General features: G+C 47.1%; 5 protein-coding genes, 1 long non-coding RNA gene and 1 pseudogene across 20 annotated transcripts; 4 read left to right on the top strand and 3 right to left on the bottom strand.

Annotated features, from left to right (window-relative positions):
* Positions 1-11,533: 11,533 nt before the first annotated feature.
* Positions 11,534-72,499, top strand: SIN3A (SIN3 transcription regulator family member A). Of its 3 annotated transcripts, none has more exons than XM_045532418.1 (21): positions 11,534-11,811; positions 27,306-27,527; positions 32,353-32,529; positions 37,368-37,474; positions 38,148-38,430; positions 39,819-40,070; positions 40,938-41,090; positions 41,231-41,389; positions 43,525-43,614; positions 46,040-46,158; positions 46,735-46,945; positions 47,336-47,452; positions 50,388-50,626; positions 51,826-52,009; positions 53,368-53,941; positions 56,723-56,892; positions 61,304-61,477; positions 63,717-63,809; positions 64,691-64,785; positions 68,141-68,348; positions 71,231-72,499. In XM_045532418.1, the coding sequence occupies exons 2-21, from the start codon at positions 27,339-27,341 to the stop codon at positions 71,459-71,461; spliced, it is 3,825 nt and encodes a 1,274-aa protein (XP_045388374.1). In that variant the 5' UTR covers positions 11,534-11,811; positions 27,306-27,338; the 3' UTR covers positions 71,462-72,499. The 3 variants fall into 3 exon arrangements, with proteins under 3 accessions (XP_045388374.1, XP_045388394.1, XP_045388383.1); XM_045532438.1 differs by lacking the exon at positions 11,534-11,811 and adding an exon at positions 13,673-13,873; XM_045532427.1 differs by lacking the exon at positions 11,534-11,811 and having other exon boundaries at positions 26,919-27,527.
* LOC123635206 lies at positions 12,597-21,057 on the top strand (annotated as a pseudogene).
* Positions 72,500-73,519: 1,020 nt separating the features above from the next.
* LOC123624606 lies at positions 73,520-75,088 on the bottom strand. The gene is made up of 2 exons (XR_006730175.1): positions 74,979-75,088; positions 73,520-74,683 (listed from the first exon to the last, which is right to left on the bottom strand). It is a non-coding gene; the product is annotated as an uncharacterized LOC123624606 (long non-coding RNA).
* On the top strand, positions 74,485-85,836 carry MAN2C1 (mannosidase alpha class 2C member 1). Of its 5 annotated transcripts, none has more exons than XM_045532474.1 (26): positions 74,491-74,633; positions 74,912-75,037; positions 75,484-75,607; positions 76,899-76,969; positions 78,051-78,228; positions 78,522-78,711; positions 79,836-79,942; positions 80,128-80,238; positions 80,604-80,696; positions 80,830-80,946; positions 81,165-81,260; positions 81,354-81,499; positions 81,853-81,976; positions 82,350-82,471; positions 82,575-82,660; positions 82,763-82,918; positions 83,108-83,218; positions 83,340-83,472; positions 83,725-83,829; positions 83,915-84,071; positions 84,191-84,334; positions 84,725-84,834; positions 84,942-85,021; positions 85,179-85,327; positions 85,403-85,518; positions 85,597-85,830. In XM_045532474.1, the coding sequence occupies exons 1-26, from the start codon at positions 74,533-74,535 to the stop codon at positions 85,721-85,723; spliced, it is 3,180 nt and encodes a 1,059-aa protein (XP_045388430.1). In that variant the 5' UTR covers positions 74,491-74,532; the 3' UTR covers positions 85,724-85,830. The 5 variants fall into 5 exon arrangements, with proteins under 5 accessions (XP_045388426.1, XP_045388430.1, XP_045388404.1 ...); XM_045532452.1 differs by having other exon boundaries at positions 74,492-74,633; positions 83,121-83,218; positions 83,378-83,472; positions 85,597-85,836; XM_045532448.1 differs by having other exon boundaries at positions 83,121-83,472; positions 85,597-85,836.
* Positions 85,837-86,315: 479 nt separating this feature from the next.
* Positions 86,316-93,677, bottom strand: NEIL1 (nei like DNA glycosylase 1). 8 transcript variants are annotated; one of them, XM_045532504.1, is made up of 10 exons: positions 93,457-93,677; positions 92,900-93,085; positions 91,682-92,142; positions 88,871-88,990; positions 88,710-88,773; positions 88,371-88,488; positions 87,847-87,998; positions 87,326-87,353; positions 87,085-87,146; positions 86,316-86,958 (listed from the first exon to the last, which is right to left on the bottom strand). In XM_045532504.1, exons 3-10 carry the CDS (start codon positions 92,113-92,115, stop codon positions 86,644-86,646), a joined length of 1,293 nt encoding a protein of 430 aa, XP_045388460.1. In that variant the 5' UTR covers positions 92,116-92,142; positions 92,900-93,085; positions 93,457-93,677; the 3' UTR covers positions 86,316-86,643. The 8 variants fall into 8 exon arrangements, with proteins under 8 accessions (XP_045388460.1, XP_045388506.1, XP_045388516.1 ...); XM_045532550.1 differs by lacking the exon at positions 93,457-93,677 and having other exon boundaries at positions 86,316-86,613; positions 86,793-86,958; positions 92,900-93,428; XM_045532560.1 differs by lacking the exon at positions 93,457-93,677 and having other exon boundaries at positions 86,316-86,613; positions 86,793-86,958; positions 87,871-87,998; positions 88,371-88,470; positions 92,900-93,248.
* Positions 93,678-99,355: 5,678 nt separating this feature from the next.
* COMMD4 (COMM domain containing 4) lies at positions 99,356-103,463 on the bottom strand. 2 transcript variants are annotated; one of them, XM_045532573.1, is made up of 8 exons: positions 103,268-103,463; positions 101,472-101,543; positions 101,185-101,250; positions 100,922-100,961; positions 100,519-100,638; positions 100,274-100,414; positions 99,742-99,918; positions 99,356-99,657 (listed from the first exon to the last, which is right to left on the bottom strand). In XM_045532573.1, exons 1-8 carry the CDS (start codon positions 103,268-103,270, stop codon positions 99,617-99,619), a joined length of 660 nt encoding a protein of 219 aa, XP_045388529.1. In that variant the 5' UTR covers positions 103,271-103,463; the 3' UTR covers positions 99,356-99,616. The 2 variants fall into 2 exon arrangements, with proteins under 2 accessions (XP_045388529.1, XP_045388538.1); XM_045532582.1 differs by having other exon boundaries at positions 100,274-100,354; positions 103,268-103,355.
* Positions 103,464-103,506: 43 nt separating this feature from the next.
* Positions 103,507-104,845, top strand: LOC123635142 (ATPase inhibitor, mitochondrial-like; the record flags this gene model as incomplete). The annotated part of the gene is made up of 2 exons (XM_045547047.1): positions 103,507-103,577; positions 104,337-104,845. Coding segments are annotated over 2 exons (453 nt in total), but the record flags the coding sequence as incomplete, so codon positions are not given.
* Between the last annotated feature and the right edge of the window lie 8,358 nt (positions 104,846-113,203).

Genomic DNA, 113,203 nt, shown 5'->3' with positions numbered 1-113,203 from the left:
CAGTGACAGCCTGCTCAGTTGGGGCAGTTCTGGCTGGCAGATAGTGGGGTCTTCTGAATATAGTAATAGCATCTAACACATGGGATGCTTACTCTAGTGCAGGTACTGTTCAGAGTAATTTCTAGGTATTGTATCATTTACTGTCTACAATCTTTTGAGGTAGGTATTGACAGAAGAAAAAAATTGAGACACAGGAACGTGGACCATCTGACTCCAAAGTACCTTCTCTTAACTCTTAACACTAGATTCCTCCTAAGGATCCATCTCCTGATCTGCCAACAAATTTTTCTTGAGTTTCCTTCCTTAATCAAGAGCTAAAGTATAGAGCAAAAGATTAAGTCAGTCTTTGCCCTAGATGAGCTCCATTCTCATGGAGGCATGCAAGCAAGACGTGATCAGAGAGTATTTGAAATCTGAGAAATCAGAAGTTGGAGATTGGTGGAATAGATAGGAAATTGGATTAATGATAAAAGGTCTGGAGGAGGTAACTCCAAACCGTCATTTATTTGAAGAGGCTGTAACCCAACTGTAAATTCAGAGTTACGCATTGCATATCTGAGGATCAATGAGGTAATCACTTGCAGAGCTCCAGAAAAATGCAGATTCCCGGGCTTACCCAGGTGGTTGAGGGACAGGATGATCCAAGTTTGGGAGAGTTATCAAATTGATGTCTCTTGAATTTTCAGTAAAACTCTGAAAGAAAGGGACCAGTAGCGTTCCCCCCACCGCCATTGTTGTTTGTAGCTTTTACCAGTGTGAGCTTAGCTGTGCTAGGTGTTAAAGGAGGAGGTAAAGGAAAGGGAAGGCAGAGATGGAGCCCAGAATCTGTCCAGGAAGTCAAGGTTCTCACACAGGAGACTTAGTGAAGAAAGCAAGAGAAACGTGTTCAGGGGAGAGAAGAAAGCATTGTGGGCTAAAGCAGTATTCTGCTTCTGCTTTGCTGTTTTTTTGCCTAACTTACTCTAACATTGCCATGGTATATAATTTTTCAAACACAAGAGATAATCCCCCCCGTCCTCTCTTTTTCCTATTGCTCCTTCATCCTCCCCATCCCTGTGAGCTAGGACGGGACTCTTGAGGTAAAGGGTGCCCCAGCATCCTCAGCCCAGGAGGCCCACCATTATCATCTCCATGTGACAATATGCAGGTAAATGACAGAGTAGGATCTGTTCTTGAGAGACTGTACTACTTAGCATCATGGCCTTAGCAATGTGGTTCCTGCCCCCTAAGAGATGCTTCCCATCTCTAGGAACAATCAGACACACACAGAAATTCCTGTAAATCAGAGAGACCTGGAGGGAGGGAGGCCAAGAGGTATAGCCAGGTCAAAATGCTTTTCCAGAGTGACTGAGCTCTTTCGTGGTTTTGAGGTCTTTCCACTCTACCCAACCCAAGTCCTGGTTTCCCCTCTGTAAAAGAAAGGGCTGCACTAGATGGTCCTACTGTGGGTCCTCTGACTAAGGGTCTAGTTCTTTGTTAGTACAGATACCCATGGAGGAACTATCAGGCCCGACTTCAGTTGGGTTAGCTCCCACTTGCACTCTCCAGTTGTAGCTTCTTTTCAAAGTCTTTTCTTTTAAGCAGCAGCCACTTCCATATATTCCCTCAGTTCTCTTCCCATGTGGCCCCCGACTGGATGAAAAACAGGTCAAGTCTCCTCTGTAATCTCCAAGACCACTCTTGTAGGCCTCAAGGCTTCCCTGTTGCTCAATGTGGGATAGACAGGGTGACTCAGAGTCAGAGAATGAACTGAGCAAGGGTCCCAGAGCTCACAATCTAGGTCTTATGTTTGTTCCAGGCCTTGGTCACTGCCCACAGACCAATGTTAGCTTACCAAAGGCAGGAGTGAAGCTCCAACCAGCCTAGGAACCACATTTTCTCTTGGGATGTTTCCGCCCCGTGGTTACCATCACAGAACACTTGCAACTATCAAGTATTTTGGACTGCATTGCTCCTAGTTGACCACAGAGAAGACAGGGGTCTTCTCCACAAATAGAAATCTAGCACTCTGAAGCCTGTTACAGTTTTTAAATCTCCTTCCTTCACCTTGGCTGTCATAAAATTCTTCCTCCTATTTAAGCTAAATCTGGCATGCTGCAGTCTAAAATACTGATATTTTTCAGGCAAAGGCCATGATGGACATAGCTAATTACACTGGAATCCTAGCTAGGAGTGTTTGTTGGATGGAGTTTGGGAGCTGTGGTGCCTTCAACAATTGAGGGTAATAACATTACTGATGGTTTGACTACGATGACTAGAGTAGAAAAGCAAGACAGTGAGATGTGGAGAGAAGGGAGTCAAAAAAGGCGCAGCGCAACTTCCTGCTCCAGGCTCACATCCTTCTACCCCTCCCCCACCTCAGAATCTGGCCTCTTTAAGTTGCTGTAGAGTTTGTCTTAAGCCTCAAGATTGGCTGGATGCGCAGCTGAGGGAAGGTCAGCCATCTCATCTTGTGGGGTCTCTTTCTTGTGTTTTAATGAATACCTTTTCTATGGCCAGCAGCCAGTGGAAGTCTGGAGTCTGCTGTTCAGAGCAGATTCTGGGCTGGACATGTCAATTTGGAACTTTGTTTAGATAGAAGCAGTGAGCCTTAGAAGTGAAGAATGAGGAAGACAAGAAGAGAGGAGAGGCCGCCAACATTTAGGGAACGGGTAGAGGAAGAAAAGCTCCTGAAGGATACTGACCACTAGGACAAGGCCAGCTTGCATTGTCACAGGCTACTGAGAGGTAGGGAGTGGCTGGGCTGAATGAACACCATTCAGAAATGGGGGTTCAAAGCATGCTCCAGTGGCGCAATCGGTTAGCGCGCGGTACTTATACAGAAATGGGGGTTCACTAGAGGTCTTTGAAGGGACTAAGTGGCTGTTAGGCAATGAGAGGTGAAGGAATAGACTGCGGGGCTCAGGCTGTTCTCACTTCAGTCAAAACAAGGCCCACGTTTTTATTTTACAAATTAGGCTTCTGAATAAGATTTTATTTGAACAAAGGAACTTCCGCTTAAAAGTCACCAAACAACTGGTATACAAAAGGAATCACTTTAAACTTAAAGCCAGGTAAACTGGGGAACATGCTGAGTGAGGCAGAATGGTAAACTAATATTCTGCTGGAGGAAACATTTCAAGGAAGTAAATAGCAGTCTTAACTCCACTCAAAAATTCCAAGCCTCCAAGGCCACCTAGAAATCAGAAATAATGGAATATGTACAACTTAATGCTGGTTGCCAGAGAAATGGAGTTTTTTCACAAAGTGGGATTGTTTGATCTTTGAGGCCTATTCTGGGGCTCATCTTGCAAACTGCTACTCCAGGAAATTTGTTTGCATTTGAATGGCCAGGAGAAGGGGGTTGGGATGAAAGAAAGGAGGAAAGGTCTGAGAATTCTTGACAACGCTAGGCATACTTAATTTTAAATCTCACAACAGCCCACTGAAGTAGGTATTCTTAGTTTATAGATAAGGACACTGAAAAGATAAATGACTTGCTGAAATCATCCTGCTAGGAAATTGCTACACTGGGATTCTGACCAAGGGCTTGAGCTTTTTCCCTTGAACCTAGAGGAATCTTTGGGTTGTGGGTGGGGAGCTAGCCTCAGATTCCCTTTACCTGGATATTCCAGAGCCATCCACAGTCCTCTTTCTGTTAGCAGGGCACTGGTGCTGGTCTTTTTGGCAGAGTCACTGAAATGCAGGCCCTAAATATCTCTCATTTACCACCTACCATAAGCACCCTAAAGAACTGTTCATGGGGCTGGGCGGGGCTGCTCATGCCTGTAATCCTAGCACTCTGGGAGGCCAAGGCTGGAGGATCGCTTGAGATCAGGAGTTCAAGACTAGCCTGAGCAAGAGGGAGACCCCCAACTCTAAAAATAAAAAAATTAGCCCGGGTGACAGAGCAAGATTCCGTCTCAAAAAAAAAAAGCCAACTGTGAATGAGTCCTTTTTTGTGAATGAGGGAGTGTGTGTGTGTGAGATGTCTGTGAGACTGACAGTGTCAGAAGGTGTGACAGTTTTGAGCGTATGTGTTGTGAGTTGAGGACTTGCGTATCTGTGTGTTTGAGAGACAAATCTTGCTTTGAGGATAATTTTCTGGGAAAGGCCAGAAATCAGTTAGAACCATCTGAGGACAAGCTGGCCTTTGAGTGAGGGCGGTAAGGCGTGTGCAGCCCAGGGGAGGCAGGCTGTTCTCCAGAGGCCTTGGCCGCATCGCCGCTGCGTGTGCAGAGACAGCATGCGGAGCAGTGGACACGGACAGGCCGGCCTGGGCTATCTGACTTGAGCAAATCACTCTGCTGCACTGAGCCTCACTTTGCTCATCTGCAAGTAAGGATGATAATCCCCAACTCCCAAAATCTACTGGACATTTCACACACAAGAGGCCTCCTGAGTACCAGAACCTGGCCTTCCAATGTGATTTCTCCAAGGAGAGCCCTTACCTTGACCCACTAAGTTTTATTTATCCTCACTAGTAATATGGAGCATGGGTAGGATGGATGCAATCCTCAGTGCAGTTAGAGGGACAGTGTCACCAAATCAAATAGTCACTTTGCCAAAGAGTCTGGCACTGGCTGAACTGTGTAGTGTCAATGTAATGAGTCAGAAACAATCACTGGTCCCCTTCCAAGGAGCCTCCTGTGCCTGACTGCCACTGACTCCACCTCTGGAGGATCAGAGGTGAATCAGAGTGACTGTCCTCAAGGAGCTCTGTCTGGGGAGTGTTCATGAGGAGTCCCCCACCAGGGTGGCACTTAGGAGGGTGGGGAGTGTCAGTGAAGTCTGGTTCTCTGAGTGGAGGTAACTATTCTAGTTGCAGATCCTCCATAAGTAACTATCTACAGCTGTGGTCCCCAACCCCTGGGCCACAGACCAGTAACAGTCCATTACTTGTTAGGAACCGGGCTGCACAGCAGGAGGTGAGCAGCGAGTGGGCAAGTGAAGCTTCATCTGTATTTACAGTTGCTCCCCATCGCTTGCATTATGCCTGAGCTCTACCTCCACCCCCCAGCCCCACCTCTCACCCCGCCTACCCCCACACCACTTGCTGCCCGGGATCACCATGAAATGCTTGGGACTTTGGGTTCCACAGAAACTCAGAACCTCACTAAGTGACAAAGCACATTATCATCACATTTGATCCTCATAACAGGGCAAGGATTGCTGTGTTATCCTCTTGCACAGGAGAGGAGGCTGATCCACAGATAGGAAGGGACTAAGTGGGAACTAGGGACTCAACTTCTAGACTAGTATTCTTTCAGCTCTGCCACTCTGCCTCATCTCACATTGACATGGTATCTGTTATGCCTTCAGCTAGGGCAGAGCCTCTTAGGAAATACAGCAGGTATCTGAGATGGGAATCCAGACATCAGGGAATCTCTGTTCTGATATAGGAAAGCTTGATCCTCACTCTAGGGAGGATGAACCTTGACCTCAATGGCTCTGCCAGGGCTGGGATTCCCACTGAACACACATTCATCTCTGGCCCTTTCCTCCTCCTTACCTTTCTCCTCAAATGATTCTATCCACCAAGCTACCACCCACATTCTAGTCCTCAGACTCCACCTGTGGTACCCACTACTCCCAAATCAGTAGTTCTTCCCACCTGCCCTTTCTCCTTAGTGGCAAGCTTCCCCTACATGGACTCTTGAGTGAGGGGAGGATCCTTACAGCCTATTTTTCTACTCCAATTTCCACCTCCATCTCACAGGGAAACCGAGGCCCAGAAGGAGGAAGGGACTTGCCCAAGACTGTAATACCAGTCACTGATCATGCTAGGTGTAGAACCCAGATCACCCAACCAGTAGCTTCAAACTCTTCCATCTCTTCACACAGCAGGCCATGGACTACTTCTGTCCCTCTACTATCCACACTGAATCAGTCGCTCACTCCCCTTGAGTCTTTCTCAGACAAAGCCCTCCTTTTTTATTCTTCTCACGTACCCATTGTCATTGTTCTGGCCAAGTCCTTTTTACATGTTACCTGCACTATTGGGACAGTCTCTCAACTGGCAGTAGGCCACCATTCTGCCCAATGGACTCCAAGGCCCTTCATGTTCTACACACCCCACCTTATCCTCACTAACTTCCTTTCCTCAATGTCTCAGCAAACTTTCTTGCTCACATAATGTGTGTCCTGGCTCTAGGCTTGGGTTTGTTGAACACAGACATAGGGTAGCCTCTACCCCCCCCCCCCCCCCGCCCCAGAAACTGCTTTTGGTTGGAAGTTAGGATAAACACAGCAAATGATATAGGGGAAGAATCTGAGTCAGAGCTTTGACTTGAGGACTGCTGAAGGTGGGGAAGGCTTCTGCACTGGGTGGCTGAGAGAGAGAAAAGAAGCCTTCTCTTGGCTTCCTCCACCCATCACTTCCATAAGATGCACCTCTGGAGTCTCCAAACCCAGTATTACAACATCCTCTGTGCTTCCTCTGGCTACCTATACGTACCTCTTGTTCAGCCACCCTCTGAACCCATCCAGCTGCTAGCATGCTGAACATTTTATACCATAGTTCTGGGCCTGTGGTCCTGCGACCATGCTGTTGGCACATTCTGCTGTGCAAGTCCAAGAGTCTTAACCAATATTAAGTCCTTCACTGGTTACATCTTTCCAACCCGGATTTTCATTATTACAGCCGCATGTAAAGCTCCTTAATGTTTTCCATTTGCCTCTTTGTGCCCATTGATGGTAATGACTTGCCACTCTATTTTTGCCTGATGAAATCTTTAAAATCCAACTTGAATGCCACCTCCTCCATGAAACCTCTCCCAATTTTCCTTCAGCTAGAAGGAATCTCCCTTCTCTGAGCTCCTATGGATGTCTATATGTACATTCCTGCCTTGCCTTAGCTTTTTCTGTAGCCTCTCCTCGACTGGATCTGGAGGCCTTGGAGAGCAGAATAAGCTTCTCAGCCAGGCCGTAGCTGCACGGAGCAGCAGGTGCGGTATGAATGTCAGCCTCACTCACCGTCGGCGCTCAGACAAGTGCCCGTTGCCCTGGACGCAGGGCTTTCCGTTTGCATCGCTCATTTTTAGGCGCCGAACAGAGTGGGCCGGACACAGGTCACACAAGCAGTGGAGTCTGGACATTCCAGCCCGTCGCCAGGGCACCCCTACCCGCCTCACTGCCCGGCTCCAAATGGGTCGTGTCTGCGAAGGAAGTTGGGGCGGGCGGCTGCGATAGCTCCTCCTCTCTGTCCGCCCGGCGGATCTGAACCCCGCAGGCCTCCCTCTAGTCCGAGGGCCTCGGGGAACTCAAGTCGGCGCTGCGGGAGATGTAGGGACCTCCGCCACGGACGCGTCTCCCACTTGCGGCTAGTTTAATTAATTTATTTATATGCTTTGAAGGGAGGGGGCGTTCAATGAAGGGGAAGAGGCGGGGCGAGGTGGGAGGCGGGCCCAGAGTGACTGACGTGAGCGACGGGGAGCCAATGGCCCGTGGGGGGCGTTCCCCCCATTCAGGACTCCTCGCCTGGCTCGGAAGGTATGTTAAACAGCTGCTTTTAATTTGGTCCCCCCGATCTCGGGCGTTTGGGGGGCTAGTTCGCCGGCTGCTCGGCTTGCCCAGCCGGACGTTGGTGTGGGCGCCGCGGGCCCCGGGACTGAGCGGGGGAGGCCGGAGTCCCGCGGCCGCGGCAGGCGAGGGGCAGGCCAGGAAGGCGCTCTTGGCGCCGCCCGCTCGCCAGTGTGTGTTTCCAAGCAGGGCTGGACCGCGGGGAGGGGTCGGCCCGGCCTGGGGTCGCCCATGCGCCAGCTGTACCGTCTAGTTTGTTTCACCCGGCGGTCGGTTTCGGTAGGTTTTGGCGGTGGACTGGGGAAGGGGCGAGCAGGAGATCCCCCGCTCTTGCTGTGCCTTTTCTTTAACCAGAAAAATATTGTAAAGAAGAAAAAGGGGGCATTCTGCACACCGACTGGAGACGGGCCCGGGCTGCAGCGCGCGGGCTTGGCAGGGGGCAGCCGAGCCCGGCCGGCTGGGCCCACTGAACCCGCGGCGCCGGAGTTGCTCGCGAGCTGTAGTTAGGGAGCTAGCCGGGGCCCGCAGCTTCCCCGGGTGGCCACGCCGGGCGAAGGCGGCAGCCGCCCAGGGGTTTTGTTTCTGCCCGCAAACTTGCAGGAGGGGCGGTGGGCGCGCTCCGGAGAGGCGCGGGCGCAATGGGCCCGCGGTTGTTAAGGACTCTGGGGGCGGGGGCAACCCCAGACTGGCGGGGGGGCGGCCGGGGGCGGGAGCGGCCGCGGCCGCGGGAAGAGCTCCCTGCGCCTTCCCAGCAGCTCTGCGAGCCGCCGGTGCTCACTGAAGTCCCGGGCCGTGGAGCTCGAGCCGGCATTCGGCGCTGGAACCCGCTAGGCCGCGAGCGGGCGCGGAGCTCGGACCCGGGGTGCGAAAACCTCCAGGAATTCCGCGGCTTTGCCCCGCGGCCCCAGCTGATCCCCTGCAAACATGGAGCTGCCTCCTTCCCCGCCCACCCCCGGCGGCGGCGGCCGCGGCTCCCTTCCCCTCCCCCGGCCGTGCGGCTGCGGGCTCCCCTTCCGCGAGCTGCCGCTGCGGGCCGGACGGGCGGGGGCGAGGGAACGGCGTGTGCGCGCGCCCACAAGGGACGGCCTGAGAGGGGCAGTGAAGGTCGGGAACTGGGAAAACAGTCTCCACGCTCGGAGTCGGGGAAGGAAGTGCATCAGCGGGCGGGGAGGGGCGCGGGGGGCGCGTCTGTCAGTCGCGATGGCGGCCGCGGGCCGGGAGGCGGGGCGCCGGCGCGAGCCGTCGGGGCCGGGCGGGGCGACGCGGGGAGAGAAGGTGCAGCGCCTCGGCCACGCAGCGCCGGACTGCCCCGGCCTCCACGCCTTGGCCCAGACTGTTTACTATCTACTCTGCGGCGGCTTGTGCAACCCGCCCGGAGGGAAGCTGGGGGCGGGACCGCGTCCTCCCACCCACCCCGGGCTCTTCTCGAGGCCCCTCCTTCTCTTGTCTTCCACTGGCTGGGCGAGACTCCCTTTTTCCCTTCTTGGATACGGATTGGATGACATTCTCTCGGGCTCCGCCTATCGGGAGGGCGGGCTGGAGTTTAAGTTGCTAGGATTTTTTTTTTCCGTGAAGGGAGGAGAGAGGATTCCTGAGGTTACGTTGAGGCGCGAGGTCCCGCCCCTATTTCTGATTGGTAGTTTCGGATAGCCCCGCCTCCTCCGGCGGAGCGAGCTCGGAGGGGGAAGTCCACCCTTGTTCCCCGCCCCCTCCCTTTGCTCGTGAGCGCGCTCCGCACATGTGTGAGGCCCGCCTCGCTCCTCCGAACTGCCCTCCCGCCCGGAAGTCCTGGTCTCGGCGCCCTTGGCGCGCCGGGGGGGTTGAGGGGGGAGAGCTGAGGAGGCACACAAAGATTTCACCGAGGCTTGAGGTCTGGCAGCCTTCGGGGTGAAGCCAGAGGATTACAGTGTAGAGTAGATTTGGGGAGCGTAGCTCCCGGCTTTTGCAACGCGTGGGATCTGCCCTTATGGGCAGGGGCCAAGCACTAAAGTTCTGAACCTATGGCTTGGCTGTTTCCACGCCCCTTGACTTTCCTAAGCTTAAACTTGAGGACTCAGTAGACGCCGGCATTGTCTTTGCTTCTCACTAAAACTGACAGCCTTGGGTTGGCCAGCAAGCCTCAGGCAAGATCCAGGGCAGGCAGTCCCCGATGGTTAGGGAAGTCGCGGGCTGCCTCATCCTGGCCTGGGTTCTGAATGGTTTTTGATGTCCTGCTGGCAGTGCCGTGTGGCACACACTCTGGGTGGGGGAGGGCAGCCCAGAGTCGAAGGTAGCGTTTGGTCAGTTCTGCTGGAGCGCTGCTTCCTGACCTCCAAGCAGGTTGGCCTGGAGGTCGCTTTCGTCGGTCTGACTTGGAGCTCCATCCCAGGGCAGGGCTTGGCTACTAGGAGGCTGCTCTCCCCTGTCGGCTACTCGTGGAACTCACGATTTGCAGCCGTGGCCTCGCGGCTCAAAGCCATCCTTGGAGTCAGGCCCACCTGTTGCCAGCGCTCCTTTCTGGCAGTCTCCGCTGGATTAGGGTAGGGAGGACAGTGTTGGACCTAGGAGTGGGTTCCCTAGAGCCTGTCCTTTGGGGTCTCACTTAGCTCTCTGGGGGGAATAGCCTTTCTGCTCCAGAGAGCGGGAAGACTCTAGTCCCGCCCTCTCTCCTGGCGCTGCGAGAGCGCCCCCCAAAGCAAGGCCGGAGTCAGGCCCACGCCCTATTTAGTGAATAAATAAAAGCAACCTAGCTCTCGCACTTTGTCTCTGTGTGTTCGAGGAGGTACTATTGCCTACACAGAGGGCCTAGGGACTGCCATTAACACTCTGGCCAAGGAGAAAGTGAACAGCCGTTCTTTTGTCTGTAACTCCGGACGTTTTATCCTTTCTCTGAGTGTGGCGTTTTCCCAAGGTTAATTTGTGCTGTGGCCTGTTTTGGTCTTTTCCATCTCCTTTTTCATTTCCTCAAGTCTGAGGATGCGTCCAGGTTTACCCTGGAGATCGCGAGTACCTTCTGCCTCACACTCCGCCTTCCGGAGGCTTGCCGGGGCGGTGGCTGTTAGGGCCCGCCTTTCTTTTGGTTATCTCCGCCCTCGCAGGACTGCATCTGCAGGTCTAGGGAGTGTCGGAGTTGGGAGTATGCAGCCACCCCTAGCAGCGAGCTGGCAACCCCTGGGTTATTTCTCAGCTTACGTCTCCAGACTGCACTTTACTTGCTGAAAGGAGCTGCCGGCTCTCCAGATATTTGTGATAAGGACGCAGCGTGCAGAATGTAGATTGCAAATGGGAAGGATGAGGTTCTCACTCTCTCTTTTTTCGTAAGGAGGTTCCTCCCCGGCGATAATGCTGCAGCCTTTCCCCTTCAAATCCCAGGGTATGGGGTCTCCGCTGCTGAGCTCCCCGTCACCCCCTGTCTGGGACTTGGAACTCGGAGCTTCGGTCTCTAGTGTAAACATTCCACAAAAGGACTGCTAAGGTTCAGCCTCCTCGCGGTGGGCAGAATCCGTTCCTTCCTAGACGGGCGCCCTGGCCAATGGGAGCTCCTACCGGCGCCACGCTATCCAATCCGATTGCTGGGGGCGGGGCCTGGCCCGGCAGTATGGTAGGAGGAGCCTGTTTCACTTAACAGACATTTTACCCCACATCGGTTACTTACCTTCCTGGGGCGGTGGGAGAGCCAGGGTTAGCCTTCCAATGCGATGACCAGCGGAGGCGGGAGCCAACTTGTTAGGCCTGTGGCTGAGACGGTACTGGGCGGGGTATGTGGTGTCCTCCAATGAGACGTGAAGAGCTTCCCTGGTTCCTCCAATAGTGTTGCGGCTTGGGGGTGGGATTCAGCCATCCGTCTCCAATAGGCGGGGTTGAGTTAGGGAAGCTCCCCGCCAATAGGGGCGTGGAGGTGAGCGGCTCCCCTCCCCTCCCAGTCGAGGGGGAAGGGGCGGGAAGTAGGCAGGCGGGGCGCAGTGATTGGCTACACCTTTGACGGGCGGGTAATGCGTCCTGTGGCGGAACGAAGCTGAGTCTTCCCTCTGCGGGGCGGGCCGGGGGAGTGGGCGGGATTTCCCGGGTAACAGAGAAGCGGCCGCGGCGGTAGAGGCGGCGGAGACGGTTTCTCCATCTTCCCCCCTCCCCTTCCCCCCTCGGAGTTTCCCTCCCTCCCTCCCTCCCTCCCAGTCTGGGCACCGGGGCCTGTGACCGCTTCGTTAGTGGAGAGGTAGCTGCCAGCCCGCTTCGGCAGGCCTGTGCCCCGCGCCTTTCTCGGGGCCTCCCTGCTGAGCCCGAGGGTCACGCCGAGAGGGACACGCAGTGACGAGCGGGTGAAGCAGCTTTGCGGTGAGAGCTCGCCGGCCGGGGGGCCGGGTGGGAGGCTGGTGTGGCGGGTAACGCGGGGCTCGAGGGTGTGTATTTTTAGGGGGGCTGACCTCCTCGGCTTCCCGTAGAGCAGACGGGCGGGAGGTGTGTAGCTGTGTGAGGGGGGTGGGGGGCGGAGCGGGGCAGTGCTCCGTGCGGGAGGGGGAGGAGAGCGCAGTCCCGGTGCGCGCGGAGGGGGCGGGCGCTCGCGCCGCCGCTCGGGGGCGGGGCCGGCGCGCGCGTGCGATTGTGGAGGAGGGGCGGGGCCGGCCTCGCGCCCGGCGCTGTTTGCGGCCGACCACCCTCCAGCCTCCCGGGCGGGCGGGGCCTCCGGCGAGCGGCCACGCTCCAGCCTGCTGGGGCGGGGGACGGCTGCAGGGTCTCCCGCGTGTGGCTTCTGGGCGCGGCAGGGAGGGGGCGTGAAGTCTGCGTTCCTCCTCCTTCGGGGATCCGGTTGGCCGGAGGGGCCGTACCGAGCGACGATGCCACTCCCCTTTGCCGTCCCCCTGCTCTGGGTTTCCGCCTCCTTGGCGGTAAGGCGGTGCTAGGGAAATCCCGCTGTCGGGTCTGGCTGCGAGTCCGGGCGCCTAGGTCCGCCCCGCCCATGTCCCCGTGGGGTGGGCGGGGCCCCGCCCGGGAGTTGCGGAGGTGTCGGGACTTACTCCTGCGGCTCGCCCTTCCCTGCTGACTGAGGCGCGGGGCCCGCTGCCAGAGCTGTCGTCTCCGCTTTGCTCCGCGCAGCGTGGATGGCCCGCGAGAGCGGGAGCATGGCCACTGCCACTCCCCTTTTGGTTGTAACTCTTGGGGCGAGGTGCTCAAGGTCCTCTGCCAGGAGTGTGTGCTGCCGGTGGTGATCGTGCTTCCGCGGCGGTGGGGTGGGGGTGGGGGAGGGGCGGGGAGCCCTCGGAGAGTAGAACTGTGGCCGGGGACAGCCTTTCCTGGAGTTCCCTTGATGTTCAGTTACTGTGGCTGTACGGGGCGGGGCTTCCTTTTAGCCAATGGGGTGGTGGGTACTAAAGTTGGCGACTGTTTCGGTACCTTAGGACTTTAAACTCGGTTAGCCATGAAAAGGCAGTGGAAGCTCCTCTTAACAAGGCTGAGTTTTATAACAGGAAGGTTTGGATTTACATTTTAATTTCAAAACTGATCTGTTTTAAAGATGGTGATTTAAAAAAAACTCAGACTTTGAATAAAATACTCTAATTTCTCCGACACTTGTGTTTTTGAATGCTTTCGTTGTACAGATGGTTCTGCTATATAAGCTTAGTTTCCCAAAGAAATGTTTCGATTTAGATAACTAGGTGAAAAGTCTTCTCTTTGTTGTTTGATGTAATTCTGTTAGACCATCTAGACCACCTTCTATTAATAGTCCATGGAACATAGTGTTCTTGCCCTTTTTATTTCAGAGTAGGGTGAAGTTGTGGACTAGTGTAGCCTTCTGTGTGTGTGTATTTCCCTCCAACCTGTATTGGGGAGTGGCCTTAAGGCATTTCAGATTGAATGTATGTATACATAACCACTTAGATGAGGTTTTTCCTCTGACTTGATACGTTGTCTTTTCCTGTTAAGAGAATTAAATGTTTTTGACATTTTTCATGAGAATATAAACATGGTATCAGTGTGTGTTTATGCTCTGACATGTGAATGAGCCTCTGATTAGTTATCTGAGCTGAAGTTAACTTCTAGATTTGTGCTTTGGTCAGTAGGGGCTGAGAGTTGGGTGCCCTGTGGTATACTAATGTGAAGACAGTCCCACTTTTTCAGCTAAGGAAGTTTTAACAGCAACAGTAGCACTTTAGTTAATGATAGCTGTAATAGAATTGGTGTGGAGACTAAGCCTGGGTGTTTTTCCTGATGATATAAACTGGCAAAGACAGTGGAGAATGATGTACAGTTGAGGAAAGTTTGGTCAATACATACTTGTTTTCAGCATTTGTGGTACTATATGCTGGGAAACAGAAGAACCTAATTCATGCCCTTAAAAATAATGTTGTTTGGTTGGTATGCCAGGGTTAGAAGTTCCACACAGGCGTTCAGGATTCAGGTAAGAACTTGGTTAGGCTGTATTAGGAAAGTTTTCATAAACGCTTCTTACTTCCTAGATATCAGCATTTTATATTATAATTTTGAGACAAGTTAAATACCTTAGAAAGATTGACATTTTTTAATTAAGAAGGTTTTAATAGTTCACTTAAAGAGTAAGACTTTTTTTTTCTTTTTTAAGGAAGGAGGTGTTTAGTAATTTGATAAGATTCCTGGTGAAACATAGATCTGTTTACATCTTGCATCTATCAGTGCACATAGGCAAGATACTGGAGAGCTATGCATGGCAGATGTTAGTACCTGGGAATTTCAGTTGGAATTAAAAGGTCCTTTCAGCGGATCGCTGTGGCTTATGCCTATAATCCTAGCACTTTGGGAGACTGAGGTGGGTCAGGAGACCATCCTGAGCATGAGCGAGACCCCATTTGCACAAAAAAAGAGAAAAATTGGCTGGGTGTGGTGGTGCATACCTGTAGTCCCAGTTACTCAGAAGGCTGAGGCAGGAGAATCACTTGAGCCTGGGAGTTTGAGGCTGCAATGAACTATGATGACGCCACTGTACTCTACCTGGGACAACAGAGTGAGACCCTGTTTAAAAAAAAAAAAAGTTACAGGGGTCTTCAGTGGTCTAGTGCAGTGCTTTTCAAGGCTTTCTCACTCTTCTGGATAATTCCACCAGACAAGGGCCGGGTATGGTGGCTCACGCCTGTAATCCTAGCACTCTGGGAGGCCGAGGCAGGTGGATCGCTCGAGGTCAGGAGTTCGAGACCAGCCTGAGCAAGAGTGAGACCCCATCTCTACTAAAAATAGAAAGAAATGATCTGGCCAACTAAAAATATATATAGAAAAAATTAGCCGGGCATGGTGGCGCATGCCTGTAGTCCCAGCTACTCTGGAGGCTGAGGCAGTAGGATTGCTTAAGCCCAGGAGTTTGAGGTTGCTGTGAGCTATGCTGACGCCACGGCACTCACTATAGCCCGTGCAACAGAGCAAGACTTTGTCTCAAAAAAAAAAAAAAAAAAAATTCCACCAGACAAGAGTTTAAGTTTTTACTTTACCCAAGCAGTCTGGTTTTGGAGTCCCTCAACCCTATACTTCAGCTGCTTCTGTCTATGGGTCTATGGATAGTGAACAAAGAAGGAACAGTGTGCTTTTTATTTTATTTTATTTTTTTAGAGACAGGGTCTTGCTTTGTCACCCAGGCTGGAGTGCAATGGTTCCATCATAGTTCACTGCAACCTCAAACTCCTGAGCTCAAGTGATCCTCATGCCTCAGCCTCCGGAGTAGCTGGAACTACAGGCACATGCCACCACGCCCAGCTAGTTTTTTAATACTGTGTAGAGCTGAGGTCTTGTTTTGTTGCCAGGCTGGTTGAACTCCTGGCCTCAAGTAGTCTTTCCACCTTAGCCTCCCAAGGTGCCGGGATTACAGGTATGGGCCACCCAGCCTGGCCTCAATGTACTGTGTTAAAAAAATTTGTGGTAAAATATGCATAACAAAATTTACCATTTTAAACATTTTTCAGTTCAGTGGCATTAAATACATTCACATTGTTGTGCAACCATCACCACCATCCATCCTTAGAACTTTTTCATCTTTCCAGACTGAGACTCTGTATCCATCGAATAATAACTACCCATTCCACCTCCCCCTAGCCTAGGCCAACACCTTCTCCTTTATGTCTCTATGAATTTGGTTACTCTAGGTATTTTATATAAGTGAAATCAGACAGTATTTGTCCTTTGTGTCTGGCTTATTTCACTTAGCATAATGTCTTCAAGATTCATCCATGTTGTGACCTGAGTTAGAATTTCCTTTTTAAGGCTGAATGATATTCCACTGTGTATATGATACTACATTCTATCTATTTATTTGTCGATGGACACTTGGATTGCTGCCACCTTTTGGCTATTGTTAATAATGGTGCTATGAACATTAGTATGCAAATACCTGTTCAAGTGCCTGCTTCAGTTTCTTTGGATATATATAACTAGAAGTGGAATTACTGGGTCATATAGTGATTCTATTTTAATTCTTTTGAGGAACCATTAATGTGGTTTTGAAAGCAGCTTTAAGGGAAAAGATTGGGACTCAGATTCTACAGGTGAATTGAGCCAACACTCATTTTTTGATCTTCTGCTTAAATAGCTCTGGGCTGACATCGGAAGAGTCTCGTTCCCGAGAATTAAACTTCTTACATGGAAAGGCAAAGAGACATGATTTTACTGCACGTGAATGAGGGTTAGGTGCCTTAAGAATCAAGTACAAAGTGCTATAAGGAATTCTAAGGAGGGACAGTCCATCTTTGGGGTGGAGGAAGAGAGGAACTGAATGAGAAACATGAAGAAGTCTGAAATCTGAGATCCAGTGGATGTAAGTGGTTAAATGTCTTTAGACAACTCACTCAAAGTGCCCCATAGAGCACTTTGGAATGTTAGAAGTGGTGATATCATGTTGAAATTGAATTCTTTCTTGAAGTCTGTATTTTAGAGCTTGTGAACTACGGTCTCTTCAGTTTGCTGACCTACTACTTTGGAAGGTATTTAAGAATCACAAGCAGGGCACAGTGGCGCACTCCTGTAATCCTAGCTATTCGGGAGGATCTCTTGAGCCCAGGAGTTTGAGGCCATAATGCACTATGATCATACCTGTGAATAACCTCTGCAGTCCATCCTGGGCAACATAGCAACCCCCCCTGTCTAACAACAACAAAAAAAGAAATTTGAAAAAATTTTGAAAAAGAGAATCACAGTAAAGAAATTATAGACTTGGCATATATGTCAAGCTCAATATATATTGTTAATATGGTCAACTGTTATTCCCTAATACTTTTATTCCTTCACGTGCCTTCCTGTTTCTGCTACTTTTAAAAGTTATAGAAGCAATATCTTAGGATTTTTGACCTTCCTTGTGTTGTTTAAGTACATAATTCTGAATTTTTTATTTTGTTGAGATGGAAGTTAAATAATGTGGTAACCTATCTAGCAGCGTACTTGAATAGTCTGTGAATCAGAGTTTTGCCATTATTATATCCTTCCCTTTTTTTTTTTAATGAGGCAATGTCTCTCTCTGTTGCCTGGGCTAGAGTGCAGAGGCACTATCATAGCTCACTGCAACCTCAAATTCCTGGGCTGAAGAGATCGTTCCACCTCAGCTTCCCAAAGTGCTGGGATTACAGGCATCAACCACTGCTGGCCCTGACAGTTTTCAAAAAATATATATGAATTCTGAATGTCTTTAGACAATTATCTGTCCTTTAAAAACACATTATAAAAGAAAACCTTGGCTTCCTTTAATTGTGTAAATTTCTTTCTTCAAAAGACTAGCTACAGGGGATTTGTTTTCAGTCTGTTGCAAGCAAATACATAGAGGTTTTGTCCTTACACATGTGCAGGGCAACTGTCTGATATGGCTTTCTTTAGAGATTGCTGCACCAATAGCTCCCAGTCTATCCAGATTGGGATTTAATTTCTAGCCTCAGTGCCCAAGACAATGCTGGCACATGGTAGGTGATATGTTGTTTACAAACTAAACTCTAATGGCATTTAAAAATTTTCTAACTAGAGGCTATCTTTGTTTAGTTGGAATTGGCTTTAACACATTGATTGCCACACTAGAAAAAATTTTTTTTTCTCGGGACCACAGTGTTAAACTTCAAAAACAGAAGGATCCTTTCTAATTTAATTAAAAATTGTTATTTTTTTTTATTGTTTACTGTGTGTGAGTTATACGCAACTTGAAAAATAGTTCTTATGGCTCCCAAGGTGAAAAGATGTGTGAGCTACATATGCTTCATGAGGCCTCGGGCTCAGAACTAGTGAGTTAAATGCAACTCACATGGCAGTTAATTTGTTAAAGGTACTTAGGCATTTATTGGTGGCAACTTCTAACTGCTGTACTTCTTTTTTGCCCCTTCTTTTGCTACTCCCTTTCTGTCTTATATGTCTGCATGTTATTTGAATTTAACGGCATCACGACAGTGGACCCTTCTTTAGTCCTGCTGGTACCTTCCAGGGCTGGGTTTAACTAGACTTGACTAACTTGACTAGGCTCTTGAGGAATATGCAAGTCCACAGTCCCTTATTTGCATTTCTGAAATGCAAGAGTTTTTGGTTTGTTTGTTCTTTGGTAAGTTTGGTTCCATAATTAACCTAGGGGCACAACCTGATCTAGGCTGTCCCACTTGATGCGGAAATGTGACTGTGCTTGATTATGGGGAGCTACCCCAGCCCTGGCTGGGAAAAGGGATATGATAAACAGTATATGCACTGTTGTTCCTTACTAAAATCCAAACAATGTTGATGACTCTACAATTCCTATCTCTAACTGGGATCTCTCCCTCTACTACCGACTAATATGTCCAGGGGCCCTTATAATGTCTCCTCTTGGATAGCTAATAGGCATCCTTGACTCCTCTTTTTCCTCTTTTTTATATGTGGTCCATCAGCAATTGCTCCATATTCGACATACTATGCAGAATTTGACCCTTTACTACCTGCACACCCCCAGCCCCTACTACACTTAGTACTAGCAGCATCTCTAGCTTGGATTCTGTTCTCTCTGCTTGGTTATTGCTTCTCTTTAGTCCGCCCCGCCCCCCCCTTTTTTCTTTGAGACAAAGTCTCATTCTGTTGCCCAGGCTAGAGTGCCATGGCATTAGACTTGCTCACAGCAACCTCAAACTCCTGGGCTCAAGCAATCCTTCTGCCTCAGCCTCCTGAGTAGTTGGGACTACAGGCATGTGCCACCATGCCCGGCTAATTATTTCTATATATTTTTAGTTGTCCAGCTTATTTCTTTTGTTTTTTTAGTAGAGGGGTCTTGCTCTTGCTCAGGCTGGTCTTGAACTCTGAGCTAAAACGATCCTTCCGCCTCGGCTTCCCAGAGTGCTGGGATTACAGGCGTGAGCCACCTCGCCTGGCCTCTTTAGTCCATTCTCGACACTGCAGCCAAAGTTATTCTTTTAAAATCTAAGTCAGACCATGTCACTTCTCTGCTTAAAACCATGCAATGGCTTCCCATTTCAGTCTGAATATTAAGTCTGGGTCCTTATTATGACCTATAAGAACAAAGCTGATGTACCCCCTACCTACTGTCCCCACCCCATCACCTCCCTGACTACATTTCTGACTAGTCTCTCCTTCATTCTTCACCAGCTTTATATGGCCTTGCTGTTCTTGAAAACAATCAAGCACATGTGTGCCTCAAGGTCTTTGGATTTGCTGTCTCCTCTGTCTAGAATGCTGCTTCCATTGATTTCCACATGACTAGCTTTTCCTTACTTTATTCAAGTTACCTTCTCAGTGAGATACTCTTTGGTCATTCTTATTTAAAATTTCAAAAACCCTTCCCTGCTGTTGGCACTTGTTGCTTCCTAATATTTTAAACATGTCGTTTATCTCTTATTTATTGTGTTTTTCCGACTAAAATGTTAGAAGGCATTTTTGTTTTTGTTTACTGTTATATCTCCATCTCGTAAAACACCTGGGGCATAGTATATGCTCAGTAAATATGAGAGGATGCATGCATGAATGAATGATTTTGTTCCCACCACAGACAAGGCAGTATGCTAAGCACAGTAGAGGATATATTGATGGTTAAAGATATATGTGTTCTTGTGTGTATGGGAGCAAATTAGCTAATATACGATAAAAGCAGTGTCAGATGAGTGATACATCTACTTGTCCTCTTAAGAATCATCTCAAGTCCTATTTGTAATACTTTCTTTTTTTTAATTTTTTTTAAAGAGAGGGGGTCTTGCTGTGTTGCCCAGGTTGGACTTCCAACTCCTAGGTTCAAGCAATCCTCCCACCTCAGCCTCCCAAGTAGGTGGAACTACAGGTTTGCACCACCACGCCTGGCTTGTAATGCTTTCTTTAAAGTTGTAGCCAGCATATCTTGTGTCACACTTTTGTTATTCTATATCATCCTCAGTTAATTTATAGAAACCTTGTCACTCTAACTAAATATTAATGGTCTTGTGAATAGGGAAATATGATTTCCTTCTTTTATATTCCCCTCTTATAATTCTTAATTTTTTAACTTTTAATTTAACATTTAATGAAAATAATTTTAGACTTCAAAAAATGTTGGAAAAAGAATACAAAGAATTGCCATATAAACTGCACCCACATTTCCCAAGTGCATCTTTCAAAACCATAATCTAGTGATCTAAATCAGAAAATTAACATTGCTAACAATTAATACCTTTTGAATTGAAATAGTTTCCTGTTCATTTCCTACCTACAACAATAGGTACTATGTAACATCAGTGTCACTTGGATCCAATTTTAGTTTTTGAGTTTGTTTTTGAACAGGCCCAACTACTTGTAAATATGTGTATTTCATGACTTTTCTTGAAAGAGAAAATTTATTTTTCTTTAAAGGAATAAACTCATTTTAGCTATTACCATTTATATGTCTGAGGCATGTTATGGGGTCCTAGTGATCTCATTTTTCCTGTATCTTGAAACATTTTGGTGTTTGATCATCCTAGAATTATTTCATCATTATTCATCCATTATTCCCTAATATGCTAAAAAGGACTAAAATAATAGAATAATGGGAGAATGATGGAATTGCTTAAAAGAATAATGCAGTAGTGAAATAAATCATTGCTACTAACACTTAAGTTTTTTTACTGCTTTGCCCAAAGCATTATAGCATCTTTAAAGATAGTGTAAAAGAAGGTGGGAGACACCATCTTAAACATCATGTAAGACATTAACATTTGGAGAATCTGGATGAAGGGTATATGACAGTGGTTTTTTTTTGTTTTTTTTTTTTGAGACAGTGTCTTGCTCTGTTGCCCGGGCTAGAGTGAGTGCTGTGGTGTCAGCCTAGCTCACAGCAACCTCAAACTCCTGGGCTCAAGCGATCCTACTGCCTCAGCCTCCTGAGTAGCTGGGACTACAGACATGCGCCACCATGCCCGGCTAATTTTTTCTATATATATTTTTAGTTAGCCAGATAATTTCTTTCTATTTTTAGTAGAGATGGGGTCTCACTCTTGCTCAGGCTGGTCTCGAACTCCTGACCTCGAGCGATCCACCTGCCTCGGCCTCCCAGAGTGCTAGGATTACAGGCGTGAGCCACCGCACCTGGCCATGACAATTTTTTAAACTATTTTTTTTTTACAACTTTTAAGCTTTCACTGAACATATTTGAGAATCCATAATTTTTCATTTTCCTTATTTTCATAATGGCAAAGAGAAGAAAACTAAAGACATTGTACAGTTATTAGAGGAACTAGTAGATATATGCAATGTGACAGCAGCACTATAGACTGTTAGGATGATGGTAAAATTGATTGTATAAACCAAGTTGCAAAATGAGTATGTATTCAGATGATGATACCCTAGATGAATTTTCTCAAACTTAAGAATTTATGAGTGCTCAATGTATTTCTGAGAGAGAGAAGAAAAACGTTATTCTCATCTAGGTAGGCATTCAACAAGGACTTTAGAACGTGGTTTTTTTTTTTTTTTTTTTTTTTAAGAGACAGGGTCTTTGTTGCCCTTCCTCCCAGGCTAGTGGTGTGATCATAGCTCACTATAATCTCGAACTTCTGAGCAGCCTCCCAAGTAGCTAGGACCACAGGTGCCTGGCCATGTCACTGTGCCTGGCCTTTTTTTTTTTTTTTTTGGAGACCATATCTCAATATGCTGCCCAGGTTGGACTCTTGCCTGTCTTGGTAATCCTCCCACCTCAGCCTTCCAAGTAGCTGGGACTATGGGTGTGCCACTGAGCTCAGCTTTGAATGTGCTATTTTTGACAAGAACCAAAACCATTCCAGTTTGCCAAAAGGATGCACAATGGTTATTCTTTCATCTTTTAGGATGTTTATGCACCAAAACTTATTTGATGTGGCTTGAAGGGGACAGGTGCCAAAGGTTAAGTGTGTGTACAAAGATGATTAGAGGGGAAAAATGATGTGGAAATGAAAAAAATCATTGGACTGATCATTCTAGTGAATGTTAGTCTAAAAATGAGAATGTTTGTAATTTTGGAACAAAGATGATTGTCTTCTCTTCAGTAAAATTATGAACTAAGTTTTCAAAGTATTGCATTTGATGATGCAAGGGCAAAAAAAGAAGACCCCAAAAGTTATGATAAACTAGAACCTTCGTAGAGATGTACCTGAAACCTGGGATCAAAATTTACAGAATAGCTACGTTTCAGGTTGCATGCATGACAGTTGAGTAGTTGGTTGCATTTGAAAGGATGTTGCCCATTTTGGGTATTTACATCTCTAAAAAACTGGAAAATATGGAATAAAAATTTACATTTGCTGTTTAAAGCATTAATTCTTTTTTGTTGTTTCTTTTGAGACAGCGTCTTGCTCTGTTGCCCTGGGTAGAGTGCAGTGGTGTCGTCAAAGCTCACTGCAGCCTCAAACTCCTGGGCCCAAGCAGTCCTGCCTCAGCCTCCCGAGTAGCTGGGACTACAGACGTGTGCCACTACACCAGGATAATTTTTTCTGTTTTTAGTAGAGATGGCGTCTTGGGTCTTGCTCTTGTTCAGGCTGGTCTCGAACTCCTGACCCCAAGCTATACTCCCCCCTTGGCCTCCCAAAGTGCTAGTATTATAGGCATGAGCCACCGTGCCCAGCTGCATTTTTCTTTTGATGCAAAATTTACATACAGTGATATGCACATGTCTTGAGTACATTTTGTGTGTGTGTGTGTGTGTGTGTACATACGTGAGATGATGCTATATATTCTATAGCTTGGTCTTTCTACTTGGTATGCCTTGGAGTGCTTGCCTTGTACTTATAGATTTAACTTGATCTTTCTAATTGCTGAGTAGTTTTCCATGATATGGATGTATCAAGCTTATTTAGCTATTCAATATATTTGACAGAGTGTAGTGGAATTGCATTAGAAGTGGAATTGCTAGGTTAAAGGATATGCACATTTTAATTTAATTTAATTTAATTTTTTTTGAGACAGAGTCTCACTCTGTTGCCCGGGCTAGAGTGCAGTGGCATCAGCCTAGCTCACAGCAACCTCAGACTCCTGGGCTCAAGCAATCCTCCTGCCTCAGCCTCCTGAGCAGCTGGGACTACAGGCATCCGCCACCATGCCCGGCTAATTTTTTCTATATATATATTTTTAGCTGTCCATATAATTTCTTTCTATTTTTAGTAGAGACGGGGTCTTGCTCTTGCTCAGGCTGGTCTTGAACTCCTGAGCTCAAGCAGTCCTCCTGCCTTGGCCTCCCAGAGTGCTAGGATTACAGGCATGAGCCACCACGCCCGGCCACATTATAATTTTTAATAAATACTTATAAGTTGCCAATCACGATGGCTCACATCTGTAATCCCAGCACTTTGGGAGGCTGAGGCAGGAGGGTCACTTGAGGCCAGAAATTCAATCCAGCCTGGGTAACACAGTGAAACCCTGTCTCTACAAAAAATTTAAAACATAAAATCAGCCATGCATTGTGACTCGTCCTGTAGTCCTAGCTACTCAGGAGGCTGAGCCAGGAGGATTGATCGCTAGAGCCTGGGAGTTGGGGGTTTCAGTGAGCTGTTGTCATGCCACTGCACTCCAGTCTTGGCAACGGAGCAAGGCCCTCTCTCACAAAAAACAAACAAACAAAAACTTATACCAACAGTGTTTCTCTGTACCCTCACCCACACTATCATAATTTTCTTTTCATTGTTGCCAGTTGCTTTGGGATAAATATTATTTTACTTTACATTTTTTTTATTACTAATGAGGTAATATATGGTCTTCTCAACTAGTTTTTAAGCTTTTAGAGGGCAAGGGCTGAGATTGTATACCACCTTCATATCTGCTCACTGAACATTTGCTGTAATAATTGAATGAATGAATGCTGTGAAGCTATTCCTGCTTTATTAGGTTGAGGCTGAAGAAAGGATGAGTTAGCTAAGTGTGTGAGAGGTTAAAGAAAGCCAAAATTGCTCAGTGCATGTGTGCCTTACGTAAAGCAAGTCTTCCTTTTTTTCTCTTGTCTTTTGTGAGAGGTAGGATAGTTGAGGTGATTAAGAGTCCAGGCTCTGGAGGCAGATTTCCTGGATTCATATCCCAGCTTTACCTCCTATTAGCTGTGCAGCCTTGGGCAGTTTACTTAATCTTTGTATTTCAGCTTCCTCATTTGTAAAATAGTGAATAGCAATACCTTGCTTATAGGGTTGCTTGAGGGTTAAATTAATAAATACTTGTAAATGATGTGGAATGGCGTTTGGCACTCTATATGTGTTAGCTGTCATTCTTTCCCTTTTGCAAATATAGTACAATTGGCCCTTTTCATCCATGGATTCAACCAACCATGGATTGAAAATATTCAGGAAAAAAATCCCACAGAGTTCCAAAAAGCAAAACTTGAATTTGCCACGTGCTGAAAGCTACACTGAATCCATACAAATGAAGTGATGTGTAGGCGTTATATTAGGTATTATAAGTAATCTAGAGATGATTAAAATATAGGGGAGGATGTGTGTAGGTTATATGCAAATTATGTGCCATTTTATGTAAGGGATTTGGGCATTCATGGATTTTGGTATCCATGGGGGACCTGGAACAAATCACCACGGATACCGAGGGACAACTGTATTTGAGTGTCTGTAATGTGTTAGGCCTGTGGGGCATACAAACAAAGTTGACAAGGACCCTGCTTTGAAGAAGCTTGTAGACTTAAGGCTTGTTTAGGGGAGTATTGAGACATTGGCAGGGCTGGATGACAGGGTATAGACTGGAAGGAGATAATTATTTTTTAAATAGTAACCTAAATTCCTCCCCCAATCAGAAAGAAAGGATTTTGTAGGCTAAACTAAGGAATTTGGATTATATTTTAAGTGCTGGGAAACCAGTGATGGATTTATAGCTGTATTAGATTTGCATTTGAAAGCAATATAAAGGCTAGACTAGAGGGGAGAGACTAGAGAGTATTGGCCACAGTTGAGGGGAGGGGTGAACGGGCCTGATGAGGGAGTGGTTGTGTGACTAGATGGGAAGCCATTGATCTGAGAGACAGTTAGGAAATAGAATTATGGGTGGTGATTGTTAAAGGAGTAAAGTATACTTTAGAGAACGTTAAACCCCTTTAGTGTTACAGAGGTAGTCTGCACAGCAAACTCTGGATGTGAATGAAGTTAATACTTTATCAAATCACAATCACTTTATAAAAGGAATGATTTTTTTTTTTTTAGACAGGGTCTCTGTTGCCGGGCTAGAGTGCAGTGGCATCACCATATTAACAGGTTACTGTAACTTTGAACCGCTGTGCTCAAGTGATCCTTCTGCCTCCCAAGTAGCTAGGACTACAGGCATGAACCACTATTCTGGCCAATTTTTTTTTTTTTTTTTTTTGTAGAGACAGGGTCTCGTTGTCCAGGCTGGTTTTGAACTCCTGGGTTCAAGCAATCCTTCTGCCTCGGCCCCACAGAGTGCTGGGATTATAGGTGTGAGCCACTGTGCCAGGCCCAAAAGAAATGATATTTTAATTGCAAAAAGATAGAGCATGATATCAGAATAAAGCATACTACTTTAATCCTTAATCCAAGAAAGACTCACCACAATCCTTTTTTTCTTTTTCCTATACTGGTCCATAGACCAGCATTTAGGAATCACTAATGTAATCTGATCCCCTCCTTTTGCAGATAAGAAAACAGGACCAAAGTTACAAAGCTTCATGTAAGAATTGGACTAGGATCCAGTTCTTGACAGGTATTTTAGTGCTATGGTCTCCAAGCCTGGGCCATGGCCCGGTGCTGGTCCCTCTAATCCCAGTCAGTGGAAAAATTGTTTTCTATGAAATTTAGGAATCGGGCCACCCAGCAAGAAGTGAGTGGCGCGCAAAGCAAAGCATCATCTGTATTTACACCTGCACCAGCTGCCTCCCCATCACTCACATCACTGTCGGAGCTCTGCCCCCCATAGAAAAATTGTCTTCCATAGAAAAATTGTCTTCCATGAACCTGGTCCCTGGTGCCAAAAAGGTTGGGGATCGCTGACCTGTGCTGTGCTCTTCAGATCTGAAATTGGTTTACCATTTATAAAATATTGACTTGGCTTTTGGTTACAGAGATTAATCTCAGGTGAGTTAAGCATCTAGGTTTCAAGCCAATAGAACCCAAGACCAAACTGTGGCATAGGTAGGTCATGGATGTACATAGAATTAGCAGCCAAGAAAGTCTTTTAAGACTTTTTACTCCATCCACTTATTAGACTCAGTTCCTCATCCCAAAATAGTTTGAGGTTTAGTGTTCCTGGTCAGTTGATCGGTGGCTCTTAAAGTATGAAATAGCATGTGTGATCTATATTTCCAATCCTTGGATATGTCTGAAAGTTTTTGAATTAAGCTGAACATGCTACTTTGTACTAGGAAAACATAACCAATTAAGACATTTAAGACTTTAAATTATTTCTCCTGTGCAGCTGTCAACAGTATGTTTTCAACTCCACTTAACCGAGTTCAAAATACCACAACGCACAGACTTGGGAGACTTCATCCTTTGATCTGAATGGGCTACAGTTGGAACATATTTGTGATTTGAGATTTACAAAAAGATAATATTAAAAGTGGCCAGCTTGCACATTAAACAATTGTGCTGCTGTGTCAGGGTCCCACTTAGGTTTGTGAGATATGAGAAAAACCGGAAACGATTTCAAGGCTAAGGATTAGCAGGCAGGCAGGTTGAGGACTGAGAAGAGGTGACATACCCCAGAGGCATCCTTGTGCAGACTGCTTTCTTTGCAGGCCTCCTGTGCTCCTAGAGGATGAAGAAAAGACAGTTGAGTGGACTCAGAAATTGGGCAGATACTTTTTTTCTCCTTACAAAAAGTGCCTTACTTTAGATGAGGGAGTGGTTCGCTAAAATCTCTCACTATTACTGAAACTTTTATCTGGTCTCAAAATCTGGTCTCAATCCTGGGCTCAAGCGATCCTCCTGCCCCTATCTCCTAAGGAAACAGGATTAAGGTGCAAGCTACTGCACCTGTTTACTTGAAATAAGTTTTAAAAGTAGACCACAATTATAGTACTAGGTTTTGAGAGGAGTTAAGAAGCAGCATTTGAATATTTTTAGAAATTATTTTGAATAATGTACATGGGGTTACGTACTTAATATGAGGAATGACAGCATTTGAGGAGGAAACTAGAGAATAAAGCAAAAAAAGATGTTTGTTTTTAAACTGGAGGCTACTTTTCAACTTAGCAGTGCCAAATTAAAACTATGTTACTTAAATTTTTGTCTTTTTCAGTTTTAACTTGTACACTGTGAAGTGTGTGTGTACATGCACATGTGCACATGTACTTTTGAACTACCCAGGATGATCTCTAGGATGAAATAGATAACCAGTTCTGGGAGTCTAGCTTATACCAAACTTGGGTGATTGGTCCTAAGTTAGACACATCATACCAGAGTGAGAATTGATTTGCATGTTAAGTCTTTTGGTTTCTGCAGGTTTTGTAGTGCATCCCTGAGCATGAGTGCAGAATGAAGCGGCGTTTGGATGACCAGGAGTCACCGGTGTATGCGGCTCAGCAGCGTCGGATTCCTGGCAGCACAGAGGCTTTTCCTCACCAACACCGGGTGCTTGCCCCTGCCCCTCCTGTGTACGAAGCAGTGTCTGAGACCATGCAGTCAGCCACGGGAATTCAGTACTCTGTAACGCCCAGCTACCAGGTAAACTGGAGCCAGCCAAGGGACTAGGCTTGAGAGTAGAGGGATGGTAATTTTATCCAATTAAAAAATGCTTTATTAAGCACTGAGTTCGATATCAAAAAATTATGGAGTATGTGTAACATAAATAATAAAAACACTGTACACTCATATATAGTTTAGAATAAAAAGAATGTCATGACCTTTGAAGTTCACTGTGTATGTCTCCCTGATCCTTTACTTTTTTCTCCCTCCCTTCAGAGGTAGCCATTAGTGTGAACTTTGTGTTTATTATTCCCCTGACTTTCCTGGTTTTTTCTTAAATCTCTAAATAATATAATTATTTAGTTTGGATATTTTTGAGTTTTCTCCCTTTCCCACCACCCAGACGGGGTCTTGCTCTGGTACTCAGGCTACAGTGCAGTGGCCAGATCGTAGCTCACTATAACCAGGAACTCCTGGGCTCAAGCGATCCTGCTGCCTCAGCCTCTCAAGAGTAGCTAGCACTACAGGTACACACATGCCTGGCTAGTATTTTTTATTTTTTTATTTTTTGTAGAGACAAGGTCTTGCTATGTTGCCCAAGCTGGTCTCAATCTCCTGGCCTGAAGCAATCCTCCTGCCTTCCCCCCTTCCCCTCAACGGGCTGGGATTATAGGCGTGAGCTATTGTGCCCAGCCTATTTTTCAACTTTTATATAAATGGAAACATACATATTCCTTCTTTGACCCACTTGTTTATTCATTCAGTATACTTCCTAAGATTCATCCATATTTTTATTTGTAGCTGTAATTGTACCATTTTCACTCTGGTATGAATTAAATGAATATGCCCTGTTTATCAATTCTACTGTTGGACAATTGGGCTATTTCCAGGTTTTTGCCATTATAAAGGTGCTGCTGTGAACAATCTGATGTGTTACTCCTAGTGCACTCAAACTGGCGATTCATTACAAAATAAGAAGCTTGCACCAGAATTCATATCAACACACTTCTTTTGTCCAGAGAGTCTTTGGGAAAAAAAGCAGCTGTATTAAACAGTGTCCTTACTAGTGGAGTACAGTTGACCCTTGAACAACTTGGGGATTAGAGGCTCCAATGCCCACATAGTCAAAAATCCACATGTAATTTTTGACTCTCCAAAAACTTAACTACTAATACCCTATTCTTGACCAGAAGTCTTACAAATAACGTAGTCTTTTCACACATATTTACTATGTTGTGTGTATTATATTAAGACACTGTATTCTTACAATAAAGTAAGCTAGAAAAAAGAAAATGTTATTAAGAAAATCATAAGGAAGAGAAAATATATTTACTATTCATTAAATGTAAGTGGATCGTCATAAAGGTCTTTATCCTTGTCAGCTTCACATTGAATAGGCTGAAGAGGAGGAAAAGGAGTTGGCATTGCTGTCTCAAGGGTGGCAGAGGTGGAAGAAAATCCATGTATAAATGGACCCTTGGTCTCAAACCTGTGTTGTTCAAGGGTCAGCTATACTTGGCTTATATTGTGGTGCAGATTCCTTTTCTTTTTTTGTAGACCAGTCAGCAGGTTTGAGGACACAAGAGGAAGAATTTCTCAGTATCTAGGAGAGGGATTGCTGGGTCTTAGGATATATGCATCTTTAGCAGGGCCAAACAATGCTAAATTGCTTTTAAAAAGTGTACTAATTTAAATTTCCACAAGCATTATATATTCCTATTTTTCCACATCCTGACCAATACTCAATCATTCATCTCTTGCCTTTCACTCTGTTTTGTAGAAATGGAAGAATGTAATTGTTTTTTGTCCTTTTTTATTATGAAATTAATATATCACCATGGACTTTTCTGTAAAAAGGAAAATTACTTTTTCCTCTGACCCTTCAGATTTTCTCCCACTGGTACCCAAAATTTTGTGTACATATACAAGCTTATCTACATCAACCTACCTAATTATCTAAATCCACTTTTCTTTTTTTTTTTTTTCTTCTTCTTCCTTTTTTTTTTTTTTTTTTTTTTTTTTTTGAGACAGGGTCTCACTCTGTTGCCTGGGCTAGAGTGCAGTGGCATCATCATAACTCACTGCAACCTCAAACTCCTGTGTCAAGTGATTCTCCTGCCTCAGCCTCCCGAGTAGCTGGGACTGTAGGTACACACCACCATGCCCGGCTAATTTTTCTATTTTTTGTAGCGACAGGGTCTCTCTGTTCCTCAGGCTCACTTTTCTTTTTATAAAATTTGTATTTTATAGTACTTACTGGTCTGTTATTTGTTCTTTTCACTTAATATATGGTGGATACCTTTCCACTTGAACATATATGGATAGATTTAAGTAATTTAAAAAAATCACTGCATTGTTTTAAGAGTTGCATATATAATATTCTTCTCCAGATCAGTCTGAACTATAACTTATTTAACTAATTTGGAGAGGCCTTCCTCAACCTCACTTTTTAGTGACTTGTAAAAATGTATGACTAGTACTGGGAATATAAACTAGTGTAATCTTTCTTGAGAGCAGTTTGGCAGTTTGTGTCAGATTCTTTAGTTACTTTTTGACCTGGCAGTTCCATTTCTAGGAATTTATTATAAGACTACAAAAAGAGGGAAACCTGGGTGAGGTAGGAAATGGTGGTTCCTTAGGTGTCACTCTTCCTCAGGAGTTCCCCTGTACCGGCTGAGACAGCAGTCAGGAGAAGGCCTCTAGCAGATTGAATCTTTAAGTTAGGACTTGAGAGGAAAAAAATTGATTGTTTTCCTTGGGTGATTACTTTTATTAATATTATCTTAACAGGTTTCTTACACATGGGATAGTTAAGATCTCTTCCTACTGGAAACTGTAATGTGCTTGTGTTAAACTAGGCATCTCAAATATTTATAAATGCCAGTAAAGTCTTGTGAAAGCCTGTGGGCTTGTAAAACCTGTAAAAACATACATACTGGAATATAGAAGCTCAGAAGAATAATCCGTCTTATGAGAGCTACATTAGAGCTTTTAAAATTATCTAAATAATTTCTTTTTACTCTTCATATATTTTGTATTATTTCTGTGGATTTATGCATAGTTGCTTTATTTCTCCTTCCTCCCCCTCCCCTTCCCCTTCTAGGGTACCTTTTTATAAACTTTGAGGATTTGAAGAAAGCTTTATTCATTTTTGTTTGTTTTTGGTTTTTTTTTTTTCTTTTTTTTTTTTTTTAGAGATAAGGTCTTGCTCTGTTGCCCAGACTAGAGTGCAGTGGTGTCGTCACAGCTCACTGTAACCTGGAACTCCTGGATTTCAGTGATTCTCCTGTATCAGCATCCTAAAGCACTGAGATTACAGGCCTAAGCCACTGAGCCCAGCCCTTTTATAAGTTGTGGAGCACAATTTATATTACTTACAGAAATAGAATTTCATGTTTTTTTGTTTCCTTATTTTGGGACTGGGGCAGTCAGGTATATTGTCATTTGTTGTCTTCTATAGTTATTAATAGTTCTGTAAAAGGAAATAGAAAAGCTCTGAAATTTTTATATAACATGTCTTGCAATAGAAATGGAAGCAAAGGGACTTGTGCTTTTATTTCACCCTGAAATTTTTAAGAGGACAAGAGAAAGAAAAAGAGAGAATTGAAAAGACGTGTTTGGGCTCAAACCACCACCAACTTGGAAGAAAATTTTATTTTACTTTAGGAGTAATACTTGGAGCTGGGTATGGTGGCACCTGTAATCCCAGCACTTTGGGAGGCCAGGCCAAGGTGGGTGGAATTCAGCACCAGCCTGGGCAATATAGTAAGACACCATCTCTACAAAGAAATAAAAAAAATCATACTTGGTCATTGTAGCAAATAAAGATGAGCAAATAAAACCAAGTAAAAGTCTTTCCTCATTTTACTACCACAAGATTAAATGCTAACATTTTGCTATATATTTGTTGACTAGGGTTTAAAATCTTTTCGTTTTATCGTACACTGCATTGAACTGTGTTTTTAAAAATTCTTTAAACGTTTAAATCTACATGCAGTACATAAATACATTCAACTTATGGGTTAGAACATTTTGTTAAAATATGTATGTGTCTGTATCAGTGCTGTTTAAAGTGTGGTTTATAAATGGCTGGTCTGTATATTTTGTTACTAGTGTGTAATGAAGTAATTACAGAATTGAGAGTGTTTAGAAACTTTGTACTGATTGGACATCATAATTTTCTATCTGTAAAATCCAATAATGGAAATTATGGGTTTATGTATTTTTTATTTCACTTTTTTAGTAATTTACTTTTATGTATTTTATACAAGTACTGGACCATGATGGATTGGAATTTAATAAAAAGAAAAACTGAAGAGCTGGGCATGGTGGCTCACACCTGTAATCCCAGCTACTTGGGGAAGCTGAGGTGGGAGGATCACTTGAGCCCAGGAATTGGAGACCAGCCTGGGCAACATTGTGAGACCCTGTCTGTTAAAAAAATGAAAACAATAACAAGAACCATAAAAAACCAGCTGAGTGCAGTGGCACATACCTCTAGTCTTAGGCTACTTGGGAGGCTGAGGAGGGAGGACCACTTGAGGCCAGGAGTTCAATACCATCCTAGCGGATATAGCAAGACCTTGACTCAAGGAAAAAAAAAATGGGTCCTTCATCACAGATAATTTGAGATGCGCAAAGCTATATCATTTTTAATAGCTACAAAGAATTCTGTTGTAACATGGGTGGGGTATAATTTATTTTACCAGTTCCCTTTTGTGGGAGATTTGGGTTTCTAATTAATTGTCTTTGTGCATGCAAAGATACACACGCACGCTTTGTGCATTTGTGTTATTTCTCTAGACACATTTGGGAAAGAATGCACAAGCCTTGATGTTTCTTGTTTGCATTTTGTCCACCCCAGGTTTCAGCTGTGCCACAAAGCTCCGGCAGTCATGGGCCCACCATAGCAGCGGTTCATAGCAGCCATCATCACCCAACAGCTGTGCAGCCCCATGGAGGCCAGGTGGTCCAGAGTCATGCTCATCCAGCTCCACCAGTTGCACCAGTGCAGGGACAGCAGCAGTTTCAAAGGCTCAAGGTGGTGTTTAGTTGCTTTTCTTGGGTCAAAAAGTTTATCCTTAGCAGGAAACAACAAGTTTATCTTTAGCAACCTAATAGTGCCAGTGTTACAGCTTTTAACTTGAGAGACGAGTGAATCACAGGAAGTTTTACTTTGTTTTTGTTTTGTCAAATCTGGTTATATTTCCCATCTTGGTACTAGTGCTTTATCCGGGGAAGAATATACTCAAGCAATGTTTGTGGAATGTATGAATGCGTGGTACTTCGGTGTTACCAGGATCGAGGGGCTGTTTTCATACAAAATGAACCCTAAAGTTCAGTTTTTGGATGCTTGCTTTTGAGCCCTCCATTCTTAGCATTGTATAGGTTTTACTGAGCACTCACATGATTGGCTATGGGCATGTACAATAAATTACCCCAGTAATATATTTTACAGTTTAGTCTTTTTATTCCCGTTTATAAATAGCTGAATTGGCTGGCATCTGCAAGTCCATCCTTAGTAAAAAATATGCTCCTTTTGGGGGAACCTTTATGAAGTTTGGGGAAAATTGTAAGTATGAATGAAGTGTCAGTGTTTTCTCCTGAGTTTCTGTGGTAGGTTTTTGGTGCTTTGAAATTCATGAGGCATTGTGGCAAAATGAAGCTTATGTGTTCTCAATTAATCTTATCTCTTTTGTTACTTTTCAAAATGTGTGATTATTGCAACAAGTGTTCCAGGTTTCAATTTTTCTACATTATATAAAATTTAAAATTGAGTACACTGAATATAAATGAAATAACTATAATGAAAGATGTTAGATCATTATTTGGTTCTATCAGCCTAATTATATCAAGTTGCTTGCAGACAGGAGTGAACAATGTACCATTGGAGGCCATATCCATGTGTAGCAAATATTTCTACTTTCTGTTTTCCCTGATACTTAGTTTAGTTCTCCCTGACACTTAGTTTAGTTCTCCCTGACCCTTGCCCTCATTGGTTTGGGTTCTTAGGAACTTGTTTAATATTGGCGTAAGGACATTGAATGCTATATAAATATCATAGAGCACACCAAAACTAGACTATTTATAGGAATTTTGCCAAACTTACTGTCTATATTGGCTTAAATAATGCTGACTAAATTAGCGTAGTCTTTAAAGAGAGTGCAAATTATCTAGGCCTGAAACTTCATTCTGGATTATGTCTTTGGGAAAATTTAAATTAGCAATATTGGTTTTTTTTAAAAACATTTTTATTCTCTGCTTGTAGTGATGGCTATGTACCAAAATGTATTACTGCTGTAGACTTAGTACTGCACCAGGTTCTTAAAATACCTTTTTAAAAACTTGGTTGGGTGTGATTTAATTCCATATTAATCCTGTATTCCGCAGTTAATACCTTAATGTTGCAAAAAAGCTTATAAACTTGCTGTTAAACTAACAAAAACACATTTCTGTAGCCTTTTTCAACCAGCCCTGTCAAAGCACAACACTTGTTTTACTCACCTTTCTCACAGGAGTCTTGGGTATAAGTATATGGATTGTGCTTTGTCTTATAGAAACTGGCAAAGAAACAAGGAAGGGCTTTGGATTTGGGGTTATAGAGTGAGTCATGGGTAGAGTTAGGATTACTTGCTGTATTCCTTTAGTTACAAGCTCTTGTCTGTATTCCTAAATAAAATAACTTGTTGAATTTGTTTCCTAATAAGAAGAGGCAAGATGCTTCTGTGTCTTTGTGTAATTTAAGTCAGTATTCCCACATTACCTGCCATTTTTGGATCAGTACTAAAATGCTTTACAAGTGTTTGAATCAACTTCAATAAATCATTTATATTCTATAATAAGGAAATATCCTGTGAGAATGCTTGCTTACATTATTTCAAGCATCAACATTGTCCATACTTTTTGTATGTCTTTGGCTGATTGGTGACAAGAAGGAATTTGAGTAATTAATTTGAGGCATGTTTGTTGAATGCCAGCAGCGCTGATATTTGGAACATATCTAGCAAGTTCTCTTTACAGATGCTTGTGTTTGTCTCCCCCAACAAGATTATAGACTTCAGGAGGTTCAGGACCTCAGTAATAAATTTCTGGTAAAGTGAGCCGGGAAAATTCATCAACAGAGTCCAAGGGCACTTCCCAAGTGCTTCCTTAAATCTGTAGCTTCTAGATAACTGCATCTAAGTTGATTTTTAAAATTATTTTTTCATTTTTTATTTATTTTGATTTTTTTAGAGACGGTATCACTCTGTCGTCCAGTCTGTAGTAAAGTGGTGCAATCATAGCTCACTGTAACCTTGAAATCCCGCCTCAGCCTACCAAGTAGCTAGGACTACAGGGGCACACCATCACAGCTGGCTAATTTTTTAAATTTTTTTTGCAGAGATGGGGTCTCACTGTTTTGCCCAGGCTAGTCTCAAACTTCTGGCCTCAAGTGATTCTCCCTCCTCTGCCTCCCAAAGTCCTAGGATTACAAATGTGAGCCCCTGTGTGCCTGGCTTTTTTTTTTTTTTTTTAAGTTGTGGGTTTTAGAGCTGCTTTTATAACTGATTTTTAAACCGTGGCTCACTATGACTTTCAGTACTGTTTTCTTCCAAATATAGTCATATCACAAAAAATTTCTTTCTTTTGGGTTTCTGTACTTTTTCTCTCTCTGTGATAGTTATACCATATTATGTTTGTTTATTTTTGTTTTTTTGGTTTTTTTTTTGTTTTTTTTTTGAGACAGAGTCTCACTTTGTTGCCCGGGCTAGAGTGAGTGCCGTGGCATCAGCCTAGCTCACAGCAACCTCAGACTCCTGGGCTTAAGCGATCCTCCTGCCTCAGCCTCCCGAGTAGCTGGGACTACAGGCATGAGCCACCATGCCCGGCTAATTTTTTTTTTTTGTATATATATTTTTAGTTGGCCAGATAATTTCTTTCTATTTTTAGTAGAGACGGGGTCTCACTCTTGCTCAGGCTGGTCTCGAACTCCTGACCTCGAGTGATCCACCCGCCTCGGCCTCCCAGAGCTAGGATTACAGGCGTGAGCCACCGCGCCCGGCCTGTTTATTTTTGATAACTCATCTTTTGTTGTGTGATGATAAATGCTGTTCTTAAGTATCTTCCAAGGTCTTTGTTCCTTCTGCAAACTTAATGAGTTTTGTGTTCTGTCAGCTTGGTCATTAATGAAACACATCAGTGTGGAAAGTTAGGAATATGAATTAAATAAGCCATTGAATTTCAACAGAAATTGTCATGTTATTTTTAAATTATAGAAAAGCCAACCATCGAACAAGTGGTTATTGATCAAGTATACAATCTGTACTGTATCATTACTGAGATTCTCTGATTAACCATGGCCATAATGAAAGTTTGGACAACTCTGTAAATACCATTTGTCTCAGTCCATTAGTGCTACTATAACAAAATACCTGAGACTGGGTCATTTATAAATAATAGAAATTTATTCCACACAGTTCTGGAGGCTGGGAAATCCAAGATCAAGGCACTGGGAGGTTCAGTGTCTGATGAGGGCCTGATTGCTGCTTCCAAGATGGCACCTTGACCTCTATGTCCATACATGGTAGAAGGCAGAAGGGCAAAAGGGACCACAGAAGGGCAAAAGGGACCCCTCAGTTCCCTTATAAGGCCGCTAATCCCATTCATGAAGGTTCCACTCGCATGCCTTAATCACCTCCTTCTTAATAATACTACCACATCGATAATTAAGTTTCAACGTATTATGAATTTTGGGGAACACATTCAGACCATAGTACCATTTAATGGTTTATTTGAACATAAATGTTTCATTTCACAATATAGTAAAAGAGTATGGCTTATATCAGATTAGGTGTATATTTCTGAAACTTTATGAAACTTGATATTTTGTGTAATTTAAGATACTTATCCCAGGGTGTATAGGAAACACCTTAGAGGGTATTTGGTATTTCCCTTGGCTATCTCCTGAGTAACCAGAAATTAAATTGTCCTAAATCAGATTCAACTTTTTAGTCCTTCAAACATTTTCCTTTTTGTGGTGGATCACTTTGGAATGCTGGCTCTCCCTTATCTACCATATTCACTGAATCCCCGAATCCTGTCACTTCTACCTGCTAAAAAGCCTTTTACTCTATGCAGCTCCTTGTTATTTTGGTCAGTACTGTAATTCAAATCACTGTTCTCACATGAGTTATCCAGTTATCCCTATAACATAACTGGTCTTCCTACTTTCTTTCAATCTATCCTACCCTGTGCCAGTTTTTTCTCAATACTGTAGCCAAATTGAGTACATGAAAATGCAGATGATAAAAATCTAAATTGCTTTTTAACAAGATTTACAAGTCTTTTCAGGATCTAGATCCTGCTTTTTTTCCTGTCTTATCTCTTGTTTACTATTCTTTCCAATACTCTTCTTCATCACAAATCCCCCAGCCAAACTAAACAGTTTTCAGATTTCCAGATGTGCCATATGGTGTCCTCTAGGCATTTGGTGATCACCTACTTAGACACTGTGTTACGATTCCCAACTAGATGTGAACAAACTTTTGTAGAGTAGGGGCTGTGAATTATTTGTCACTGAATCCTTAGTAACTGCATTGGGCCTGGCACGTTGTAGCTTAGTAGCTTCATACTTGTGAAATGAATGAATGAATGAATGATATTTTAATGTGATTATTCTTTACTGATCCTTCTGTCTAAAATTATCCAAGGCAAGGCTATAGATTTTATGAGGTCATTTTTATTTTACGCTTGAGTTTTAGTATTGGCATCCATACTGACTTTCAATATTTTTTATCTATTTCATTTACTATGTTAAGTTTATTTAGGCATAAATCATTTTTTTAAAATAATTCTTGGCTTATTTTCTTTTTATAACTTTGAGATTTATCCCTGCCTCAGGTGGAAGATGCGCTATCCTATCTTGACCAGGTGAAGCTGCAGTTTGGTAGTCAGCCTCAGGTCTACAATGATTTCCTTGACATCATGAAGGAATTTAAATCTCAGAGGTAAAAGACATGTGTGGTTGTACTCAAGCTTTGTGCATTCATTTTGAAAGTAAGAAGATACAGCTTATTCTTACCTGCTGAAAGATAAAGGATACTCCCTTTTGGGGGTTGAACTTTCAGTATCGTGCCTTTATTTTTTGTATTGCTTTCTTGATGGAAATTACAGCCACTAGACTTTTGTTTTCTCTCTGTTGGTAAATTTTTCTTAACTGAAATTTTTCCTAGTGCTTCATCTCAGTTAGGGAAGTAACACTGGTAATGACTTAGGCTATTTGATTTTTGAATTGGTTTAAGATACCCTGATGTTCTGGCATGGTTCACTGTCAAAAAAGAATAACTCATCTGAACAATATAGACACATACCCAGTAAGTGATTTATACTGGTGTATGGAAGGTTGGGTCTTGTTTGGGGTTTGCAGCTTTATATTTATTATCTAAGTATCTGCTTGATTGTTACTATAAATGTATATTCTTTTCAAAATTGTGACCAAGCCTCTTTGGATCTAAAGCTAAATGGCTTTGGAATTTCAGGGATCTTTGTATGTTGTTAATTTTATAATGTGTAAGTTGATGTATATCCTGTGTAGAGAAAACCGGTGGAAAGTATATTGTTTTCTTTTTAGGATGTTAGTCAAGCTTGCAATCCATTATTTCTCTTTTTGTTTTTTATCAGCATTGACACTCCAGGAGTGATTAGTCGTGTGTCCCAGCTGTTCAAAGGCCACCCTGACTTGATAATGGGCTTTAACACCTTCTTGCCCCCTGGCTACAAAATTGAGGTGCAAACCAATGACATGGTGAATGTGACAACTCCTGGCCAGGTTCATCAGATCCCCACCCATGGCATCCAGCCCCAGCCTCAACCAGCACCCCAACATCCTTCCCAGCCTTCAGCCCAATCAGCCCCAGCTCCTGCCCAGCCAGCTCCTCAGGCCCCACCTGCCAAAGTCAGTAAGGTGAGCACTTGGAAAATATTACATCGTGTGAAATGCATCCCTAGAAGGCACCCTCCTTTGACATTTCCCTTTATGTAAGTCTTAAATAGAGATACAAGTTACAAAGATTTCATCAGAGAAGATGCAGTAGTCACATCATCTTGTGAATCACATAATGTGGTTCACATTTACATACCATATATTTAGATATCTATTTAAATCAATACGTCAATAAACTCCAAGCACTTTTTTGTCCCCAATTTCTGCTTATTATACCCATGAACATCCAGACAGGTGGTAACTTTTTTTATATAGTAGTACTTTGACAGCACAGGCAGAAATGGTCATTTTACCCATGGTCATATTGTCCTACTGCCCACAAGGTCATCTTTTTATAAAAGTTATTCCACTTACTAGGTTAGGTCATAACAAGCTAAGCACAAGATCCTGCTGATGATGATGGGGTGTACTTGGTCTAGAACTGCACCGTCTGATACAGTAGCCATTAGCCATGTATGACTAGTTAAAATAAATTGTTTTTCACTTGTACTAGCTACATTTCAAGTGCTCAGTAGCCACACATGGCTAGTGGCTATTGTATAGGATAGTACAAATAAAAAGCAAAAAGCATTTTCTTCATCTCAGAGAGTTCTATTGGACAGAGCTAGCCTTTTTTTTTTTTTTTTTTTCTTTTTGAGACAGAGTCTCACTCTGTTGCCCAGGCTAGAGTGCCATGGCGTCAGCCTAGCTCACAGCAACCTCAAACACCTGGGCTCAAGCAATCCTCCTGCCTCAGCCTCCCGAGTAGCTGGGACTACAGGCATGCGCCACCATGCCTGTCTCATTTTTTCTATATATATTTTTAGTTGTCCATATAATTTCTTTCTATTTTTAGTAGAGACAAGGTCTCGCTCTTGCTCAGGCTGGTTTCGAACTCCTGAGTTCAAACAATCCACCTGCCTCATCCTCCCAGAGTGCTGGGATTACAGGCGTGAGCCACCGCGCCCAGCCTCGAAGACTTTTTTATATGGATTTACTGTAACAATTGAGACGTCGTCTTTTTTGACATTACAGATCTGTGTAGAATGAGGTTTTTTTTTTCCCTATCTATGCCTGTTGAGCTAGTGAGATTAAAAATTGCATATGAAAAAGTATTCCCTATAATTGGGGATGGCTCCAGTTTTAAAGTTTTATGTAGAAAATCTGGGACTGAGCTATTAAGAACATGTGAACCATGTATAACTCCTACCCCTGCCCAGCATTGTTTCAGTTGGGCTAAAATGGCCTGGCCTGAGTGAATAAGTAAAGGAGATAAGTTGATCAGACACCTTTCTCTTTAGTTTGAACTTTCTTTCCCTATGTCAAACCCTTTGTGCTCCTGAGGAGAATAAAGACTTTTTTCTTTTTAGCCTTCCCAACTACAAGCACATACTCCAGCCAGTCAGCAGACTCCCCCACTCCCACCATATGCATCCCCACGTTCTCCACCGGTCCAGCCTCACACACCAGTGACAATCTCATTGGGAACGGCCCCGTCCTTGCAGAACAATCAGCCTGTGGAGTTTAATCATGCCATCAACTATGTTAATAAGATCAAGAACAGATTCCAGGGCCAACCCGACATCTACAAGGCGTTCCTGGAGATTTTGCACACATATCAGGTAAGAGGTTGCCCATTAAGCTTGTCTTAACCAGTCCACCCTCTGAGGCCATCTAGTCCAAGAAGAACTTGAGTAACCATTACTGTATCCATTAATTCTTACTGGAAATTAACCAGTTATGAAACAACTATGATGTGTGTTTATAAAGCCAGTTTTATTTGCCTAACTTGATTGCCCTGTAGCATGGTTAGGATTTTTTTTTTTAATTTTTTGAGACAGAGTCTCACTCTATTGCCCAGGCTAGAGTGCGATGGTGTCATCTTAGCTCACTGCAGCCTCAAACTCCCAAGCTTATGTGATCCTCCTGCCTCAACTTCCAGAGTAGCTGGGACTATGTGTTTGCTCCACCATGCTTGGCTGATTTTTCTTTGTTTTGAGACAGGGTCTCACTCTTGCTTAGGCTGGTCTCTGACTTCTGGCCTCAAAAATCCTTCTCTTCGGCCTCCCGAAGTGCTAGGATTACAGGCGTGAGCCACTGCACCTGGCCCCAGTCAGGATTTTTAAAGTCACTGGCCTGTGACATGAATGTCTGTTTTATCAGGGAAGTTTAGAGGATGATTTGTGTAGTCTAGTTAATCTACAACAGAAGATGGAGAAATTTCTCTAGTGTTTATCAGTTGTTAGTGGTTCCCTAGGCATTCACATTTACTACTCTGGTGTTACAAGTAATTAATTATCATCCATCATCTTCTGCTCCTTTCTCAACTTAAAAGTCTGCAGTCAAAACAGATGCTAAGAGCATAGACTTTCTTAAGTACAGCCTAAGTAGATAACAGTGCTCCTGTCAGACATTCCAGAAAGTGCAAAGGTGAGTGATTCAAAAGAGTGGCCCTCTAATATGATCTCTTCTTCTTTACAATTCTTTAGAAAGAACAGAGAAATGCTAAGGAAGCTGGAGGAAACTACACCCCAGCATTGACTGAGCAGGAGGTATATGCCCAGGTGGCTCGTCTCTTTAAAAACCAGGAAGATCTGTTGTCAGAATTTGGACAGTTCCTACCGGATGCCAACAGCTCCGTGGTGAGTTTTATTTAGAAGAAGAATTACACTATTTAGGATTCTCGTCTTAGATAAATTGGAAAGTTATAATCAGAAGAGAACTTAGATGGTATTTACTTGTGTTGATAAGAGCGTTTATCTCTTTCATGTGTCTTAATCAGCTTTTAAGCAAAACAACTGCTGAGAAGGTTGATTCTGTGAGAAACGACCATGGGGGCACTGTGAAGAAGCCCCAGCTGAACAACAAGCCGCAGAGGCCCAGCCAGAATGGCTGCCAGGTCCGCAGGCACTCTGGACCAGGAGCCACCCCTCCGGTGAAGGTGAGAATGGGCAATGGCTGTTCATTTTGACTTTTACAAGCAATTCTAGTGGACAACTACTCCAGGGGTGGTCACATGTTATTATCTTAGGCGTGTTGAGAGTTGGATCCTAGATGTTCATTCGGAGCAAGTTGCTGTTTGTCAGAGAAACTCAGTGCAAAGTTTTCTTATCTGGCTTTGCAAAAGAATATTAATATAACACTAATTACTTGGCCTACTGTGCTTTTTTCAGTTCTTATTGTATTTTTCCTGTATTATCTGTTTGCTATGAGATGTCTTCTCATTTTTTTGTTTGTTGCCAAGGATTTCCAAGGCTCAAATATTTTTTTCCCTTCTGATTTGGTGCTTTAAACCTACTTTGTGCTAAGAAAGAAGATTCCTTTTTTTTAAACCTCCCAAACATATTTATAAAGGGCCAAATATACATTCCAATTGTATACTGAGTTACACAATTTGTTTAAAATAGATTAAAACCAAAATATTACCACCAATACCCACATTTATGGATAAAATATATTTTAAACATTTTTTATTGATACATAATTTATATATTTGTGGGGTATGTGTCATATTTTGTTACATACATAGAATGTGTAATGATCAAGTCATGGTATTTTAGATATCCATCACTTTGAGTATTTGTCAATTCTGTGTTGGGAACAATTCAGAGAAGATTCTTGAGCTTGATAATTGTTTCAGAAATAAGTGCGTGGTCTCTAAGTTCATCTTGGAAGTAAAGTGCATGTGATTTGTGAGATCTCTTTGGTCTAGAGGCCTATCCTACTCAAGGCTCTTTGTTGGGTTGCCAGAGCTCGCTCTCTCTCTCTCTTTTTTTTTTTAAGAGACAAGGTCTCACTCTGTCACCCAGGCTGGAGTGCAGTGGTGTGATCATAGCTCACTGTAACCTCGAACTCCTGGGTTCAAGCGATCCTCCTGCCTTGGCCTCCCAAAGTGCTGGGATTACAGACGTGAGCTACTGTGCCCGGCCAGGTTTGCCAGATCTTATCTGTATCATCTTAATCTCCAAGGCAGGACCTTTGGGCTGTAGCAGAGGGAAGTCTTAAAAACTGTCAGTAACCCATCACATGATGTTTTTTGTTATAGAAAACACTGATGGATAGTCTGCCTATAGAAAGCTAAGCTTGCTCTTTTCTTAGATGTAGTCTATCTGTGATAGGGAAAGGGCTAGTTGTATGTATTGAATGTTGAATTCTTTAGTAAACTCTAAAGCAGTATGTAATATGGAAGAGACAGATGTGTCTGCAGAATTTAATTAAAGAATAATCAGAGTTAGTGGTATTTCTAATAGAGGCAGCAAGAAGCAGCTCAGATATGCTACATTCTTGGATTTGTCTCCGCCCACACTTAGTTACCCACAGGTGGAAACAATATTTTAGGGGCTTACAATTCTCCACCTACTTTCTCTTTAGGCAGTGTAAGCAGAGGCTATGGCTCCTAAGAAAGTATACTCTGAGATGGCCAAGGTAAATGTGCTGCTTCTCACACAGTTTGTGCGTTTCTTCACAGATAGTGAGAGGTGGGGATTTTTAAAAGTAAATTCTTGCCTGACAGAGTTATATCATATTCATTCCCTTTAAAAGAACAATATTAAATTGGTCTGAGTGGGTATTGCCAACAAGGTAGTTATTTCTTCTATTAGGAAAATAAACTGTTTTTTTCATGAATTTTTTAATTGACATACTATAAAGGTTAAAGGTTGATTTCTATCCACTCCAGGCAAGTGTGCCAGCTCTTTTTACAAACAACCTCTTCTCCCTCAACAGGTAGGAAAACAAGACAGTGGCATTAGATTCCAAATAAAGTTACTTTTGGCCTCTGGAAAAAGTAAGGATATTAATTCTAATACTTTGTCACAGTAATGCTGTGATTCATTTCTGGAGAGAACATTTAGGGAGTAAAATGAACTGTGAACCTCTGGTGGAGAAAGAAACTAACAGGCAAACTGAAGTAGAGTAGAAATCATTGAGAGTGTAAAGTGAGTTAGTGACTTGAATTCTCTCATTTGTTTTAAATTATTAATCACTGGTTTCCATGATGAAACCATTGAATACAGACGAAAATAAGAAAAATCTACTGTTTGAATCTTACATGTTTGTATTTTTCCTCCTTTGCAGAAGAAACCGAAACTGCTCAGCCTAAAGGACTCTTCTATGGCAGATGCCAGCAAGCATGGTGTAGGAACTGAATCATTATTTTTTGATAAGGTAAGTAAATGGATGAGTTAGATTTGATAGTGGCTATTAATGTGAAAAGAAAATCACGCCATCCCCAAGAAGATTTTGTTTTAAAGGCATCAAGCTGATTAGGACTTTATATTTTTTAACATAGTTTTCAAGTTGTAAGTCCTTTCAGTCTCCTAGTAGCACTGTTAGGGTAGCTAGAGAATTGGTAGCATTGTCTGCTTTATTTTTGTGAAGTAGTTTGTGGCAGAAGCTGTTTCTTTTTCTTTCTTTCTTTCTTTTTTTTTTTAGATAGAGTCTTTCTCTGTTGTCAGGGCTAGAGTGCAGTGGCATCATTGTTACTCACTGTAACCTCAAACTCCTAGGCTCAAGCGATCCTCCTGCCTCAGCCTCCCTAGTAGCTGGGACTATAGGTGTGTGCCTCTGTGCCAGCTAATTTTTCTATTTTTTTGTGGAGATGGGGTATCGCTCTTGCTCAGGCTGGTCTCAAACTCCAGAGCGCAAGCAATCCTCCCGCTTCAGCCTCCCAGAGTGCTAGGATTATAGGCGTGAGCCACCTCACTGGGCCAGAAAGCAGCTTTTTAGAAAATGCATCATGTTCCTCACAAAAGATGTTTGGAGCTCCCCGTTGTATATCCAGGTCTCTACAATGGAGAGTATAGGTGCCTGCATCAATTGTTGAGAACTTAAGATGACTTGTAATCTTGTAATTGTTGAGATACTTATTTGTGGTATGCAGGTATAGGGTTCGTGGGAATTCTGATTTAACTGTATGTTTTCAAAGCTCCCCAGGTGATTCTAGTGAGCAGCCGAGTGTTGAGATTACTGGTGTAAATGGTGTTGTGTGGTGCCTTAGTTTGGCTCTCCTCCTGTGTCTGACTTCCTCCTTGGAGTCAAGTTGGTGATTAGCAAGCAACTTTCATCAGGGTAGTTGCAGCTGTTGGGCTTTTTGCTGGCAGGAACCAGCCCAGATTGATATGTGGTGATTTACTCTATCCTGCAAGTCTGGGGTTTTGGAAAAGGGCAGATGATTTAACATCTCCATGATTGGTACCTTGTGATCCCTCTCTGTCTCCTGTGCCTATGTGACCTCTCTTGTAAAAGAGGCTCTGACTCGAACCATTTCTGAGGTCTGCTTGGGCACTTTGTACTTTAGGCAGATGTAGAAGTCCAGGTCACAACCAATAAATGGCAAGAAAAGGGTGAGGAGGGGTAACTGTTACAGATTAAATAAGAATTAAGAAATATATAAGCCAAACATGAAATGCAGACTTTGGATTCTGAACTTAATTTTGAAAGACATTTATTAGACAATTCAAATTTGTGCATAGACTTAATATTAAATGCTATTAAGTAATCTTTTGAAAATAAGATAATTTTTAAGAGGAATGGTAATTTTAGGAGTACTTTTTCTTAGTGATACATACTGAAGTATGTATAGATGGAATGTCTAGAATTTGCTTTGAATTTGGTGGGGAAATGGGTATAGATGAAATAAAATTTATTATATATTGATCCTTGAGGTTTGGTAAATACATAGGGTTCATTATTAGACTTCTATAGTGTTTCTTCAAAAGCTAATAAAAATTAAATAGGGTATAATAGTATCAAAGGTAAAGTACTCTTTCATATTTAGTTTTAAAAGCCCATATTCTCTATAGTGTCTCCTAATGAACAGTTAAAAAGTATACGGAAGTCTAGAGCAGGGGTTGTTGATAAGCCATTTGGTGTGGTAATGGTCTGCAGTCCACACCAAAAGACCACAATGCTAAATATTTACTTTTGGAATTGAAACTACATCAGTCATCTAGCCAGGTTAGTTTTACTTTGTCTATGCCATTGAACATTTTAGGTTTTTGGATATTAAAATGCTCAACATTGTAAATAAAGGAAGGAAAAGGTTCAGGTCAGAGGACAGAAGTATTTTATTTTAAAAGGTCATCATTCAGGGTTACCAGAATTTGTAATAGTGTTGCAAAGATTCTTGCTGTAAACTTCTGTTAGGAGAGGCAACAAAAGCTTGCATAACTCTGATATGGTGTAGAGAATCAAGCATATGAGAAGGTATACTCCAGGATCTCACTTCTTAAATTTTTGTTGTGGAAAATTTTGAACATATACAAAACTAAGAATAATAAAACGATCCCTGATGTCCCTACTATCCGGCTTCAGCAATTCCCAGATCCTAGCCAGTGTACTCATTTCATATGTACTGTCACCCATCCCAGATAATTTGGAGACAAATCGCAGATATTATTTCATCCATAAATATTTTAGTAAGTTCCTTTTTTAAATGATTCCTTTTTTCAAACACAATCATTATGACATGTAAGAAAACTCACATTGATTCCTTAGTATCGTCAAATATCTGTTCAAATTTCCCCAATTTAAAAAAAGTCCCAGATCTGAATTCCCCACTTAACCCTTTTTCTTCTGGTTGTCTCCAAAGGTCCGAAAGGCTCTTCGGAGCACAGAGGCATATGAAAATTTTCTGCGCTGTCTTATTATTTTTAATCAGGAGGTGATCTCTCGGGCTGAGCTTGTGCAACTAGTCTCTCCTTTCCTGGGGTAAGTGAAGTTAGGGGCTTAGCCCTGATGCATGATATGGAGGCCAGGTAATACCTTATCTGTGAGAGTATATGATAGACAGAGTTAATTTAATTGAAGTAGGATGGTTAACTCAAATGTTAGTGTCAAAAGAGTCCTGAGTAAGTTTTCATTCCAACTCTAGAGGTGAGAAAATAGAGAGGGCACGGAGGTATTTGTTGACTAATGGCCAAGACTAGTGGTCTCCTTGTCCTCTGGCCAGTGCTGGATGTTTATAGAGATAAAACTCTTCCAGGGTTCTAGAATCTAGAATGTATTTGACAGCCTAAGAATTATGTGAACATTAAAGCAATATTCTTGATCAAAAGAATGGCTGGTTATTGCCTGGTGCAACTCCTTTCATTACCACTTTCATTGATCTGAAAGTATTCTGTAAGAAAAGGGGAAACCAGATACTCAGAAGCAGTGCTTCTTGGGAGGGAAATAATTTTTCTCTGGTAGTGGAGTTCTGACCCCAAAGCAAATGGTGGTAGTTGCACCTCAGGATAACTGCATCGTGTTTCTAATTGCTTACTAGTTTTTGGTTTGATTCTTTAGGAAATTCCCTGAATTGTTTAATTGGTTTAAAAACTTTCTGGGCTATAAAGAATCTGTACATCTGGAAACTTTTCCAAAGGAACGAGCCACAGAGGGCATTGCAATGGAGATAGATTACGCCTCTTGTAAACGACTGGGCTCCAGCTATCGAGCCCTACCGAAGAGTTACCAGCAGCCCAAATGTACAGGACGGACTCCTCTCTGTAAAGAGGTAAGGCCTTCCCCAGCAAGGGTGAGGGTCAGCCCTGCATCCTGAGCTTTCTGCAGAACTAGAGATTGAGTGAGCAATGTGGGGATCTGGAAATAAGAAAAAGCGAAATAACCAAAAAAAGAAGAATAAAGAGATTGAGAATTTATATGCATGTATGATGAAATCAAGAACATTCTCCATCTTTTTTAAAAAGAAAATGTTTTCCACTTGTATTCAGAACCTTTTACGTACTAATAATCCTTTTGTAAACTTGCTAAAGGTGAAATTTGTGGAGTAATGTTAGCTGTTTCTCCCCTCCCATAGAGTTGTGACTATCTTTTTAGTGAGAATATTCAGTCACCAGAAAGCTTTTTTAGGGTTTTGTTTCAGTCTCTCTTCTTCTACCCAAAGGTTTTAAATGACACCTGGGTTTCCTTCCCTTCATGGTCTGAGGACTCTACCTTTGTCAGTTCCAAGAAGACTCAGTATGAAGAACATATTTATCGTTGTGAAGATGAACGCTTTGAGGTAAGAGCTCCTTTGTCATTTGAGGTTTGGGGAGACAGGAGGTGCTAAGTGAAAGGCTATCTTTTCATTTCAGGGTTTGAGGGTTGGCTCTTTAAAATTGAAAAGCCAGAGGCTCACATTCTTTTGTGGCAAATGTTTTGTTGTGTTACTTACCATGCTTTATGCAAATATTTTAGTAAATTTTTATGCCAAATGTGACCTTTTTTAGACAATTGAAATTGTCCATTGATGACTGACTAATAGTCATTTGGATTTTGAGTGACATTTTAAAGATTATTGTGTTTTACGTGGTATAGAAAATCAGTATCCTAAGGCCTTTCTTGAAGATGTTTTTAAATGATTTATAGAAGGTCTGTGTGTATTGTTACTCTTAGCAGATATTTTGACATAGTTCACAAACCAGCTCTGCTGTGAGAACTGGAATTCTCTCGTATTTCTGGTATTGATTTGGCTTCTTTTGAAAGAAAGTAAAATTAGAGACTTTTTTTTTTTTTTTTGCGTTTGGATTCAGTTGGAAGGGACTTTATTTTAAAGTAGTTGAGAAGGGAAGAGTGGAGTGAATGAATGAGTTGGTAGAGGGCCCCTATATCAGGCATGGGGGAGCATTGAAAGCTCAAAATCCTCAGTGTGTTTGATATTTGGCTTGCTGTATCATCACCAAAAAGGGAAGTTCAGTGTGTCTAAAGAGGTAAAATGACATGTGTCCTATTTATTGTATCTAGTACATTAAATAAACTGGCTCTGCTTATTCATATGGATGGGAGATACCTTCCTTTTTTTTTTTTAATCTGTAGTGATTTAACTCTGCTAGTTTTCCGTTTTTGCACTTGTTTCACCTGTTTCCAGTGTATTTCGAATAAAGAGCCACCTGCTACCTGGCCACTGGCAGGTGGTTGGCCATCTTTGCCCCAGACTTTATAAGGAGTTTAAACCATTTGCAAAAAACTAAATCATGACAAGATGTTAACTTCATGGGGAGTTTGATCAAGCTAAAGAAAACAATTCTTTGTTACCTATGTTTAGTAAGGTTAGAAGATGATGAGTTAGAAAGCAGAGGTGAGGCTGGGCATGGTAGATCGCCCCTGTAATCCCAGCTATTTGGGAGGCTGAGGCAGGAAGATCACTTGAGCCCAGGAGTTCTAGGCAGCAGTGAGCTATGATTGCTCCGTTGCACTCAAGCCTGAGTGACTGAGCAAGACCTGGTCTCTCTCTTTTTTTTTTTTTTTTAAAAGGTACAATATGGGATCTCTTGTTGACAGGATGTTCCTATTCTCTCTCAACTGGTATGTCTGCAAATAAGAGGCAACATCCTTATTTCCCATCTGTGACTACAAAGGCAAACATGAAAGAAGTGTGGTGTATGCATGTGCTTAGCATGTGCTTAGGATTTGATGCAATGGGTTAGTTTGAAGGGGCTGTCCCTTTATCAGTCACAATAGGTTAGTAATACTGTAGTACAGACAACCCCCAAATCTCAGTGACTTGAAAAAACAAAGGATTTATTTTTTATCATTCTACATGTGCATTGATGTTTAGCAGGGATTTCACTCATCAGAATTATTTGGGGGCCCACACTGAGAGAAGGCCACCATGGCCACCATCATGAATCTTCCTAGTCACGAGAGGGAAAAGAAAGCTCAGAAGGATCTCACAGCCTTCAGTGCTTCAGCCTAGAAGTAATAAAAATTACTTGTACTCAGCTCATTCACAACTCATTTGCCAGAATTGGTCACATGGACCTATCCAATCATAAGAGGGCTGGGAAGTTTAGTCCATTATTTGTGCATATTTGGGAAGCAGGGAGGCCAGGAATATTAACAAAATGACTACCACCATCCCAAAACAAGAAACTTAGGGAGCATTTGTACAAACATTTGGTGTAGGCCTTTGAAACTACTCATTTATTTCATTTTCTGTTTTCATGTTTGGAGAATCTTGTGTTAAACCTAGGAAAATCTAGACTCAAAGGTGGCCAATCATTTCTTTAACCAGGATAGCCTAGGCCATTGCTGGAAAATAGGTGCCAGGAGTTCAGTAAGAATTTAAATGTTTACCCACAAATACAGCATTTTTTTTTTTTTTTTTGGAGACAGAGCCTCACTCTGTTGCCCAGGCTAGAGTGCCGTGGCATCCGCCTAGCTCACAGCAACCTGAAACTCCTGGGCTCAAGCAATCCTCCTGCCTCAGCCTCCCGGGTAGCTGGGACTACAGGCACGTGCCACTGTGCCTGGCTAATTTTTTCTATTTTTTTTTTTAATTGTTTGGCTAATCACTTTCTATTTTTAGTAGAGACGGGGTCTCGCTCTTGCTCAGGCTGGTCTAGAATTCCTGAGCTCAAATGATCCACCCGCCTCGGCCTCCTAGCTACAGTATTGAGTTCTTTAAGGAATGATCATCACTGCTGTTATGACTGCTAGATGTGGAAGAAGGCTATTCGATATTTAAATATCGAAGTATAGTTAAATATTTCAAGTTATGCCAGAAAAAATTTACTCTCAAGACTAATGTGTCATCTTAAGTGGTCTTTTGGGGATTATTTTGATTTTTATTGTTTGTAACAGATCTTAGCAATTCAGGAAAGTTAATTGTCTCCTGTTAGGTCCCTCTGGTCTGGAGTCAGCACTCTTAAGCAAAGCACACTGTGGTCGTGGTGGTGACAGAGATAACTACCACTTATCCTTCTTAATTATATGGTTCTTATGTGCCAGGCATTGTGCCAAACACTTTATGTGGACGGTATCATTTAATCCAGAAAACAACTTTGTGCGAGTAGCAGGGGCTGTCATCTCTATTTTACTGATAAGGAAATAGCATTATATGGCCAGCATGGCAGAGCCAGGATTCAAATACAGGGAGTTTGACTCCTTACCTTATTCTCCTGACCACTACTCTTCTGGTTTGGGTCCTGAACACCCTTCTTTGTCTTCCTCTTTAGCTTGATGTAGTTTTAGAGACCAATCTGGCAACAATCCGAGTTCTAGAAGCAATACAGAAGAAACTTTCCCGCTTGTCTGCTGAGGAACAAGCCAAATTTCGCTTGGACAACACCCTTGGGGGCACGTCAGAAGTCATCCATCGAAAAGCACTCCAGAGGATATATGCTGATAAAGCAGCTGACATAATTGATGGTCTGAGAAAGAACCCCTCCATTGCCGTTCCAATCGTCCTTAAAAGGTACCTGAGCAAATGTGCCCTTCGTGCTTTAGTGTATTTCATGGCAGATATGCTGTCCCTTTAAGTAAGCCTCTCACTTTCAATCTGATTGTCCCATGAGACCTTTCTTTCTCACCAACCCTGGTTAGAATTCAGGTGCAGAGTGGAACTTCTTGTTGGGGTTCTTTGTAACCAACATTAGAGAACAAACCTTGTAGGTTCACGGTGGAGTGCTCTGTATGTGTGTTTGAGCAGGCATTTTATAATACAACCACCCATGTTTCTATCACTCAGTGCTGACTGTTGTTACTATCTTTGTTTTTTAATAAGAAAAATCTGTCTTTGTCTTTCTAAAATATGATAATGTGCTCATTATTTAAAAAGATTTAGTTTGTCATTTTTACCAAGGATGTCTTGCTTCTTTTTCCTAATAAGCCTTCATGTCAGACTTAGATATAAAGGGGGCTGTTGTACCCACCTAAGGCCAGGTGCCAAGTAGGTGGCCGGAGACTGGGCTGATAACATCATGAATCCTTTGCTAAGAGCTGGGTTGTTTCTTGGTACCACCTGGTGAAAGTTAGTTCACAAATGCTCAGATTTTATTTTTTCTCCCTAGTCTTCCCCTCGAGAACTGGCACTGATTAATGGTTTCCTCTTCTTGCCAGTGGCATTTAACTTCTGGCTTTGAGATGTAGGTTATCCTTCAGTTCTAGTGCTATTTTTGGATTTTACTCTCTTCTGGAGTATTAGAATCAATTGTTCTGATCAGAATTTCCAGACTCTGTTCAAAGAAACATTGCTGTGTAAGTTCTCGGCTCTTGGACCTTTGCATTTCCATTAGCATAGTAAACATTCTGGGAAGACCTGCAAAAGAAACTTGTTTAACTTTGTTTTTGCTGGCTGAGGAAGAGAACGCTTTTTTCAAGGAATACTTACTGACATCTCAAGGGTATTCTGTGGAATGCTGTTTGAGAACTAACTGTTCTAGGTAAGATTTCTGACTTTGGGATAAATTACTTCCCCAGAGTAAGTCCTGAATGAGTAATTTCCTCATGTAACAGAGTTCAAAACTGGTTTGATAACATTTATCTCATGTTAATAATTTCAACACACCTAGTATAATTTTGACTTTCGAAATACAGTAAGCCTGGCATGTTTCTCGTGTTTAAACCCTCTGAATTCCCATGTTGTTGTTTCTGTCCCCCGTCCCATTCCACTAGGTTGAAGATGAAAGAAGAAGAATGGCGAGAAGCTCAGAGAGGCTTCAACAAGGTGTGGCGAGAACAGAATGAGAAATACTACTTGAAGTCCTTGGACCACCAGGGAATCAACTTTAAACAGAATGACACCAAGGTCCTGAGGTCTAAGAGCTTACTCAATGAGATTGAGAGTATCTATGATGAGGTGAGCAGGATTTTCTACATCTGTGAGAGGACTCTAGTCTTTATTTAGCATAGCTTTGATTCCTGGAAATGACCTTTGTTAAATGTGAGACTGTCCCCAAGACCTGTTCATTCTTGCTTCATACCTGTCATAGTCTTTTCTATTCCTGATTCTATCATTTTAAATCTAAACCTTACCTTTGGACCTAAGCTGGTTGACGAGTGTCCTGATTTACCATCCTGGTATGAGTTTATACCTCCCAACTCCCTCATCCACTTCTCCCATCTGTTTCCCTCAAACAATACCTTGTATTCATGCAGACCATGTCAACTTACCACAACTGAACTTACCATTGACCCCCAAATTCTTTGTAATCCTTGTTTATTCAGCACACTTACCAGGCCTATAAATAGTATTAGGAGCTAGGATACATAGATGAATAAGAAATTAATGAGCTCACAATCTTAGAAGATGGGTAGAAACATAAATGCAGTACAATTAGGAATTCCTAGAGTGGTGTGATCCTAAATTTTTAAAAAGACACCAAGCACAGTGGCTAACACCTATAATCCCAGCACTTTGGGAGGCTGAGACAGGAGGATCGCTTGAGCCCAGGAGTTGGAGGTTGCGATGAACTGTGATTGTGCCATTGCACTCTATCTAGCCTGGGTAATAGAATGAGACCTTGTCTCTTAAAAAAAAAGACCGGGAGAGGGGACTCCCACCTGCAATCCTAGCACTCTGGGAGGCTGAGGGGTAGGATAGCTTGAGGTCAGGAGTTCAAGAGCAGCCTGAGCAAGAGCGAGACCCATCTCTTCAAAAAATAGAAAAATTAGCTGCACGTGGAGGTGCATACCTGTAGTCCCTGCTACTCTGGAAGTTGAGGTGGGAGAATCGCTTGAGCCCATGAGTTGGAGGTTACAATGAGCTATGATATCACCATTGCACTCTAGCCAGGTCAAAAAAAATAAAATGAGTTCTTACATAAACGTAATCATCCGTATTTTGCTGATGTTGTGACATCATTAATCTCTACACCCCCACCCCAAAAATATTTTGAAGTGAATCCCAGACCTCACGTCATAGCTTCCATAAATGCTAATTTAGGATTTTAAAAGATGGTCCCAGTTCTGTCCCACTATTCCTATAAGTCATGAAGGTCTAGAAGATACCAATATTTTGACATCAAACCACATCTCCCACATTACCTATTTATTTCTAGAAAAGGCACAAAAATTGTTAAGGTCAGGTTCTAAGTTTTGGATTGGAAAAATATAGCCACTATCGTTAAGAATGGAATGTGCTTCTGATGTAGTCTGGTAAGCTTTTTGTTGCCATAGCTGTGTCACAGAATATTTTTTGCTTGTCTTTCCTATCAGAGGCAAGAGCAGGCTACAGAAGAGAATGCTGGTGTACCTGTTGGCCCGCACCTCTCACTCGCCTATGAAGACAAACAAATACTGGAAGATGCTGCCGCTCTGATTATCCACCATGTGAAAAGGCAGACAGGCATTCAGAAGGAGGACAAATATAAAATCAAGCAAATCATGCATCATTTCATTCCAGATCTGCTCTTCGCTCAGAGAGGTGATCTCTCAGATGTGGAAGAAGAAGAAGAAGAAGAGATGGATGTAGATGAAGCCACAGGGGCAGCTAAGAAGCACAATGGTGTTGGGGGCAGTCCCCCTAAGTCCAAGCTAATGTTTAGTAACACCGCAGCTCAAAAATTAAGAGGGATGGATGAAGTATACAACCTCTTCTATGTCAATAACAACTGGTATATCTTTATGCGACTGCACCAGATTCTGTGCTTGAGGCTGCTGCGGATTTGTTCCCAAGCTGAACGGCAAATTGAAGAAGAAAACCGAGAGAGAGAGTGGGAACGGGAAGTGCTAGGCATAAAACGAGACAAGAGTGACAGCCCTGCCATCCAGCTACGTCTCAAGGAACCTAGTGAGTGCTTAGGTTGTTGGTTTACAGAGGATGTATGGAGTTGAGGACCTCAGAGCCCAGTCAGACTCAAGACTGCTTTCTTTTATGAACAAAGCACAGGCCCCAGAACTCTAGTTGGGTTCAAATTGTAGGTCTGCAATATACTGGTTGTATGGCCTTACTTAAACTCTCTGGACCTGTTTACCTGTAAAATGGAGGTACTACTCTTTGCCTTCTTGGGGTTGCTTCATTCAGAGCACCCTGTGCAGTGCTTGGATCTTGGATACTCAGTCAGTGGTTAGTACTGTGGACACACCAGGGTAGGGAGTGGGTGTCATTTGCCATTAGTTTCCCAAATGGCAGATCTTTGGGTTACTGCAGAGTCAAGGGATAGACAGGAACTCAGATATCACAGTCCCTTCCACTCCGTGACAGAACATAAATTCCTACTCATCCATGTCTAAGCCAGATGGGACTTTCTTCACATATGTTTGGGTAGGACTGCTGTTTAACCAGTAAGGTTCATGGCTCATTCCTAATAAGTAAGAATAGTTATGGAAAGGAGATTGGAACTCAAAGAGATATGTGAGACACAGTGGAATAGGCGGAACAGGGATGAAGATGGAGAACTCAGGAAAAGGAAAATAAGTAAGGGTTAAGGAACCCATCATGTGCTTTTAGTAATTCTGTGCTGCCTGCTTCCAGATAACAGTTCAGTTCATAAATTAGGTACTTGAGCTGTAGACCAAAGGCTTTTTCATGAAGCCTTTTTGGGCTCTTGAGGAAATAGCCAATGTGAGGAGTGCATTTTTTTTTTTTTTTTTTTAAGTTTTGCTGATGTAGGAAGCTCATGTGTGGCCCTAGACTTTTGTCTCTTGAAGAGCTTGTGACGCTGGAAATTAATTCTAAAAGCCCTTGTCTGGGTTAGTCCTAGCTTGAAAGAGACGAATTTTGTACCTCTTTGTGGTGATTCCATCTGCTTGGATAGAAAGTAGAGAGAAAATGGCCTAATCCTGGCTTCACCACTGACTTAACCTGCTTTAAGGCTTAAGTAGTTTGGTCTCGAGTGACAAAGCCAACCCTCACGCTGACATAGCTTGTGTGAAAAAGTCTGTGGTTTGGACTCAAAGCTTTATTCTGGCATAAGGCATTTTTCCCAGTCAAGAGCATATTTCAGAGGCTCATTCCTATTTTATGGGCCTGAAGAAGGTGATACTCTGTGATGAAACTCAAGCCAGTTGCTTATTTTAAACAGTAATTGTCCTATTGTCCCTGTCTGTAATGATTCTATCATACCTCAGATAAATGGAGATAGACTCAGTTTTGCTCTTAGCCTTTTTTCCTCAGTACAAACAGGTAACCAGTTAGTTGATGATAAGTTTTTTGTAATTTTTTTCATTTAAGCCAATTTTTATTGAAGTGCAACATATATAAAGTATACAAATCAGAACTGTACAGCTCAGTGAATTTTTACAGCATAAACACACCTGTGTTCAAAACACAGATCAAGAAACCCAGATAAGCTAGTGTAGTAGTGTGTGCCTGTGGTCCCAGCTGTTGCTGTTTGGGGAGCTGAAGTAGGAAGATTGCTTGAGGCCAACCTAGGTGACATAGTAAGACCCCTGTTTCTTAAAAGGGCTGGGTGTGGTGGCTCACACCTATAATCCCTGCACTTAGGTGGGGATTGCTTGAGACCAGGAGTTCAAGACCAGCCTGGGCAACACAGGCAGACCCCATCTCTACAAAAAATTTAAAAACATTAGCTGGGCATGGTGTCCTGCCTGTAGTACTAGCTATTCTGGAGGCTGAGGTGGAAGGATTGCTTGAGCCCAGGAGTTCAAGACTTGCATCGAGCTATGATCATGCCACTGCACTCCAGCCTGGGCAACAAAGAGAGACCCTGTCTCTTAAAAAACAAAAACATAAACAAAACCCAACAAAACATAGCCAGTACCTGAATAGCCTTCTTTTGCCACTATCTTGATTTCTAACGCTAGAGATTAGAGATTAGATGTGCCTGTTTTCAAACTTTATATAAATGAATCTTATTTTATGTAAACCAAAGGCAGGACTGTTTCACCATTCCTTGTGCCCTCTGCTAGTTGCCAAGTGTGTCTTTAATAACTGATAAGATTTATTGTAGCTAGTAGTTGAAATGACTCATGTACAGCAAATATAGATCATGTAATGCAATTTATGAAGTACAGTGTTGCAAATCCATTTTTAAACAAAAGGACTTTGACAAATTCAGATTACTTCATTATTCATAGAGGATTTAATTTGCGCTCCTATTTTTCTCTTCCCGAGAGGTTTCCCAGTGCTAGAGTATGGTAGTGTCTGCCTTTTCTCATCTGCACTTGATGCTTCATTGAAATGGCTTTAGGAGCAAGTGACCTATGTAAAGAATGCTCTTGTATAGGCTAGAAGAACAGGTTCCTCTCAAAGGGGCCAACAACTTTTTGAAGGACTGGCTTCCCTGGGATATTTTCCTCTCCTGTCATGCAGAGCCAGTAGTACTGTAAAGAAGTGCCTTTGTATAAAGAAGCATCTTTCTAGCATGGTCAGTCAAAATGTTAGGAGCCACTGTTAAAGTTGCAAAGTCACGTTCCTCTGGTAGGCAGTGCTAGTGATTGTAGCCACCGGTCAGATTTCATCTCTGTAGTGGATTGAGTGGGTATGTTTTGAATACCTAGTGTTTGTCCCTTCCAATGTCATTTAGGCCAGCTACAGGATTTGCCCTGCACTCTATCCTCAGTCTGTTCTTAGCAGGGTAAGGCCTCACCTCTCCCATCTCTCCCACAGTGGATGTTGATGTAGAAGATTATTACCCAGCATTCCTGGACATGGTGCGGAGCCTGCTGGATGGCAACATAGACTCATCACAGTATGAAGATTCACTAAGAGAGATGTTCACCATTCATGCCTACATTGCCTTTACCATGGACAAACTGATCCAGAGCATTGTCAGACAGGTGAGGGCATGGTGGAGGCTAGAGTGGGTGAGGGGAGAAGTTCTTACTTGAAGATGGGTCAGGCAAAGAAAAGGCAAGATTTCTATTGCAAAACGAAAGGCAGCTTTCTCCTGTAACAAGGTTAATGAACATACGGCTCTGAAGAGGGGAAGAGGAGGTTAATGTGATGTTGTATTTCCTATATTAACAAAGTGGGAGTGCTTCAGCCATGTAATTGGCCCCTTTACTTTTCTCCTTGTGCCTTCAGTAGGAGCCTGCCTTCTGATGCTTTCTTGCTGTCCACCTGTCAAGAGTACAATGGTCCTGACCCCAGCTCCCTGCCCTACTGACCATATATTACCTGGTCTGACAAGATGAGCACACAGTGTGTAACGTTGCCTCTTCCACAGGTGTTGGTGATTCTATGCACTTGATTCGTTTAATATTTGAAATTCTTTTTACAGGAAAGGTTTTATATAACATGTTTTACAATACTCTGCCTACCTCACTCACCTCAGGTTCCCTCTGAGTTACATTTGTGGTTGGTTTTGTGTTTTCTTCCTGCAGCACCATGGGAGTTTCTAAATATGTTCTTTATAACAAAGAGCTTATAACAGATAGATTTCTACTCCTCATACTTGAGTTCTGAACTCTCAGATCAGAGTCTATTATTGGTGTGCTACTTTTTTTTTTTTTTTAATTTTTGTTTTGGTTTTGAGACCCAGCTTTACTACTGTTTTATTACAAGTCCCCAGTGGGGCTTTGTTTTTTCTTTTCAACATCCTGTTCTGCAACTTCCTTGGCTCTTTTTGCCCACATGCCGAAGAGCCTGGGCATGGCATGGGCCACCTAAAGACTGGCACATACCTTGAAGTTCTTTCCTTCCGCAGTGAAGGCTTTGGCTTTCTCCTTGTAGACATTCTATATGGGCAGTACTGGCCCTGTCAGCTGCTTGGCCAGTTTGAGGCTTTGGCTTTCTCCTTGTAGACATTCTGTATGGGCAGTACTGGCCCTATCAGCTACGTGGCCAGTTTGAGTTCCTCAGCAGAACTCTCTCCTCTTGGGGGCTGAGGACTTCTGGGGCAGAGGATGAGCTTGGAGCGGTACTCCCTCAGCTGCCCAACATTGGCTTGCAGGGACTCAGTGGACTTGTTCTTGGATCCACAGAAATACCAGTGGTGCAGCCACCCTTAACTCTTCTAAGCTGAAGCCCCTGCGAGCTTGTACTTTGGTGTGATACCTCCCTGTGGGTTACCTTACTGTGGGCTAGATGGGTCCAGACACAAGGGTGGGGCAGTGTGACATGCTTTTGCAGGCCTTGCATCCGCCAGGTGGCTGGTTGAACCACATGGGCATATAATGATGCCAGTCCTTGTAGAAGTGGGGCTTCAGGGTGATGCCATTCCAGCTGGGTGCCATGGCTGCCTACAGCCCTCCTCCACAGAACAGCCAATGAGAAAGGTGGTGTACTCCTTTTAAAAGTGAAAACTTGTAAAAAGCAAATTCTAATTCTAGAGCCCACACTGCCACTATGGAAGGAAAAACTTGTTGGTTAGTGTTCTCTTGGGCTATATGTTGAATCCTTTGGAAAGTACCCACGCTTTTTTCTTGGTTTTGGAAGGGTACATGCCTCTGTACCCGTCTCACAGTATCTTGTCATGATTGAGAAGGAGCACGTCACATAAATGAATCTTGGCTTCTTGGGGAAAGTTGTCAGGCAGACAATTTTTCCCTAAAAGTTGAAGAAGCTTTTAGGCCTTCTCATAAGGGGTCTAGATGGTGACTGACAGAAATCATTATGTGGATACAGTCAGCTGTGGACATAATTTTTTAGAGACTAATCCCTGTTAACTTACCTTAAATTTATATAAAATATAGATTCCAATTATCTTGTGCTTGTGTTTCTGCTGATAAGTTTGCTGCTGCTACAGCTAGGAACAAAGTCTTTCATGCCACCAGTACAACAACTTTAAAAGAAGTCCAATAAAACTTACTTTTCATAAGCCTGAGGTTGGTTTTTTAAATAATAGGTGTAATTAGTTCATTTACTAGAAGCATCTGGTTATGATTTTGAGTCAGTAATATGTACCATCTCAACCGTTTTTTTATGGAAACAGAAGTTTCATCCAGAATCACTGACTTTATTTTATTTTATTTTATTTTGAGACAGAGTCTTACTCTGTTGCCCGGGCTAGAGTGCCATGGCGTCAGCCGAGCTCAGAACAACCTCAAACTCCTGGGCTCAAGCAGTCCTCCTGCCTCAGCAGCCCAAGTAGCTGGGATTACAGGCATGTGCCACCATGCCCAGCTAATCTTTTCTATATATATTTTTAGATGTCCATATGATTTCTTTCTATTTTTAGTAGAGACGGGGTCTGGCTCTTGCTCTGGCTGGTCTCAAACTCCTGAGCTCAAACCATCCTCCTGCCTCGGCCTCCCAGAGTGCTAGGATTACAGGCTTGAGCCACCGCGCCCGGCCCAGAATCACTGACTTTAAAACATTTTCAAGCTTCCCGTCATAAGCCCTTCAGCTAGAGGCATCTCTGCTCTCATTCTCATCTCATTTGGTGTTTCCCACAGACTTCATTGCTGGCGGGGGGTAGAAGATACATTTCCAAGTCGAGCCATACATTTATTTATCCTACCTTTTCCAGGCTGATTTAAGAGGGATTCATTTTGAGAATAGAATAGGCAGTCTCATAGACATCTAAGTACGGAACTCAAAATATGGCCACACAATGTAAAGACTGCGCTGTGAATTTTTATTTTCTGCTTTGAATGCCTACATTCTCATGCTTCTCTCTTCATGTGGACATTTGGCACGTATTCTAGGCTTCTCCAGCCCTGTAAGGCTTTGGCTTGCCATGATGGTGCTTCTGGCCCAGCATTACCTGACCTTTCCATACAGATGCTCCTATGTAGGAAGTCTACTGGATGCTCTCCGTGTGTCATTTCAAATTAGCGGGACAGAGAATCTGACTGGCTTAGCGTGGAGGTGGGATTTCCCTAGTTGTCCCGGACTTATAGTGCTGCCTTTTCCAAAGACTCAGGGAGGGGCCAGATATCCAAAAAGAGGACATGGGTGAGGAGTCAGTGACAGTCTACTTTGACAAAATATAAAGCAGGAGAATTATCTACATGGTAGAGATCATGTTTGGATATACTTTTTCACCATGCTGTTTTTCTCTTAAACTGTATCTTAAGCTTTTCCCTATGTTATCAAGTCATCAAAAGCACTATTTTAATGGTTGTATCAGAATCCATTTGATTGTAATTTATTTAACTGTCTGCAGTTGCTATAGATAGTGCCCTTTCTACCACCCACAGATCACTCGCCCTTCTGACCTTGCCCTGTGTCCAGTTATCTACTAATACACATACTTGTCATTTAAGACTTTATTTAATGTTAAAAATAAGTAGTTGTCACAGTTACTCTTCAAAAAGAATGTACCTTCCTAAAAATAGGATGGCCTGGTGGTTATGAAAATGTTAAAGCAAAGTAGATAAATTGATATTGAAATTAATGTTTTGTTTTCTTCTTATATCTGTTTTGCGCATTTGCTATCATTTGGATGGGTGAAGTTTTCATTTGGGGAATTTTTATTTCAAATAGAAATAACATATGACCTATGAGAATGGGAATTCATTCTCTATGAACTGAAAGGTTCAACTTTCTAGTCAATTAGCTAGTTAAATAAGATTGTCACAAAAGTTATCAGTAGTGAGCCAGGATTGCATGGCTGGTCTGTTTTGAAAGTGAGCTAATTAACATTATGTATACCTTAAATTCTACACTTTGTAGCAGATGTAGAAAAACAGGTGGTGTGTTTGAAAAGAGATTGGTCTAGGAATCGGGAAACCTACGATATTAGTCCCCACTCTGCTTCTTCAGCTGAGCGTCCCTGGGCAATTAATTCAGCAGCCATTTCTTAAGCACCTAATGAGTTCCAGGCTTTGTACTTGAGCTGGTAACACAGACATAGATCTTGCTTTTGTGGTTCTCTAAGGCTCCTCTTCACCCTGGTTTACACAGTAAGTTTTCCCTGATGTGTGACTTTGTCTCTTAACAGCACACACCCCTCCCTCTTCAGCCTGCTTCTCAGGGTGGTTATGAGGATCAGATGAGCCATGGAAATTTATATACAGATCCTTAGAATTTTAAATAAGTGGCACATTAACCTGAGTGACCTGGTTTTGCTTTTAAATAGGTTGAAAGTTTTACTCATGGACTACTGATAAGGTTGAAGATCTTGGCTTGGTTATTCTCCAAGAAAATGGTACAGTGGTTTGTGTAATTGATTTTCTAAAATTACCAACCCCCCTCCAAAAAATCGTTTTTTGAGTTGAATGACCGGATCAAAGGAAGGTTGACTATACAACAGGGAGGAATGATTTCTTGGTTCACTAACAACTTGGCTTGGCTTGATTCTAGCTGCAACACATTGTGAGTGACGAGATCTGTGTGCAGGTGACTGATCTGTACCTGGCAGAAAACAATAATGGGGCCACTGGAGGCCAGCTGAACACACAGACTTCAAGGAGCCTCCTGGAATCAACATATCAGCGGAAAGCTGAGCAGCTTATGTCAGATGAGAATTGCTTTAAGGTGAGAGTTGCTCATGCAGCCACAGACTTTGCTGGTGACAGTTTAAATAGTTAGGACGCTCTGAACTAAAAGTTAAAGCCAGGGTACTTTGACCCAGTGATTCCACTCCTGGAGCTTTTTAGAGTTTCTAATGAGCTCATCAGAGAAATACAAAGAATGTGAAAAAAGTGGAAGTAACTGTCTCCCCCCTGCCTTTAAAAAAAAATTGGTTATTTATGATTTTTACAATTTTATATTCTGCTTTTTCTCTGAACATTTTTCATATTATAATACTTTGTAAATATTACTTTTGAAAAATGTTTAGACCAGCCTGAGCAACATAGCGAGACCCCATCTCTACAAAAAAAAAAAAAAAAAGCTGGGCATGGTGGCATATACCTGTGGTCCCAACTTCTGGGGAAGCCCAGGAATTTCAGGTTGCAGTGAGCCACGGTACTCCAGCCCTAGGTGACAGAGTGAGACCCTGTCAAGAGAGAGAGAGAGAATGCAGACAATCATCAATTTTTTATTTTATTTTTTGTTAAAGGGACCAGGTCTTGCTCTGTGACCTAGGCTGCTGGGCTCAAGCAATCCTCCCACCTCAGCTTCCCAGAGTGCTAGGATTACAGGCATGAGCCACAGCACCTGGTCACTTTATAGAGAATTAACCACCTGTATTGAACAGCTACATTGTTTTTAATTTTTTACCATTATAATGGCTAATCATAAAAGCAAATAGTTGGAAATAACCTAGATGTCCAACCAGTATGGGAATTGGGTAATGAAAGCCTATCGTGAATACTGCATGACATATTTTGCAATTCTTAAAAGTAAATTAAAAAATGCAGGGTTTTTTTCCCTTAAATCTATTTTGGAAGTAACTGTGTTTATATTGTTGTCAGGTTGTAAATTTTACTAGCAGATAGGAATTTTTAAATCTTTGAAAGAACACTGAGAGCCAGATCTAGCATCTGGTCCTTTGTGCTTATTAACTAGTGAGTCGCCTTGAGAAATCAGAATTCTCTGAATTTTAGTTTTCTCCTTATATAAAATGAAGGTTGAAATAAAAAATTCTCAAGTTTTTTTCCAGCTGTGTCCTTCTCCATGTGATTCTGATGATAAATTATCTTGTCTGCAGAAAGCCTTAGGGTGAGGGCATTGAGTATCCCAGGGTTCTGCAAGGGGAGTCCACGTGCCATTGCCATTGATTGTTATTTTATGCAAAACATGGCTTGTTTGCCTCTATCAGTGTATTGCTTTTAAGTATGGATTTTTTTTTTAATCACACAAATAATATTAACAGAACTCATAATTTCAAGCTTTTTTTTTTTTTTTTTGAGACAGAGTCTCTCTCTGTTGCCCAGGCTAGAGTGCCGTGGTGTCAGCCTAGCTCACAGCAACCTCAAACTCCTGGGCTCAAGCAATCCTGCTGCCTCAGCCTTCAGAGTAGCTGGGACTACACGCATGTACCACCATGCTCGACTAATTTTTTCTATATATATTTTTAGTTGTCCAGCTAATTTTATTTCTACTTTTAGTAGAGAAGGGGTCTCATCTTGCTCAGGCTGGTCTTGAACTCCTGAGCTCAAACTATCCACCCATCTCGGCCTCCCAAAGTGCTAGGATTACAGGCATGAGCCACCGCACCCGGCCCTTCAAGAACTTTAAATACAATTGGTACTATTATAATAAAACACTTATGTTCATTTTTTTGGTTTCTTATCCCAAGGCGCATTTAGATTTCTTATGTAGTCTTTACTGCAGTATAAATGCAGTTGTTCATCTTTGTTGTATTTGGTATTTTCCACTTAACTTTGATATGAAGAAATTTCTTTGTTACTTTTTTCTTAATGCACTAGACTTGTTTATATCTTTGCAGTAAGTCCTAGAAGTGGGATTATCAATTGAAAAGTCTGACATTTTATGGTTCTGGCTACACATGCCGTATTTCTTTCTTATGAACAAAATACTTGTTTTTTAAAACACTCTTTACTGGCACTGATTATTGTTTTAGCTAATTAAAGACATTTGAAACAAGAAATGGTACTTTTTGTTCTAACATATTTCATTTTATTGGTAGCAAGATTGGACTTCTGCCTTTTTTTCTATCACTAGCTTTCCAAGCTTTTGAGTATCTTCCTCATCTCTTCAATTGGAGTGACGTTTTATAACTTTATTGCCCCTCCACCCCAACCCCTTGAAAAGATAGGTTATAGCTTTGGAGATGCCCTATTGTTTACTCTCAGTTTCTTATTTGCAGCTTATGTTCGTTCAGAGCCAAGGCCAGGTTCAGTTGACCATTGAGCTTCTGGACACAGAAGAGGAGAACTCTGATGATCCCGTGGAAGCAGAGGTATGGGCAAGTATACACAAAGCCCTTATGTTGGGCAGAGCTGGCGTGTCCTGAGAGTTTGCCCAGTCACCTTATTTGCTCGAAGCCCAAGGTACCTTAGGCCTGTTTAAGGATTAAGACCTGGATGCTTCAAGTGTATAGGTCATTGCAACCATGTCTTCCACTGAATAGAAGGGCTGCCTGGTTATAGATGTTAACCTCATCCTTCACTGAGTAGAGATATCTCCTCTTAGGAAGTCTCATGGTTAGCAGCTTTCCTATTTTTTCCTGAAGTATAAGAAGCAACAAATGAGGTGCCATCTTCCCAGTGTCATCCTGACCCTTTGTGTCATGTTTACTTTTTACTGGGCAGATGAAGCCGGAGTTCCCAACCCACAGAGTAGATAGAGAAATGTGATTATCATACTTCACTCTGGCAGGTAACGCAAATAGGAGACATAGGCCATATGTATGATGTTGGGGGGATATGTGGGAATATTGGCTTGTGGCTGCCAGGTCTTTCAATTTTTTTCCCCAAGAGATGCCAGAAATCCATATTTTAATGTGAAGAATACTGATTTTCAGACATTTGCCAGTATACATTCTATTCTTTGACAAAGCCCTCTGTGGGGAAATAAAACTTGTCAGTGAGCCAGCTTCTAACCATTTATGACTTCTGAAAACTTTAGCATGTCAGAGAAACTTGTGGTATTGCTAACAGAATTTTTAATCTATATTCCAATACCAAGTAAAAAGTGTGTCATTATAGAAAGGGACTTTATTGATCTTGAAATTTATCAGTTTCAGACATTTTTGTCGTGGGATTTACTGTACTATCTGATGAGGATGAAGCTCAGTTTTTGTGATTTCCCTCCACCTCTGTTTTGTGTTTACCATCCTAGCGCTGGTCAGACTATGTGGAGCGATACATGAATTCCGATACTACCTCTCCTGAGCTTCGTGAACATCTGGCACAGAAACCAGTATTTCTCCCGCGGTAAGTGAGCCAAGTCACTTGTGAGCATTATATATTTGTACATGGTTGAGGAATGGAGAGTTAAATGACCTTCCGATTCTTGGTTTTCACATATTCTCTTCATTTGTCCTGTCTGCTGGGGATGCTATTGCAAGGTTTGAATGGCTGTTACAACATGGGCTTACCTGGAGCATATGTGAAAGCATCAGGGAGGTGAGAGTTTTAAAGAATCAGCAGTTACTTCCCTATATTTGATGTGAATGTATGTTGGAGTCTCCAAGGTTTGATGGAGAAGGAGTCGTAGGACTCAACATGTAGTCATACTTGTAACTATGATTTATTACAGCAAAAAGATACAAAGCAAAATTAGCAAAGGGAAAAGGTGCCTGAGGCAAAGTTGGAGGAAGCCAGGCTCAAGCTTCCAAGAGTCCCCTCCCAATGGAGTCACACAGGACGCTCTTAATTCCTCCAGCAAGTTGTGACAACACACATAAAATCCTGTCTACCAGGGAAGCTCATTAGTGACTCTGTGCCAGGGTTTTTATTGAGTTCGAGTCATACAGGCACCCTGTGCCTAACATATACCAAAATTCCAAACTCTCAGAAGGAAAGCAGGTTTTCAACATAAGCCAGATAGTTTGTACAAAAACAGTTTAGGTACAGTGAGCCACTAACATGATTTAGGGAATGGTGGAAAGTTCCCCAAAATCCAAGATCCCAGACCCAGCCAAGGGCCAATCTTATAAGCAGACCTTTCAAAGGATAGCAGTCTTAGTCCTGCTATGTTAACTGCGCACCCTGCCCCCTGCCTTTCTTTTTGAGATGGGGTCTTGAGTGCAGTGGTGTCATCATAGCTCACTGCAACCTCAAACTTCCTCCCACCTCAGCTTCCTGAATAGCTGAGACTACAGGTGTGCACCACCATGCTCGGCTCATTTTTCTATTTTTTGTAGAGATGAGAGCTTGCTGTGTTGTTCTGGCTGATCTTGAACTCTTGGCCTCCCAAAGTGTTAGGATTACAGGCATGAGCCTCCACACCCGGCCTGTTAACATTTTTCTGCACAGAATTTAAAAAATTTTCCCCCTATATACAGGCAATTTGTAATGCTGATCCTTTCAGCATGCAAAACGAATTTCAGAGGTAGAAAATAAATCAGTAGAGTGGCTTTCTTCCTTCTAAACTTTTAAGTTTAGAATTGAAATCTCATGTCTTATGTTTCCAAAATGTTATCATCCTGGTATTACTAGACTTAGTCCCCTAATGAGAACATGGAAAAAGGGTACCAGCAGAGAGGGCCCTGCCAAGTTCTCTATTCATTGATTCTTTTAACAATTTTGAGTAGGTGCTCTGTGCCAGGTCCTCCTCGCAACAAAACAGACACAGTCTACATGCTTATGACATGTTACAATAAACATACATATCATTATGTATTTCTTACCAGATTGGCAGAGTTTTTAAAAGATCATCTGTATTGCAGAGGGAGGCACTCCAACATATTGTAAGAAAAAATAGAAATTGATACAATCATTCTGAGGGCAGGGCAGTTAATGTGTAGAACATTAACCCTACAACTTCAGTTTCCAATGATTCTTCTCTCCTACAGTTAAGGTCCTCAGTCTTTTTGGCCCTGAGACCCCTTACACTCTTAGAGCTTGAGGACTCCAAAGAGCTTTTATTTATGTGGATTGTACTAGTAATATTTATCATGTTAAAAATTAAAACTGAAACTGGTAACTGTGGATATTCTTCTTTGATATGACAACAAAAGTCTACCCGTGGTAGTTTCTTAAAGACTACTTGCAATATGAATTGAAATATTAATGAGCTTTTAATATAATTGTCAAAATCCATTGGCTTATCTTGTACTTTGAGTGAATCTTTTTTCATCCGTGATTTTGTAACTTCGTGCAATTGGTGATTTGGAAACTACTAGCTCACTAAGTTACGCGGACCTACTAAATGTTGACACATTTTACAATGCTCCCACCAAAAATCACATTCGTTAATATCACCATTGATCTTATCAAATACATCTTCAAATATTGGGAAGCTGTCAAGCTCGGGACAGCTGATACCAGTTTTACCAAAATTCCTAGTTTTGGTTGAAAATTCAAATCTTACCATTGGCAACATTGTTTTCCTTGGAGTGATAGGTCCCTTGTTCATTTTTGAGAAAATATCTGCCAATCCTTGGCCAAAGCTAAGTTTAGTCAGTCATTCTTTCAGGTTAAAATGGTGATCCATTTACAACTCAAGCAATTGCTCAAGTGCTTTTCTTCAAGAATACCATTGTACTCTATTACACAAAGGTACTTTATGTGTAGTTGCATTTTATCAGACAGCATGTTAAAAAGATGTGATTTAATAAAAAATGTTACTGCTTCATCAGAGACATTCTTAAATGAAACTGGCTTTTTCACTTAACGCCAGTGGATGGTCAGATTCTAATACAAAGACTTCAAAGTACAGTTTGGTGCCACCATAGCGTTTTTATTCACCATTACTTTTACCCTGCCAGTGCAAATGAAACACAGTGAAAAAGGCAAATAATGTTTTAGTATTATTATGAAATAATTTTATCTCACAGATCTCCTGAAAGGGCCTTGGGGATGCCCAAGAGTCCTTGGACCAAAGACTTGCTGTCCTATAAAAATAAATGTATACAAAGATATTCAATGAAGCAGTGTTTTTAATAGCAAAATATGGGAAGCAATAATCATCTAGCTGATAGCCCTGCTCCACTGGATGTGGAAGAGATTCAGTACCTGCCCCTAGGGCATCCAGTGATTGTGAATTATCTTCTTTTCTTTGTGTGTAGAATGGCCTTAGTTTATACCATCTTTGGGAGAATTTTTAAAAATAGGCATTCAAATAATTTTATGTGTTTCAGGTAAGGACCTCAGTTGAGAGTGGCTGTTAAGGAATGATTTAATTGGGGTACGTTCCTCTGCAGCAGTTAAAGAGAATGAGACAAATTTATGTAGTGAAATTTAAAAAGTCTTCATGACATTAAATGAAAAGTTGAGAATAAAATACGTAGTATGAACCTATTTTGTCTTAAAAACAAATCCTAAAGCAGAACTATAGTGAGTAATTACATATGTAAACTCACAGAGGCCTAGACATTTTGTATTAAAACTGCTAACAAGTGGCTACCTTTGCCAAAGCAAGTAGGATTTGGAGAAGTGGGAGTAGGAGATTTCTTGAGGATTTCTGCTTTTCTATGTGTCTTTGCAGTTGAAACTTTTTTACAATGAAACCATTAAACATTTTGGTATGTATGTAACTAAATAATAAAGGAAAACTCATTTGCTGGGGAGTCACGGCAATCTGTCTGGACAAGCTCTCATCCTGTAGGGCTCTTCTGCTCTGTAGGAATCTTCGGCGGATCCGAAAGTGTCAGCGAGGTCGAGAGCAGCAGGAAAAGGAAGGGAAGGAAGGAAACAGCAAGAAGACCATGGAGAATGTGGATAGCCTGGATAAGCTAGAATGTAGATTCAAGCTGAATTCCTACAAGATGGTATATGTGATCAAGTCAGAGGACTACATGTACCGGAGGACTGCCCTGCTGCGGGCTCATCAGGTGAGAACCAGTAACTGGAATTTCTCTACACATCTCTCTGCCCAGCTAGGACCAGGGAGGCCCAGAGTCTTCTGATTGTTTCTTGTTCTTTTTGAAAACCTATTTTTGGAGCTGAGAATTATTGAGAAAGCACATTAGTTTGCTAAGGATGCCATAACAAAGTACCACAGACTGGCTTAAACAACAGGTATTTATTGTTTCGTATTGTAGGAGGCCAGAAGTCCAAGATTAGGGTGTTAGCAGTGTCGGTTACTTCTGAGGGCTGTGAGGGAGAATGTGTTCAGGTCTCTCTCAGCTTCTTACGCGTTGTTGGCCATCTTTGGCATTCCTGGGCTTGTAGATCCTTGTCTTTATCTTCATATGGTGCCTGTGTGCATCCAGATAAGCTCACATTCTGAGTGTTGTGAACTAGGACTTCAACGTATAAATTTAGTGAGGAGGAGGGGACACAATTAAACCCATAAGAGCAGGTAAATACCTGGTAGTACCTCTTGGTGAAGCTACTCTCAGCATTTACATTTCAGGCAGTATCTGATCTTTGGCATTTATGAATCCTGTTTTGATATTATATCTCAATTTCGAAATTTTCTTGGTACGTTATGTACCACGTGTTATGCCAGGCCCTGGGACTACCACCATGAATTAAAACAAAGAGGGTCATGTGATGTGTGCTATCAAAGAAACAAATCAGATGAAGTGGTCAAGGGTAACTGGCGCGCAGGCCTTGGTTTCATTGGAGGAGGCTTCTCTAAGGAGGTGATGCCTGAGGTTTGAATAATAACAAGGAGCTGTCCTGGTGAAAAGTTGAGGGCAAAGAAAATAGCAAGTGCAAGACTGGGAGAGAGGAAAGGACTTGGCATGTTAAACTAAAATCACCATTCTGGCTCAAGGTTGCCCTCATACCTTCTATGAAGTTAGAAAGATAGACAGCATAGACTTTGTCTTGTAGGCCATGGTTTGGATTTTGTCAGAGGTACCTTGAGACATCATTGACAAAGATAGCTTGGACTTAGGACTACTGTGAGTAGAATGGGAGTGGGTATGTGTACAGAGTTGAAAAGCACTCAAAAGGCTGCTCTTGTCCAAATGAGATGTGATGGCCATCCATACTACTAGGATGACAGTAGAATTGTAGGAATTAGATTGTAGATATAATTTAGAGTTCTGTGGTTGGGCATGGTGGCTCATGCCTGTAATCCTAGCACTCTGAGAGGCTGAGGTGGGAGGATCACTTGAGCTCAGAAGTTCAAGACCAACCTGAGCAAGAGTGAGACCCTGTCTCTATTAAAAATAGAAAAATTAGCCGGGTGTGGTGGAGCATACCTGTAGTCCCAGGTACTTGGGAGGCTGAGGGAGCAGGATTGTTTGAGCCCAGGAGTTTGAGGTTGCAGTGAGCTACAATGATGCCACTGCACTCAGGGTGACAGAGTGAGACTCTGTCTCAAAAAAAACCCAAAAAATTAGAGATGTAATTGACAGGATGTGATGCTGGATCAATGTGGGGAAGGTAAACAAAAGGAAGACATCAAGGCTGATGCCTGACTGATTTTTGGGTTGGTAAGTAGTTTTTTGTTTCTGCGTAAGTGGAAAGTTTAGGGGTTCATCTGATAATAGGAAAGGGTTACCAGGTTTAGGGGGCAGGTGAAACACTCTATTTTGAACTCGTTAAGTTTGAAAGAACTAGGAAACATTCAAGGGGGAGTGTTGGGCAAGCAGTTTAATGTACAGTTGACCCTTGAACAACGCAGAGCTTGGGGTGCTGACCCCTCTCCCACCCCACACAGTCAAATCCATGTATAACTTTTGACAGCCTGAAAACTTTAATAGCTTACTGTTGACCAGAAGTCTTACCAATAGTATATAAACAGTTTATTAATTTTATTTTGTATATGTATTATATACTGTATTCTTACAGTAAGGTAAGATAGAGAAAAGAAAATGTTAATAAAATCATAAGTAAGAGAAAATATATTTACTATTCATTAAGTGGACAGGGATCATCATGAAGGTCTTCATTTTCATCATCACGTTGAGTAGGACAAGGAAGAGGAGGAATGGGGAGGAGGCTGGTCTTGCTGTCTCCGGTAGAAGAGAATTTGTATATACATGGCTCCATATAGTTCAAACCCGTGTTGTTTAAGTGTCAACTGTACTTCTCTCATGGCACTGAGTGTAACTGCTGTGTGTTATGTGTCTGTCTGCATATCGGTGATTCAAATTCTTTGGGGAGCTGGGCAACACCAATTTTATCTTTGTATCCCCTACTATACCTTGCAAGTGGGCTCCAGTAAATACTTGCTGAGTGCACAGGTGGGAACATAGTGCTACTGAAGATCTGCTGTGCCTGTACTCTGCTGGCCAGGGTGGGGTAATACAGTGAAGGAAGAGTGAGTTTTAAGCCCTTTGCTTGACACTGTCTTTAGAAGTGAATGTTACCATGCTGACAGAAATGACCAGTGGCTGTGGCTTATTGTGTCTCACCCAGCATACATTAGAATCAGCTGAGTTGCTGGTTTAAAATGCAGATTGGTAGAACCAGGGAAACTTGTATTTTTAACATGTTCCAGGTTATAACCGATGTATGCTAAGATTGAACAGTGAGCTTGTTCTCAGAGCCTATGTTGGCATTTCTTGGGGGTTTATGGGTTTTAATTTCCTATTGAACATAGAGCATTCAGACATGCCCTATGTTCTTACCTCTTTCAATTCTCCTCTTTAAACAGAATCGTTTTTTCCCCCTTTTTGTTTTTTTAAAACTAACCAGTAGTATCTAAGACTTGAGTCCACATCTTTGCTACTTTAGGAGAAAATTGAGCTTTGAATTTGAAGGGCTTTTTTTGGTCCTACTTCTTTTTTTTTTGTCCTCTTTTTCTGTTTTGCAGTCCCATGAGCGTGTAAGCAAGCGTCTACATCAGAGGTTCCAGGCCTGGGTAGATAAATGGACCAAGGAGCATGTGCCCCGTGAAATGGCAGCAGAGACCAGCAAGTGGCTCATGGGTGAGGGGCTGGAGGGCCTGGTGCCCTGTACCACCACCTGTGATACAGAGACCCTACATTTTGTGAGCATTAACAAGTATCGTGTCAAATATGGCACAGTATTCAAAGCCCCTTAACTGCAAAGCCAGAGCAGATAACTTGAGGGTGTGTGTGTGTGTGTGTGTGAGCATGTATACTCACATACGTTGAAGAAACAAGGAAGATGCCTTTCAAGCCTCACTGGGCCTCTCTGGGACATGGCCACCCTGATCTGTGTGTGGCTGGTGCAAATTGGCACCAAGTGGGCTACCTTTAAGAAACATGAATACTTTATAAAGGTGGAGCTGGAACTTTTCCCAAGGGGGTTTAGGTATTAGCCTACCCTGGAGGGGAAGGAAATCCATGCAAGCACAGAGACAAGCAGCTTGCTTGCACACACCAGCAGAGCTAAGACTGGAGTCTCCTGTGGCCTGACCTTCAATGAGGGAATTGGATGCTGTTCATATTTGGCTGGATGGAGGTGCTGGGGAAGGACTTAATGCTCAGATGGATTGTAACTGTGATGGTCACTGCTCCTCTCCTCTACCCCAAAAGGAAAAAAAAACTGGATTTGATTTTTTTTTTTTTTTCCTGGTCACCTGAGCACATTTAAAAACACCCATTAGGTTTTACCGGGATCTGCAGTTTGGCTTTGGAATTGATCATCTTGTGGATTTGATTCCTGATGAATCCCTTGCTGCCCACCCTTTCTCTCTCCTTTGGTTCTCAACCTCAAGTTCAAATCAGTCATCCTTTTTAGCTCCCGTGGAACTGTTTTGTACCTGCTTCTTTACTAGTCTACCCTAGTGCCATCCACCAGCTTTACTCTCTGACACACACACACACACACAATTTTAACTTCATTTTTCTTTTTTTGTAAATAATGTACATACTGTCAATTTTTTATTAAAGAAATATGCTTTGATGTGCTAGCATAACTGCTCTAGCTTCTTGTGTACCATAGTACTATGTGGCTTCAGATTTAGTACCTATGAACAGATGTACAAGACATTTATTACACTTTTTACCAAAGGGAGTTACCATTGTAGTACTTTTGTGTAAAACTTGTCTTCCTTACCCCAACTTTTTTTTCTTTTTTTTTGTAAATAAATAAAGCTTGGTTCTTACTTAAGGAATAAACTCTCAACCCAAGTCCCTTGTCCTCACCAGAGAACTATTGTGAAGCAGGGAATTTTCTTCAGTTCCTTATCCAGGGTACGAACAGGATTTTATTTTAAATAATTAAGTCACTTGCACTTGTCTCAAATCAAAATATTCCAAAATTTTAATATAGATACTTCCATTCTTTTAGTACATATTTTTTCCCTTGCTCAGCTATTTGAAAATATTTTATATTTGGGTAAGTTGTCAAGCTATGTAGTTTGTATTTCTATATATTTTTTCTTATCCTTATTGGGGATGGGGGTGAACAACTTAAATACCAAGTCAGTATTTGAAAGAAGTGTGTATAAGGTGTGTGGTATAAATGGGGTTGGGAGGGAGAGGATTTGATACATTTCCTTAGTAATTGCACATGGGATATATATATTTTTAATTACATAAATTTAAACTGGCAGACATTTAAACATGAGTGATTAGGATTTTTGTATGTGGTTAGCCTGGACTTTCTAAACAAAGACCAATGGAGTCCTTCCCAGTACGCTGGATTTTTCTCCAGCAACTATTACCCTAGTCTTAGTTGTAACCAACAGTGTTTTATGTGTGGGTTTTTTGTTTTTGTTTTTGTTTTTTAATTAAAACCCCCACCACCAAAAAGAAAAACAAATTTTTTGGCTCCACAGTAGAGCATGGCAAAGTCTTGTGGGAGAGGGAGATTCTAGGGCAAAGCTGGGACAGTGCCTGACTTGGAGGTAGAGTGGTAATGTGTTCAGTGAGGGAAGAGATCTTGAGGTGTTCTAAGCGACAATTCCCCTATCCCCCCGCCGTGCTCCCTCAAGAAAGATGTTGACCTGGAACTACAGGGGAAATTGATGGGGTGTGACCAGGGCAGCCCTAGCTGTTGCTCCCACCCCCACACAGTGATAGCTCCAGAGCACCTTCCTGCAGGTCAGGTTGATAGGGTTTCATGGCCAGTTCAGGAGAAAACCGCAACCCACCAATGCAACCAACAGAAGAGGGAGCTTTACCTGCAGCCAGGGTTTTCACAAGCAGCATTTTTATTCTTCTGCTGTCTGACATGTAAGCTCCATGCTCTAAACCCAACCTGCATTATATACAGCAGAAAGTTCTTTATTTTAAATCACATTTGGTATTCTGTACTTAGTCACCTTTCCATGTGATTGGCATTTGAAATGTTGTACACTTGGTCAGTATTTCCATTAAAATATCAGGGCTAATGTTGTGTATATATTTTTTTCTTTCTAATGATTTTATAGACAAGGACTCTGGCAACCCCACGAGGAAAAAAGTAAAGTTGCCAGTGGAATACTTGGGATGAGAATGAAATTGGAGGTCTGTTTCTGGCATTAGGGCTTCCCTGGACTCTACAGACTTGTCTGGTGAAATGACAGGGAAGATTCTATGGGACTCTTCAGTGCTGTGACCATGATCTGCTGTCTCAAAATCTTTGCAGAGTTTCTGGTGATGGGCAAGAGTTAGCAACATACACATGAATTAAAACGTGTAACAGAGGAAGCTAGGGTCACTGGAGCTCATCCTCTCTGCTCTTTAACACCGTATCCTCCAGTCAGTATGAAAACACACATCCTGGGCGGCCTCCTTCCACGTTAAGCAGACACCAGTTTTCGTGTTCACGGACGTAGCCAGAGCCAGTGAGTGGTCTCTGATTGCTGCTTCTGAGGCTGGGTCTGCAGCAGCCAAGGTTCCTGCCTGTTCTGCGGAATGGTCCCGTGTCTCTGTCCCAGGACCTTCGGGAGATTTAATCGTCAAATTTCTCATTTTATTTAGGGATTTACCCTATAGCCAACTAGCTTGGGCGAGACAGGAGAGCCTCCAAAGCGCAGCTTCTAGTTTGCAACTCCTGGCTCAAAGTTCGGACGGCAGCTGGGCTTCCGAGAGCCGCTGGTGTCGCAAGGAAAGCTGCCCGGGGCTGGAAGGCGCCCTTCAGATGCCGGAACCTTTGGTTTCAGTCGGTGGACCGCGCCGGCAATGCCAGCGGCCTTCCGGGGAGAGGAGCTGGGGCGCGGTGATGGCGGGGGCGCCTGCTCTGAAGCACTGGCGCACCACGCTGGAGCGGGTGGAGAAGTTCGTGTCGCCGCTCTATTTTACCGACTGTAACCTCCGCGGCAGGTGTGGCCCCTCGTCTGGGTAGCCGTCCGGCCGCATCCGTGCGCCTCAGCCTTCCGGGGGGAAACCTAAGCTGCCGCCACCTGGGCCGCGGGATGAAGTGCCCACCGCGGACAGGGCAGGGTCCCGGGAGGAAGGGGTAGGGGGTGGGATGTGCTGTGGGGCTGCCAGGCAGGCCTCTCAGCGGCGTATCGAGGGAAAGCGCGTCCCCACCGGCCGGCTGGCCCAGGGTCGGAAAAGGGGAGGCCCCGAGCGCGCGCCCACCGGCTCCTCCCGCCCAGGCTCTTTGGGGAAAGCTGCCCCGTGGCTGCGCTCTCCAGCTTCCTGACGCCCGAGAGGCTTCCCTACCAGGAGGCAGTCCTGCAGGACTTCAGCCCGGCGCAGGTCGGCGACAGCTTCGGACCGACGTGGGTAACGCCGAGCGGGAGGGAGGGGCTCGCGGGCCTAAGGGAAGGCCACATCCCACACCCGGCACCCTACCCAGCCCCTGCCACGCCTCTTGGGTTGGCCACCTGCCCTAGACAGCTACAAGAGATGGAGCAGCACCCTCTGCTGGGAACAGCACCCTGGTCCCTCAGAGTCTTGAGGGGAAAATTTCCATTCTTCCATCCCCGCTGTCTGCATACCCTTTAGGAAGGGCACCCGAGGTCGGATCATGGAACCCTGACTTCTCTGCCTCTTTCCCTCACCTTGCTGCCCAGCCCTTGCTCCTAGCTTGTGGCTCAAATCTGAGTCCCTGTTGATGCTACAGATTCTTGGAAAAAGTCTCAATCTCTTGCTGACCTTTTAACTCAAGGAAGTATTTCAGGACAGGGTTTCCACCTCTAGGCCCATCACAAGGGCTCTCTTGCAGATGGTGGACCTGCTGGTTCCGGGTGGAGTTGACCATCCCAGAGGCATGGGTGGGCCAGGAAGTTCACCTTTGCTGGCAAAGTGATGGAGAAGGTCTGGTGTGGCGCGATGGGGAACCTGTCCAGGTGAGGATCCCAACCCTAAGGTCAGATGTGACCACTGTTCAGCCCTCATCTCTGGAGAAGCCACAGCTGAGTGGCTCTGTCTGCAGGGTGATATCAGGATTTTGGTACTGGGGAAATTGCCACTTGGGCTTCTGTGTAATTGGTCTCTGGTTTTCGATAAACCAGTTTTTATCGAATGTAATTCATGTTTATGGGGAAAATTGTTTCAAACAGTTCTAGATAGTAGGAAGTAAAAACTGTTAAGTCTTCTTCCCCTGAAGTAATGAATCACTCCCTACCACCCCATCCCATTCCTCAGATATAACCACTGTTAAGTGTCTTGTTCATGCATCCAACCGTATCGGGTTTAATCCTTACAATCCTTTGTGGTAGCTCTTTATGCCCACTTGCAGATTAAGAAACAGATATATCAAGGTTAGTTAGTTTACTTGCTCAGGTTCACACAGCTTCCATTTCAAATTGGACTGACTCTCAATCTGGGGTTAGGACTTCTTCTTGTGCTAAAAGAAGGCAGAGCTATTCTCTCCCTCCCTTCTCTGGCTCAGCACGTGTCTCATGGTGTTTATTCTGAGCTGGACCCTGTGCTAAGCACTGGGGATGTAGCAGGGAATGAGGCAAACCTACCCCTGACTTTATAGAGTTTCCCCTCAGATATTTATTCAGGAGTGCAGAAGCCACACCCAGGCCTCCTAACTCCTGTCCATGGCCCTTAAAGACCATGGGCTTTTCTGGCCGGGTTCAGTGGCTCCCAGCCTGTAATCCTAGCACTCTGGGAGGCCAAGGCGGGCGGATAGTTTGAGCTCAGGAGTTCGAGACCAGCCTGAGCAAGAGTGAGACCCTGTCTCTACTAAAAATAGAAAAATGATCTGGATAGCTAAAAATATATAGAAAAAAATTAGTCGGGCATGGTGGCACATGCCTGTAGTCCCAGCTACTTGGGAGGCTGAGGCAGGAGGCTCGCTTGAGCCCAGGAGTTTGAGGTTGCTGTGAGCTGGGCTGATGCCACGGCACTCTAGCCTGGGCAACAGAGCAAGACTCTGTCTCCAAAAAAAAAAAAAAGACCATGGGCTTTTCCACTGGTAAACAAGTATTATTTGGTGGTCATGGTGCTGGCTGCTGTGGAAGGTGGGGCACCTGCTACCAGGGTCTCTGGTTTGTCAGTCTTGGCCCTGCTTGGGGTAGAGGACCCAGAGCTGGGGACCAGGTGGAGAGGCCTGACTTCCCTTGGTTTATGCTTCACCTGAACTGTCCAAAGGCTTCAGGCCCCATCTTTCACTCCACTCCCTGCCAGGGTTTGACCAAAGAAGGTGAGAAGACCAGCTATATCCTGACAGACAGGCTGGGGGAAGGAGACCCCCGAAGGTGGGTGAGTCCCTATGTGCTGGTCTACCAATACTGTGGGGGAGGGGTACCAGCAGGCAAGGAGGAGCTGAGAGCCTAGAGTGATCTCAGAAGTACCCCATCTCCAGCACAACCGTCCTCAAATCTCACAGTTTGCTTTTAGAAAGCATGATTCTTTCCTAACTATAAAAATAACTTTTGCTTTATTGTGGTAAGTACAGAAAACTCAAAGAAGTAAATAACTACTATTATCCTACCACCTAGAGTAGAGATGACCATCATTAACATCTCAGCATTCATGTTCTTAGTATTTCTTTGAGGCATAGTTTTTACTAGTTGAGATCGTATTTCTTTGATATTTCTCATCCTGATTTTTTACATTCCATATTATACCATGGGCATTTTATGACACCATTAAAAACATTTCTTAGGCATTAGTGTATTTTATATTTTATTGAACACTGTGTTTGAGATGTCTCCAGACACTGGGAATATGGTGTTGAATGATGTTGACAGCAAAGGGAGACAGATCTACTCATATAATTACAAAATTGATGAAGGCCCTGAAAGAAAATTCTGGGAGCTAGATATGAGGAATCTGTTCTAGACTTAGCTGAGGGGTAGGAGGAGGGTCAGAAGGGCTTCCCTGAGGAAGTCTGAGTAGAGCGGCACCACAACCTCTCAGGCTTCTCCAGTGAAAGGCCCACCCCATATTGACTGATGGATTTAGGATCTAGAAGGTCCAGCCTGGGAGATCCAAAGGTGCTTTTAATATGCAAAGAGGGTTTCCAGACTAAGGCAGGGCTCTACAAAGACAGCTTGGGAAACAGAAGGCTAAACAGCAGTGTAATTCACACAGTTCCACACTTTGTTACTGCTTTTCCCTGACTGAGGCAGACCACTCATCAGCAGGATTCAGTCTGGTGTTTCTACCTCGCAGCCCGTGTGCACAGCTGACACACTGTGGGGTCCTCGGCGGGGTGGATCATGGAGGCGAATGGGGAGGGGTCAGATGGATGCCTGCTGGGTGCTCCCTCCCCGGGTCCTCCCTCCCTGGGTCCCCAGAGTCCTCTGCCAGTTCCTTGCCTCCTTGTGTTTGTAGCCTGACCCTCTATGTGGAAGTGGCCTGCAATGGGCTCCTGGGGGCTGGGAAGGGAAGCATGATTGCAGCCCCTGATCCCGAGAAGACGTTCCAGCTGAGCCGGGCTGAGCTGGCCGTGTTCCACCGGGATGTCCACAAGCTCCTAGTGGATCTGGAGCTGCTACTGGGCATAGCCAAGGTACTCGACACCCCCGTTCTCCCTGTCACCCCCTAGATCCCTGCTCCAGGGTGGTGGTTTCTTAGGTCAGATAAGTGAGACTCAGAATCCAGAGCAGGGAGAGGGTTCCTGCCTGAGAGTTGAGAGGATTTTCCTGTGTAAAGGGGAGGCGGAACTGGTGCTGAGTGGGGGCCAGCAGGAGCAAAGGGGTGGAGGTGGGGGCATTCTGCTGAACACCCTTGGGAGACCCCCCGGACCCTAGCTCTGGAGGCCGTGCTTGAGAAAGGGGATTAAGGGGCAGAACCTTGCTGTAGGGTCTCGGGGAGGACAACCAGCGCAGCTTCCAGGCCCTGTACACAGCTAACCAGATGGTGAATGTGTGTGACCCTGCCCGGCCCGAGACCTTCCCAGTGGCCCAGGCCCTGGCGTCCAAGTTCTTTGGCCAACGTGGTGGTGAAAGCCAACACACCATCCATGCCATAGGGCACTGCCACATTGATACAGGTAGGCCTGCAGGTGGTTGGGTTGGCTGGAGAGGCAGGAATGCCCTGGAATCCCTGGTTGTGCCTTAGAAGCACTGCGTGATCCTCAGCAAGCTCTTGCCCCTCTTGGGCCTCAGTTTTGCCCATCTGTAAGGTGGAGCTGGGGGACTGGACTGTGGGCTTTGTTAGCTATGGCTTCATTTGTTCTTTTGACAAAGTCTGATGCCTAATGGGGCCCCGTGCTATTAATAGATACTGGGGGGTAGGATTCCAGAGATTGGTGATCATAGAATTGTCAGGCACGGCTGGTACCACGGTGAGGGTAAGTGTGGGGGGCTAGAGAGCCCAGAAGAGTCACCTAACTCAGCTGGATTAGGGGGATTCCAGAGAGGCTTCCTGGGACAAGGTGACCTTGAACTGAGCAAGAATGGGCAGGAGTTTGACAAGGGGACCTAAGTCCTCAGAGAGGAGTGATGTGGAATTATTGAGATGGGGGCTCAAACGCAGGGGGCGGGTTTCCTGGGGAGCATCAGGAGTTCAATTTTGAACCTGAAGAATCTGCAGTGTCTGTGAGGCTTGTGAGAGAGCCATGTGATTAGCAAGTTCCCCAAGGTATTGAGTGTGATGCAAGTAAAAGTTTCTGAATCACAGAACAAGGGCTTTCTCTGCTGTGCCAAGATGTGGGGTAGGGTGTGGGGGTTCTGGGCTGGTAAGGAAGGAACTGCCTAAGGCCAGGAGAGGCTGTAGTGCCTCCCGCAGGACAGCTGGCCCAGATGGGTCCATCCAGGAGCTGTGCCCCCTGTTCCAGCGTATCCTCAGCACGTTCAAGGGCAGGGTAATTCCTGCTGCCTCTCATGGGATCCTCTGGAGGACATCTCAGCCTCAGACTGAGGCTATCCCATGGCCAGGGGCCTCCATTTCCAAAATTGACTCTGCCGGTCTCCTTTCTCCATTTCTTCCTCCCCTCTTGCAGGAGTGGTTTGAAGTGACAGCTTAGGAAGGGTGCCACAAGGTTTTCCAGAGTGAAGGGCTGGGGACGGGAGAAGGGAATAGGTGACCCTAGGCCTGGTCAGCATGCCGGGGCAGGGGTGGGGCCAGAGACCTGTCAGGACCTTGCTGCTCCCTCTACCCCCGACCCCCATCTAGCCTGGCTTTGGCCCTTCAAAGAGACCATAAGGAAATGTGCCCGGAGCTGGGTGACAGCTGTGCAGCTCATGGAACAGAACCCTGAGTTCATCTTTGCCTGCTCCCAGGTCAGAGGGACAGCAGTGTGGGGGCAGGGGAGGCACCTGGCACTTCCTGGGGCTCTCTGAGGGCGTCTCAGGCCTGAGGGGCAGGTCTGTTCCCCACCCTCAGCCACTCACTGGGCCCCAGATGCTCGGCCCTGGGTGGGGTCCTCGTTACTCCTGGCTCAGATCCCACCCCATCTGCCCCACAGGCACAGCAGCTCGAGTGGGTGAAGAGCCACTACCCCGGTCTGCATGCCCAGCTCCAGGAGTTTGCCTGCCGCGGGCAGTTTGTGCCCGTGGGGGGCACCTGGGTGGAGATGGTAAGTGTATTTGGCACCTCCTCAGCCTCGGTCCATACGGTTATGGCCTTCCCTCCTGCGGCCCAGGCCCCCCTTGGCTGCGCTGGTGACCTGCAGGCCATTCACACCCTGTCTGTGGCAGGGCTCCTTAGTCCCTGGAGCCCCAAGGCCTGAGACTCCAAGGGCGGGGAGTGTCTCCAGCACCGAGACAGGCTGTCTGCATGGCCAGTCCTGGGCACCTCGCTCAGGCAGATGGACAGGCCTGAAGCGAGGAGAGGGACCCTTCCCGGGACCTGGCTGTAACTCCTGTGTCAGAGCAGCCCCGGCTTCTCCTGCAGGGAATGGGGCTGGCCTGAGCTCCGGCCTCCCTCTTCCCTCACTGCCAGGATGGGAATCTGCCCAGTGGAGAGGCTATGGTGAGGCAGTTCCTGCAGGGCCAGAACTTCTTTCTGCAGGAGTTTGGGAAGATGTGTACTGAGGTAGGCTGGGAGCTGCTACACTGGGCTGTGGGCAGGGGGGCTGGTGCTTGACCCAGAGTCCTTGAGGGGCTGAGGCTGGGGTGGTTCCACCCGAGCCCTGGTTCCCAGCCTCCAAGGGCCCTCTTCCCTCCAGTTCTGGCTGCCAGACACGTTCGGCTACTCAGCACAACTCCCCCAGATCATGCGTGGCTGTGGCATCAGGCACTTTCTGACCCAGAAGTTGAGCTGGAACTTGGTGAACTCCTTCCCGGTGAGCACACCCAGGGGGGTCAGGGTCAGAGTCGGCCTCCATCCCACATCGCCCATTCACCTCTCCCCAGGCTTATTTGAGGAGTCCCGGACAGACCACCAAACCCCCACCCAGAGAGGATGGGCCTCCAACACGGTTGCACAGCAGGCAGGGGCAGGACTGAGTTTGCCTCAGCCCTGACTCTGGCCGTTCTCTCCTGCCTGTTTCCCCACCGGTAGCACCACACCTTTTTCTGGGAGGGGCTGGATGGCTCCCATGTACTGGTCCACTTTCCACCTGGCGACTCCTATGGGATGCAGGGCAACGTGGACGAGGTGAGCGGATACTTAGTGGTGGGGGTGGGGGCAGGCTGGAGAGGGCTGGCCTGTCCTAGGCTGACCCACACTGACCTGCCCCTACCTGTCCAGGTGCTGAAGACTGTGACCAACAACCGGGACAAGGGGAGGACTAACCATAGTGCCTTCCTCTTTGGCTTCGGGGATGGGGGCGGCGGCCCCACCCAGACCATGCTGGACCGCTTGACGCGGCTGCGCGATACGGATGGGCTGCCCAGGTCAGGCTGGGCCTCCAGCAGCCCTCAGCTGGCCTTCAGCCCCACCCTCAGCCTTGCTGTGAGCCCTGCCTTCCGCTCAGACAGTGGCCCAAGCCCACCGCTGGGCCTTGTCCTGCTCCAGTCCTGGACCACTGGCTCCTCCAAACTCCCACCCTGGGGGTGGGCTGGGGAAAAGCTGAGGGTGGGAAGAGGAAGAAGCTTGAATCCATCGGAGAGAGCAGCTCTCCCGGGGTGTCTAGGCCTGGCGTTGTGTGGATGGGGAGCTTTCTGGAGTAGCTCTTCTCTGTTGGGACTGATCGATTGTCTGCTCTGGCATAGGAGGGTGAGCCACCAAGGCTTGTGGTTTCCCTCAGGGTGCAGCTGTCTTCTCCAAAGCAACTCTTCTCGGCACTGGAGAGTGACTCGGGGCAGCTGTGCACGTGGGTCGGGGAGCTCTTCCTGGAGCTGCACAATGGCACCTACACCACCCATGCCCAGGTTAGGGGCAAGCTGTGGAGTCAAGCAGGGAGTGTGTGCTCTTGATCTGCAGAGGGTCAGAGAAGGAAGCAGGGGAGAAAGCCCAGCCCAGATCTGGGGGAAGAGGCTCATGTTCCAGGGAGAAGCTTGGAGGAGAGAAGTACCGAGAGCTGGGTTGGTCAGGAGAGCTTGGAGGAGGCAGGACTGAGCATCCCTAAAGAAACAGGAGTTTGGGCTGAGGGGAGAAAGGGAGGTCATTTGAGTCAGGTCACCTGCAAAAGGCCTTATCTAGGAGGCCCTGGGGAGCCATCAGGGGCTCTGAGCAAGGGAGGGCTTTGGAAGGCATCTGGCACGTTTAAGCAGACTCCCGACTGATCTTCCCACCTGGGCTCAGATCAAGAAGGGGAACCGGGAGTGTGAGCGGATCCTGCATGACGTGGAGCTGCTCAGTAGCCTGGCCCTGGCCCGCAGCACCCAGTTCCTGTACCCAGCAGCCCAGCTGCAGCACCTCTGGAGGTCAGCCTGGCTTCTGCCCCTACCGCCCACCTGAGCTCTCACCCCAGACGCTTCTGTGGCTGTCCTTCCTGGCCTTGCCCATCCCTGCCCTTGGCCCCTGCAGGCTCCTGCTTCTGAACCAGTTCCATGATGTGGTGACTGGAAGCTGCATTCAGCTGGTGGCAGAGGATGCCATGTGCCACTACGCAGGTGAGGCTGACAGCAGTCCCGCCACTCTCTCCAACCCTAGGGGAACACTCAGGGGTCATCCCAGACCCATTGCCCACCCATGACCAGCTAATCTCTTCTCAGACATTCGTTCCCATGGCAATGCACTGCTCAGCACTGCAGCCACAGCCCTGTGTGCTGGGGAACCAGGTCCCGAGGGCCTCCTCATTGTCAACACGCTGCCCTGGAAGCGCACGGAAGTGTTGGCCCTGCCCAAGCCCGGCGGGGCCCACAGCCTAGGTATGAGCTGAGGGAAGGGTTGCTGCTACCTTAGGAGGGATCGAGGCCAGATAGATGAGGTCAGGGACACCCCTGGGGATCTCTGCCTTGGGGTGCCCCAGGCTGGAGTATAGTAGCCACATCCTCCATCACCCTCACCCCGACCTGAGTGAGGTTCCAGAAAGGTCAGGAGGCTGCACTGATGCCTAGACCTCACCCCCAGCCCTGGTGACAGTGCCCAGCATGGGCTATGCTCCTGTTCCTGCCCCCATCTCGCTGCAGCCCCTGCTGCCCCAGCAGCCTGTGTTCGTAGTGCAAGAGGTGAGTCCCAGCAGGTCCTGCAGGGCAAGAGCTGTCCTGGGGTGCTCTAACAACTTGGAGATCCTGAGCTCCGACCTGGAGCAAGTGGCAAGGTGGGGGTTGGGTGGGGATGGGGGTGAAGTCCCTACAGACTCAGCCTCACGGCCCCCTTTCACCAAGACTGACGGTTCCGTGACTCTGGACAATGGCATCATCCGAGTGAGGCTGGACCCGACTGGCCGCCTGACGTCCTTGGTCCTGGTGGCCTCTGGCAGGTGCCAACTCCTCCCCGTCCTTTCTCAGTGCCTAGCAAGTGGGTCCCAGATCCCATTTCCTCTGTCTCATGGCCACAACACTGCCCACAGCAGCCCACAGTGGCTCTGGGCTGGGACCCACACATAGAACAAGGCAGGGTGGGCTAGGGGTCCTTGTCCCCTGGGTCTGTTCACTCTGTCCCTCCCCACTAAGCGCAGCTAGAGAGAGCGAAGCTATATGGTTGTAAAGCACCAATCCCCATGTCCTTCTAGGGAGGCCATTGCTGAGGGTGCTGTGGGGAACCAGTTTGTGCTGTTTGATGATGTGCCCTTGTACTGGGACGCCTGGGACGTCATGGACTACCACCTAGAGACACGGTATGGGCTGGGCAGGACTTGGGGGTGGTGGGGTGCTGGGAACAGAAGCCCCCCTGGCTCAGTGCCTCCCACCCCCATCCCACAGGAAGCCCGTGCTGGGCCAGGCAGGGACCCTGGCAGTGGGCACTGAGGGCGGCCTGCGGGGCAGTGCCTGGTTCTTGCTGCAGCTCACCCCCAATAGTCGGCTCAGCCAGGAGGTGGTGCTGGATGTTGGCTGCCCCTATGTCCGCTTCCATACTGAGGTAGCAGGGGCAGGGTGGCGGTGGTGATCTTCCCCAGGTGCGCCTCGTGAGAAGGTGCCAGCCCCAGGCCTGTGTGTGTCCCTCCCTTCCCTCGCCCCCACCTTCCATCCCACCCCCAGGTGCACTGGCATGAGGCCCACAAGTTCCTCAAGGTGGAGTTCCCTGCCCGTGTGCGTTGTCCCCAGGCCACCTATGAGATCCAGTTTGGGCACCTGCAGCGGCCCACCCACTACAACACCTCTTGGGACTGGGCTCGATTTGAGGTCTGACATTGCAAGGGGTGAGGGGTGGGCTTGGACTCCTCCCTGACTGGGGAGAGACTAGCTGTGTGGTGTGGGGTGGGGAGGAGGAGGAGGAGGATCAACACTGCTGCTTCCTAACATGTGTGCCAGGCATTGTGCTAAATGCTTTCCACTTAGTGTGATACTTATGACCATTTGGTGGGTAAGTACTATCATTTATATCCCCGTTTCACAGATGAGGAAACAGGCTTAGGCAGGTTGGGTGGCATGCCCAAGGCCTCCTAGAGTGGGAGCTGGAATTCAATCTTGTGGTTCCAGAGCTTGTTCTCATCCTAGTGACAGGAGCTGTGGAATTTGGGAGCACAAGGAGGGGAATGGGGCCACCAAGTGGGTCTCGGATCTGCCCTCCAGGTGTGGGCCCACCGCTGGGTGGATCTGTCAGAGCATGGCTTCGGGCTGGCCCTGCTCAACGACTGCAAGTATGGCGCGTCAGTGCGAGGCAGCGTCCTCAGCCTCTCGCTGTGAGTGGGTACCCAGCAGGCCCGGGGGCTGGCGTGGGGGTGTGGGTCTTCCTGGGGTGGAACTCCAGCAGCTTCAGCCCGATCCATACCCACCCTCCTCACCTCAGCTTGAGGGCGCCTAAGGCCCCCGACGCCACTGCTGACGTGGGACGCCATGAGTTCACCTATGCACTGATGCCACACAAGGGTGAGCGCTGGAGATGGGGGGGCCTCCTGCAGCCCTAGACACCTCTGCCCTTCTCTGAGCACAAACCCCAGCAGCCTGGCCCGCCCTCTGCCCCCTGTAGGGGCTTGGGAGGGTGGCCCCCATTCTCCATCGGCGTCGCTTTCCGGTTGTACCCCAGGCTCCTTTCAGGATGCTGGAGTTATCCGTGCTGCCTACAGCCTCAACTTCCCCCTGTTGGCGCTGCCAGTCCCGGGCCCAGCGCCCGCCACCTCCTGGAGTGCCTTTTCCGTGTCCTCTCCTGCCGTCATGTTGGAGACTGTCAAGCAGGCAAGGGGCGGAGCGGGCTGGGGGCGGGGCTCCGGGCTGAGCCAGGCCCCGCCCACCGCCCGCCTCCCTCCCCAGGCGGAGACCGGTCCCGAGAGCCAGAGCCGCGCGCTAGTGCTGAGGCTGTATGAGGCCCACGGCAGCCACGTGGACAGCTGGCTGCACACCTCGCTGCCCGTTCAGGAGGCCATCCTGTGAGTCGCGGCGCGGGCTCGGGGCGGGAGTAGGAGTCCCGCCCTCACAGAGCCCTCACCGCCCCTCTTGTTCTCCAGCTGTGACCTCCTGGAGCGGCGAGATCCTGCTGGCCACTTGCCCCTTCAGGACAACCGCCTGAAGCTCACCTTTTCTCCCTTCCAAGTGCAGTCCCTGCTGCTCGTGCTTCAGCCTCCAGAAAACTGAGTCCCTAGGGTGGGGTTTTGTTTGTGGAAGGCTTTGGGGACTCCTCGTTGCTGCCTCCCCATCCTGAAGCACTGATCAGTCGCCTCTTGTGTAATAAACCCTCGGATCAGGAACCACGCTGGTAGCCCCTGCTCACTCCCCTTAGGGTCCATCCTCAGGCTTGGGGGGCGGGGGGGAGATCTCGGGCACCTGTGTGTGCAAGGTCTGGGTTGCAGCTCCCACGAGAGACTGGGGACCTCGGGTGACCAAAAGCTTGCCTGGAGACCATGAAATAACAAGTTCCTTTCCTGTGCGGGTCTGGAGAGGAGGCTGGGAGGGTGGGTTCTGGCTGGATGGGGGAGCAGCCACGGGCCCTAAGAATCCTGGACTGGAGGAGCTTAGGATCCTGGGCTGCCTGGCCAGGGTCTCAGTACCACCTCGAAGGGGCTGTCCCTGCAAAGGCAGACTCTCTTCTGATAGCCAGAGCCTTGAGGTCTGGGATGGGGGCTCAGTTTGCCTTGCTGAGAAAGTAGACCCTGTTCCGAGAGCCAGGCAGCCCTTCCAACCTGGCCACCTCAGACCTTGTGCAGCCAACCCAAGAAGTGCCAATAAGTTCAAATTTATCAGTTTATGAAAAATACAGCATTTTTCACGTGGGCTTTAAAAATATGGAAGGTTGGGTACAATTAAAAACATCGCAGTTGTACAGGGAACAGCCACGGGGCTTGAGGCATAGGGGCCCCCTTGAGATGCCGCCTGCTTCTAGGATTCAGACAGGCCCCCAGGTTCAGGGCAAGACAGAGGGAAAGGCTAGCTGTAAGGAAGAAGACCCTCTTGTTAAGAGGCTGAGGTCCCCTCCGGTTCCAAGGATGGAGCGTCGGCCTTAATCTTCCGGGGTCTGCGGCGGCGGCCTGGGGAGAGGCAGAAAGCAGGCGAGAGGGTTAGCGCAGACTCCCAGGCCGGGCTGCCCCGACGGCCTCCCCCCCACCTTTGTCCATGGGGTCCTGCACTGCCATCCCATCCTCTCCTGAAGAGCCAGTGTCTGTGGTGCCCCTTCCCTCCCCAGAGGCGGGTGCTGAGGAAAGCCCACCAGGGGTGGCCCGTTGCCCCTTCCTCCTCCCTTTCTCAGGGACTGTGGGAGCTTCTGGGTCCTGTTGGGGGCTGGTCCCCTCAGGCTGCTGGGTTGCGGTCTTCTCGGGAGGGTCTCTCCATGCCCTTCGTGTCCTTGAAGGGGCCTTGATTGGAGGTGGAGGGTTCTGGGTAGAGGAGACACGGGTCTCTGAGGGGCTCAGAGAGCAGTTCAGAGGTTGCCTAGCCCACCATGCCCCGCCCTTCCCAGGTGCAGCCAGGGCAGGAGCGGGCTGCGCAGGAGCAGGCCATACCTCCGCTCTGTCCTCAGGACTCGGCCGTGTTGCCTTGGATTTCTTTTGGCGGGACTTGCGCCCTGCAGGACACTGGTGCTATGGTTGGAGGGTCCTATAGCCCCAGCCCCTTTCTCCAGACTCCCACTCTGCCTGGGGGTGCCCAGGGCTGGAGGGGGTGGTGGAGGGGAAGGGTGCTGGAGCCCTTGCAGACAAGAAGTCCTTTCTGTTCTCTTAGCCTATTACATTAGGAATAGCTTACCTTTGGGTGCCAGGGGTCCAGGATCCCCCTAAAATCGAATGAAGACAGTTCAAAAATCACCCTGGGTTGGGGCAGAGGCAGTGTTCCTTGGAGAGGCAGGATTCAAACACATCCTTCCAAATCAGTATAACTCCACCTAGGAAGCCTGTCTGCTAGGTTTTGTAGCACTGCTCCCTGGAGGGACGCAGACTGGGTGCGTGAGACCCATCCCCACCTCCATGGGATGGGGGAGAGGGGCTGAGAGAACCTGTTTCCAGGGCACAAAGGGAAGGAAACTGGCACTTCCTCCAATGTCAAGAGTCAACAAAGCTGTCTTGCCCGTGGGCTGCTCTACTATCTGGGATCCTGGGACTCAGGATCAGAGGGGCAAAGCATGGGGAGGACATAGACCCTCAGGAGCACTGTGACCCTTGGGAAGCCTACACAGGCCCTGGGCACCTCCACCTGGAGAAGACCCCAGCTCCTGCCCTGTTGCAACCACAGGTCTCCACCCCACCAGCTTCCCTGGGGTCTCCATTTGCCTGTGTGAGCAGTGGGGCCCAAACCTGGAACCAGATGGTGCGGCCCTGCCGGTCCTGCAGGGAGCTCATGCCTGGCACGCCATAGCACCGCAGCCAGGCTCGAAAGGCAGCGAAGTCTTCCTCCCCGCTCTCCGGCCCGTAGCCTTTGCCCCCTGTGGGACAGAGGAATGGGCGGAGATCAGGGGGCAGACTCGGGGAGGAGTGGGGAGCCTGGTTAGACCTGGCTCAGGCCTCAGCCACACAAGCTGATGGACTGAGTCAGGGGCCACGCTCTCCCTCCTCCAGCTGTGACCTCGGCTGGTGTCTTCCCTCTCTGGGCCATGACGTCCCCATCCTGGACTGGGTTTAAGAATCCTCCTGACTGTCTCATGAGCAGCTCGCAGGAAACAGACACTTGACGAGTGAGGAGGCCTAGTCCATCCTCCAGGTGAGGAGTCAGGCCCAGAGAGGGACAACGACCACCCTGGGGTTACACAGTATGCTGAAGCAGAGGCTGTTGCCATCTGTGCCTCCCCAGGCCTCACCCAGCTGGACCACTTCCTTGGGCACTGAGTGGCACAGCTCCAGCAGGTCCGGGTTCTGCAGCTTGGCCCTGATCTTCTGGCTCAGGGTCAGCTCCGGGCTCTGAGGCAGCTCCGGGCTCTGAGGAAGGGCAAGGGCAGGACCTTGCTGTCAGCATAGAGCAGGGCCACTCAGAAGGCACATCTCCCCTCTGAGCTCGGTAGGGCCTTAGGCTGTCCATCCTCCCCGTCACCTCCCGTCGTGGAGCTAAGCTGGAGACACTTGGCTCAACCCGTCCCCTTGCCAGCCCGTGTCAACACCAGTGTGCCAGCCCATGTGTGCCATCCCCCCTGTACCCTCACCGGCCTGCGCTGCTGCAGGGCCTCCAGAACCGTTCGGGCCTTCTCGAAGGGGGGGATCCTCAGCCTGGCGTGGGGTGGGGATAGGGAGCCTTGCTAAGCAGTGGGGAAGGTGGGCACACCTGGTCCACCCCTGCCCTCGTGCCCACCGCCTGCCTGCTGACCGGAACAGGATCTCTGCTCGCAAATAGTTGCCAATGCCATTGAAGAACCTCTGGTCCAGGAGGGCCTCGCAGATGGGCCGGTCAAAGGCTTTGTCCGCCAGGTTTCGTAGCACGTTTTCCCTGGAGGGACACAGCCCGGGTGCATGAGACCCATCCCAGCCTCCATGGGATGGGGGAAGGGCTGAGAGAACTTGTTTCTGGGTGCAAGGGGAAGAAAACTGGGAGTCCCAGTTACCCCTCTGTTTGCCTCAGTTTTCCTATCTGTTAAATGGGAATAATGTGGGATTTAAATTCATTGTGAAAGATGAAAAATACTGATCAAAACCAATGTGTTCAAGGGAACACATGTGAGTCTGTGTGTGTGGTTGTGTGTTTATCACCAAAGTGCCTCAGACTCCTTAGGACACTTGAGAACAAAGTGATCATGGGACCTCAGATGTGTCTGCAGTCTGGAACTCCCTAAGACTTGTGGTGGGTTAGTGCCCGCATATGGATTTGTTTTTCTTTTTTCTTTTGAGACAGAGTCTTCCTCTGTCGCCCAGGCTAGAGTACAGTGGCGTCATCATAGTTCACAGCAACCTCAAACTTCTGGCCTCAAATGATCCTCCTGCCTCAGCCTCCCAAAGTGCTAGGATTACACCACGTCTGACCCACATGTGGATTTGACCTTGGTGGGTTCCACTCTCCTCAGACTCTGAAGACTGTGTGTCTCTGTGCAGCAGGTGTGTGGTCGTGCGTCCTGGCTAGTGAGTGCCCTGGCAGCCCCCACCCCACCTCCAAGGGTCATGGGTCTCAGCTCACCCGCATGAAGAGGAAATGCATCTCGTTTCTCTGTGGAAAGGGCCATGGCAAGAGGGACTCAGTGCTGGGTGTGAGGGGAGTGTGAGGAGGGGGCCAGGAGACAAGTTCTGGGGTACAGGTGCGAGTGGAAGGCTAGCCTGGGTGGTGCTCTGGCCCCTGAGGGGAACAGATCACCACACGCCCTGGCTGTAGGAACAAGGAAACAGCCGAAGTGCTCGAAGTGCTCGTGGTGGGAGAGAAGCTGCAGAGCCAGCTGGCAGGGTTAGCTCGTGGCCTGACTCCCTAGGAAGGATGAAGGGGGGGAATCCAAGACCACAGACAGACGTCTCCCCGGGGGATGCCCTCAGGGCTCAGGCCTGGGAAGGCCAGGAGTCAACTGCCTTCTGTGGCATTAGAGACGCCCCTGACCTACCCCACGGGCAACCAAGTCTCCAAAGGACCAAATGGAAGCGCAACGTCCCCCAGGAAGTGGGAACTCGCCAGGTCTACTCCTGGCCTTTGCATCTCTGATTCCCATGCCTTCCGCTACAGCTCGCCTGGCTGGATCCAATGGCACCTCCCCTGCGCCCCTCCCCCGCCCAGCCAAAAGTCATTCTCTGCTTCCTTGGCCTGTGGGATTTTTCCTCAGGCTTCTGTCTGTTTGAATTCCTCTTGTTTGTTTCTGTGCTCCCCTGCCTTGTCTGAGCATTGGCTCTGCGGGAGCAGGGACCACCTTCATCTGTTCACTGCTGTGCCCCCAGCACCTAGAGCAAGTCCCGGCACGAGCTGAGACTCCTACACATTTCCTCTTTAGAGGAAAGGAAGTGGCTAACACTGTGGTATCTTAGGTGACGTGCATCACATCCCAGGTGGGGCTGTTATACCCTCCTGCAGGCAGGGAACAGTCACAGAGGAGACCACAGGACACAGACCAGTGGGCAGGCAGCACAGGCAAGACCACAAAAAACCAGGTCACTAGACAGTCCCCTCCCCACCCCCTTGAAACAATTCCTGCTCAGGCTTTTTTTTTTTTTTTTTTTGAGACAGGGTCTTGTTCTGTTGTCCAGACTAGAGTGCAATGGCATCATCACAGCTCACTGCAACCTCAAACTCCTGGGCTCAAGCGATCCTCCTGTCTCAGCCTCCTGAGTAGCTGGGACTACAGGTGCATGCGCCACCATGCCCGGCTAATCTTTTTTATTATTATTATTATTATTATTATTATTAGGTAGAGATGGGGGTCTCACTCTTTGCTCAGGCTGGTATCGAACTTCTGACCTCAAGCAATCCTCCTGCCTCGGCCTTCCAAAGTGCTGGTGTACTGCACCAGGCCCAGCCTTACTTCTTTTTTTTTCTTTGTTTCTTTTTTTTTTTTTTTGAGACAGAGTCTAACTCTGTTGCCCGAACTAGAGTGCCGTGGCCTCAGCCTAGCTCACCGCAACCTCAAACTCCTGGGCTTAAGAGATCCTTCTGCCTCAGCCTCCCAAGTAGCTGGGACTACAGGCATGTGCCACCATGCCCGCCTAATTTTTTTTTTTCTATATATATATTTTTAGCTGTCCAGCTAATTTCTTTCTATTTTTAGTAGAGACAGGGTCTCGCTCTTGCTCAGGCTGGTCTCGAACTCCTGAGCTCAAGCAATCCTCCCGCCTCGGCCTCCCAGAGTGCTAGGATTACAGGTGTGAGCCACCACGCCGGGCCCCAGCCTTACTTCTTAGTGTGTTAAAACCCCTCCACCTTTCTTAGCCTCCTGGGGGGTACTGGCCTCGGCTTCTAACTGGCCGTAAGTCCTCGGGGCGGTGCCAAAGCCAGCCTCCTCTGGCTCCTCATCTCTCCTCCCACATCAGTTTTGAATTTCCAGGTCTGTTGGCTCAGGGAGCTGACCCAGGGCAGGGACACTGTCTTGGTCTACAGACCAGGGGACTGGGGCCTAGAGGGGGCTGGGACTCACACCTCGTTGGCCAACAAGGCACTAACAGAGCCAGGCGCGGAGCCCAGGACTGTGTTTATCCCACCTGGTGCTGGCCCTACCTGAACAGCTCATACTCCAGCAAGACACAGGGCCCTCGGCCCGGCTGCCACTTGCCCCCGAGGTCCCAGCGGCCGAATCGGCGGATGTCCACAAAGCACAGGGCGAGCCGCGGGCCAGGTGGAGCTGTATAAAAGCGAAGATGGGCATGGGGTGGCAGCGCATCTCCGGGCGCCAACTGGAAGGAGCCGGACATGCCAAAGCGGAAGACGAGGGCCAGCGGCTCCTGTGGGGGCTGGGCCCCAGGCAGAGGGCTCAGTGTCAGGCGCAGCTCCTTGCCACGGGCTGAGGCCGCAATGCAGTAGGCACTGCTCTCAAAGGGCACCTCGGGGTTGCGGCTGACGGAAGACTTCTCCACACACCCGCCAAACACCAGCCCCCGGCATGCCTCATTCACAAAGTGGCTGGCCAGGTGCAGCTCAGGGCCCTCGGGCATTCTGTGGGAGGGGCGGGCGGCAGGGTCCTGTGGGGGCAAGAGGACAGCAGGTTGAGCCAGGTGTGCACCTTGTGAGGTAGGAATTATCACCCCCATTTTACAGAGGAGAACTCAGGATCAGAGGCGGATGTGGCCAGCTGGACTGGTAGGAAAGTGCTGGCCTGGCCACAGTCCCTGTCTTGCACCTTTGCCCTCTTCTGAGAGTGCTGGGACAGCCCAGGGCACCGGGAGCACAGGCTGGGGAGGGTACAGGCCTCTGCCCTGCTCATTAATACCTTCCTTCCATCGGCTACCACTGGTGCCTTTAAAGTCCAAACCCTCGCTGGGCCCAGGCTGTTGTCACTCACTTGTTCTTTCCGTCTTTGCCCCCCATCTCCCTATCTGGGGGAGCAGCCCCCTCCCACACACGTTCGTTGTCTTGTCGTTTCTTCCCGGTACTCCCACAATCTGAAAGGCTCTTGCTGTCTGAGGGCTGCCCCCACCTGCGCTCCCACCCAGGGTGAGCTCTGCAGCTCATCACCCCACCGCTTAGACGCGCCTGCATCTGTCCACGCACAGATCAAAGCGATGAGCCCAGCTCGCAGCCAGCCACGAGCCTGCCACCCCCCGCTGGCCGCGCTCGCTCGGGTCAGGGCAGGGGCTAGGACGAGACGGAGGGAACGCCACACGTGCACCAGCGCCGGGAGGAGGGCAGGGCGCCAGGAAGGGCTCCCAGCTCCGAGCCCTGGTCTCGGGGAGTCGGAAAAGCACCTGAGCGCCTCGGTCCCCTAGAAGCCGTACTCACGTCCTCGCCTTCGCCCACTTTGCCACTTTCCTCTGTCCCCGGACGTTTCGGATCGAAGGCGAAGGTGTGCGTCGGGTAGAGGGGGGCATTTAGCTGCGGCAGACGCCTTTACCTCGCCCTCCGCCCGCTCAGCGCCGCCCGGACCAGGGTCCCGAAATGGTTCGATTTGCAGGAAAATCCAGATTCCTAGTTTTGCGAAGGGCGGCGCTCTATGCCCGCCGTGTCCACAACTGGGACTCTGTTCTCGGTTAACTCTGGACGCCTTCCTCACCAGGGCCCCCGGATCCCATGCTCTTCAGCCCTGCTGCGCCCGTCCCGCACCCCCGTCTCTCCACTCCCCCTTCCCACCTCGCCCCCGCCGGGTAGGCTCGCCGCCAGGCTGCAGGCACTAAAGGGTTAATGCCAGGGGCGGGCCGCGCCTAAGAGCACGCTGGGAGTGTGGGCTCCCCGCCGCGCCTGCTGGGAATTGTAGTTTTTCGGGGAGGCGGCCGAGACTGTTGGGATGGAGAACCCGAGCTGGGGGGCTCCAGGGTGTGGGCAGGCTTTGGGGCAGTCACCTGGCTGGGAGGTGGCGGAGGGACCTGGCTTCCCACTGACCAGCGCCGGCGGAATCTGGGTCAGGTCTGAGGTCCCAGGTCGCAGCTGTCTCTGTGGTTGGGGGAAGTCAACTGCAGCAATGCCCCTTGTAGTGGGGCCTGCAGCTGTGCGCAGGGCTGGCACAGGTGTGCGATAAACACAGGCTCTGGGGACCGGTGGTGACGCTAAGCATCAACGCACAGACATAGCACGTAAACATAAACATAACTGCCTGCCCAGTGGGAAGTGCCACCAAGCAACAACAAACAGGAGCCGAGAAGTAGAACCCACTTCAGAGTTCTGCAGGGACGGCCTTTCTGCAGTGACCTTCAGGCTCGGAAGTCTGGAGCCAGCCTGCAAAAGGCCAGGACCAGGCAATACGCCGGCGGTAAGAAGCCCCCAGGCGAGAAAGAGATTGGCCCATTGAGAGAACTTGAAAAAGTCCCCAGTAGCTGGAGGTAGTGTCAGGAGGTGAGGGCAGAGAGGCAAGCGTGGTCCAGGTCAGGTACGGTGGGCACCCCCGCCTCCACCGCGACCTCTGTCGGGAGTTTGCATGTTATTCTAAGTGTATGCCTGAGCCATAACCATGTTTCTCCCCTCCTTCATACTGCTTCTACTCCTCCCGTCATCTGTTTATTCATTTATTTTAGCAAAAGTATTTTAAAGCAAATTATAAAAATCATGACATTTCATCCCCAATACTTTAGCATGCATTTCTGAAAACTAGTTTCCAGGTCGGACGCAGTGGTTCATGCCTTTAATCCTAGCACTTTCGGAGGCCCAGGTGGGAGGATCGCTTGAGGCCAGGAGTTCAAGACCAGCCTGGGCTACATAGTGAGATCCTGTCTCTACAAAAAATAGGAAAAAATTAGCCAATCCCAGCTGCTTGGGAGGCTGTGGTGGGAGGATCACTTAAGTCCACGAGTTCAAGGCTGCAGTGGACTAAGATGATGCCACTGCACTCCTGCCTGGGTGACAAAGCGAGACCCTGTCTCTAAATAAATAAATAAAAATAAAACTCAATTTCCTGAAAAGCCTCCATACCTTTATCACATCTAATAGAGTTAACGATAACTTCTTTTTTTTTTTAGCCAGTCAAATTTAGCAGTGGGGGGTTGAATACCAATTAACGATAACTTCTTAATATCACCTAATAGTCCACAAATTTCCCCAATTGTCCCCAAAATGTCTTTATAGCTGTTTTTTTAACACAAATTCCAATCAAGGATCATATGTCTCTTTAATAATTTTTAATCTAGGTGGAACCACGTCATTCCATCCACCACCACCCTCTTTTTTTTTTGGAGACAGGGCCTCACTCTGTTGTCTGGGCTACAAGGCAGAGGTGTCATCATAGCTCACAGCAACCTCAGACTCCTGGGCTCCAGCGATCCTCCTGCCTCAGCCTCCTGAGGTTCGGACTACAGATGCCCAGCCCACCCTTTTTTTTAGGGGGGGGGGGGGTCATGATGACAACTGACCTTTCCGAAGAGTCCAAGCCAGTTGTCATTTGAGACAGATACTCCATCACATACTGGATTTGTTTGAATGTTTCCTCAGTGTGTCATTAACCTGTTCCTCTATCTGTAGTTTTTCCTGCACACTGGCAATTAGATTTAAAGGCTTGCTTATATAGAGAGGGACACCTCCTAGGCGCTGCTCTGTATTTTGAATTACAGCACACGAGGAGGTACCCAATAGCCAGTTGTCCCACTTTAGTGAGGCTGAAATGGATCAAGGTTGAGGCTGTGACAGCCAGGCCTCTGCATTGTAAAAGGTATGTTTCACATCTTGTGACCAGTAAGTAATCTATGGGGTAATTTCTTTGTTTCACTGTTCTCGCTGTTTGTTTAAATTAAGGTGTAATTTACATATAGTAAAATTCACCTTTTTAGAGTACGAGTTTTGACAAATAGATACAGTCATGTAACTGCAGCCACAATCAAAAGAGAATACACGTTGCAGCATTATTCACAATAGTTAAGGTGTAGAAACAACCTAAATGTCCATTCACAGATAAATGGATTTTTAAAATGTATTACACAATGGAATACTATTCAGTCTTAGAAAAAGAAAATCTTGCTACATGCACCTGCATGGATAATTTTGAGGACATTATGCTAAATGAAATAAGTAAGTCACAGAAAGACAAAGGGTGATTCCACTTATATGAAATATCTAAAATAGTCAAACACATAGAAGCAGCCAGTAGAATGGTGGTTGCCAGGAGCCGGGACAGGGCCAGGGGGAGGGAAGAGGAAATGGGCAGTTTCTACTCAACAGATACAAAGTTCAGTTATGCAAGATGAATAAGTTATGCAAATCTGCAGTACAACATTGCATCTATGATTAACAACACTGTATTTATATGTACATTTAAACATTGTTTCAAGACAGTAGATCTCATTTAAGTGTTCTTACCACAATAGTGAGAGGGAGAGAGAGAATACATTTCATCATTTCCCAGAATTTGCCCTTGCACCTTTGTAGTCAACATCCCCCACCCATAGCCTTTTGAGTGTGGTTTCTGTCTCTTAACATAAGGCATTGTGATTCATCCATGTGATTAGCTGGCCAGTTCATTCCTTTTTCAGTGAGTAGCATGCCATTGTGTAGATGCATCAGTTTGTTTATCCATTTACCAGTTAAGGGACATTGGGGTTGTTTATGTGGGGTGATTCCTAGCACCACGAAAATATGCAGTTTCACATCAACTTCTCACCTAAGGGTTTTAGCACCTTTGATGATCCTTGCCTCAATCAAGTGTTTAACTGGGAGTTATAAATGGTGAGTTTCTAATTCTGTCATTTCTTATATATTAGGTGAAATTCTTGTGTAAAGTATAGCTTAACCTCGTTGAGGGGTTATCCTGAAATACTAAAAACACAGGACAAATTCTTAATTCCTTCCCTTTAACTATCAACTTCCAGAGTGAGAATTTGGTGCAATAATGACATCCCATGGTGACAAATTAGGATTGGTTTGGTTTCCAGAGGGGCTTTTTCTGTTAGAGCTGCGGTCCCCATCCCCTAGTGGCTGTTAGGGACCGGGCCACAGAGCTGTGCCACCATCCCTCCTCCCCACGCCCCCATCCAGGTCCAAGTCAGGGGGGCGGCTCAGGGGGTGGGGGGAGTGGGGTGTGTGTGTGTGTACCAGGGCAGCAGGAGGTAAGCGGAGGAGTCAGCAAAGTGAAGCTTCATCTGTATTTACAGCTGCTCACCACGCCCCCACCCCCAGGCCATGGAGAAATTGTCTTCCATGAAACCGGTCCCTGGTGCCAAAAAGCTTGGGGACCGCTGTTTTAGAGATCATTATGGACTAGTGGATTTTTCACATTCAACATCTTTTGTTGTTGCGATGGGATCTCACTATATCACTCAGGCTGGCCTTGAACTACTGGGCTCAAGCCATCCTCCCAGCTCAGCCTTCCAAGCAGCTTGGACTACAGGTTCAAGCTTCTGCACCCAGCTAATTTTTAAAATTTGTTTAGAGGCAGGGTCTCGCTATGTTGCCCAGGCTCATTCAACATCTTTAAATTCATTGCAGTCCTTTTTTCCCCTCCTATTTATTGAAAGAATACTTTATTAAGTATTGGGGCTATACAAACATGGAAACAAACACAATTCCCATCTTTAAGAAACTCAGGCTGTTAAAAGAGGCAAATGAGTTGAAGTAAAATTACAATGTGATGTTCCCAGAGCACTAACAGGAGCATCTGTGGGAATTCTGTGACGACACAGAAGAGGGAATGAAGCTAATATCTGTTCTTGTGATTTTTTTTTTTGTCTACCATTTTGTTTATTCCGTTTTCATTTTTGTTTTTTCTTACCCAACTGTGGACTGAACATTTTTTAGAATACCAGTTTGACTTATCTACATTTGTTTCATTTTATTTTTGACAAATATTAATTGTATAAATTTATGGGGTACCCTGTGATGTTTTGTTGCATATATATATTGTGGAATCATCAAGCCAGGCTCATTAATAGATCCATCACCTCAAATATTTATCATTTCTTTGTGATGAGCACATTTAAAATCCTCTTTTAGCTATTTTGAAATTCACATTAACTATAGTCACCATGCGATGCAACAGATCAACAGAACTTATTCCTCTTGTCTGAAACTTTTGACCAACATCTGCCCTTTCCCTGTTTTCCCTTCCCCCAGCCTCTGCTAAGCACCATTCTACTCTCTACTATGAGTTTCACTTTTTGAAAAATACAGCATCTATCTGTGTCTGGCTTGTATCATTTAGCGTAGTGTCCTCTAGGTTCACCTATGTTGCTGCAAATGACAGGATTTTCTGCTTCTTAAAGGCTGAACAGTATTCCATTGTGTATATATACATTTTAAATCCATTGTCCTTTGGTGGGTGTGTTATTTTGACTATATTATACTGCATTGCTTTTGCAGTGGTTGTTCTAGCTATTACGTTATACATACGTAACTTGTCACAGTTCACTGGTGCTGACATTTGATCAGTTTGAGAGAAGTGTAGAAATATTACCTCCCTTTACTCTCTCCTGTTTATAATCTTAAATATTTCCTCTACATAAACACACTGGACAGTATGATGATTTTTGCTTCACCTGTGGAACCTAATTTAAAACACCTGAGAAGGAAAGGCTACTGTGTATCCATTTTTTTTTTTTTTTTTTTTGAGACAGAGTCTCACTCTGTTGCCCAGGCTAGAGTGCCATGGCATCAGCCTAGTTCACAGCAACCTCAAACTCCTGGGTTCAAGCGATCCTTCTGCCTCAGCCTCCCGAGTAGCTGGGACTACAGGCATGCACCACCATGTCCGGCTAATTTTTTTCTATATATATTTTTAGCTGTCTAGCTAATTTCTTTCTATTTTTAGTAGAGATGGGGGTCTCACTCTTGCTCAGGCTGGTCTTGAACTCCTGACCTCGAGTGATCCTCCCGCCTCAGCCTCCTAGAGTATCCAAATTTTTAACTCTTTTCATTGCTCTTCTTTCCTTCCTGATGTTCCAAGATTTCTTCTTTCATCACTTCCTGTTCACAGATATATCTTTAGCCATTCCATTTTTTTTTTTTTTTTTTTGAGACAGGGCTGGCCCCTGGACTGGAATGAATGCAGTGGCGCAACCTCAAACTCCTGGGCTCACGCAACCCTCCTGAGCAGCTGGGACTACAGGCGCACACCAGCACACCTGGCTAATTTTTCTTTTCTTTCTTTCTTTTTTTTTTTGTAGAGATGGGGTCTCGCCATGTTGCTTAGGTAGGTCTGGAACTCCCGGTCTCAAGCACCCCTCCTGCCTCTGCCTCCTCCCAAAGTGCTAGGATTCTGGACATGAGCCACCATACCCGGCCAGCCATTCCACTTTGTTAAGGTTAGGTCTACTAGTGACCTATGTGTTGTCTTTCGTCTGAGCATGTCTTGATTTCCACCTTTATTCCTAAAGTAATTTCCACTGAATATAGGAATCAGGTGGACAGTTCTTTTCTTTCAGGGCTCAAGAACATGAACGTTCAGTCCTTAACACCATTCCTCTTGCCAATGAGTGGTTCGGGCGTGTGCTCTTCTGTAACCCTAAAGATGACAGGGAGATAAGGGCTCGCTCCTTTCTCTACATAGGGTACCTGGCACTGGGGCCACCCACTTGCTGCCAGCCTGAGGACAGGGCCAACGTAAAGAGGGCAGAGCCAAGAGCATCCCGCCTGGGAGCTAGAACTCTGATTTTCTGCTCTGCAGACAAGCTGATTCATTCTGGTCCCCAGCCTGCCTCACCCCTGACCGCCTCAGCTGGCAGGTGAGAAAAGAAAATGAGCAATAGGCCAGGGAGGTCTGTACGACACCTTGGTCTCTCTCACAAAAACCCTGGGTCTGAACTCGAAAGACACCCATGCACACACTCCTTTATACTTCCGTTTATTCTTCCTGCTCATGAAAACACGTCAACAAGTGCCTTTCGAGGAAGAGAGGAGGCAGTGCTAGAAAAGGCCCTCCGGCCCCGGTACTGAATCTGCAGCGGGCAGCCGGACAGCCACGCACCTGGGAGGCAGGGAACAGGTCTGGCCCCAGCGTCCTGGAACTGGGGCCGCCTCCTGAGGTTCAGAGAGCAGTGACTCCACACAGGTAGGACGGTTCCACACAGGCCTGGAACACCCTTCTCCTCAGCCCAGGGAGCTCATCAGGGTCTGGGCCTGCTTCAGTTCTGCAGGGGGGAGAGGTGGGCAGGTGGGAGGCAGCAGGCAGACCTGGGAGGGTCCTTACCCCTCCAAGCATAGCTGAGCCTCACCTGCCAGGAGGACCTGGAACTTGTCTGCTGAGAGGGACATGGCAACAGGCTGTGCTGGGACACCCAGGGCAGGTGCTACCTCCAGCCGCAGGTGTACCATGGGCTCTTCCACGGATTGCAGCAGGCTGGAGCGCAGGGTGTAGTCCACCCGCCAGCCCACACCGGTCAACCTATTCACTGAGAGACAGGGTCCAGGGGGCTCTCGGGATCACAGGCAAGCAAGCCAGGCAGCCCTCAGTCCACACCCTAGCTCAGCCCTCGCCCCTTCAAGGCTGCGTGGCTTCTAAGCAGCGCTCACCCGTCTGACCCCGGCTTGGAACAGGGCAGCTGCTCATACTCAGAACTCAATTATCCACCTTGGACTCCAGGGAAAAGAAACCTGGGCTGGCATCAGGAGAGCCAGGCCAGGTCCCCGCTCTGCAGCTGCTTGTTGTGTAACCCTAGTTAAGTCCTCTGAGGACTGGTGCTTTGCACACCGCATATGACTTCTAGAATGGAGCCCACACTCCACCCTGGCTGGCCCCACACTTACGGCGTAGACTGCAGGCCCGCAGGTGCTCCTGCAGGGGGCTTTGCTTCTCCTCGTAACAGCGGCACAGGCTAGCTGCGTGCTCTGCAGGCAGAATGAAGGTCTCTTGAAGTCGCAGGTGGTGGCTGGGGCAGAGGCAAGTTCCTGGCCCAGAGAGGGCAGGGCGCACCTCAAGGTCACATGGCCTGGCCTGCTCTCCAGCAGCCCTTGGCCCATACCTTACCTACCTGCCCGCCGTGACCCCGTACCTTTGGGCAGCCCCAGCTGCTGCAGTTCACTGGACAAAGATTCACCGTCGACGCTGTGCTTGGCCGCACTGGAGAGGATGAAACTCAGTACTGCCACTGTGGCCTTCACATCGCCGGACTCTGGGGACCAGTGGGTGTTACTGTGGCTCCAGCCACCTCCCTGTTGCCCTGTTATCTTTGGCTCAAAGCCCCCAGGCCTCTGGAGCCAAAGGCACTGCTGCTGCTCCACCAGGAGCTGGCAGAGGACAGGAGGGTGAGATTGTCAACGTCTTTCTTCCCCTCATGCTCCTCCACTGAGGCAGGTGGGGCAGGGAAGGCTTCAAGGACGAGGAGGCCTCTGTGTGAGGCACTGGGCCACGTACCCAGGGTTGCCCAAGGCCTGCGGACTCAGTGGGGCACTCACCAAACTTGGCGTCAGTAGTGAGCTTCAGGATCTTCTCATACTGTGGAGAAAGGAGACCCTCAGGGGAGACAGATCCCTGCACAGCAGCCCTCGCGCCCAGCCTGGATCCCGTGCAAGGAACAGGCTGGGCTGGAGAGAAGGGTGGGAGGTGTCCAGGGAGGTCGAGAGGCTGGATTGACCCCCTCCCCGGGCCTGGTGCAGAGTTTCTGGGCAATGGGGGTCATAAGGTCATGGGACAATGGGGTGCAGAGTTCTGTACTCACGTCAATCCCTTGTCCCAGAAGTTCCTTTAGTACCTGGCTGCATAGCAGCCGCAGCTTCACAGAGGACTGGAAGGGAAGTCTTCTTATCAGCTAGGCTGGCCCACCTCACCCCTCATTGCTGGGGCTGGCTCAGAGAGGGCCAGCCGGGTGATCAAGGTCACACGACATGGTAGCACAGGCTGAGAGCACTGAGGACCCAACTCCAGAGTGACCTCACCACCCCCACCTCCATAACCCCCAGCCCCAATGCCCCTCCCCCACCCCCACATAGACCCCGTGCACTCAACAATCTTGGCCAGTGTGCTGATCTCCGCCAGGACCCAGTCGGGACAGTCCAGATCACCACAGAACCGGAACCTCTGCAAGGCAGCAAGGCAGGTGATCAGGGTGGAGGGAGGGCTCAGGTGGGGCCAGGATCCATGTGTGCGTGGCTCACGCTATTGCTCAGCAGGAACCCCTGATCCCTGTCCAAGACGGACACCCTCTGGCCTCTGGTTCTCCCCATCACCAGGCTGTTTAGAGAACTCGCTCCCTGACCTACCTCCACCAAACCCTGTTCTGATGCCTACTCCAGGCCTCATCTGCTTGACAGACATCTCTCAGTGCCTTCTCTGGAGCAGATCCCGTTCTCAGTGCTGGGGGCACAGCAGGGGGTAAAATGGAGTCCTGGCCTCGTAGACATGCGTGGCCTCTCTCACCACGTCCCCATACCCAACCCCACTCTCACTTCATCCCTGATGCCCCTCAGTGTGGCTTGCTCTCCCCCATTTCATTCAGATCTCTGTTCAAATGACACCTGACCAGATGGGCCCTGCCTTATCAGACTTTCTAAAGTGGCCCCTCACACAAGGAAATTCTGGGCACCAGTGGCTATGTTCATTACCTTGACTATGGTGATCCAAGACCCCAAAAATGTGTGTGTGTGTGTGTGTGTGTGTGTGTGTGTTTTAAGACAGGGTCTCACTCTTGTCTGTTGCCGAGGCTGGGTGCAGTGGCACCATCATAACTCACTGCAGCCTAGGACTCCTGGGCTCAAACGATCCTTCTGCCTCAGCCTCCTGAGTAGCTGGGACTACAGGCATGTGCCACCACACCCGGCTAATTTTTTTAAACTTTAATTTTTAGAGATGGGGTCTGGATGTTACCCAGGGTGGTCTCAAATTCCTGGTCTCAAGTGATCCTCCCACTTCAGCCTCCCAAAGTGCTGGGATTACAGGCATGAGCCACCGTGCCAGGCCTAGATTGGTCTTTGTTTAGTTGTCCAGCCTCACCTTTCAATAATCTCCAGATTACACTCTTCCAGCTAGCTGACATGCATTCATACCTAGGCAGCCATGCTGACTCTCACCTGAAGCCTTTGCACATGCTGTTCCCTGTCTGAAGACACACTTCCCCGTCCCTGCCTCCCCACCCCTGGTACACCAACTGTACTGCACCCAGGCAGCTTCCCCTGCCCTCCCCAACCCCAAGTTGATGTCTCCCTCAGGAAGCCTTCCTAACACTATATATAAGGTACAGTTCGGTCTCTGCCTCTGGAGTCTTAACTAGGACTGGCAATTCAAGCCTCTGACTTCACCTCCTGCAGCTGAAGTCACACTGCATGGTATAGACTAGGCACTAACAACGTATCTACTGAATGGATGGATGGATGAATCGGGAAATCCCAACACCAAAACTACTCCTTTCTGGCTCTGGAAAGAGTAGCGAGGCTTCTTAACAGTGTGGGAGAAGCAGCCTGACTCTAAGCAAGTTCTTGTTCAAGTACCACAAGAGGGCTGGGAACGTGGGCACCCTGGAGGCTGGGCAAGGCCTGGAGGGTCTCCCGCTCCCGACAAGCCCCAGTTCCTGGTCTGCCAAGGAAGCACCCTGGACTCTAAGCCGGCTGGCCCGATCCGTCCCCCTTGCAGTGCGCAGAAGCAGGGCTGCGGCGGACTTTTCTCTGCCAGACCCTCGGCCCCCACGACCGCACCCACAGCGTTTGCGGAGGGGCCTGCAGACTCCCCCTCTCCTCGCTTCCAGAGTCACCGGCGCCCACCCGTCCCACCCCAGCATCACCTCCCTCGCACCATCCCTAGTGCCTCACCATCGCGCCAAGAGGCCGGAACGCAAGAATTTCTTTTTCCGGTTGCGCCTGGTCAGCTGATCCGGCGATCACGTGACTCGGATTCACCGCGTCCGCGAGGGCGGGGCCTGCCCTGGGGAGGGTGGGAGTCGGTTGCTGCGGGCTGGAGCTGTCGGGGGCGAAATGCCAGAGCCGCCGCGTGTGTCTCCCAGAACCCGTCCCTGGAAACGGTTTAACTGACGCCAGAATCAAGGTAGTGACAAAGGAGGCGTGGAAGTCATTCCGTTTGTCTAACTTCAGGGGACGGGATCCCAGGAGCCGGGGTATTCAGGTCATTTTCATGTTTTCCACCTTTAAGCAATACCATTATGTTAATAATAGCTGTGGGCTGTGGCAGGACATATTTTTAAAAACTTTATTGAAATACAGTATACATGCAGAAAATTATACATATTATAAAACTTAATGAATTTTCGTAAACTGTCCACCCCACATACCCAGCGCCCAGTTAAGGATATACAACATTACCAGTACCCCCAGATGGCTCCTTCAAGCGCGTGGGTATTTTATTTTCATGACTCCTCCTAGGTGCCTTTCAAAACGGGCTGTGACAATTTAGATGCTCAGGAAAAGTTTTTCCTACAGCTTCACCAACATTAGATACTTATCTTAAGTTTTGCCAGTCTGATAGAAAAAAAAATTACTTGCTTTAAATTGCAGTAGTCTGCCTACTGGTGACTTTGAGCAAATGGATGGTCTAGGAAAACGAAGTTTCTGACATTGACTTGAAGAGGTAAAAACAAAAAGACAAAACAACAAAAACATACTAGGGAGTAGACTAATAACCAAAGAAAAAAGTGAGCACAGCCCTCCCTTAGTATCCTCAGGGTATTGGTTCCGGCACCCCGAGATACCAGAATCCACAGATGTTCAAGTCCATGAATGAAATGACTTAGTATTTACGTAAAACCTATGCACATCTTCCCATATGCTTTAAAGCATCTCTAGATTACTTATTAATATAATACCTAATACAATGTAAATGCTATGTGAATAGCTGTTTTATCGTAGTTTTAAATATTGTGATTAGCGCGTTCAGAGAGGCTGTGGCTGCGGTGACCGGAGAAGCAGCTCTAGCAACTACGGCAGTCTCGGTGTTGGCGGTGCGGTCGCGGCTTGGCATGTGCGGCGTGAAGGCCGTGCAAGCCCGAGGCTTCGGCTGGGATCAGTCTGATCATGTCGACAGGAGCTCGGGCTCGGGCTCGATCCGGGAAGCTGGTGGGGCCTTCGGAAAAAGAGAGCAGGCGGAAGAGGATCGATATTTCCGGGCGCAGACTAGAGAACAACTGGCAGCCTTGAAAAAACACCACGAAGACCAGATTGATCATCATAAGAGGGAGGTTGAGCGTCTGCAGAAAGAAATTGAGCGACATAAACAGAAGATCAAAATGCTAAGACATGATGATGATTAAGTGCATACAGTTCCCCATAGAATGGCACATATCATTGCCCACTTCTATGTAGACATAGTTCTAGTTTAATTAATATTTGTTTGTGTGCCACTAACAGATTCTAATAAATTGTCTTCAGTGAAAAAAATTGTATTCGTTTTTATTGGTTTTTTTTTTCAAATATTTTCTATTCATGGTTGGTTGAATCCAGGGAGACGGATGGAACCCAAGGATACAGAGGGCCGTCCTGGTTTGAGCTCTCTCCTCAATTCCATGCCCACCCCATGCACAGGCCCGGCTGGTTTTATTGTAGACTTTCAAGCTTTCATTTTTTATCTTATTTCTTTTTTGTATTTTTATTTTTGTTAGGCAGTCAAATTTAGCAGTGGGGGGTTGAATACCAACTTTAGTGACACTAATGTTAATAAGTTCTGATAACCCACTACCATCGGACCGGCCCCTTTCAAGCTTTCAAAGGACAGACAGAGCCCATGATAGTTAAACTACTCCGTCAAATAGAAAGGGAAAGCATCCCAGTTCGTAGTAAAATGGATCTCATTTATACAGAGTTCTTCAAAAAAATAATAAATGTTAGCCTGTTGAAAGCAAAGGGTGTTAAAATTCTACATCATGTCACAGAAAATTTTTTATTATTATTTCAAAATATGAAGGGGGTACAAGTGTTTTTGTTACATGGATACTCTGTATAATGCAAATGTCACGGCTTTCAGTGTGCGCCACCAGGATAGTGTTCATTATACCCGACAGATAAGTTTATTCCTCACCCGCCTCCCACCGTCTCCCCTTCTTAGTTTCCAATGTCCTTTACGTTTTTTTTGTGCCATGTAGACCCATTGTTAAGCTCCCACTTATTAGTGAGAACATGTGGTGGTTATTTTTCCATTCCTGAGATACTTCACTTAGGATAATGGTCCCCATTGCTTCCAAATTGCTGTAAATGACATTATTTCATTCCTTTTTATGGCTGAGCAGTACTCCATGGCATGTGTGTGTGTATATATATGTACGTATATGTGTGTGTGTATATATATGTATATACATACCACATTTTCTTTACCCACTCATGAATTGATGGGCATGTAGGTTGATTCCATATCTTTGCAATTGTGAATTGTGTTGCGATAAATATTCCAGTGCAGGTATCTTTTGGATAAAATTATTTCTTTGCCTTTGGGTGGATACTCAGAAGTGGGATTCCTGGATGGAATGGTCAGTCTACTTTTAGCTCTTTGAGGAATCTCCACACTGTTTTCCACGGAGGTTGTACTAGTTTGCAGTCCCACCAGCAGTGTATAAGTGTTCCTTTCTCTCTGCATCCACACCAGCATCTGTTGTGTTTTGACTTTTTAATGATGGCCATTCTAACAGGGGTAAGGTGGTGTCTCTCTGTGGTTTTCATTTGTATTTCCCTTATGATTAGTGATGTTAAACATTTTTGCATAACTTTGTTGGCCATTTGACTTTTTTGGAAAAGATTCTGTTTATGTATTTTGTCCATTTTTTTTGACGGGATTGTTTTTTTTTTCTTGATGATTTGAGTTCTTTCCAGATTCTGGATATTATTCCTTTGTCAGATGTATAGTTTGTGAATATTTTCTCCTATTCTGTAGGTTTCCTGTTTCCTCTGTTGATTAGTTTCTCTGCTGTGCAGAAGCTTTTTAATTTAATTAAGTCCCATTTATTTGTTTATTTATTTATTTATTTATTTTATTTCTGTATTTGCCAATGGGGTCTTAGTTATAAAGTCTTTGCTTAGGCCTATATCTGGCAAGGGGTGTATCCAGGTAGAAGGAGCCGGGCGGTGTCGAGGGGCTGGGGGCAGCCGGGAGTGTGGCGAGGGCCCTCCTTGGGTCTGATTTCCTACTCAAGGATTCTAGCGATTATCTCCCCACCAGAGGTGGCTCTGGTGACCTGGGACACATACTGACTGTCACGGCAGGATCACACAGAGGCCAGGAGTCTTGGTGGGAGAGGCTTTGAGGACTTTCCACGGCCGCAGGAAGTGGGGTGGGGAGCTGGGCCTGAAACCTAAGCCGCTTGCACGAGGCACCAGCCTCCCCCGGCCCCTCAAAGCTCTGAGCTTCCTTCCTAGGGCTGCATCTGAGGCAGGGGAGGGCCAGGGGCTCAAGAGGAAAGCCCAGAAGGACCCTCCACCCGAGGCCCGCCGTCCTCCACGCTCCCGAGCCCAGTCAGGGCACTGAGGGAGGGGGACTGTTCTCTGCTGACCTGCCCTCCACCACGCCCACCCAGCCTGATGGGGACAGGAGCTGGGGCAGAGGCTGGGCCGTGGCTGTCAACACCTGTCCCTACCCGGCACGCTCCGTCCCACCTGGACGCAGGGCTCCCAACCGAACACGATCAGCACCTCCGCCGTCCTCACGACTCGACCCTGACCCATCATCCATCGTCCCCACAGCCCCCAGCGGCACTAACACTCCCCACCGCACCCCAAACGAGACCCCTCCTCTCACCAGCACCGTCTCCTCCTCCGTGGAGAGCGCCCGCCTCACACCTGACGTCCAACTCTTCCTCAGTATGTTTTCAGGCCCATAACCCGCCCCGCCCCACCTGTGGGGTGGGCACATTTGAGGGGACAAGGGCTTTGCTGGAGCCCACCTGGCGAGTTAGGGCAGCTGAGCCTGCACCGGAGCTCGGGGGTGGGAATGTGGAGTGGCCCGGGCAGAAGTGCTCACTGCTGGGCACCACGAGTCCCTTCTTTTTTTTTAAAATTTATTTTATTTTATTTTACTTGAGACAGAGTCTCACTCTGTTGCCCTGGCTAGAGTGAGTGCCGTGGCGTCAGCCTAGCTCACAGCAAACTCAAACTCCTGGGCTTAAGCGATCCTACTGTCTCAGCCTCCCGAGTAGCTGGGACTACAGGCATGCGCCACCATGCCCGGCTAATTTTTTCTATATATATTTTTAGCTGTCCATATAATTTCTTTCTATTTTTAGTAGAGACAGGGTCTCGGTCTTGCTCAGGCTGGTCTCGAACTCCTGAGCTCAAATGATCCACCCGCCTCGGCCTCCCAGAGTGCTAGGATTACAGGCATGAGCCACTGCACCCGGCTGCGAGTCCCTTCTTGAAGGGGGCCTGGAGAGGGCGTCTCGCGCCTGCCACCGGATTCCGAAACCTCCAACACCTGAGCAGGAGCCTTCAGCATGGGTGAGCAGCGGTTTCCGGCTGCCGGGGTTCCCCTGGCTGGTAAGGGAGTAGGGGTGGGACAGGCTGGCTCTGGGGCCCTGTCCCAGGCAGACCCCACCCTCACCTGGCAGGCAGGGCCAGGGTCCTCCTCAGTGAACCCCCACGGCTTCCACGTATGAGTCTGGCCTCAGCCAGCCTGGAGGGGGCTGACGCAGGGCCAGGGTACCCTCCTCAGCCCCCAGGCTTGGGGCTCCCTGAGGGCACTCGGGGCCACCCACCTGGGGGACCTGGCACAGGGCAGGCCCTGTGTGGGGCTCAGTGCACACTCACAGGTAGGTGTGGCATGAACCCCACGGCTTTCGGAGCTGCCCTCACACAAGGTCCAGCCTCAGGAAGCACCCTGTGTTCCGGGAACGTGGTGAGGCCACAGACTCGTTCCATGGTGGGGAACCAAGCAGCATTTCCCAGCACCCTCGGGCTGGCCTGGGCCTCACGGGTCATTCAGACAGACCCGCTCAGGGCCCGGCTGGACAGCGCATTCTCCCCGGGAGCTCTTGCAGTCTGGAGGACTCCCCTGGGGGAGGAGACCAGAGATGGGGTGCAGTTGGGGTGGGAGGCAGAGAGGGTCCCCGAGGTATGCCCCTTTGTCCTCAAAGCGCCCTTCTTGGGAGGCGGGCAGGGCTTCCCTCGTCCCTGGTGGGCTCCGGGGTTTGGAGGCAGCGCTGGGCCAGCGTTTGGGTCTCCTCAGGCCCCTCAATGGAGGAGGTGGAAGGGAGGGTGGGCATGTGAGAGGCTGGCGGATCCCAGCCCATCGGCAGCTGGCGGAACAGGCCCTCCTGGTTTGCGGCTCTCCTGGCAGTCTGGCTTCTGCCCTGCCTCTTCTTCCTGCCCTGGCAGTCCCCGGCTGCTCTCCTTCAGCCCCTGGCACGTCCTGTGACTGGACATGCAGAGGAGATGCAGGCCCCTGGATCTGCAGACGTTGCTGCCACATTACCGTCGGGGGTTTCTCCTGGTCCCTGGCACCTCGAGTCTGGGCAAAAGTCCAGTGAGGGCCCTGGGTTGTCTGTGATAGTCCATGCTCCTGCCCTGTACCATCACCCCTAGACCAGCCCAGCAGCCTCTGCCCCCACACCTGTATGGGGATGCCCACAGCTGCCGACCTGGCCACTGGGCAGGGACACTGTCACTCCCCGCGCCACATGCTGTCTGCATTAGGGGCCGGAAGTCTGGGCCAGACGCTCCCCGCCCCTGACACTGGCTCCAGGGGACCCAGGGGAGGCTGAGTCCTCAGTACCCCAGGGCCGACCTGAGATTACCTCGACTGCTAACACATTGGCAGTCACAGGGCCTCTTCCTGCTGTAGCTCCAGGGTGGGCAGGGCAGGCCATGACCTCCCCTGCCCTCATGGTGGGCTCCGGGTCACCCAGAGAGGCTATGGCTTCCAGTCTGGGCCCAGGGCCTGGTGGCCCTTCCATATTGCCCTCAGCAGCACCATCTTCACAGTTGTCACTATCCCTCTCCCCACACCCCCCACCAGCATTGCCCCCGTCCTCATCCCCATCACCCACAGTTCCATCTTTGTCATTGTCACTGTCACTTTCCCCACCACCATCATCAGTCACCGACAACATCACCATCCCCAGTCCAGGCCCTGATTTCCCCAGTAACTACCAGAGCCGGAACCTTTCTGGACCCCTGTCTGCGTCTGTGTTCCCACCCACAGCCACTAACTCTCTCTTCAGTACCTCCAGCCTCCATCTGCCCTGCCACCCCCGATGGTTCCAGAGCCAGCCGCTCTTCCAGGGACAGCCCAGCCTGGGCCAGGGGTCCCTGCCAGCCCAGCCCCCATGGCCACCAGCCTTCCCCCTGCCCCACCTGGCCCAGACGGACCTGGGGCAGCATTGTGTGTGCTTGGGGCAGGAGAGGGACGAGGAGAAAATGCCTCCTTTGTGGGCAAAGGAGAAGGGAAGAGAATCTCTTCCACCCACCCCACACCAGGCCGTCCCTGCTTAGGCCCTAACTCAGTGGCACTGTTCTTACTGCCATCGGGGCTTCCGGCTGAGTGGGCGGAAGCTGACAGAGCCTGGATTCATCTGGAGCAGCGTGCAGGTGACGTGCATGAGACAGAAGGGGTCAGGGAGTGTGGGGGTCGTGGTGGACGGGCTTGAGGCCACTGACAGGGTACCTGCCCTGGCCATGGGCAGACTGTGCTGGTCCCCTCTGCCAGATGTGGCCTCCAATTCATAGGTATCTGAATTTCAGGCCAGGACTGGAGCCAGACTCCTTTTGGGGACGGGGGACACAGTGGGATGGGACACAGACCACCCAGACATCACTTGTGCTCTGGGCTTGCTGGCCAGGTAGGGAAACGCACAGGGGTGTCCCTGCTTGAGGGGAAGGCTGGGCCTGGACTACTCGGACCTGCCTCTGTGACAGGCTTGTCCTACCCTCCAGTCACACTTCTGAGCTGGGAGCCCACCCACCCAGGGGGCTCGCCTTAGCCTGTGGCCCCTTGCAGCCAGTGAGCACCATAAAAAGGGATGCAGAAACACCAGGCACTCCCGCCGGCTGGCTGTGGCTTCCTGGAGTGGCCCCCATGACCCCTGGGGGAGTCCGGATGGGGTTCCCAGGGTGCCTGGCGGGAACACAGCAGGCGTCGTGAGTGCTGATTCCTCAGGGCTGAGCCCCTGTGTCCGGGCGGCCTTGGAGACACCTCCACTGCCCAGCTCCGTGCAGGGAGCCAGGGCCTGGGGCCAAGTAGCCTTTCCGCTTGAGAAGAGCATCCATCCTAAGGGTCACCACACCTCTGCCCCCGGCTCAAGTGTCCAAGATGTGGAAGGACTAACAGTCAGAAGGGGGCTGTGGGTCCCTCAGCGGTCATGGGCCTTGGAGAACAGATCCCCCAAGGGTGAGAGGGAAGGGCACCTGGGCTGTGTCCCCCTGAAGTCTGTGGTGCCAGGCTCCAGAGGGGTCCCTGGGAGGGAGACTGGCACAAGAGGAAGTGTTGCAGAAGCCTTGGGCACCTCCTCTACAGAGGCGGGCCCAGCTGGAGGTTTAGGGCCCACGTCATGGGGGCGGGCCTGTGGGCCACAGGGGAGCCAGGCTACCTGCTGGGACTGCAAGGGAAGTCTGGTGTACAAACAGTGGCATCAGCTGAGCTGGCAGAGCCACCGGTCCCAAGGAATGTTGGAGGCCACGCTGCCAGGGGCTTGGGGCCGGGAGAGAGGTCAAAACTAACTGCAGATGGGACAGCACTCACAGGTCCGGAAGGTGGCTCCGAGCTGGCAACACCTGGAAGGGGCTGGGCTACCAGGAGCTGGGGCCTGGAGAGGCTGCTGAGCTGGAAGACCGCGCCGGCACAGCAGCAGGCAGATCTGGTGAGGACCCAGCCTTCAGCAGCTGGGGACTTGCTGCCAGCTAGGCTTGGCAGTGCCAGGGTGGTGATGGGCAGGGCTGGGGTCCTGGTGTGTCCACAGGGCCAGCAGGTGGCAAGCTGAGGAGTGGCAGCAGAGACTGGACAGGGCTCCCTGGCTGTCCCGCGAGCGCGGGGGAGGTGGCAAGCCTTGTGGAAAGGCAGGCAGAACCCACGCCTCCCTGAGTAGGGGCTGTCTCCAGGGCCTCTTGCCCCTCAAGGCACCGGGAGCCCAGGCCTCACTGAGGAGGGTTCCGAAGGAAGGGCCAAGGCCTCAGCAGACGGGAGGCTGGCGGAAGCACCTGGCGTCTGTGCCGTGGGGCTCCAAGCTGAAGCCCCAGCCCCTCTGAGAGGGGGCCTGGGGTCTGAGACGTTTGTATGGTTTGAGGAGATGCAGCCACCAAGTTTGGGGTTCCAGGAATTACAGATAGGAGAGTAGTTAGGGGCTACAATTAGGGCTTGGAGAGGGGCCTGCCTGGCCCCATCACCCTGATCTGAGAAGGAAAAGGTCTACAGATGCCTTTATATGACGGCTCTTGGAGAAAGAAGCAAGGGCCCCCTGCCAGCCTTGAAAGCAGAGACTAGGCCTCTTAAGGTCCTTCCTGGGGCTTAGGAGATCAGCACCCACTTCCCAGGAGCCCAGGTTCTCATTGTCCCAAGAAGTCACAGGGACCTGGGAGGTAGACCCCTCCGGGACAGAGGCGGGGGGCTGCAGGCACAGTGAGCCGTCCTGGCCGCGGCTGGGGTTGTGCGTCAGGGAGGGGTGGAGAGCTCCGCGGTCGCAGGTGCCTCTGAGTGGCAGTGGCCAAAACGCCCAGAGTTGGGGTGCCCACGGAGACGGCAGTGTACTAACTCGTGGAGCGTGCACCCTCGGTCCAGCACAGGGGTTCGTGTCCAGCTGGAGAGGAGACAGGAGGGGCTCTGCGGCACCATCCCCGGCCCTGGGGCTGTCATCTCTGGAAGCAGAGAGGGGGCCTAGAAGGGCTGCACTGTGCTGGGCTGGGGGCTCCCTCCCTGGGGGTGCCTGGACGTGGGGTCTAGGGGAGCTGCCCAGGGATAAGCCAGTAGCCACTGTCCACTGGCTGGGGCTTCCCGGTGGCCTTCCTCACAGCCATGCCCGTCCCAGGCCTCCTCAGCTGGGGCAGCAGGCTGGGCTGGGGGTTCGGCCCCATGGGCTGGAAGCTCCCCCGTCTCCAGCAAGGCAACTGCTGGGTGAGAGGAGACACAGCCAGCCGGGTCAGAGGTGGGTCCTGCTCCCAGCATCCCTGGGGGGTTGGGGAAAACCCAGCCTGCTCAACCCAGCCCCCTCAGTGAGAACAAGCCAGGGGAAGAGGCGCCTGGAGCTCACCAAGGGGGTGGGGGTCTTGATGACCACCCCAGGCACAGTCCTCCCCACCCAGCTCCCTTCCTCTCCCAAGACACTGGCTCCCACTCGCCTCCTTGCAGACTTAACTCTGTCCGCAAAGCCAGACACTGGGCCTCAGCCTTTTGTTCCGGGCTGGGGTGCCAGGTGGGGCATTGGGGAGGCTGGGCCCCACCCAAGCTGGAGCCTCACCTGAGCCCCATCCGACTAACTTAGGGCAAGGGATGCACTCATGGGCCCGGCGAGGCCTCCTGCAGCAGGGCAAGGAGCCCAGCTGAGGGGAGGTCTGGGTAGGCTGATGGGGGCTGAGCAGAGCCAGGTGCAGGGGAGGTCACAGCCCACCCAGGGGGCCCAGCGCCCTCAGAACCGGCTCTGCGTCTTGACACTGCCTGGATCTGCTGTTTCCCCATCTGTCGCCTGATGGGGGGGGCATGGTGGTGGTTACTCAAAACACCCAACTCAGGGGCATCTTAGCAGTTTGATTAAAACCCAGATTTCTGGGCTCTGCCGAGGGCCATTCTTGAAACCATTTCCAGGTAGTTCTGTTTGAGAAGCCCTGCCTGGC

Source organism: Lemur catta, chromosome 1 (assembly GCF_020740605.2).
Source record: "Lemur catta isolate mLemCat1 chromosome 1, mLemCat1.pri, whole genome shotgun sequence".
Classification (NCBI taxonomy): domain Eukaryota; kingdom Metazoa; phylum Chordata; class Mammalia; order Primates; family Lemuridae; genus Lemur; species Lemur catta.
This window is presented reverse-complemented; position numbering and strand designations above follow the sequence as displayed.

Coding starts and splice junctions, on each gene's coding strand:
- COMMD4 (XM_045532573.1), bottom strand. Junction 101,251..101,471: donor TCAGCACACTGGCCAAGATT/GTTGAGTGCACG, acceptor CTTCCCTTCCAG/TCCTCTGTGAAGCTGCGGCT. Junction 100,639..100,921: donor CACTACTGACGCCAAGTTTG/GTGAGTGCCCCA, acceptor ACTGGTCCCCAG/AGTCCGGCGATGTGAAGGCC.
- MAN2C1 (XM_045532448.1), top strand. CDS start 74,533: ATGGCGGGGGCGCCTGCTCTGAAGCACTGGCGCACCACGCTGGAGCGG. Junction 74,634..74,911: donor GACTGTAACCTCCGCGGCAG/GTGTGGCCCCTC, acceptor CCTCCCGCCCAG/GCTCTTTGGGGAAAGCTGCC. Junction 84,335..84,724: donor GGGACTGGGCTCGATTTGAG/GTCTGACATTGC, acceptor TCTGCCCTCCAG/GTGTGGGCCCACCGCTGGGT.
- NEIL1 (XM_045532504.1), bottom strand. CDS start 92,115: ATGCCCGAGGGCCCTGAGCTGCACCTGGCCAGCCACTTTGTGAATGAG. Junction 88,774..88,870: donor CGAGCAGAGATCCTGTTCCG/GTCAGCAGGCAG, acceptor ACCCCACGCCAG/GCTGAGGATCCCCCCCTTCG. Junction 86,959..87,084: donor GTCCTGAGGACAGAGCGGAG/GTATGGCCTGCT, acceptor TCCTCTACCCAG/AACCCTCCACCTCCAATCAA.
- SIN3A (XM_045532418.1), top strand. CDS start 27,339: ATGAAGCGGCGTTTGGATGACCAGGAGTCACCGGTGTATGCGGCTCAG. Junction 63,810..64,690: donor ATGATCCCGTGGAAGCAGAG/GTATGGGCAAGT, acceptor TTACCATCCTAG/CGCTGGTCAGACTATGTGGA. Junction 64,786..68,140: donor AAACCAGTATTTCTCCCGCG/GTAAGTGAGCCA, acceptor TCTGCTCTGTAG/GAATCTTCGGCGGATCCGAA.